At 48.6% G+C, this 144,179-nt stretch overlaps 1 protein-coding gene and 1 pseudogene across 3 annotated transcripts; one reads left to right on the plus strand and one right to left on the minus strand.

Annotated features, from left to right (window-relative positions):
• The first annotated feature begins 39,032 nt into the window (after positions 1-39,032).
• On the plus strand, positions 39,033-119,712 carry LOC140409703 (uncharacterized). Of its 3 annotated transcripts, none has more exons than XM_072497993.1 (3): positions 39,033-39,148; positions 83,986-84,162; positions 115,836-119,712. In XM_072497993.1, exon 3 carries the CDS (start codon positions 117,195-117,197, stop codon positions 118,932-118,934), a length of 1,740 nt encoding a protein of 579 aa, XP_072354094.1. In that variant the 5' UTR covers positions 39,033-39,148; positions 83,986-84,162; positions 115,836-117,194; the 3' UTR covers positions 118,935-119,712. The 3 variants fall into 3 exon arrangements, with proteins under 3 accessions (XP_072354094.1, XP_072354093.1, XP_072354095.1); XM_072497992.1 differs by lacking the exon at positions 39,033-39,148 and adding an exon at positions 43,939-44,143; XM_072497994.1 differs by lacking the exons at positions 39,033-39,148; positions 83,986-84,162 and adding an exon at positions 43,939-44,143.
• Positions 119,713-137,822: 18,110 nt separating this feature from the next.
• Positions 137,823-137,920, minus strand: LOC140430618 (U6 spliceosomal RNA; annotated as a pseudogene).
• Positions 137,921-144,179: the final 6,259 nt, after the last annotated feature.

Here is a 144,179-nt window from a genome sequence, read left to right on the forward strand (position 1 = left end):
ACACCCCGAATTGGGTTGACTTAGGGTTTATGAAGAATACGTTGGCTGCCATACAGAATTTGGATACGCACCAATTAATATTGGGGGGTGGGAATTAAATACAGTGCTGAATCCGAAGGTGGATAGGTCCAAGCCACATGCGCTGATCCCCTTGGGGGGGGGGGGGGGGGGGGGGGCGGAGGTGTTGGCCTTGTTTATGAAGGAGATGGGCGGGTGGACCACTGGAGGTTTTTGCACCTGCGTGACAGGGAGTATTTGTTCTTTTCGCCAGTACGCAATGTGTATTCAAGGATTGACTATTTTATTATGGGGAAGGAGCTGTTATCGGGGTGAGGAAAGCAGAATATTTGTTGAGTGTTATCTAGGACCATGTTCCACATTGGGTGGATGTGGTCCTGGAGAGGGGGGCCAGCACAGAGACCTGCGGGGAGGTTGGTTGTGGGGCAGTTGGCGGACCTAACCTATTGTGCAAAGAGGGAGGGGGGGGGGGGGGGGGGGATTTTCCCAACGGGAATCTAAGAGCCGACGCCAGAGTAAAAACCGGAGTGTTTTACTCCGGCGTCAGCGCCCGTTCCCAGACCCCTATTCTCCCCCCTCCGTGGGGCTAGCAGGGGCGTCGTGCGATTTACGGGGGCGGGGCATCGGCACGGTGTCAGAGACGTGGGGCGTCATTCTCCGACCCCCCAGTGGGTCGGAGCCGTTGGCCGCCGTGAATTCCGCCCCCGCCGCCCGCCGAAGTCTCCGAAGGGAGAAAAGTCGGCGGGGCGTTAATGGCGCCGCAGATGTCAGAGAATGGCACGGGTGGGCGCAAGGCAGCCGATTTTGTGCCTGCCGATATTCTCCCGTCCGGATGGGCCGAAGTCCCGTCGACGTGATGACGGGTCACGTCGACGTAAATCAAACCTCCTTTTAATCGGCGTCAACCTGTGCTCCAGGTTTATGCCGACCAGCGTGGAGGTGGGTGACGGCCTGGGGGGTTGGCCGCTGGGCAGGTGATGGCGTGGCCGCAGTCTGAATGTGTGGGGAGAGGTGTGTATAGGGTTGTGTGTGTGTGTGCGCGGCGGGGGGGGGGGTGGTTAGAGTGGGCTGGGCTCCGGGGGAGTGCCTGGAGGGGGGGGTCAATGCCGGGGAGGAGGATGGGGGGTCCATGCCAGGGAGGAGAATGGGGGGTTCCGTGCCGGGGAGGAGGATGGGGGGTCCGGGCCGGGGAGGGCCAGGGAGGAGGATGGGGGGTCCGTGCCGGGGAGGGGGATGAGGGGTCCGTGCCGGGAAGGGCTGGGGAGGAGGATGGGGGGTCCGTGCCGGGGAGGAGGATGGGGGGGTACGTGCCGGGGAGGGCCGTGGAGGAGGATGGGGGGTCCGTGCCGGGGAGGAGGATGGGGGGTCCGTGCCGGGGAGGGGGATGGGGGGTCCGTGTCGGGGAGGGCCGGGGAGGAGGATGGGGGGTCCGTGCTGGGGAGGGGGATGGGGGGGTACGTGCCGGGGAGGAGGATGGGGGGTCCGTTGCGGGGAGGGCCGGGGAGGGGGATGGGGGGTCCGTGCCGTGGAGGGGGATGGGGGGGTCCGTGCCGGGGAGGGGGATGGGGGGTCCGTGCCGGGGAGGGGGATGGGGGGTCCGTGCCGGGGAGGGGGATGGGGGGGTCCGTGCCGGGGAGGAGGATGGGGGGGTCCGTGCCGGGGAGGGGGATGGGGGGGTCCGTGCCGGGGAGGGGGATGGGGGGGTCCGTGCCGGGGAGGAGGATGGGGGGTCCGTGCCGGGGAGGGGGATGGGGGGGTCCGTGCCGGGGAGGGGGATGGGGGGGTCCGTGCCGGGGAGGGGGATGGGGGGGTCCGTGCCGGGGAGGGGGATGGGGGGTCCGTGCCGGGGAGGGCCGGGGAGCAGGATGGGGGGTCCATGCCGGGGAGGGGGTTGCGAGGCCAAGTGAGTTGGTCCACCTGGCCAGGTGCCAGCCTCCAACAGTTGGACCCATGCGGTCCATGCCACCTGGCTGGGGGGAGGAGGGGGTATGGGCAATGATGACATGTCGTCGTTCCCCCCCGCCACCAGGCCGTCACGTTTTCCGGTCAGCCAGCGATGTTGGCCGCCATGGCGGCAGCCGCTCATGTCTATGTTGCCCTGGATGAGGAGGAGGAGAAGCGTGCCAGAGAGGCGGCACAGGCTGCCGCAGAGGGGCAAGCGGCAGCCGCCCAGGCTGGAGGGACACCTGACCGACAGGACGAGGAGGGGGAGGAGGACGTCGCGGCCCCACGGCAACGGAGGCACCCGAGGGCGCCCCGTGTGTACCGGCCCCGACAGTCATACCAGGACCTCACGGACCGGGAATGCAGGAGGAGACTCCGGATGAGGCGGGAAACCGTGGCACACATCTGCCACCTGCTGGCACACCTGTCACCGCGTGGCACTGGCGGGGGACACCCTCTCCCCATGTCCGTCAAGGTTACGGTGGCCCTGAACTTTTATGCAACGGGGTCATTCCAGGCACTGAGTGGGGACCTGTCCGGCATATCGCAGACATCGGTGCACCGGTGCATCCGGGCAGTGACAGACGCCCTATGTGCCATGGCGCACCGCTACATCCGCTTCCCTGTGGACCGGGCCAGCCAAGATGCCCGGGCCGTGGGCTTCTCTGCCGTTGCCGGGTTCCCCATGGTCCAGGGCGCGATTGATGGGATGCACGTCGCCGTGCGGCCACCTGCAGATAACAGGGCCGTGTTCACCAATAGGAAGGGGACCTATTCGATGAACATACAGGTGGTCTGCGACCACCGCATGATGATCCTGCACATCTGCGCCCGTTACCCGGGCAGTGTACACGACTCATACGTGTTGTCGCGGTCATCCATCACCGGCATGTACAAGGGACGCCATCCCCGGCTGAGGGGCTGGTTGCTGGGCGACAGGGGCTACCCATTGCGATCGTGGCTGATGACGCCTGTACGGAGGCCACGCAATGAGGCGGAGAACCGCTACAGTGATGCTCATGGAGCGACAAGGGGAGTGATAGAGAGGTGCTTTGGCGTGCTGAAGATGCGTTTCAGGTGCCTGGACCTCTCTGGGGGCGCCCTCCAGTATCGGTCAGATAGGGTCGGCCGCATCATTGTGGTGTGCTGCGTCCTGCACAACATAGCCCAGCAGAGGGGCGATGTGCCGCAGGTGACAAATCCCAAATTTCTTTACCCGTCAGTCTGGCCTCAATAAAAGTCGAGATGGATTTGCAGGTACAGCATTAGTTATTTTATTTGGCTTGCAAGCCTGATTCATCTCAGAGGCATAAGACACATCCAGTCTCCTACGCCCCGGAAAGCGAATGAACAAAGAGACAAAGGGATCTCTGCAAATCAATTCAAATGGTATCAAGTTTCACATACACGATTCCCATAGGTCATCCTATACCCCTCCTGACCTAGTCAGACATTCTGATTGGCTCACTTCCAATCCCTTCCTCTGGCCCTTATTACCCAGCATCCTTTTCTCCTCCTTTGGTGGACACAACTCCTCCTTGCTTTGCCATGCGGTCTGAAATCCTTTGTCTGTGAACTCACCAGAATGAGACTGGCCTATCTCTACATTACAGTAACTAATATCTCTAAAGTAACTATTTTATATCACATTCGTCACAGGCAGAGGAGGGCGGAGTGGAGGAGCAGCAGGAAGAGGCGCAGTCCTCCCCAGATGAGGGGGATGGGGGCAATGGTCAGGGCAGACGGGCTAGACATGGGCGGGTGGCTGTCCACCGTTACTAGCTGGGCCAGCGGGCACGGGACAGGCTGATAGCCGCCCGCTTCACTGACTAGATGGGCGTGGGAATCGGGTAGTATAGCCACAGACCGCACACCATGGCAACAGCCGACCCCCCACCGATCCACCCACCCAGCACCCTCACCCCCCTCCCCAACCCCACCCACCCCACCCGCATGCACACCACCCCACCATTGCCGATCCACCTGCGGCACAACGGCCGGGCTCACACAGTTGCCGGTGGACGCGTGTCTATTGCAGGCCATGGAGAATGATGACAACCTGCCCTGCGATGAGCTCCTGGCTCCACATCGTTGGACTATGTCTGACCCATGGCCACAGTACCACCATCCACCCGGACCATCACTGCATGCGGCTGTGACACTGCAGCGCACGGTCCCGTCCTCTGCCCGGGGGGATGTTGATGGCGGCCCAGGGGGAAGGGGGCAGACTCACCTGGGGCTGAGGTAAGACCACCCCTCACACACATACTTGCGCTCAACGTACATGACACCCCCGCACGCTTTGGACAGAGCACAAAGGCAGCTTCTGTAGGTGTAACATTGACTTTAATAACCAAAGGAGTTCATGCACGTGCCCTAGTCCCTAAAACTCATCTGTGCCCTGCACCCGTGCCAACTTACTCAGTGTCTAATTGTTTGGCCTTACGGACCCTGTGACTATGTCTACGTGGTTCCCCAGATGGTACAGCAGAACTGGAGGTGGACTCCTGTGTTTCCTGCCCTCTGACACGGAATCCTTTTGGCGGCCGTTTCCTGGGGCGTCCTGGCCTAGATGGGCCAGGCTGCGGCCCGGGCGACTGGGATGGCGAGCTGCCAGCCTGTCATGCCCGTTGCCCACCCGATGCACCTGGGACGGAAGGGGGGAGTCCGAGGTGTCGAGGTGTTCCGGGACCTCCCCTACAGGGGGACCCGGGACGGACCACAGCACCTCCTCCTCCCTCGGGGTGCCCGATGGCCCCCACGCCTCTACATGGATGGGGGATGCGAACGGACTGGCCATCCGACGCCCCCCCGACATCTGGCGCTGCCAGTCCTGGAGGCAGGGGTCTGCAGGTTTGCAGCCATGGAGCTCAGGGGATTGGCAAACCCTGTCTGTGACTGTGCGACGACGGCTCGCACATGGCCAATGGCGCCGATGCCCTCAGCGATGGCCTGCTGAGACTGGACTATGGCCTGCTGAGACTGGGCCATGGCCTGCTGAGACTGGGCCATGGCCTGCAGAGACTGGGCCATGGCGTTGAGCGCCTCTGCCATCTGGCGCTGGCACTGGCTCATGGCCTCCTGTGAGAGGGCAGCCATTTCCTGGGCCACAGACGCCGCCTGCACGGAAAGCCCCAGGCCTCGCAAACCGTTCCCCATGTCTGACACCGTCGCACCCATTGCCTCCACCGCGGACGCCACCCGTGCGGTGTTGGCCTGGGTGGCACGTATGACCGGCACCACTCCCAGCTCCTGGACGCGGGTGGACTCCTCCACCTGCGACTGCAGCCGCCGCAAGCCGGCCGTCACCCTCTTCGCTCGTCTCCGGGTCGGTGGTTGCATCGGATCTATGGGTGGGTGTGGTAACTCCAGGAACCCGGGATCCATCTGGGCGGCAGATGTTCGCTTGGGCTGGGCTGCCCTCCGACCGCCCGGCCCCTCTGCTGCTCCTACCTCCGCCTGCTGTACCGGGACGGCTGTGTTGTGCGCACCAGTGAGTGTACCAGACGCCTCATCACTAAAGTGCCCAACCGAGGTGAGTGTTTCTGCGATGATGGAGGGTGTTGGTGACAGCAGTGGCGTTGTGTCGTGCTCTTCGTCCCACTCTGAGTCCATGGCACATTGGGGTGGCAGTTCGTCTCCGCCCATCCAATCTGTGTCACTGTCCGGGGCGCAAATCAGTCCGGCGCGGGCCTAGTCCCTCAAGGTTAGGGCTCGGCCGGTCAAGATGCGGAGGATTCCGCACCTTTGGGGCGGCGCGATGCCGGACTGATTTGCGCCGTTTTTGGCGCCGGTCGGCGGACATCGCGCCGATACCGGAGAATTTCGCCCAAGGTGTGGGGCTGGAGCAGGGAGCGGAAGGCTTTGTGGGTGAGGATGGAGGCAAGCTCTTATAAGAGGTTGGAGCTGCGGGCGCTGGCAATGGCACTGATCTCGTTTGTCTGAGGGAAATATTAAGGGTGTCCGGTGGTAGTAGCCACGTTGAAAATATTGAAGCAATTTCGGCAGCACTTTAGGTTAAGGTGTTGCTCGTTTTAGCCTTAGTTTACTTATTCTTATTCTGTCACCTTTGCTCATGAGTCGCCAGGTATCTTTCTGATACCGCCACGTGGTTCAAGTCCAAGTAATGATTAATAATGCAACACACCGCTTAGTATGAGTTAAATCAACACTCATTTATTATATACAGCAATTAATACGTATACAATAATTCTACTTCTAAACTACTACCTACCACTAAAGGCCAATACTTAACTTTGGAAATGGCCCACCAGGTCAGGGAAACGAATGGTCTTTCGAATTGGTTCTGAGCCTGCGGGATTCAAAAGCTGGTACAAGTCGATAGTCAGGAGCGCCTATCTGGTAGCGATCGCTGGAGTAAAACTTACGTTCTCTTGCAGAAGGGTCTCGAAGGTTGCGAGCAGGAAAAGAAGGGTCGAGTTGAACTTGGCCCCTATTCTTATAGTCCCCAGGGGCTTCCTGCCTCTCGAGGCGGACCCTGTACCTGGTTCCAAATGATTGGACTTGGTCCCAATCACTTGGTTCGATATGCTCCAATACTGGAGCGATTCCTTGATCGGGGGGTGGTCGTTTACCTTTCTTTGTGTCAGCTCCTGCTGGCGCCGAAAGGTCTGGAGCGGCTTTCAATTGCTAATTTGTAGCAATTGTTCCCGGGGATTGCTGCTTACTATGCAGATGGCTGGTTGTTGTGATGTTGATGGCTGCAGGTATCGGTCTGGACTGACTTCCCCAGAGGCAAATACACTGTTTTACCTGCAGCTGTCCGTTTGAGTCCTGTTGGCTGATTTTCCCATCAGCCTCCTCCGTTCGCCATTTTAAATCGGGGTTTGACCATTCTAATCGGGAGTCAGCCATTTTACATGGCTACAAGGGGCAGGGTTGAAAATGTTGCCAATCCGAGGGAAACATGAGTTTGAGCCAGCGAGGATAAATGTTAGGTTTCGAGGATGGGAGGAGTGAGGGGTGTTGGAAATGAAGGACCTATTTCTGGAAGGGAGGTTTGCAAGTTTAGAGGAGTTGAGGGAGAAGTTTGGGATCCTGCGGGGTGATGTTTTCAGGTGTATGCAGGTGCGGGACTCGTGAGAAAGGTCTTTCGACTTTTCTGGGGGCATCAGCCTCCTCGTTGTTGGAAGAAGTGCTGTCGGTGATGGAGGGGGAGGGTCATCTCGGTGTTCTATGGGAGGATTTTGGAGGTGGATATGAAGTCTCTGGAGGGGTTAAGGCCAAGTGGGAGGAAGAGCTGGAGATGGTGCTGGAGGAGGGGTTGTGGTGTGCGGTGCTGCAGAGGGTGAATGCCTCAACTTCACTGACTCTCTCAAGCTTCTTAAAATGTCTCTCTAAAGCTCTTGAAATTGTCTCTCTGCATTCCTTGGCCCTACCCAGCAATGTCCTCATCTCCCCAAGCCGAAAAGCAAATGATCTCTGAAAGCTGCAAAGCATATTAGCGCCTGGGGGCTTTCCAGTCAAACCACAGTCCATTAGTCCAGACTGAAAACGCATTCCTTTGTCAGCTTCACCTTCTGGCTGCTAAAAGCACCCAGGCCCTGCAAAACAGAATTATTTTTTTTAAATGACCACTGCAGTCAAACGCACATTAACCCCAGGCTTTTAACCCTTAAATTGCCCAATACCTAGAATCCAATATTCCTAAAGTCTTTGAGTCGTCACATGGGGTTTCAGATGATGTTGCCGAGGGGCAGTATGAAGATGAGAAATAGGATTGGGTCAGGATTATATCCAAGGGGGACATCAGAGATAACGGTGTTGGAGCAGCAAGTGAAGCCAGTGAAGCACTCCCGATCTTTGAATGATATGATTATCTCAGACTGGATATGATTATCGCAGACTTTGTGTGGTCAGGGAAGGTGCCAAGGGCTAAGAGGACCCTGTAACAGAGACAGAGGCAGAAGGGATGATTGGCGTTGCCGAAACTGCTGCATTATTACTGGGCGAATGTGGAGAAGGTGAAGCGATGGTGGGAAGGAGAAGGGGTAGAATGGGTTAGGATGGAGGAAGAATCCTGAAGGGGATCCAGCTTGAGGGCTATAGTGATGGTAGAATTGCCAATGGCACCAAGAAAATACTCAGAGAGCCCTGTGATGCAGTCCACGGTGAAGTCTGGAACCAGCTGACAAGGCACTTTAGGATATTGGGGATGCCCTAGGGCTGGTTTAGCTCAGTGGGCTAGACAGCTGGTTTGTAATGCAGAACAAGGCCAGCAGCGCGGGTTCAGTTCCCGTACCAGCTTACCCGAGCAGGTGCCGGAATGTGGCGACTAGGGGCTTTTCACAGTAACTTCATACTTGTGACAATAAAAGATTATTATTATAATGTTGGTGCTAACGTCTTTGTGTGAAAACCACCTTTTTGAGCCGGGGGGGGGGGGAGGATAAATGGCAAGTATAGGAAGTGGCGAGAAGTAGGCATGGTTAAGGTGAGGGATTTGTACCTGGAAGATGGGTTTGTCAGTATACAGGAACTGAACGAGAGGATAGCGCTCCCAAGAGGAAGTGAGTTTAGGTATCCGCAGGTAAGGGATATGGGAGTTTGTGCGGAAGGTTTGGAAAGAGTTCCCCAGGTTGTTACAGAGGTATACCCTGCTGGAGGGACTGCTTCCGGCTGTGGAACGGGAGGGCAGGATCGGAGACATATACGGGTCGTTGGAGAGCAGGGAGGTGAACAGGTGGTGAAGATTAAGGAGAAGTGGGAGGGGGGAGCTGGGAGGGGAGATAAACTGGGGAGTATGGAGTGAGGCCCTACGAAGTGTAAATGTGACCTCCTCGTGCACAAGGAAGAGCCTGCTACAGTTCAAGTGGTACACAGGGTACATGTGACTCAGGCAAGAATGAGTGGGTTCTTCCAGCAGGTTACAGACGAGTGTGAGAAGTGTGGGCGGGGACCAGCGAATCATGTTCATATGTACTGGGACTGCGAAAAGTTGGGGAGTTTCTGGGCGGGAGTGTTCTCGGCACTAACAAGGATAGTGTGGGAGGAGGTTGAGGCAGATCCTTTGGTGTTGATATTTGGGATATCGGAGAAGCCGGAGCTGATAGAGGGGAGGAAGGCCGATGTTGTGGCCTTCGCCTCTCTGATTGCCCAGTGGAGAATTCTGCTGGAGTGGCGATCAGCAAGTACGAATTAAGGGGTTCATGGGAGAGTTTCGAGGCAAGGTGGGGAATGTTCGTGGCTGTGTTTGAGGAGCTGTTTGGCATGGGGAGTGGGGTGGGGTGGGGTTGGGGGATGAGGAGGGGGGTGAGAAAAGGAAACATTTGTACAAACTGTGTAGTTGTGTTTTGGGGAGTTTGTTCCCCGAATCGTTTATGTTTTGTAACCTTTTGAATAAGTTTGAAACAAAATACATTTTTTCAAAAAAAGTGAGTTTCTGGCAATGATTAAATAGATAGGAATGGAACCGGGTGAAAGCAGTCCCACCCAGCTGGATGACTGGAGAGGCATTGGAGGAGGATGTGTGGTCAACCATGACAAAAACTTCAGATAGGTAGAGAAGGACAAGGAGGGAAAGTTTAACATTGTCACAGTCACATAGGGGATCATTTGTGACTTTGACAAGAACAGTTTTGGGACTGTAGCAGGGACAGAACCTTCATTTGAGAGATTCAAACGTGGAGTTTGAGAAATAATGGGAACAGATTTGGGTGGTGATAAATACATTTAAGGATGTTGGAGAGGAAAGGGAGGTTGGAATTGAGACACACTTGGCCAATTTTCAACTTTATTAAATGGATAAAAAAATAGTTGTACTGGAACACTTTGGCTAGAGGCACCGCTAGTTCTTGAGTACAGGGGCGGGATTCTCCGCCAACCGGCGGGGCAGGCCGTACCGGCACCGAGGAGTGGCGTGAACCACTCCGGCGTCGGGCCCCGCGGAAGGTGCGGAATCCTCTGCACCTTCAGGGACTAGGCCTGCGCCGAAGGGCTTGGCGCCACGCCAACTGGTGCCGAAGGGCCTCCGCCTGCCGGCGCGAGTTGGCGCATGCACGGGAGCGCCAGCATGTGCTGGCGTCATCCCAGCGCCTGTGCAGGGGGTTCTTCTCCGGGCCGGCCATGGCAGACTGCTACACAGTCGGCGGGGAGGGAAAGAGTGCCTCCACGGCACAGGCCCGCCCGCGGATCGGTGGGCCCCGATCGTGGACCAGGCCACCGTGGGCCCCCCTCGGGGCCAGATCTCCCCGCGCCCCCCCCCGAGGACTCCGCAGGCTGCCCGCAGAGCCAGTTCCCGCCGGTAAGGACCTGGTCTAATTTACGCCGGCGGGACCGGCTGAAAACGGGTGGCCACTCGGCCCATCGCAGGGCGGAGAATCGCCGGGGGTGCCGCTGCCAACGGCCCCCGACCGGCTCAGCGCAATTCCCGCCCCCGCCGAAAAACCGGCCCGGGGAATCCGGCAGCCGGCGCGGGGCGGGATTCACCCTGCCCTTCGGCGATTCTTCTGCCCAGCGGGGGGGGCCGGAGAATCCCGCCCCAGGCCTCTTACACTGCAGCAGAGATGTTGTGGGGGGTCTAAAACCTTTGCTGCATCCATTCAGCCATTCTTGATAATTGAAATCTGGATTCTGCAATGGTAATGACCTCAGGAGGAGGCCGAGATGACTTATCCACTTGATACATCTAGCTCAAGATTTTCTGCCTTCTTCCTTATATGCGGGACTCTTCCATCTTTAAGGATCCTTGGAGGCACCTCCTTTTGTCAAAAGGAACTGAATATTGGGCCGTATGTATGAGCAGGTGTCAGATGTGACTCGGCTTGTTTTACATCTACGGCCATTTTCCATTTCAACTCCATTGTTTTTAATGATTTAACCAGCGGGTGACCCATTCAAGCAGCTCTTATGATTTTGCCAGCTTACAACCACAGCAATCAAACTCAACAAAACACTGCCTGACTTGTTGTGATACTTTTGCAAAATATGTAATGTGTAATATTTGCAACTGGCATCCTTCATACCAGGGCTTTGTTCTCAGACAAAGTCCACAATTAAATGTTTAACCTTGCTGAATAATTTACAACTTCATGTTTCTACATCATTCAAGTCCATTACTTGTAGGTGTTTGAATTTTGTGCACAAGGAAAGTAATTTATTTGTTACAACAGAATTATGTTGTATAAATTAAAAGTGGCCTCTTCTCTCTAGGAATACACGGGCAGCACGGTGGCACAAGTGGCTAGAACTGTGGCTTCACAGCACCAGGGTCCCAGGTTTGATTCCCCACTGGGTCACTGTCTGTGCGGAGTCTGCACGTTCTCCCTGTGTGTGCGTGGGTTTCCTCCGGGTGCTCCGGTTTCCTCCCACAGTCCAAAGACGTGCAGGTTAGGTGGATTGGCCGTGATAAATTGACCTTAGTGTCCAAAAGGTTAGGAGGGGTTATTGGGTTACGGGGATAGGGTGAAAGTGAGGGTTTAAGTGGGTCAGTGCAGACTCGATGGGCCGAATGGCCTCCTTCTGCACTGTATGTTCTATATGCCATGTATCGGTATAACAAATATAAAAGTAAATTACTGCAGATGCTGGAATCCGAAACAAAATCAGAAAATACTGGACAATTGCAGCAATTCTGACCAGCATCTGTGGATAGAGAAGGGAGCTAACGTTTCGAGTCTGGATGATTCTTTGTCAAAACGTTGTCCAGTATTTTCTGTTTTTGTATCGCAAATATAAAGATGGGTTTAATTGTAAGGAAGATACTGAAAGGCCCAGCCATATGTCTGACTGTTCATTGGTGATTCTCAATAATTCAAAAGGATCTGAAATAGACAATCAAAACCTATCTTACCTGACTCAGCATCCTGTAAAACCTCGAGTCAGTATTGAGTTCAGGAATAAGTGATTCATCATGACGAACTCTGAAAAAACTAAGATGTTAATGGAGGTTGATTGTGTCTTATCGGGAACTGACTGTCACACTTATTCTGATGATTCATAAAGCACAAGCCAACTCTTGAGTTTGATTCAATGCATTGAACTCACTCCTGTAGCCACCTAAAGTGGCCAACTCCCGATTTAAAATGGTGAACGGCAAAGGCTGATGGGAAAATCAGCCAACAAGACAGAACCCAGCGGCTGCAGGTTTGCTGTGTATTTACCTCTGCAAAAACCAGACAACATCGATACCAGCGGCCATCAGCATAACAATGTAGCAGCCATCTGCATACTGATGAGCAATCCCCGGGAACAATAAGTAACATTTTGGACACAAAAAGCAAAGCCAGACTCCTCGGCGCCAGCAGGAGCCAACACAAAGGAGGTGAACGAGCACCTCAAGACCGCCCATCGATCAGGGAACCGCTCCAGTATTGGAGAAAATCGAACCAAGCGATTGGGACAAAGTCCAATCACTTGGGACCAGGTACAGGGTCCGCCCCAAAAGGCAGGAAGCCCCTGGGGACTATAAGAGTTAAGCTCCAAGTTCAAATCGCTCTCTTCAGCAGCTCCCCTTTCACTCTCTTCTTCCTGCCCGGGTCACCCAGCAACACAAACCAACATTGACCGTGACCGGTGCAGTTTGACTCCAGTGATCACCGAAACCAGTAAGTCTTAATTCAACGCTCGCTACGAGGTAGGCACTCCTAGCTACCAATCCGTACCAACTTCGAATCCAGCAGACTCAGAACCCGAACGAAAGGCCATTTGTTCCCCTGACCTGGTGGGCCAGTCCAAAGTTAAGTATAGGCCTGTTAGTTGTAGAAGTAGCTTAGACGCAGAATTTGTGCATGAGTAGCGATTACTGTGTATAATAAATGTGCTTTGATTTGAATCTTACTAATCGGTGTATTGGGTTATTGATCATTACTCGGACTTGAACCTCGTGGCAGTATCATAAAGATACCTGGTGACTCGAGAACAAAGGTAATAAAACAGAGCAATTGAACCAGGGAGAAAATCAGCAACATTATTTGGCGACATCCTGATGGGACCCGATCTAGAAGTGGAAAACCACTCCGGGAGAACCCAGAATTTGAATTAGAGATCCAATTGGAAACAGAAAACCACAAGTGTTCAAGCAGTTCTGATCAATACTCATAATTCGGAAGTGTGTGTATGCATGCGTAACTAACAGGGCGATAAGGTAAAACTGATTTGTTGCGACAAAACTGTCGGAAGTTTGTATTTCGGAAAGTAGCGAAAGCCGTACCCGTATTTACAGCACCGCCTTAATACCCCTGTCCCAAATTTGAAGAGCAGCATTCGGATTAATACCCCTGTCCCAAATTTGAAGAGCAGCATTCGGATAGGAAAGATGGCAATGCAGGCAATGCAGCACCTAATGAACCCAGAGGAATTTGCGGTCGCAGCGACCAGCAGCAGTAGAGTGGGACAATGTCCCATTTGGGAGGAAGAGATCAGGAAATATCTCAAAGGGAAAGGATGGCCCCTTTGGAATGAATTCTGTGACAACGAGGAATCAGGCCCCGGGAGTATAGGACATACTTGGCGGGAGAACCTGAGCGAGATCCACAAAAAGAGCTTAGGGAAAGCTCGCACGCCGATGGCAATCGTGTCCTGCTTGGCACAATTGCGAGGCACAGAGGAGGTCGTTAGGATGCTCCGGAAAGAGGTTGAGGGCATACATCGAATGAGTAAGGTCGACGGAAGCGAGGTAGAAAAGGAGAATTTGGAATTGAGAAGGAAGTTGGCAGCAAAAGATGGAGAGGTGGAGAATGCCAAAAGGGCACACCAGTCTTGTCTGGTGCACTTAAGCAGCTTCCAGTCTCAATATGAAAAGGCCTATCAGGACACGCAACGTGCAGTCCTGGTACGTGAAGAAACAGAAAAGCAGGTAGAGGCATTACAGACACAGTGTAGTGACCTAAAGGCAGCATTAAGAGCACTCCATGCTGCCACCACAGAGCAAAGACAAAGCTCGTTAGACCACGCAAAGTGCCGGAAGCAGATTGCAGAGCTGCAATCGCTGCTTTCAGTTCAGAAAGGCTTCCAGGAAACCTTTGGAGCAAAGTTAGATAAGGAAGACGGCCCTGATTGGAAAGAATTGAATGAAACAGCGCAGAGATATGTTCAGGGAACATGTGCGCAGGGAAAGCCACAAAAGAGGAAAGCGCCCCAAATCCCCACAGAGCGGATAGTTTGGGCTCCAATGAACCCAGTCACCACCCACTGCACAGCCACATCGGATGATGCGGAATTTCTATACTCCACCCCCTTAACAGTGACCCAATTACGGGACACGTGCGAGAAAATCACACCGTTGCTCCCCACCTCAGACCCCCACCATTTCTTTGCCACAGTAAAACATCAGGCGACCATGTACGGCCTGGATGAGTGAGAGCATGTAAAGCTCACAGTTTTAAGTTTAGATCCTTCAGTAGCAGCAGCCGTTCCCGACCCACAGAATGTAGGAGGAGGCACCCTTGCAGAAATGCATACCGCGATCCTGGATGCGATCGGGTATAACCGGGGTGACCCCGTAGATGGCCTCAACAAATGTAGGCAAAAGAAATCCGAGCACCCCACAGCGTTCGCTGGACGCCTGTGGATCCACTTTGCAGCAGTCTTTGGAGACTTAGACCGTGCCCATTTGTCCCCAGACAACATGGCCAAATGGACCCGCACCCTTATCTCCTTTGCCACAGAAACAGGACAGAAAGCCTGTACGAGTTATGATCCCTCAGAGGAGGCCCATAACGAGAAGTGGGTAGTGAAAAGATTGTCCTGCACTTGGGAGCAATCTATACAAAGCAAACCCGCAGTCAAGAATCCCGAGGAAAAGCAGGCCGCCGCAGATATACAGGCAGTTACCACACGCCAGAACCCCGCATGGGTAAATGAAGGAAAGAACAGCCCCCCACCCAAGTCACAGAAGTGTTACAACTGTGGACAGTTGGGACACTTCGCAAGAGAGTGCAATGCCCCTAGAAAGCCACAGAGAGCCCAGCAGACGGACACTCTGAGTAAGAAGAAGACAGAGCCCATTCATAGTGTTAGCGCCCGTTCAGATCAGACGGACCTGACCGGAACGGACTGACGGTGTTCGGGCTCCCCCCGTTGGGTCTGCGACACCCTTTCGGATAGGTCCGGACGATCGGTAGTTGCAGCAAAGATACGGGGACAGCCCATCGAATTTCTATGGGACACAGGAGGGTCCCGCACCACCATAAATTCCTCCACCCTGCTTCAAAAAGACACGTGGCCCACTACAGCCACCATCACCCTCAGCGGCTTTACAGGCCACTCACAGCAGGGACACATCACAGCCCCTGTGCCCATTCAAATCGGTAACATGACCACCAAACACCCCGTAGTTTTAGTTGACCTGCCCCACACAGCAGAACACATTCTGGGAATCGATTTCATGAATTCCCACAATCTTTCATTTGATCCATTCAACCAGTGTGTCTGGAAGATGGCAAAATCCGCAAGAGCCCCCGCAACGCTCAACATAGGAGAATACGCAAACAAAATTAGCGCTGTAGGCGAATTTTGGTTCAACCCGACCACGCTTAGTACGGACAAGCAGGTTAGGGCAGTTCTGCAAAAGAACAGGGCAGCATTCGCGACCCACAAGCACGGCTGTGGACGGATGACTGGCTCCGTACAAATAAGAGGACCTGACCCTATACCCCAAAAACAGTATGGATTTCCCCAAGATGCAGAGGGAGAAATCTCCAAGGTAATAGAAAGCTTATTAGAGCAGGGCGTACTTAGATCAGTAGCCTCCACTAATAATGCCCCGATTTGGCCAGTGAGAAAGCCCGATGGATCATGGCGACTGACCATCGATTACCGGGAACTCAACAAAATCACCCCCGCAGCAGCCCCCACAGTAGCAACAAGTCCCAAGACCATGCTCAAGCAGGGACTCAATTCCCGATTCTTAACGGTTTTGGATGTCAGTAATGGATTCTGGTCCATTCCATTGGCAAAGGCATGCCAGTACAAATTTGCCTTCACTTTTAAAAATCAGCAGTACACGTGGACATGCCTGCCACAAGGATTCCATAACTCCCCCTCCATTTTCCACCGACAGGTGGCAAATGGTTTAGTCAAATTTTCTCGCCCCGAATGTCTGGTTCAGTACGTAGACGACCTACTACTACAGACAGACACCAGGAAGAGCACATTGAGCGTCTGTCCAAACTCCTGGAACTCTTACACTCAATCGGTTGTAAAGTCAACCCCAAAAAGGCCCGGTTTTTGGAAGAAAAGGTGATATATTTGGGAACAATTATCACACATGGTAAACGTGAGATCGAGCATAAAAGGATTGACTGGATTGCTAAATTGCCCCTTCCCCAGAACGTTTCAGCCCTCCGGTCGTTTTTAGGACTGGTTGGCTACTGCCGAAACCACATTGACTGTTTCGCCAGCAAGGCAGCGCCCCTCTCAGACCTCCTAAAGAAGGGAGCCCCCTAGGAATGGCTTCCGCAGCATACGGATGCTGTGGACTCTTTAAAACAGGCACTCATAGCAGCCCCCGCACTACAAGTTCCAGACCCACTTTCCCCTTACGCCATAGAGGTAGCGACCACAAACTGCACCCTTTCAGCCGTGCTCCTCCAGGAACGACACGACCAGTTAAGGCCCGTAGCTTACGCCTCCAGAATTTTAGATGCTGTGGAGCAGGGATTTTCAGCCTGTGAGAGGCACCTGCTCGCAGTATTTTGGGCAGTTCAGTATTTTTCATATATTACTGGACTGAACCCCATCACCATTCTGACCGAACACACCCCCACCCAACATTTACTGGACGGACGACTCAAGGACGGTACAGTCAGCCAGATCAGAGCAGCGAGATGGACCCTTCTCTTGCAGGGACGGGACATCACTGTTAAAAGGACAAAGACGCACACCTTTTTAGCCGACATCTTACAGTACCCCGGAACCCCCTATGAATGCGAAATTATCTCTCCACACCACAACACAGGCCCCTTTATTGCTAACCCCCCCCCCCCCCCCAGAAAGATAGGTAGTTCAACCCAGAGCCCCCAGCACACAGACACGTGTGAGCCCATAAGGATATATGTGGATGGATCTTCCACAGTCTTGGATGGGAAGCGCATAACAGGTTGCGGTATCTATGTCGAGGACGCGCCCTCGAGGAAATATCGATAAAACTGCCAGGCCACTTAGGCGCGCAGGCAGCAGAGCTCGCGGCCGTCGCATATATAGTGGAACACCCAGATTCCTTCCCCAGCCCAGCAGACATATACTCGTACAGCTTCTATGTCTGCAACAGCCTCACGGAATTTCTGCCCCAGTGGAGAGCAAGAGGATTCGTTTCCGCAGACGGAAAACCCCTCCCCTCAGCCCCATTGCTCCGTCACATTTTAGAGAGAGCACAGAACAGGACTTTTGGGATAGTCAAGGTTCGTAGTCACCATCGTTCCTCCCCCCCTGGAAATGTGAAAGCCGACGCACTGGCTAAAGCAGGTTCCAGGCATGGATATTTTTGGACACCCCCCGAAAGCGCACCAATGAATGCAGTTCAGGTCTCACAGACAAAGATTGAGGATCTAGTGGAGGCCCAGAAGCAGGACAGCAATCTCAGGGAGATTGTAAATGGAAAATATCCAGCACCCTATGAGAGGTTCAAAAATGCACTGACCACACATGACGGTGTGGTGTTAAAAGACACCCATTATGTGGTTCCTGAACAGGACAGGAATCAACTGATTTGTTTGTTCCCTGACGGTCATGGACATAAGGGAACCAATCCCACTACAGCCCATCTCAAGCAGCTTTGTTGGTGGCCGAATTTAAAGGAATATGTAAACCATTACATCGAGAATTGTCTTATCTGTGCCCAGAATAATCCGGACAGATATGCCAAAAAGGCTCAACTGAGCCACACCCGACCCGTTAATGGCCCCTGGACTAACCTCCAAATTGATTTTATGGGACCATTGCCCTCTTGCAGGAATGGCTATAAATATGTACTTGTGGTAATTGACACATTTACGAAATGGGTGGAAGCATTCCCAGCCCGCACAAATACTGCAAAAACCACAGCCAAGGTTTTGACCCACCACATCTTTACAAGATGGGGACTCTCCCGCAGCATTGAATCCGACCACGGTTCCCATTTTACGGGACGTGTCATGCAGAACATCCTCACGATATTTGGCATCACCCAAAAATTCCACATAGCATACCACCCACAGTCAAGTGGTATCGTGGAGCGCATGAATCGGACCCGAAAATCCACCCTCAGAAAAATGGTCCAGCAAAACAACACCACTTGGGACTCAGTCCTCCACTTTGCGCTAATGTTTTTGTGCAACACTATTTCTACATCCACAGGTCACACCCCACACATCCTCATGACCGGACGCCCCATGAAAGGCACAGAGTATTTATTAGGTTTAGACTTGACCAGCCCCGAGGTGACGGCCCTCACACACGAGAAAGCAGTAGAGCAATTAGTTGAAAATGTTAAAACGGCTCAGCTAGCAGCCGCAGTAAAATTGGGCACCAGAAAGAAACAGAGCAAGGCTTGTTTTGACAAGACAGTGCATGCGACTGAGTACAGTATAGGACAGCAAGTCATGCTCTCCGTATATAACCCCAGCACATTCCTGTCACCAAAGTACTCGGGTCCGTACTCCATTGCGGACAAAGTAAGCCCTTCCGTATACAAGATAAAGTATCCCAACGGAAAGACTGCGTGGTTCCATATCAACCAGCTGAAGGCATACGGAACACAGTCTAACCACGCACACCACGTCAACCAAGACGCAGCACACCACGCCCCGCCCACAGCCAATGTAACCCTACCATCCCCCAACACGTCCAGCCCAGCCACGGACTCGACATCGACTCCATCCCCTAAATATACACTCCGCCCCGGAACTCCCACAGACTGCAGCAGCAGAGACAGCGACTGTGACTCGGACGATAGCCACAGCACGCCTCCCTACTATCCCCATGCAACAGGACCCACACCCAGCGATTCCGACTACGATCCAAGTGATCCCTTCATGATCACTTTCCTAAACAAACCCCACCACCGACCACCGAACCACATTGACGACCCCGATTCTGTCCCCACACAACTAGACACCAACTATTGGCACCGAGATAATTCGTTCCGACTCGTCCGCAACGACGAGAGCGACCCCACCTCACACCATGCAGCCCTTTCAACCCTGATACATTCAAGAGTTTGGCACCCGGGAGAAGATGACGACCTTGGGTCTGACTCCCAAACCGAGAACCCCTTTGCGACCCTGTTCGCAACCGAGAACTGAGGTGTCCAGATGATGTTTTAAAAGGAACCGCTTGGGATAAGTGGTGTCCTTTCTGATGGAACCTGCAGCATGTTTTATGTTGTTTGTAAGTTTGTTAAATGTTGTTTGTCAGACCGAAAAAGAATTTCACGGCCCCACGCCTTTTCAGCAGAAACCTCTGAGGACTTGCCCACAGAGACTCACTGTTGCCAGACACTAGTTCCCCGGAACTAGCTTGTCTGCAGAGACTTGTTATGGTACCAGACGCTCGTTCGTAACTGCTCTTCTGGTTCAAGGAAAGAACCACTACGGCAGCCCCACCACAATGACTACATTTCTTGCCCGTTCTTGTCGGTTGCTCAGGCAGTGGAGAAACGGCTCGGTACCCGCCCTGCCTGGGAACCCCCACTCTGGTCAACTACGCTCGGGTAGGGGAGACACGGCATTGGTAGCCGTCCTACCCGGGGACTCCATCCAACTCTTACCCGTCGCGGCCCATACGCTCCTCATTTTGGAAATTTTTGTTCAAAAAGTTTGTTTTGTTTCAGTAACCCTTAGGTTGCCAACCACATGCTATTTACATCCTGAAACATTTGGATGGTAAATTGCACAGTCTGCGAGACGGCTCGCACTGGTTCATTATTTGAAAGTGTGTCTTGTCCTAAAATTCATTTTTTGGAAAACAAAATGATGGAGTCACACATAGTGACCAATTATAAAGGGAGTAATTGGCACTAAAGGACAGACAGACTATCGTACGAGATGTTAAACCAAGATAGTTACAGACACTATGCTTGTTTCCACAGAACTTCAGAAGCTCCAGGACCGGAGAAGAGAAGGAAAGAAAAGAAGAAGCACCATGAAGACATTCTCCGGATTGCTTATCTTAATGGACATTTGGTTGCGAGTGAACGCGAACCCCATGACTTCAAGCCCCCCAGCCGTTAATGTTTCACTGCCCCGCAGTACCCAGAGCCCAGTCACCAGTGACACCACACCATCTTGGTGTGCCAGGTTTATAACCTGGTACTCCCTGTCATATGTAATAGAAACCTTACTAGTATTGGCGATACTCTGCTGCATCGTGCAGACTATGCGTCTAAGGAAATGGAGGAGAGCCTACCGCACTTGAACACCGGTATATAGGATCAGAACCCCGGTTTTCGGATACGACCAGACCCCCGACCCCCGCAATCTATAATAAAGAGCATTCATTTGCGGTTTTATTGTAAATAAAGAAATGAGCAAATTGTACGATCCTGAGCTTGACTGCCAAGCCAGGAAAAATGTGTATAAACTGCTATGATTCTGTTTGTATGGTTGAGGAAGTTAGAATAATGAAATGTTTAAGTGAGAGTAGTGTATTAAGAATAGTTAGAGGTTCCCATTTTTATTGTTTTGTAATGCATGTCCTTGTTTGACATAGCACCCCTTAGAATTGTCAGTTAAAATGTTTTTGCCTAGTTATGGTCAGTGTAGAGGCCATGAAAGAAGTGCCCCCCAGGTCAGGGAATGGAAAGCAACATAGTTGTGTGATCCTTCACGCTTCGCGTTAGGATCGCAAGGGGGGAATGTAGCCACCGAAAGTGGCCAACTCCCGATTTAAAATGGCGAACGGCAAAGGCTGATGGGAAAATCAGCCAACAAGACAGAACCCAGTGACTGCAGGTTTGCTGTGTATTTACCTCTGCAAAAACCAGACAACATCGATACCAGCAACCATCAGCATAACAAAGTGGCAGCTCTCTGCATACTGATGAGCAATCCCCGGGAACAATAAGTAACATTTTGGACACACAAAGCAAAGCCAGACTCCTCGGCGCCAGCTGGAGCCAGAACAAGCACCTCAAGACCGCCCATCGATCAGGGAACCACTCCAGTATTGGAGAAAATCGAACCAAGCGATTGGGACAAAGTCCAATCACTTGGGACCAGGTACAGGGTCCGGCCCGAAAGGCGGGAAGCCCCTGGGGACTATAAGAGTTAAGCCCCAAGTTCAAATCGCTCTCTTCAGCAGCTCCCCTTCACTCTCTTCTTCCTGCCCGGGTCACCCAGCAACACGAACCAACATTGACCGTGACCGGTGCAGTGACTCCAGTGATCACCGAAACCAGTAAGTCTTAATTCAACGCTCGCTACGAGATAGACACTCCTAGCTACCAATCCGTACCAACTTCGAATCCAGCAGACTCAGAACCCGAACGAAAGGCCATTTGTTCCCCTGACCTGTTGGGCCAGTCCGAAGCTAAGTATAGGCCTGTTAGTTGTAGAAGTAGCTTAGACGTAGAATTTGTGCATGAGTAGCGATTACTGTGTATAATAAATGTGCTTTGATTTAAATCTTACTAATCGGTGTATTGAGTTATTGATCATTACTTGGACTTGAACCTCGTGGCGGTATCATAAAGATACCTGGCGACTCGAGAGCAAAGGTAATAAAACAGAGCAATTGAACCAAGGAGAAAATCAGCAACACTCCCAGGTCTTTCTTATTCTTAAATGATCGCTGCATATATAATTATACATTTATAATGATAATGTAGCTTTAGTTTTCTCATTTGGTACAGCTGTTGCATTGAACATTGTAGATACCAATTCATGTACAAGGAGTTAAGGTCAATAAATGCACCAAATAAGTAACCGAGGGAAGTGTTTGTTATCATATGAGTAGCAATTTGAGGTTTTCGTTGCAGATACTAGGAAATGTACAACATCTGATATTCAATATATAATGTTTGGCATCCTATATACTGCAGTATATATGCAGTGTACTAGTTTATACTATGATAATGCATTGCACTCTTTTTTACTGGCTATATAATCAGACCTAGGGCAAGTGTCATTATACATTATGTAGTGATCTGTACATCTGTACATACATCTGCACATACATCAGGGACACAGCCACGGCATCACTAGAGGGCAGCATCAGAGGTGGGTATAAAGGGTCGAGCCCAAGGCAGGATCCGCCTCTTTTAGAAGCACAGAGCCAGTGAGCAGCAGCACACAGAGACAGCTCAGCATAGGCAGTTTACCTTAGTTTCCTGGTGATACCTCTTGACTGTTTTGCATCTAGTTGAGCTCTGGAAGCAGAACAAACCCTTTGAATAAAGTGTTTGTGCTAACTGTAAGTCTACAGTCTTTATTCAGACTTAGAGAATAACATATAGTACCAGGAGTGATTTCAGCAAGCTAGCTAGACACCAGCAAGAGAAGAGAACTGAAACCAGACATTCGACCAAGGAAAGCCTCGCAGCATTCGGACCCTTCAGTTACCAATCGGCACGATGGACCCAATCCAACCCCACGCCTGCTCAAGACCACTGGTAATATGCATTCCAATTGTAAACTTTTCATACAACAGTTCAAAATATATCTAGAAGCTAAGGATCTAACCTCAGCGTCTGATGCCAGGAAGATAGCCTTGCTCTTATCCCTGGCAGGGCCGCAGGCATTAGAAATATAACATTCCTTTTCCTTCCTGGAAGGGGAGGACAAGGGCAAGCTGGAAATAATCATCAAAAAATTTGAAACCCACTGTCAATCTGAAGTGAATGAGATATTTGAAAGTTTCAAGTTCACCAGGCGCTTGCAAAAACCGGGAGAATCTTTCAGCAGTTTTGTAACTGATTTAAAATTACTAGCTCAATCCTGCAACTTTGAAAACCTCCGTGACTCCCTCATCAGAGACCAGGTAGTCAATGGTATATCTGATGAGGGACTTAGAAAATCCTTATTAAAACGAAAAGACCTAATCCTAGAAACAGCCATGCAAAGATGCTCTACTTATGAAAAAAGTAAAGAAGAATATGAGGAGTTTACTTACTGGGACCAAGGCCTTCACCACGAGGTCGAGCCCATCAAAATTGAGGCCCAGGCACCCAGAAGGCACTCCTCGAACGGCAATCCCGTGCGCGCGAACCTGGATGCAGGCCACATGCATGCGCAGTTTTCAAGAAGATTTGACACGGAAGAAAGGCCTACTGTGCATGCGCAAGCGTGGAGGGAAAGCTCATGACGTGTCCACGCTGCGGACACGCCTGGAAAACAATGTTTATAGTGTGGCAAATACAACCTCTTTGCCTCACAGTGCAGAGCTGCACTGCAAATGAAGACAGAAACACATGAACTTCAATGTAAAAAGCATAGACTCAACGGAGCACAAAAAAACCCAATGATGAGTATTCCTTGGATGAGGACAACCTCGCTTGCGGCAATTCACTTGTCGTAGCACGATCGAGACAATTGAGGAACATGACGCAACAATTGCCACGCCTCACCCGGTCAACAGCATTGATTCCAGCAGTGAGTGGACTGCGACTGTGCAAGTCAATGACTTTCCATTAGTCTTCAAGTTTGACACTGGGGCCTCAGCTAACCTCCTCACTAGCAAGGATCGCCATTCGATTCCAGGAGACCATGAAATAATATCCGCTGCATGTCGGCTGAAGGACTACAACGGCAATCAGATCGCCTCAAAGGGATCGTGCCGTCTCCGGGTGGACAACAAGACGATACGCAAGCAGCTACGATTCGAGATTGTAGACGACAATAAATCATCACTGTTAGGCGCTCAGGCCTGCAAAGACTTGCGGCTGGTGCAACGCATTTACATGCACACCCAGGATCCATCAAGCCTGGAAGCTAAAATCCACAGCATGCTACAAGACTACCCCAACGTATTCAAAGGCATGTGCACCCTACCCTGCCAAACCCGTCATTCAGCCGCCCAGGAGGGTTCCAACTCCACCGCGGGAGAAGTTGAAAGCGGAACTCAACAGATTGCAGTCACAAGGCATAATATCGCGAGTCACACAGCCGACTGACTGCGCTAGCTCCATTGTCTGTGTTAGGAAACCTTCTGGAAATCTTCGCATATGCATAGACCCGAAGGACCTGAACCAGAACATTCACCGGGAACACTACCCCATCCCCAAGCGTGAAGAGATCACATCTGAGATGGTGAATGCTCGTATCTTCACCAAACTCGACGCCTCGCAGGGGTTTTGGCAGATACAGCTCGATGACTCGAGCAGATTTCTGTGTACGTTCAACACGCCATTTGGACGTTTCTGCTTCAATCGCATGCCCTTTGGCATTATATCTGCGGCAGAGATCTTCCACAGGATAATGGAGCAAATGACCGAGGGCATCGAGGGTATCAGAGTCTATGTGGATGACATCATCGCATGGTCCACCACTGAAGAATACCTCTGTTGTCTGAAGAAGGTGTTTCAGAGGATTCATAAATATGGTTTGAAACTGAACCAGGCAAAATGCACATTTGCGAAGGAGTCTGTGACCTTTTTGGGTGACGCCATATCATCTCAGGGTGTCAGCCCTGATGAGGCGCAAATCGCTGCAATATGGACCATGAAGACGCCACACGACAAGAAGGCGGTGCTACGATTTCTGGGCTTCGTCAACTTCCTCGGCAGGTTCATCCCAAACCTGTCCGCACGGACGGCAGCTTTACGCAATCTCCTAGGAAAGACCACTGCGTTTCAGTGGACACGTCACCAAAATGAATGGGTAGATCTCAAACAGCAACTAACGAGGGCACCGACCCTTGCTTTCTTTGACTCAACCAGACCCACCAAGATCTCCATTGACGCCAGCCAGGACGGGATTGGCGCCATTCTCCTCCAACAGGCCGACCAGTCTGACTGGGTCCCGGTGACATACGCGTCCAGGGCCATGACCGCAACTGAGTGCAGATATGCACAAATCGAAAAAGAATGTCTCGGACTCCTCATTGGGATTCTGAAGTTCCATGGCCAATTGTACGGCCTGCCCACATTCATAGTGGAAACCGACCACAGACCATTGGTCTATATCATAGACAAGGATCTAAATGACATGACACCTCGTCTGCAGCGCATCATGATGAAACTGCAAAGGTATGATTTCACCCTAGTATACACCCCGGGAAGAGACCTTGCCATTGCCGACACACTGTCCCGATCAATTGGCACTGACAATGCACCATCAGCCCCTGTCAGAGAGATCGAGGCCCAAACACAGTTATGCATGGAGAATTTGCCTGCTTCGGATGAGAAGCTTTGCCTAATCCGACAGGAGACTCAGAAAGACGCAACCTTACGGAGGTTGCTGCACCTACTCCAGCGCGCTTGGCCGAGGGGACAATGTCCACAATTTCAGAATGTCAAGTCAGAACTGATTGAAGTTGACGGCCTGCTGCTACGCAATGCGCAGATTGTGATTCCGGCCACACTCCGCGCTGAGATGCTATATAAGATTCATGAAGGCCACCTAGGAATTGAGAAATGCAAAAGGCGAGCACGGCAGGCTGTGTACTGGCCCGGCATGAATCAAGACATAACGGACATGGTCATGACATGTGACACCTGTCAAAGGCATCAACCCAAAGAAGCACTGCAGCAATACGAACTCATAATGACGCCGTGGACAAAAGTGGGCATTGACCTATTTCATGCCACAGGACGTGATTACGTCTTGATCTTGGACTATTACTCAAACTATCCGGAGGTACTGAAACTCCATGATCTCACGTCTTCATCTGTCATCAAGGCGTGCCAGGAGACATTCGCGCGACATGGAATCCCGCATGTGGTGATGTCAGATAATGGTCCCTGCTTCACGAGCTGGGAATGGAAAGAGTTCTCAGACCGCTACAGCTTTAGGCATGTAACTTCCAGTCCGCGCTACCCATAGTCAAATGGGAAAGTGGAAAAGGGTGTCCACATTGTTAAACGACCTTTTCGCAAGGCAACAGATTCACGCTCGGACATCAACCTAACGCTGTTATCCTACCGAGCAACCCCATTGAGCTCAGGACTGTCGCCAGCGCAGATGCTCTTCGGCAGGGACATCCGGACAACCCTACCAGCGATTCAATTCCGAGATCCCGATAACGCTCTGGTACTCGACAAAATGCGGGTACTATGGTCCAAACAACATGTGATCCCACTCAAGCCATTGAACATGGGCGACATCGTCAGGATCAGTGGATGGTCTGAGCCAGCCACGATGATCAGGCAGGAAGCACTGCGGCCCTACATTGTCAAGTCGTCGGCGGGAATACTCTTTCGCCATAACCGCCGGGATCTGTTAATGCTTCGGCCTACAACGCCGGTGTTTCCCATGCTGGACTTGACCAAGTCCATTAGTCCACTGGACGTTCCTCGCCACACAATGCCAGACAGTACTCTTGATGACATCAAACCGTCATCCCCACCACCACCGTTAAGACGCTCCAGCAGAAGCAGTAAGGCACCTGACTGGCTAGATTTGTAACGACACTTCAACACACACACAAGACGAATATGAACATTTCTCATGATGGACTCATAACACAGTTAATTGTTTCTGTGTTACTTTATCATTTTCGCAGTGTGCAGATTTGCTTAGTCTCACCACTTGTTATGTACAGTTTTCTTGCAGCCAATCTAGAAAATATATCAAATCAATAGGGGGGTGATGTAGTGATCTGTACATCTGTACATACATCTGCACATACACCAGAGACTGCAGCACAGATGTAACAGCCACAGCATCACTAGAGGGCAGCATCAGAGGTGGGTATAAAGCGTCAAGCCAAGGCAGGATCCGCCTTTTTTAGAAGCACAGAGCTAGTGAGCAGCAGCACACAGAGACAGCTCAGCATAGGCAGTTTACCTTAGTTTCACTGGTGATACCTCTTGACTGTTTTACATCTAGTTGAGCTCTGGAAGCAGAACGAACCCTTTGAATAAAGTGTTTGTGTTGGCTTGTAAGTCTACAGTCTTTATTCAGACTTAGAGAATAACATACATTAGTGTTTGACCAATCCCAGGTCTCAAGGGTAGGATGTTGGTCACCATTTTTACATTGGTTTATTGTTATTCCTTGGCAGCTTTGATTGACCATCCCTGTCCCCTCATCAACTTTTCTGACTTATAATTGAAACTTTGCAAGCAGCCATCACACTGAGCAGAGCACAATTCTGCAGTTATCCTCGTCATTCCAGGTCTACTTGTGCTTTCAGTACATTAGGAAGGAATAGAGCTATCTGGGCACTTTGATCCAGAAGGCAGTCACATCCCTTAGGTTAGTTTAAATTTCATCCGAGGTTGTGACCCTGAGTCAGGCAGATATGGGGACCCAGGATGCAGGGATGGAGGAATCTCTGTCTTTCACCTCGTCAAAGAGGTACAAGACACTTGCTACCTGTGGAGATGAGAACAAAGATGACAGGAAGATAGGCAGTTTGACCAGACACCATGGTACAGAAGGCCATTCAAGTGGGGCAACTAAAACAGATGGGGTTGTAATAGAAGATATTACAATCAGGGGAATAGAAACTGTTCTTTTGCACTTCAGTGAGAGTGCCAAAGGTTGTGTTTCCTGTCCAGTGCTGGGGTAAGCATATCTCATTGTGACTGGGAATGAGCAGAGAATAAGGGAAAAGATCCAGTTGTGATATCCATGTAAGAACTAACAGCAAAGGTAGAATGAAAAGTGATGTTCAAGGGAGGGAGTTTGAGGAGCAAGGGTCCAAATTAATAAGCAAAATCTAAAAGGTTCTGAGCCAAGTGTGAATTGCCATACATTCAGAAAGATCAGAAAGTTGAATGCATGGTGCAAAGAATGATGCGCTAGACAGTGGTTTCGACTTGTGGCACTGGCACTGGTACTGGGAAAGGAAGGAGCTGTTTCCATCGGGACAGACTCTATCTAAACTGGGCTGGACCAGTATCCCTAGAGAATTGAGAATATAGGGATCAGGCAGGAAAGTGGATTTCAGATCGAAGATAAGCCATGAGTGCCAAGCTCAAGGGGCTAATGGCTTACCCCTGTTCTTCTGTCCTTATGGTCTTATTCAATGTTCAAGTTGTTTTGGTTAAGCATTCCAATACGTCCTCCAGTGCAACTCCATTCATCTCGGATAGTTTCTTTGAAGATTTTACTGTCACCTTGCCACCCACCCCTCACTACCCACTTTTACAAATCGTAGATGGACTACAACCTCCAACCACTGTTGGCTGACATTGCAGTGTGCTTAAAGCCTTCTCCTTCACCTTCACCTCCTGAGCTGCCTCTGTGGATTAATGTAACCCTTTCAAGAGTGTAATTGCTATGCCTGTCTGATGAACATCATGTATGCTGACAGAGACTCCTTCAAATGACTAACTCGTTTGCCGGAAGCTCCTATAAGTAGCCTAACACTTCATGCCTGATACCTTTGCTGAATTATCACCAATTTGCGATCAAGAAATAAATGTGAAATAATCCACCAGTTTACAATATAAATTAGATTGTTCACACTGCACAATGTGTGAGTACAATATATGCTGAAGACTGTGTAAGACATAGGGCGGGATTCTCCCATTCGGTGGCAAAGTGTCCACGCCGTCGGAAACGCCGTCGCGTTTCACAACGGCGTGAACGGGCCATTAGGAGTACTGATTCTGGCCCCTACAGGGGGCCAGCATGGCGCTGGAGCGGTTCACGCTTCTCCAGCCTCCCATCCCGGCATGAACTGTGCACCCTGGGATCTGCGCATGCGCAGTGGCGCCAGCGCCAGCCCCCGCATGCGCGGTGGCCTCCCTCAATGCGCCAGCCCCGACGCAACATGCCCGGGAGTTCAGGGGCTGGCGCGGAAGAAAATAGGCCCAGGGAGCGAGAGGCCGGCCCGCCGATCAGTGGGCCCCGATCACGGGCCAGGCCCCATCTGAGGCCCCCCCCGGGGTCGGAGCCCCCCTCCCTCCCATACAGGCTGCCCCCCGACCCTGCGCGCAGAGTTCCCACCGGCTACGACCAGGTGTGGACGGCGCCGGCGGGACTCTGCCATTTTAGAGCGGCCGCTAGGCTCATCCCAGGCCGAGAATCGGCGGCCCAGCCGCGTACAGCGGCCCGCGACCGGCGCCGCGCCAAACCCGCCGGCACCAGTGTCGCGATTCTCCGCTCTGTGGAGAATCGCGTGCCGGCGTCGGGGCGGCGTGGCCCGGTTGAGGGGATTTCTCCAGCCCAGCCCCGGGCTCATAGTACACAATGTATGTTTCTATATGTTGCTTCACAGCGCCAGGGACCAAGGTTTGATTCCTGCTTGAGTCACTGCCTGTGCAGAGTCTGCAAGTTCGCCCCGTGTCTGCGTGGGTTTCCTCCGGGTGCTCCAGTTTCCTCCCACAAGTCCATAAAGACGTGTTGTTAGGTGATTTGGACATTCTGAATTCTCTCTCAGTGTACCCGAACAGGAATGTGGCAACTAGGGGCTTTTCGCAGTAACTTCATTGCCTTGTTAATGTAAGCCTACTTGTGACACTAATAAAGATTATTATTGCTCTATGGAATATGCAATGTGACACAACGTTATAGTTGCCAAGCCTAGTTGCCAGTTGGTAGAGCATTTTGTTCTATATAGCTTTCTGATCAATATTGGCTGGAAATTACAATTAGCTGTGTTCTCAAATGAGCATCAAATATGCCGGTGTCATCCCCTTTATCTGCTACTTAATTTCCCGTTAACTCCTCCAATCAAATCGCAAATAAAGGGTTAAACCTTAATTTGGCAACATGTCTCCACTGACCATAATTTCCAGGCTTTTATGATTTCCACAACAAAAAATGCCATACATTAGATTGTATGCACAGTTGTGGGCTTGCCCCAGTTTAATTTCATGGTGGAATTGAATACTCATTGGAACTGTTAAACCTCTCTCTGACCCCTGTAGCCAATCAATCAAACTAAAATTCCAGGCTATCAGTGCAATGTGGTTTGAACTGGGTTAGTTATATTACAATGGTAACATTCCAAGCTGCTGATGGGAGTAAAGGCAGCAGCGAACAAGACATTAGAACGGCGACACCTAGGCTCCAATAATTGGTTAACTTTTTAAAGTGGTTCATGTTAACTGGAAGCTTTATGTGATCTTTTACATGAAAATAATTTTGCTTCACTCCATCTTTAGCCACTTAGTTGGTACAGATGCTTTTGAATGCTATCATGATGTCTTTCATTAGCCATCTGAGCACATAGCTTAATTGTCATTGGCAATATCATAATGGTTACAATATTAGAATCTAAAGATGTCTCCATTTGTGCATCAGTCCAGAGCTGAGAAAAGTAGTGGGGGAGGCGGGATGCAATCCTCTGGGGCAATCAGCCCTAGCCGTGATTCCCACTCGCTCATTGAATCAGGTGTGAGGCCAAAAAACAGATTTTCGCCGGGTGTCAAACCCATTATGAGTCTCCCGGCCCGCTCTCCCTAGCGAGATTATATTCTCGCCAGAACTCATTAGTGAGATTGAAGTGGAATGCTGCAGCCTCCCAATTGTTCCCGCCGTCCCCCCAGCTGGATGTCCCACTGGCGCGAGTCACTGCGGGTCCCTAAAAGCGGGGACCAGGCACCAGGAACACCTGGGGGGGGGGGGGGGGGGGGGGGGCAGGCAAAGGGTGAGTATCCTCTCTACACTTACTTTCAGGATGCCGAGGGGGATTCTTCAAGGGAGGTCGGGGTGGCTTGGGCTGGTCTGGAGGGGCTCAGGTCAGGGGGTCTTTCTTGGGATGGGCGACGTGTAGCACATTTCTGTAGCTTTGACAACCTTTAAGCTCTCTCCCAGCATGAAAATTAAAATGATCTGTCAGATGAAGGTAAAAGTCTGTAGCCTTCAAAACTTTGATGTCTCTCTCAATGGATGCAATCGAACCAAATGAGAAATATGTCTCATAGCGAGAACGTTTAGCCTCTTGTTTCCCAGCGCTCGCAGCGCCGAGAAACAAAACGCTATCTAATGTGACTTCGGTTAGATATGGGGCCTCACGCGGCCAAGGCTGCACTTAGTTCCTTTCCTGCACCGAGGAGTCCAGATTGCTGAAACTCCTCAGTGATGGGAAAGATTGGGATGCCATTTTTAAATGTCCCGATCTCCCGAGCCCCTGCACAACCCGCAAACCACCCCCCACCCCCAAGCCCAACTAACTGTAAGAGGGTGCCCTGGCTCCCCTACAACCCACACCCACATCCGCACAGGCATTCCTGGCCCAACAATTGCAAATGCCAGTTTGGCACCTTAGCAGTTCCAGCCTGGCACCCTGCCAGATGGCAAGACCAAGGTGGCAGTGCCCAGGTGGCACCAGCAGTACCAGGGTACCACCTTACCTGGAGGGAATACACCTGGGGCTTCCAATCTCCTGGGAGACCTCCAAGAGTGCCATGCCATCTGGTGCCAGTTTGTGGAGACCAGTACTGAACAGCATTTGCCCGAGGCCTCCAAGGCAAAGGGCATAGATCTAAACCTTTGGTTACTTCAGGAGACTGCATATTAGAGTGAGACTAGCTATCCAATCGGCTATGGATCTGTTGGAGGGTTGCTGACACCCTCCTCTGAATATCACGGCCGCACCCTATCGACTGCATCAGCTCTGGGTAAACCTGGTCCAGAGGCTGAACATCTGACTGGGATCCAGCTGACCTTAGACCGCTGCCTCGCTTGGGCATTCCTGCCTCCACCTGATGTGAATCAGCAACTATGTGGTGCTCACCAGAATGTGCTCCAGAAGCCTGATCACTACTGTCGCCCACCAAGGCGTCTGTCTCTGTGCTCGTGGAGGGTGGGGATGACAGCTGTTCTGTGAATTTATTGGTCTCCTCGGTGCTTCCTTCTGTGTTGTTGTCTTGGGAGACAGGGGGAGGGACTACCCCGGTTGGACCGGCAATATCCGATGGAGATCGTGCAGAGAATGGACATGTAGTCAGTGGGAGGGATGGATCATTCTGTATGGCATTAACAATTCACGTGTGGGAGGTCATCTGCGTGGGGGCCGGTGGATCCTCACCTCTGTGCTGTACGGTGACCGATCTGTCCTTGGCCAGCCCCGCAACCTCCAGGGCCTGTTCATCTGAGGTGGTGAGGACTCTGATGTCCGGCGCCCCGGCGCCCATCTGGGCCCCCTCCCGCCTGTTGTGGGCCAACTTCTCCTGTGGAGGCACTGAGAGGGCATTGTGAGTCGCACACATCGTTCATTGCAGATGGAGGGTGGGGGGTTGGTGGTGGAGTGGAGGCAGCACTGTTGGACATGGGTGGGCCGGGACACGGTACGGTGCTGGGCGGGGGCAGTGCCAGGCACATGGTCATCAGGGGGGTGGAGGGGGGTGGCAAATCAGCAATGGGGACCATCATTTACAGTGTGAAGCCCGTGGGGTCTCATTTAGTGGACCAGTTAACATTTGATACCGGTGACGGCTTCGCCAGGTCGAGTGTTGCGAAGCTCGCGGCGGTTCCTGCTTGCTACCACACTTCAAAATGTTTCCATTAAATTGGACCCTTAGAAATCTTTTGGGGTAATTGCACCCAGGATTTTCATCAATAAATCCAACCAAGAGACACTGGGCAGGATTCTCCGTCCCACCAGCCCCGTTTTCCTGTGCGGTGTGCCCACACCGGCAGCGGGATTCTCCGGTTTCACATTGTGGCCACCCCACGCCGTCGGGAAATGCGCGGGAATGGGTCAGTGAAGCGGAGGATCCCGCCAACAGAGATTCCCACAGACTACTTTTTCCAGAGAATGATTGGAGTGTAGAACTTAGGACCACATGGATAGTTGGGGCGAATATCTATATGGCTTTAGTGCGAAGCTGGATATGTACTTGAGGAAAAAACGAATAATAGAATACACTTATATGGATGCATGAAATAGGGTGTGAGGAGGCTCTTGTGGAGCAGAAACACTGGCACAGAGCTGCCTGTTTTTGAACTGTAAATTCTGTAGTAATGTGACTAGAAGTACCCTTCACCAAATTGTTGGTGACCAGTTAAAGCAGCAATTTTCAAAGTGGGGGTCGCGACTCGCGGGCAGGCGTCAGGAGGGTCACCGAGCCATCCATCGCGGTGTACATGATCGTGGGAATTCAGGCGTAACGGCCGCAGCAGCCGGCTTTTAAAAATGCCAGCTGCAAGCGGCTTTAAAAATGCCGGCCTACTGTGCATTCGTGTCTGCTCATCAGTGCGCATGCCCGGAGCCCAGAGAGAAACATCGCCTCCTCCTGACGTCAGCAAGCTGACCCAGGAGAAGGATTTTTTAAAAATTCAATTTAGTCTTCCTGCATCTGTCTTGAATATGCTCCATGGCTGGGCCTGCATAATTCTCTTTGATAGTGAATTGTAGAGATTAAAAAGATTCACAATACTTTGAGTTAAATAATTCCTCCTCATCTATGTCTCAAATCATCACATTGTAATTTGCAGCCTATATCCCCAGGCTGTAAACCACCCATCTTAGGAAAACTTACATTCTGCATCTGCTCTGTAGAGTCCTGAGAGAATAATGCCTGTTTCAATGAGGTTATTTTTCATTCTTCGCTACTCTAGACTATAGAATATAAGCCCAGGCTCACCTCTAACATTAAAGTTAAGAGAAAATGGTGGGTCGCTAATGCCGGCTGGCGTGGGTCGCGAAGATTGGCGGGCGTGGGTCGCGAAGGTCCGTCGGCATGGGTTGTGAAGGTCGGTGGGCATGGGTCGCAAAGGTCGGCCAGCGTGGGCCCCCAAGGATGGCCGGTTGGTAAAAATGGGTCCCGGGCAAAAAGGTTTGAAAAACACTGAGTTAGAGACACAGTGATAATAATATAATAATCTTTATTGTCACAAAGTAGGCTTACATTAACACTGTAATGATGTTACTGTGAAAAGCCTCTAGTTGCCACATTCCGGCGCCTGTTCGGGTACACAGAGGGAGAAAACAGAATGTCCAAATTACCTAATAGCACGTCTTTCGGGACTTGTGGGAGGAAACTGGAGCAACCGGACGAAATCCACGCACACACGGGGAGTACGTGCAGACTCCGCACAGACAGTGACCCAGGCGGGAATCGAACCTGAGATACTGGCGCTGTGAAGCAACAGTGCTGACCGCTATGCTACCGTGCTGCCCTGATATCTCTGTGCTCCTACTATTTTGCCTCAGGCGAATCTTCCTTCTATCATTGACTTCTGCTTTGTATTGCCAAGCCCATTCTTAACCCAGCTAGCTAACTTCCCATCAGTTCCATGGGCCACAGTCTTGTTAAAAACTGTGCATGTGGAAATGTGCTGAATGTTGCCTGAATAGCTCAGAAAAATTGCACCCACTGAATGCCCTTTATTCATTCATTTAGTTAGCTGCTCAAAGAATTCCAGTAGAATTATGACGGGCATCCTATTTATAAAATTGTGCTGACTCATGCGAGCTGGAGCCTCTGTACTGTTTATATGAGCATTGTTATCGTTATCATTGTGTATCTGCTGGCATGAGGATGGGGGGTTTTCAGGTCACCTTCCTTCTTAGGTCAGTGCAACGTTATTTACTCAGTTTCCTGTTCCCAAAAGCTATCTCATGGCTTGGGAATATTTGACCCACCTTCCTTGTCATCTGTGGCTCTCTCCAATATCTACTATTGACCGTGTCTTAAAGCGGTGATTCATAGCTGCTTGGCCATAGCATTAGAATAGCACTTAGATTCCACATCATTCCCTCTCCCTGTTTTAAAGTAAGAAGGCACAAGGGAGCATTATTTGGAGTTGATGCTACCTCAGTGGCCCAAGTGATTACAATTACAGAGCTGTATCAATCCTATAATATTCCCCTTTTTTTCTATAGTCTCGATGTGGGAACTCTCCATGCTGGACTGTCTGATATCAGGAGATCACCATGTAGTGAATCATAATCATTGTTTTGTGTTCCATTATTGCAGAGGGGAACGTCCTAAAGAGTGATCCTCAAGACACATAAAAAATGATTCAGTTCTAGAGGTATGGGATTCAAAAGCAGCAAAGTTATGTTAAACTTCTGTAAAGTACTGCTTAACCACACCTGGAGTACTGTGTAGAGTTCTAGGGCACGATTTACCAGCCGGAATCGGGATGGGACGTGGCTGGTAAATCCTGGGAGAGGTCTCTTCCGGACTCCCGATGGTCGTTGCGCCTCGCGAGATCTAACTTACAAAGTCGTCACGATCTGGATCCCATCCACAATGGGCTAAACCCGAACTTGCAGAGTTCGGTGAGCTGAATCGATCATTTAACTCTGCTGACACCAGCTCAAACCGGCTCCCGGGATCTACCGACCTCGCCGAGGAGACCCCAGCCGGCGTCATTCAGCTCTGGTCCCCACAAACGGGGATCAGGCGGAACGGCACTTGGGGGGCAGGGGGTCTCCCAGGTGATCGGAGGCCCCCGGATGTTTGGTATCCAGGCAGGGTGGTACCCTGGTACTACTGATGCCTGGCAGTGTAGGCTAACCCTGGCAGTGCCACCCAGGTGCTATCCTGCATTGCCTGGTGCCAGGTGGCACTTTCAGGTTGGCAGGAGCACTGCCTAGGTGCCAGGCTGGCAGTGCCAAAGTGCCCAGGTGGTAAATCCTGGGAGAGGTCTCGCCGGGGATTGAGCCAGGGAGTGCCCTGCACATATGAGATAGGGTGTGGGGGAGGGGGGAGGCGGGGGGCTGGAAGACCTCCACTAACAGGTGGGTTGGGGCGTTGCGGAACTCCTCAGTTCAGGAACTGTGACTGAGTGTGGCCTCAATGGGGCCTTCCTCGTTAAGGCCGAAAAAAAACCCAAGGGCCGTTAGGTAGCGGGGTTATAGTGCCAGGAATTACCCCTCTAATCCCATCCAGAACAGACTCTGTTTTTGTGGTAGATCGTGCCCCTAATTTCCTTGCTGCAAAAAGGATATATGTGTGGGAGAAATTGTAAAAAAATATTCATAAAGGTGATACCAGAACACTCAGAATACAGCTCTCGGATAATACTGAATAGGCTAGGGCGCTTTTCTCTAGTTAAAAGGTCACCTGGTAGAGGTCTTTAATAACATGAAGGATGTTGTATCTGTAAAATCTCAGATACTTCGACCAGTACTTTAATGAAAGGTTTTACCCAGATGTCTTTATTAGTGAGGATAACAAAGGACAACACAAGTATAAAGTCAAACCAATTTTAGTTAACAATATTAACCCTTAAATTAACCCTTAAATAGACTAAAGATTCCCAAGATTTGGTTCAGCCGTGTGTCATAATATACACCAGTATATCATGGTGCAGACACACACTGATGGACACACAGTGGGACCAATCAACACACACAACACCGCAGCCAATCACCAGTGAGAGCACACGCACTATAAAGACAGGGGTGTTGCTAACTTTCCGGTTGGTTCAATTGCTCTGTTTTATTACCTTTGCTCTCGAGTCGCCAGGTATCTTTATGATACTGCCACGAGGTTGAAGTCCAAGTAATGATCAATAACTCAATACACCGATTAGTAAGATTGAAATCAAAGCACATTTATTATACACAGTAATCGCTACTCATGCACAAATTCTACGTCTAAGCTACTTCTATACTAACAGGCCTATACTTAACTTCGGACTGGCCCAACAGGTCAGGGGAACAAATGGCCTTTTGTTCGTGTTCTGAGTCTGCGGGATTCGAAGTTGGTACGGATTGGTAGCTAGGAGCGCCTATCTCGTAGCGAGCGTTGAATTAAGACTTACAGGCTTTCAGCGGTCACTGCACCGGTCACGGTCAATGTTGGTTCGTGTTGCTGGGTGACCCGGGCAGGAAGAAGAGAGCAAGTTGAACTTGGGGGCTTAACTTTATAGTCCCCAGGGGCTTCCCGCCTTTTGGGGCGGACCCTGTACCTGGTTCTAGGTGATTGGACTTTGTTCCAATCGCTTGGTTCGATTTCTCCAATACTGGAGCGGTTCCCTGATCGATGGGCGGTCTTGAGGTGTTCGTTAACCTCCTTTGTGTTGGCTCCTGCTGGCGCCGGGGAGTCTGGCTTAGTTTTGTGTGTCCCAAATGTTGCTATTGTTCCCGGGGATTGCTCATTAGTATGTAGATGGTTGCTACATTATCATGCTGATGGTCGCTGGTATCGATGCTGTCTGGGCTTTTGCAGAGTTAAATACACAGCAAACCTGCACCTGCTGGTTTCTGCCTGTGTTGGCTGAATTTCCCATCAGCCTTTGCCGTTCGCCATTTTAAATCGGGAGTTGGCCAATTTAGGTGGCGACAGGGGGCATCAGAGTTCCCGCTCATTCGAGTTGCAGCTAGCTAGGAGGACAGAGCTCACAGCCTGTAACACAGACATTCACCATGTGCTGAGTGCATCGACTGGTTAGGACAAGGCAAAGGTCTTTAGTTAAAGCTAGTATCGTATTAACCCACAGTCTGAGTATGTTTAAACAGTTAATGATATGAGTATGTTTAAACAGTTAATGATTCAATAAAATAGTGTTGCACTATTTCAAGTGTTGGTGACCTGTATGTGATCCAGAACACCCAACACATCACCGTGGGTCCAATTCTCTGAGTTTCTCAGGTCCGTCGTTACGAAGGTGGGTCTCGCTGGTAGCTTCCTTCCTTCTCTGATCAGTCTTCCGGATGGTCAACGCCACCTTCCACGTTGAGTCTTTGCTGGGGTGTGTGTTGGGTGTCTATCTTTAACCCCTTCCCTTCACGCCTTTCCAGAAACTTTTCTGGATTTCTGCCAATGAGGCCTTGGGAGGGGGCCCCAACACGCAATGGATTATATGATGACCGCTTGACAGGACACTGGGGGCCCACCCCCAGGTGTCCATCCACAATGGTGTTTGCACGTAACCTGTTGCCATATAAGGTGTGACTCGATCTGGGCAACTGAAAACAAATCGGTGCATATCAATCGAATCGATAACCTCCTGATGCGTGATTGATGGGGCAGGTCCAGACATGATCTGGCAGTCTGTCTGTGGGTTGTGTATTTGACTTTGGTCAAGTCTGAATTCCCATTAACCTGTCTGAGGTTAGAATGTGGAACTCACTGTCACATGGAGTGGTTGAGGCGAAGAGCATAGTAGAACATTCTTAAGAATATACTTACCAACCTTACCCTTAAATATAGAAGTGGGTATGATATGATAAGGAGAAAGGGATAGAAGGATTTGCCAAAGTTAGAGGCTCATTTGGAGCTTTACAATGGCAATGACTATGTAAGAAGGGGATGACTTGGATTAATGGTGCTCAACAAAAGGTTATTGATACTCTTGTTCCATTGTGTATTTGTCTGGGGTGAAGGTGGGATAAGGAAATCTGTGATTGAATATCTTAACCTATGGCAGGCAAGATTGAAGCAAGGGCTTCCTGGACATTGATCCAAAGCAAAATGTTAAATTTCCAGTAACATGAATTCCTTATGAGGCGTTAACGTAGAACCTTTTGGTTCAATAACTCTTGGCATTGCAACTTAACACATTAATTCTTTTGTCAGAGCCAGTGGGACTTGCTTGGCAGGCAGAACTTGGAGAGAAACGTGGGAAAAGGTTTATTTTCCTCTGTTTGGAATTGCCTTTGTAGTCACGAGTGTAAGAAAATGTGTCCTTTCTGTTGAGCAAGATATGCGGTGGTGAGTTAGGTAAATTAGGTTAGTTCTTTGCTGGGAAGTCAGAGAATTTAGTAGAACAAGTTCATTCTTTCTACTGGGAATCACTCTGTCTTGCAGCCACGTCGATGAAAAGGCGGATCCCGTCTTCTGGGAGTAAGGGTTTATGATTGCCAGCTACGGGTAGAGAGCCGGATGAAAGAGTTAATCCCCTCTGCTGGGAAGAGGTTTTCTGGTGACTAACTGCCTGATACTGGGAAGAGGTGAGGGAGTTGCCTTAAACCCTACAGCCTGGAACAGCCTGTGCAGTAGTTGGTTCTAGCTCATTAAAGGGAGGGTTAATATACTGAGTCATGTCTGGCTACTGCTGCTGCCACCAGAATGCATCTCCCTATTGATGAGGTTTTCTAGCTGAAGGATAAAAGCAGGGTGATGTTGTGACTATGTACTGCTGCTGATGTGCAATCCGATAGCGAGGCCTCGAGACAGCTAAAAGAAGCAGTATGTGTGTAATGTAATTACAGTGCTGACGAGGGCTGTGATGCAGGATTAGGTGCTATATACAGTACAGAAACTGCTCGACACTTCAGTAGCACTCCTGAGGCATAGGTGGGTGAAGATGCTGCTTATGTCGGTCAGAAGCATGCTTAACTTATTTTAAAATATCTTTTAGTAACAGGATCGCACTGAGGAGATTGTTATCGGCAGGAGCAGTTTTGATGATTCCTGCCACCTTGAAAGCATGTAGTGACTGGATTCTTATAGAACTGTTCGATTTTAATAAGTCAGCTTCAGAGGATTATTTTTCAGAAGCTTTTTTTTTTACCCCCCTCCAGCCTCCCCTTTGCAGGGCAGTGACATGTATCTCTATCCACATTTCTGACCTCTCTTGGCATCTGAAGGTAAGAGCTGTCTTCACTGAGGTGGGGTTCAGCCTTTAAAGCAGAACCCTTTCCAGAAAGAAGAGGCTTTCCGAGTAGCAGAATAATGAAAACGTGTGATGTGTTCAAGGCGGCATTGTCCATTGAAACATTTGTACTTTATAGAGTCAAAATTGTTCATGTGCATTATTCTGAGGGGAGAGGGTTGGAGCGGACCAAGTGTTAAAAGGATGATATGATTTAAACAGTGAAACTGAGCCTTATAAGGCCAAGGGAGTTGACACTGATGGGTGGGGATTGCCATCTTTAGTTGCAATATTAGTTGTCCCATCATGGATCCTTGTCTGCCTGGCTGGATGCTTTGCGTCTTATAGATGTATGTGTGATGCCTTGCAACAGCACAGATTTGCTCTCAAGTATGCTGCTGTCTGCATTAACTGTCTGCACCACAGGAAAATCGACAAGATTGTTTCTCTCATCGTCAGGACCTGTTTTACAGTGGGGATACTCACCATCATTTAATGAGGGGAACTCAATGGTGAATCCCACCGGGAGGACCCTCTCCTGCCTTTCCAGCCGGCTCACAGCCTGCAAAAGTTGTGATGGTCCCACATGAGGATGTCACAATTGTGTTTGCATCGGCCCGTTTCACTGTGGACGAAAGTTGGCTGAGTCGATGTAGAAAGGACAGAGGGAGAACAAGTGTTGACCCCCAAAATCTAGGCGACAGCAGCAATATTCAGTTGACTTGGGAATAATGACAATGCAGATGAACTGAAAAGTGGTGAGCAGCCATTTTGTATAGAACGGTGGTGTAACAAATGGGGGGTTAATATCACATCCTCCTATTCATGAAGCTGCAGGGGTGAAACATCAGGAAGTCATGTAAGGGAGAGTTTTGGTGCGCAGTATGGTGCGCAAGCTATCTGTGTCAGTTTTCAAGCAAAACTCACAGTCGCCAGGGTTAGCTGGGAATGTGCAGTTACCTCCCTTTATAATGTTCTGCTATACGTGACATTCTGAAAAATATGATTTCCCTGTCAGCAGCGACAATGGGAAGCATCACAGTATATTAATACTTTTATTCCACCAAGTGCATTCTCAGATAAGTTGGTATATGTCTGTGTCTGTGCCGCTTCATAATTTCTTCTGAATCATACATTACTAGAAAAACCAGGTCATTGCCAGAAAGCTTAAACTGTGCAGAATGCAGCTGCCCTTCATCAATGTATCAGCTCTAGTTCTGGAGAGATATGTGCTATATATGGTATTAGTACTGGAGGCAGTGAATAATGATAATCCGCACCCTGTCCTCACGTGGGCGATATTGCAGGGTCAGGAATAGCCTTTGCATTCAATATTTTAGTATAAAAGTCTGTTGGAGCAAAACAAATCCTAAACTAACCACTTAGAAATGTTTCAGAAATCAGCAGAACCACGTGAAATATTTCCCACTGTAGATGATTGCTAAGTGGGAAGAGGAGTGTTGAAGGGGTTAATCCATCTGTTAGAAAAAAATGCTAGCTAATCTTTCTTATAGCTGAGAAGAGGTGGGTTTAAAGGTGTGAATTTTCTACAAAATGTATTTTCTCGGGCTGCTTATTACTAACCCTTAGGTTTAAAGCAGATAAATCCTGCATCGTGGAGGATAGAGAGATGCAGGTGAATATAGAAGTTTTTCCTGCCTTTCCTTTTACAATATTTAGTGTTATATAATAACCCAACTGAATATGGCAGAATCAGACCTGATCCTTGAGTGTTTCCCTGTAAAATACATGCCTGCACTGACACTCCAATGCAGTAACCAGGGAGTGCTGCATCATCCACTGTATTGCTCTTAATTTCAACAGAGCATTAAACCAAAACCCCTTCTGGCAGTTCCTACCATGTTATTAGCACCAGAAAGTTATTAGGGTCCTGGTCTACAATGGTTGCACTGCCTCAAATTAAAAATTCTCATCCTGATGTTCAACCCCCCCCCGCACCCCCCTCCACAGCCTCACCCCCTTTTTATTGTCCTCGCCTCCTTCAGCCCTACAATCCTCAAGATCTCTGCTCCTCTAACTCCGGCCTCATGTGCATCCCTGATTTCCATCGCCCCCTACCATTAGTAGCTATATGCCTTCAGCGCTGAAATTCTCTCTCTAACTCTCCTTAAGGTGCTCCTTAAAAATCTATCTCTTTGACCAAGCTTTTAGTCATCTGTACAAATATTTCTTTATGTGGCATAGTGTCAGATTTTGTTTGATAATACTCCCGTGAGACACCTCGAGATGCTCTCCTACGCTGAAGGCACTTGGAGGGGTGCTGCTGCTATCTCGAGTAAGGCATTTTGTTTATTCAGTGACGCAAGCTGCCCTGCAATGAAGCCATGATGCAGTTCACTTTATTACTTGCAGTTTTCAATCGAAGTTACATTCTGACGAAAACTGCTTTTAAAATGTGGCAGATGAAAAGGAAGGACTTGATATCCGTGGTACCATTCTCGGCCTCAGGAGACCTGAAGCCAACAAATTTCTTTCGAGTGTAGGTGCAGTCGTTTTGCGGGTCAAGACTGCACTAACAAGCGCAGTAGAGATTCTGCAGCTTGTGACGTGTCGCCCAAAATGATGATGCGGAGCGTCTAAGAACACTACATCAGCTTGAAAACTTGGAGTGCCATTCCCTTTGGACACCCATACCTGCCACCTGTTGATGTGCTGCACAGCAAGCTGTCAGCTGTCATACTCCATTTACCATCAAGACCAGTGACGAGGGGCGATTACCATAGCTTGCTGAGAACGCCAGGGCACCAGTGAGCTTCCTTCAGAGCTATGTGGGTGTGGCCGGCTGTGGCCTCCTTTATTCCTGTGTCCCTGTCTTGTGCGGTGATCCAAATTGACCCTAACCAAATGGAAAATGAAGCGTTTGCGTGGATTCGGGTGTCCATTTCCAGTGATGTTCACTTGAAGGTCAGTTAGCACTGCTTGTTTTTGGTTTGAATTGCAGAATAATTGAGGACAAAGTTTTATAAATATTGTTCGGAGAAAATGTCAAAATAATCAAAGTATTTTAATTTTGTGTTTAGATCCCGAAGGTACGTGAAAAATCATGTCACCTGATTGAGAGTGCAATCTGGCTGTGAGCCTAAAGAGGAATGTAATCCAACTGCGGCCCAGAGAGTTTATCACAACCTACAAGCTCTTTTAATAGAGCAGGAACTAGATTATTGAATAACTTTTATGTTCCTATAGCAACGGTCAGCTCCTGTCAGACCAGAACCTTAATGTTAGGCATGGCAAAGAATGTTGAAATTCTATACATTTTTTAAACTTTGAAAATCCTGAAAAGTGGGGGGCTTCTGAGATAATGTGATGACTAATACCGCAAAGGAATTTTAAGGTAATGACCTGCTTTATTCAAATTGAGATCAATAAGATTTTTTTGACACGTGTATTGACTTGATTCTTACCGTGCCTCCTCTAAGCAGATTCCTTGAAAATGGAGATTGGAGGAACAACACAATAATAATGAACGAGGATAGATTTTAAAAAACAACTAAATAAAAAGAACTGCAATGAAAATGGTAAAAGGAAACACACCATTCAGTGAAGATGTTAATCTCACTAATTAACAAGGAAGGATTATGTGAGATATTGAAAGGTCAGAGCAAATCATACATGAATCATCTTAATAGTTTATCTCCTATAGTGCAAGTCATGATGACTCCGACATTAAGGTGTTTTACATTATGGCCCCACTGAGCCTACAATTTATATCCACTCTTCTCCCTGTTATAGGGCATCTCTCTACTAATTCCCCACCCCCCAGCTCTGGTCTTTGGCCATTTTCCACACAGACTCCCTTTAACTCCCCTGTCCAATATGTTCAGTCTCTCCTCCCACAAATCTGGTGTATTTCTGCCTTCTGCTTCTCCTATCACCCAAACGAATGTCACTTTTTTTCTCTTGTGTCCTTCCTCAGCCAGGACCCCAGCAGCATCGCTGCCTCCCTGTGCTCCCATGCGAAGAGGATTTTCACGCCATTCCATCTCAGCCAGTAATGCTCTCTCCATCAGAACGGTTTCTCTGTTGCTACAACCACCATCGCGCCCCCACCTCCTGCGCCCCCCCCCCCCCCACCCCCACCGCAGTGTGCGCGCGCACACACGCACACACACACTGGCCAAGACAGTTTCTGAACATCTCCCTGTTCATTGTTTTGCAGGATTGCTGAAATAAATGAAACTAATTCACTCACTGGAGATGAATCTCCTACCCATGTACACACTGGAGCTATAATGGATTAAATCAGTGGATTTTAAACCTCTTTTAAGTTGTTCCCCATAAAAATATTTTCATAATCCCTCGCAGTCCTCTGACTATGGATACTGTTATTGGTAAGTTTGCAAAAAGCTGCTCGTTCTCTTCTCCTTTGCATATCTCTCCTGTTCTCATTTCTTCCATGTTCTTTACATTCACTTCTGTTTTTCTCTCAGCACCTCCACAGCTTTTTTTTCTTCTTAGGGCTAGATTTTTCTGGATGGTGGGGTTTCTGGTCCCGTCACTTGGAAGAGGTGGCTGGAGGTCAGACTTGTACTGCTCACTTTGGAGGAACTACCGCATCAGAGAACAGCCACTGTCTGGCAGCTGAATCCCATCAGCGCTGCCTGGAGTTGGGAGGAGGCCACTGCTGGGACCACAAGCAGTCCCACCGGTCAAAGTGCCAGGGCCTACAGGACCAGGTAGGTGCTTGGGGAGGATGAGGGTCAAGGGGGGTGGGTGTCATGATGGCAAGGACAAGCAGGGAGAGAGAACCCAGGAGTGGTAGACATGGGGAGGGGCGGTGGATTGCTTGATCCGAAAACGGGGCCATTGATGGAGACTACCCCCTTTCCCACCCAAGGCCCGGACATGCCCAGCTGCCATAATTGGCCACTTAAGAACCACAATTGGCCATCCTAGACTACATGAGTTGGGAGGGTGACAGGAGGGAGGCAAACTCACCTGCTGTGGACTGTAAACGTCTACCCTCAGTTTCTGCAGTGTTATCTTTTACATTCACTTCCATGTTATTCTTTTGCTTTTTACCTCCCCTGTTTGTCTCTGTAATACTTCTTTTAAAACTCTGTCTCGTGTGCCACTCTACTTTGGAGTAAGGATAGGACAGCTGACTCACAAAGTGAGAGGCACAGGATGGGGCCATGGATGTTTCACAGGGAGGGGAGGTGTATCTGAAAATGTCTATGTCAAAACAAGTAAATTATCAGCCACAACATAGGAACATTGTATTCATGTTAATATGGACTATAGATTTCATCAAAATAATGTTACTCCATTACTCTTGAGAGGGTATCCCATAGCTAGAATGAACCCTATATCAACCATATTTTTCCAAAATCTGTTGTTATTCTGATAACAATTTATGCTGGAAAAAGTTAAGAACCATTAAACTTTCATAGAATCATGGATCCCTACAGTACAGAAGGAGGCTATTTGGCCCATCGAGTCTGCACCGACTCTCCGAAAGAGCACCCCACCTAGGCCCACTCCTCCACCCCGTCCTTGCAATCCCACCTAACGTTTTGACACTAGGGGCAATTTAGCATGGCCTATCCACCCTAACCTGCACATCTTTGGACTGTGGGAGGAAACCGGGGCACCCGGAGGAAACACACGCAGCAAAGAAAAGTACAGTGAAAATGCTGGAAAATCTCAGCAGGTCTGGCAGCATCTGGAGGGAGAGAAAAGAACTAACGTTTCAAGGTAATCTGGACTCGAAACTGTGGTGAACGTATTATCGTAACCATTCACCACTGTACTACATTGTACCACGCTGTTGCCCATGAGGGCTCCACCTATGGACCATCGTACTGTACAGCACTGATTGTATCATGTTGGTGCCCTTGTGGGCTTCGCCCCTGGCTCCGCCCCCTTGAGGGGAGGTATAAAGAGCAGCTGCCCTGTAGGCGGCTCTCATTGCAGAGCAGTCGCAGGCAGGTACTGTTCTAATTGATTAAAGCCACTGTTCACTTCAACTCTCTGTCTCGTGTGAATTGATGGTCGCATCAATTTAATCAACTACAACATCGCGATGGAAGCAGCCCTCAAACCTGACCGACTGGAACTCGACCCACAGGCCGCAGAGGCCAAAGGGATTTTTTCACACTGGCTCCGATGTTTTGAGGCCTACCTCGCCGCCTCCTCCTTGCCATCCGTCACTGATGAACAGAAGCTGAGCCTCTTCCACGCCCGGGTGAGCCATTGAATCTCCGTGCAACTCGAGGAAGTGACCACTACGCAGACGCGCTCGCGATGCTGAAGCGCCTATTCGTGATTCTGGTGAACGAAGTGTACGCGCGGCACCTCCTCACCACTCGCCGCCGACGCCCCGGGGAATCGCTGGAGGAGTACCTACGCGCCCTCAAGGTCCTCACGCGAAGCTGCAACTACAAGGCCGTCACAGCCTCCCAACACTTGAAACTCGCCGTCCGGGACACCTACGTGGCTGGAGTCCAACTAGGTCAGACAGCGTCTGCTCGAGAAGGGCGCCCTCGACCTCCAAGAGACGGTAAAACTAGCCACCTCCCTAGAAGTAGCGTTTCAAAGAATCAACGCTTTCCCTTCCGATCACGCGACCCCCTCATGGACTCCCGACCAGAGAGTACCCCAGGCCTGTGCCGCACGCCTGCCCGACCAACCCGGGGGGCTACCCTGCTATTTCTGCGGCCAGCACCAGCACCCCAGGCAGCGTTGCCCGGCTCAAAACGCGAACTATAGCGACTGCGGCAAGAAAGGACACTATTCCAAAGTTTGCCTGGCCAGGTCCAAGTCCTCCAAACCACAGGCCCGACTCTCAGACTCACAGGCCCGCAGACACCGCAGCGTGGCTGCGTGCCTGCCGGCTCCGCCCCGTTCGGACGCGTCATCTGCCTTGTGCTGTCCATGGGGGCAGCCATCTTCGACTACGCACAACACGTGCGACTCACGGGGGCCGCCATCTTGGACGCCATCTTCCTCGCCACCCGACACGTGCGACTGACGGGGGTTGCCATCTTGGATGCCATCTTCCTCGCCACCTGACACGTGCGACCAACGGGGGCCGCCATCTTGGGACCACACCACCACCTCTGACCACACCGGCTACCCGCAACTCGCCGCGGTCACCCTCGACCATTCACGCCCAAAGCACCTCCGGAACTCCATGATGACTGTCCGGGCCAATGGACACGAAACACCTTGCCTGTTTGATTCCGGGAGCACAGAGAGCTTCGTTCACCCAGACACGGAAATCCACCTCCGGCACCGTCCTACTCCGCAAACACGTAAGGAGTCATAAGTCCGACCCCCTGGTCGAGAGGGTCCAGCTCCTTCACACCAACCCCCAGTACGCATACGTAGAGCAACCCGACGGCCGACAGGATACGGTCTCCCTCCGGGACCTGGCACCCGCAGGATCCCCTACCATCACCCCAACCTACCCCCCCCCCCCAACCTACACCGAACAGCGTCCCCGCCCCTGCATGTCTTCCACACTCCCCCGGAAACCCCCCCCCCCATACCCCCTTCCCCCTTCGCTGACCTACAGGAATGAAGCTCCTGAAGACACGCTCCCGGAGTCCACACCTGTGCCCGCATCGATGAGTTCACCACCCATGCTCACACCGACGAGTTCGACACCTGTGCCCGCTGCGAAACCAGAGCCCAGGCGATCGCAGCGCACGATCAGAGTGCCGGACAAACTGAACCTGTGAGCCCTTCACTCCCGCCGGACTTCACTTTTTTAACAGGGCGTGAATGCGGTGAACGTATTATAGTAACCATTCACCACTGTACTACATTGTACCATGCTGTTGCCCATGAGGGCTCCATCTATTGACCATTGTACTGCACTGATTGTATCATGTTGGTGCCCTTGTGGGTTCCGCCCCTAGATTAAAGCCACTGTCCACTTCAACTCTCTGTCTCGTGTGAATTGATGGTCGCATCAGAAACCTTAGCTCTTTTCTCTCACTACAGATGCTGCCAGACCTGTTGGGATTTTCCAGCATTTTCACTTTTGATTTCAGATTCTAGCATCCGCAGTAATTTGCTTTTATTAAAGAACAGTACAGAACAGGAACAGGCCCTTTGGCCCTCCAAGCCTGCGCCGATCATGATGCCTAAACTAAAACCTTCTGCACTTCCAGGGTCTGTATTCCTCTATTCACATCCTTTTCATGTATTTGTAAAGAAACCTCTCAAACGCCGCTATTGTACCTGCTTCCACCACCTCCCCCAGCAGTGAGTTCCAGGCACTCACCACCCTCTGTGTAAAAAGACTTGCCTCGTACATTTCCTCTAAACTTTGTTCCTCGGACCTTAAACTTATGCCACTTAGCAATTTACATTTCCACCCTGACATGGGGAGAATGTGCAAACTCCACACAGACAGTCACCCAAGGCTGAAATCGAACCTGGGTTCCTGGCGCTGTGAGGCAGTAGTGCTAATCATTGTGCCACCATTCTACCCTTTCTTCGCATCTTCCCTGAGCAATTTTGGAACTAACTTGTATGGCTCACATTTTTGTGAAGCAGCAGTCACCCTAATGTCCGGAAGAAATGATGTGGACCTGGAGCCTAGTCCCCTGGGGGCCATATTCGGGTTGTCAGATCTGCCAGAGTTGTAGGCGGAAGCAGGGCAGATGTTTTAGCTTTCGCCTCGCTGATCGCTCACAGTCGGGTTTTGTTGGAGTGGGGGTCAGCTTCTCCATCCTGTGCTCGGTGTGGCTGGGGGATTTTTTTAAAATATAAGTTTAGAGAATCCAATAGTTTTTTTTCCAATTAAGGGGCAATTCAGCGTGGCCAATCCACCTACCCTGCACATCTTTTTGTACTGTGGGGGTGAGACCCACGCAGAGAAGGGGAGAATGTGCAAATTCCACACGGACAGTGACCCGGGCCGGGATTGAACCCGGGGCCTCAACGCCCTGAGGCAGCAGCGCTAACCACTGCGCCACCATGCCGCCCTCGTGGTTGGGGGATCTAATGGAGTTCCTGCATTTAGAGAAGGTGAGGTTTTCCCTAAGAGGGGCATATTAGGGGTTCAACAAGAGATGGAGAATATTTATTCTGTATTTTAGGGAACTAGTTACTGTCAACTGTTAAGGTGGGGGAGGTGGATTGGGGTGGGGGGTGTTGTGTTGGGTTTATTTTTGTGTTGTAATGTTTTTCAAATGTTAAAAATTTGAATAAAAATACATTCAAACTAGAATCATCCAATTTGCATAATTAAGAGTTTGTTCATTTCGTGGTTGGCTATAGGAAGACAGGACGCTGCAATGATTGGTAGACCAATAGCAGGAGTGTGGGGTAGCGACATCATGAGGATGGGCACGTTGATCGACCAGTGACTGAACGTGGGGGGCTGGGCACTGTAAGGATGGTTGACAAATGACAAGAATGTAGGCAGGTCAGGTCATGATGATACCTCCAGGACTATGTCCAACCATAATTGGCACCCTACTGTTTCAATTGTCCACTGAGTTTCTAGTCCTTGGATATGTCTTTTCAGCTTACATGTGGTCAGAGTAATGCTGTAGAGAAAAACTTCACAAACCTTCTCTTGGTGTAGTAATGCCCTAGACTTTTGATAGATCAAATCAGGGCAGGACCTACTCAGTTAATGGTAGGGAGTTGGGGAGAGTTATAGAACAAAGAGATCTTGGAGTACAGATTCATAGCTCCTTGAAAGTGGAGTCACAGGTGGACAGGGTGGTGAAGGCATTCGGCATGCTTGGTTTCATTGTTCAGAACTTTGAATACAGGAGTTGGGACGTCTTGCTGAAGTTGTACAAGACATTAATAAGGCCAAACGTGGAATACTGTGTACAGTTCTGGTCACCCTATTATAGGAAGGATATTATTAAACTAGAAAGAGTGCAGAAAATATTTACTAAGATGCTACTGAGACTTGATGCTCTGAGTTATAAGGAGAGGCTGGATAGGCTGGGACTTTTTTCCCTGAAGCGTAGGAGGCTTAGGGGTGATCTTATAGAGGTCTATAAAATAATGAGGAGCATAGATAAGGAAGATAGTCAATATCTTCTTCCAAACGTAGAGGAGTCTAAAACTAGAGGGCATAGGTTTAAGGTGAGGAGGGAGACATACAAAAGGATCCAGAGGGGCAACATTTTCACACAGAGGGTGGTGAGCATCTGGGACGAGTTGCCAGAGGCAATAGCAGGGTACAATTTTGCCTTTTAAAAAGCATTTAGACAGTTATACGCGAAAGATGGGTCGAGAGGTGTTGAATCCCAAATTTCTTTATCCGTCGGTCTGGCCTCAATAAAAGTCGAGATGGATTTGCAGGTATAACATTAGTTATTTTATTCAGCTTGCAAGCTTGATTCATTTCACAGAAACATAAGAGACATCCAGTCTCCTACATCCCAGAAAGCGAATGAACAAAGAGACAAAGGGATCTCTGCAAATCAATTCAAATGGTATCAAGTTTCACATACCCGACGCCCATAGGTCAGCCTATATCCCTCCTGACCTGTTTGATCTATTCTGATTGGCTCACTTCCAATCCCTTCCTCTGGCCCCTATCAATCCAGCATCACTCTCGTAGACACACCTCTTCCTGCTTTCCCCATGCGGTCTAACATCCTTTGTCTCTGAACTAACCAGAATCAAAGTGGCTTATTTCTACATTACATTAACTAATATCTCTAAAGTAACTATTTTAGCTCACATTCGTCAGAGGGATATGGGCCAAATGCGGGCAATCGGCTCTAGCTTAGTGATAAAAACTTGGGCTGAAGGGCCTGTTTTCATGCTGTAAACCTCTATGACGCTATAGTTGGAAAAGGTAGCCTATGTGGGGTTGTAATTTGTGCTGTAATCTGGGTAAGAGGATTGGCTTGAGAAACCAGTCATCACACTGTAAATTTCTGCTTCATAGTTGGCAACTGGAGAACTGCACCAAGTTCAAGGTCATATGGGCAGCACGGTTGCACAGTGGTTTGCACTGCTGCCTCACAGCGCCAGGGACACGTGTTCAATTCCTGCCTTGGGTGACTGTGTGGCGTTTGTACGTCCGTCCCGTGTCTGCATGGGTTTCCTCCGGGTGCTCCGGTTTCCTCCGACAGTCCAAAGATGTATGGGTTAGGTGGATTGGCCATGATAAATTTGGCCCTTCGTGTCCAGGGCTGTGGGATTAGTTTATAGGGTTAGAGTTGGGTGGATGGGTGAGTGGACATGCGTAGAGTGCTCTTTCGAAAGGTCGGTGCAGACTCGATGGGCTGAATGGCCTCCTTCTGCACTGTAGGGATTCTATGATATGCTATTCATTTTGGACAGCCTTCGACACAGAAGCTATTTCTTGGCGAAGTAACACAGGATGAAATTCTCCCATTCTGAAACTAAGGGTGAGATTCTCTCACCCCGGGGCCGGGCCGGAGAATCGCCGCAACCGGCGTGAATCGTGCCACGCCCCCGACGCGGTCGGCGCAGTGCCGATCGGGGGCCGCTCTATGGGGACCCCCCGGTGATTCTCGGCCCTGGATGGGCCGAGCGGCGGGAACAAAAAACCCGAGTCCTGCCGACGCCGTTCTAACCTGCTCTTCGTCGGCGGGACCTCGGCGTGGTAGGGTCCAGGGGCGGGGGGGGGGGGTCCGACCTGGGGGGGGGGCCTCCATTGTGGCCTAGCCCGCGATCGGGGCCCACCGATCGGCGGGCCGGCCTCTCGGGCTGGGGGTCTCCTTTCTTCCGCGCCGGCCGCTGTAGCCCTATGCATGTTGCGTCGGGGTCGGCACGGAGAAGGGAGCCACTGCGCATGTGCACGTTGGCGCGAGTGCCACTGCGCATGCGGGTGCCCAGTTGACACCGGGATCAGCAGCTGGAGCAGCGAGGGTCACTCCAGTGCCGTGCTGGCCCCCTGTAGGGGCCAGAATTGCTGATCCTGAGGCCATTTTGACGTCGTCGGGAAACGCAACGGCGTTTCCGACGGCATCAACACTTAGCCTCAGGATCAGAGAATCCCGCCCTAAGTGTGGTGGCAGACTGCTCCGGCAGTGACCGAAATGGCGGGATCCCGTGCCACATTCTGCACTTGGAACCTCATTAATTATGTTCAGTCGAGTTCCCCTCTGAGTCACCTGGCGGGTGAGCAGCAGATTTGTATGCCCGCCTTCAGCTGGCACGTTGAAAGATGCCGGCACCATATCTAAATATCAGTCCAGCACATTCATATCATTCTCTCCAGTCCACCTGTCTTCATCAGACCGTGCAGGATATCAGCAACCCAGAGGGAAAAGGCTAGCAACCTTGAATGGAAGTCTGTTCCTCAATTCAACCACCCTCCCACAGATCCATCACCTGCGAGATACCCAAGCCCCACTTGGACTTCTTCCCACTGGAGTCTTCATGCAACCCCGTCCAGTAAACAATGTGGTATTCCTTCTGCCCTCTAGTTTGTGAGCTTTTCATGCAGGCTTGTCGGGGTCCAGCTTTTCTCCCCTTTGTCTTGCCTCTGCCTTCATTGTTCACCTTCTTCATCCAACTCCCTGCCCCTCTGCCTGAGTCCTCACCCTCCTTCCACATTGCCCTCCCCTTTGCTTTGTCAGGCCAATCCCTCCCCCTCCCTTGCCTCACCTCGCACTCCACCAGCAGTTAAACTTCGGACCTTTGTTGTGGTGGCTCCATGAGTCCCACAGCACAGTGCTGTCCAGATAGACACTGACGTACGGCACCAGGGAGAAGGAAACCCCTGTGCTCCCCAAGAGCAGTACTGAACCGGGTTGGTGCCACTGGAGAGCCTGTGGGAGGTCCAGTAACAGGGTGCTGTCCATGAATATTAGCTCGGCATGGAGATGGAAGACAGGAACCAGTCTGCCCCAGCAGAATGGTAAGCAGCACATGTGGAGCAGTGCAGCACTATGGCAGATAGTTGTTGCACTCACCTCTTGAGAACTGAGGACCACCTTGTGCAAATCAATCATTAGCAATCGGGTTTTAGACCGAGGTAATTTCATGTTGGAATAACACGAGGTGAAAAGCCTGACAGGCTGCTGACGGCCAGCTGTTTTAATAAGTACTCATGAGATGCAAATGGTGTTCACACCACCAGCCAGTGGGAAGACTGACCCAACATTAACCCTCCATTTTGAGAATTGCAACGTGATTTTATGCCAGGGCGTTTCGCTCCTGCTAGATTCTCCGCTCCCACCCACCACCAAACCAATCATGGGTGGGATGGGAGAATTGTGCACATAATTTTTCACTCCTATTTTCCCTCTGTCCCTATGTACTACTGTACCCTTAATCATCAATAAGGTGATGGAAGGGGTCATCAAAAGGGCTATCAAGTGGCACTTACTTAGCACTAACTTGCTCACTGATACAAACTTTGTTCAAACATGGACAAAAGAGCTGAACACCAGAGATGAGATGAGAGTGACTGCCCTTGACACCAAGGTTGCATTTGACCAAATGTGGTGTCAAAGGAGGTCTAGCTAAACTAGAGTCAATAGGAATCAGGGGGTAAGCTCTCTGCTGGTTGGAGTCATACCTGCCTTGCAAGGTTGTGGTTGATGGAGGTCAATCACCTCAGTTCCAAGACATCACTGCAGGAGTTCCTCGTCCTAACCGTCTTCAGTTGCTTCATCAATGTCCTTCCTTCCATCATAAGGTCAGAAGTGGGGATGTTCACTGAGGATTGCACATTTACTGAGGGTTGCACAATGTTCAACATTATTCTCCTCAGATACTGAGGCAGTCCATGTCCAAATGCAGCACAACCTGGGTAATTTCCAGGCTTGGACTGACGAGTGGCAAGTTACATTTGCGTCACAGAAGGGCCAGGCCATGACCATCTTCCAAGAAGAGAGAATCTAACAATCGCCCCTTGACATTCAATAGCATTACCATCAGTGAAATCCCTACTACAACATTCTGGGGACTGCCATTGACCAGAAACTTAACTGTAAGTTTAGCTATATAAATAATGTCACTACAGAGCAAGTCAGAGGCTAGTAATCCTGGCAGAACAGACCCAGCAGCGGTGGTGTGGTATACTGTCCTGGGTGTCCTCAACATTAACTCTGGACCCCATGAAGCCTCATGGCTTTAGGTTAAACATCGGCATGGTAACCTCCTTTTGACTACCATGTACTGTCCACCCTCAACTGGTAAATCAGTACTCCTCCATGTTGAACACCAATTGAAGGAAGCACTTAGGGTGGCAAGGGCACTGAATGTACTCTGGGTGGGGGAATTTCAGTGTCCATCACCTAGAGTGGCTTGGTAGTACCACCACTGACCGAGCTGGCTGGGTCCTAAAGGACATAACTGCTTGAATAAATCTGCAACAGGTGGTGAGGGAACCAACAAGAGGGAAAATCATACCAGACCTCATCCTCGCCAACATGCCGCCGCAGATGCATCTGTCCATGACAATATCGGTCACCACCTCACAGGCCTTGTGGAGACAAAGTACCGTCTTCTCATTGAGGATACCCTCCATTGTGTTGTGTGGCGCTACCATTGTGTTAAATGGGACAGATTTAGAATGGATCTAGCCACTCAAGACTGGGCATTCATGAGGTGATGTGCACCATCAGCAGCAACAGAATTGTACTCAGCCACAACCTCATGGTCTGGCAAATCCCCCACTCAACCATTACCACCAAGCCAGGGGACCAACACTGGTTCAATGAAGAGTGTAGGAGGGCATGCCACGAGCAGCACCAGGCATCCCAATAAATGAGGTGCCAACCTGGTGAAGCTACAACACAGGACTACTTGCAAGCCAAAAAGCATAAGCAGCAAGTGATTGATAGAGCTACGCGATTCCACAAGAAACACCTCATATCTAAGCTCTGCAGTCCTGCCACATCCAGTCATGAATGGTGGTAGATAATTGAACAACTCAGTGGAGCAGGAGGCTCCACAAATATCCCCATCCTCAGTGATAGAGGAGCCCAGCACATCTGTGCAAAAGACGAGGCTTGAGGCATTCGCAACAATCTGCAGACAGAAGTGCCAAGTGGATGACCTATCTCGGTCTCCTCCAGAGGTCCCATGGAGGTTTTTGATGAGGTAACAGAGAGGATTGATGAGGGCAATGCAGCTGATGCGCTGAACATGGAATTCCAAAAGGCATATGATCAGTGTCTCACAACAGACATGTGATCAAAGGAATAAAAGGGTCAGTAACAACATGGATATGAAATTGGCTGAGTGATGGGAAACAGAGTAGTGGTTAATGCTTGTTTTTTGGGCTGGACGAAGGTTTGTGGTGAAGTTTCTCAGGGGACAGTGTTGGGACTCTTGCTTTTCCTAATATATATATTAATTATCTAGACCTCGGTGTAGGGGGGCACAATTTCAAAGTCTGCAGATGATATGAAACTGGGAAGCATTGTGATGTGAGGAAGATAGTGCAGAACCTCAAAAGGATATAGACAAGTTGGTGGAATGGGTGGACTGTTGGCAGAAGAAGTTCAATATGGAGAAATGTGAGGTGATTTATTTAGGTAGGCAGAACATGAACAGACAATGTGAAATAAAGGGCACAATTCTAAAGGAGGTGCAGGAGCAGAGAGACCTGGGCATATAAGTCATTGAAGGTGACAGGACAGGTTGAGAGAGCGGTTAATAAAGCTTACAATGTACTATTATTTATTAATAGGGATATAGAGTACAAAAAGCTTCAGGTATGAAGGGATTGGAGAAGTTAGGGGTGTTTTCCTTGGAGCAAAGAAGATTGAGACGAAATTAAACTGATATGAAAAGGATGAATGTTCAGGGTTACGGGGAGAAGTTGGGAGAATGACACTAAGCTCATTTGGACAGCAGATGCAAACATGGGGCGAAATTCTCCCCCAACGGCGCGATGTCCGCCGACTGGCGCCAAACACGGTGCCAATCAGATGGGCATCGCGCCGGCCCAAAGGTGCGGAATGCTCCGCATCTATGGCGGCCTAGCCCCAACATTGAGGGGCAAGGCCGACGCCGGAGGGATTTCCGCCCCGCCAGCTGGCGGAAATGGCGTTTGTTGCCCCGCCAGCTGGCGCGGAAATGCGGCGCATGCGCGGGAGCGTCAGCGGCCGCTGACAGTTTCCCGGCGCATGCGCGGGAGCGTCAGCGGCCGCTGTCAGTTTCCCACGCATGCGCAGTGGGGAGAGTCTCTTCCGCCTCCGCCATGGTGGAGGCCGTGGCGGAGGCGGAAGGGAAAGAGTGCCCCCACGGCACAGGCCCACCCGCGGATCGGTGGGCCCCGATCGCGGGCCAGGCCACCGTGGGGGCACCCCCCGGGGTCAGATCGTCCCGTGCCCCCCCCCCAGGACCCTGGAGCCCGCCCACGCCGCCTGGTCCCGCCGGTAAATACCAGGTTTGATTTACGCCGGCGGGACAGGCAATTTCTGGGCGGGACTTCGGCCCATCCGGGCCGGAGAATCCAGCGGGGGGTCCCGCCAACCGGCGCGGCCCAATTCCCGCCCCCGCCCAATCTCCGGTACCGGAGACTTCGGCGGGGGCGGGGGCGGGATTCACGGCGGCCTACGGCCATTCTCCGACCCGGCGGTGGGTCGGAGAATGACGCCCAAGATCTTTCAGCACTGTACCAATTCTGTGATTCTGTGGGACTGAAATTCAAATTCACAAACTACCATGGTGGAATTCGAACTCTAGGGCGTGATCTTCCCAAAAAGGAACAAAGTTCCAGAGCGAGCACGTTTGGCCACGTGTTTGCCGGCACTCTCAATGCCGAGACACACATGGCTATTCAACGTGACTCGCTTTGAATAAGGGTCCCGAATGGGGAACGCATGGCCATGGCCACACTAGCCCTTTTTTTACATGGGGAGCTCCACTCGTCGGAACTTCCTGTCGTAGCAAGAGATTGGGACGGTATTTTAAATTGGCGTAATGATCTCCAGGGCCACAAATAAAACCCCGACCTCCCTCCCCCTCGCCTGAACGCAATATGGGAGGGTCCCCCAGCCACTCCCCAACATCCACACCGAGCAACCCTGGGCTGATCGTGCACGCGCAAAATATACCAACCGGGCAGTGCCCCTGTCAGCATGTCCTGGGCACCTTGGCAGTGCCCTTACCGATGCCCTTGAAGATCCCCACGAGTTTTTTTTTTCAAAAAATATACTTTATTCATAAAATTTATCATAAGCATTACAGAAACATTTCAAATTGTCTTGACTGTACATTTCCGGCAGAGTTACACATTGCCTTGACTTTCTTCCATTCAATTTTGATATTATATACATATCAGTCTTTACGTTTCAATTCCTTCTTAAATATTTACATTGTCATGTTTGTTTTATACATTGGAGTGTTGGTGGCCCAGACCGAGGGGGGTTTACACTGTTACCCACCCCTCGGTGTACATTTGCTGGAAAGACCTTACACAGTGATCTTTCCCCATTACGCCTTGGCGGCAGCTGCCCCAAGCTTGAGTGCGTCCCTCAGCACGTAGTCCTGGACCTTGGAATGTGCCAGTCTGCAACACTCGGTCGAGGACAATTCTTTGCACTGGAAGATCAGCAAGTTTCGGGCAGACCAAAGAGCGTCTTTCACCGAGTTGATGACCTTCCAGCAGTAGTTGATATTTGTCTCGGTGTGTGTCCCTGGAAACAGTCCGTAGAGCACAGAGTCCTGTGTCACAGATCTGTTCGGGATAAACCTTGACAAATACCACTGCATCTCTCTCCAGACCTTCTTTGCAAAGGCACATTCCACAAGGAGGTGTGTGACCGCCTCATTTCCCCCACAGCCACTCCGAGGGCAGCGTGCATTGGCGCTGAGCCTTCGGGTGTGCATGAAGAATCTGACAGGGAGGGCCCTTGTCACCACCAGCCAAGCTAGGTCTTGGTGCTTGTTTAAAAGTTCTGGTGATGAGGCGTTCTGCCAGATGACTCTGGCAGTCTGCTCAGGGAACCATCCAACGTCCTCCACGGTCTCCTTTTCCCTGAGGGCCTCGAGGACATTACGTGCTGACCACTGCTTCATTGCCTTGTGGTCAAAGGTGTTTTTCTTCAAAAACTTTTCCACGAAGGACAGGTGGTACGGTACGGTTCAACTACTTGGAGCGTTCCGCGGCAATGAGGCCAGGCCCATCCTTCGTAACACCGGGGACAGGTAGAACCTCAGTATGTAGTGACACTTGGTGTTTGCATACTGGGGGTCCACGCACAGCTTGATGCAGCTGGACACAAAGGTGGCCAACAGGATGAGGGAGGTGTTGGGTACGTTCCGCCCTCCCTTCTCCAGAGGTTTGTACATGGTGTCCCTTCGGACACGGTCCATCTTGGATCTCCAGATGAATTTGAAGATGGCTCGGGTGACTGCTGCAGCGTAGGGTCGGGTTATGGGCCAGACCTTCGCCACGTGCAGTAGCACCGAGAGTACCTCACACCTGATGACCAGGGTTTTGTCCGCAATGGAGAGGGAGCGTTGCTCCCACCAGCCCAGTTTCTGCCTTGCCTTTGCTAAGCGCTCCTCCCAGGTTTTGGTGCACGCCCCAGCAGCTCCGAACCATATCCCCAGCATCTTCAGGTAATCTGAGCTGACAGTGAAGGGGACAAAGGACCGTTCGGCCCAATTCCCAAAGAACATGGCCTCGCTCTTGCCACGGTTTACCTTGGCTCCCGAGGCCAGTTCAAACTGGTCGCAGGTGGTCAAGAGCCTGTGCACAGACGCAGGATCCGAGCAGAAGACGGCAACGTCGTCCATGTACAGGGAGGCCTTGACTTGCATGCCTCCACTGCCTGGGATCGTCACTCCCCTTATACCCGGATCCTTCCTGATGGACTCGGCAAAAGGTTCTATGCAGCTCCGAAAGCTAGTGATATCGAAACAAACCTGTTGGACTTTAACCTGGTGTTGTAAGACTTCTTACTGTGCTCACCCCAGTCCAACGCCAGCATCTCTGCATCTAGATTATAAATTCAGGCTTCTGTATTATTGTTGAGTAACATAACCACTCAACTCCCATACTGATTTGATTGACCCTTTTGGTCAACATTGAGACGGCAGTCAATATTACACATATCATACTCTCGCTCCAAAGAGACACCAAAGCACATTGATTCATCTCAATCTTTTATTTTAGTGAGCAAATCCGATTTGCTCCAATTTTCTTTAGCAATACGTCCAACAGTTTAACCTGAATGCAACAATATTAATTCTGTCATAATGTGGGAACTCCACAACAGAGAGGGAATCTTACTCTTAGAATTCTTTTTCAAGAGGGAACTTGACTGCCCAGACCACTGGAACGGGGAAATGTCTTCAGCGTGACTTCTTTTCAGGTTGCGTCTCTGCCTTGCTCTGGCAAATATGCATTTTAAATTGTTTTAAGCTATGGACTTGCTCAAGCAGAGGAGTTGACACTCAGCACCAGAGACACGCTGTGTTTATTGTTTCAATTTTTCACGATTTTTCGATGCTTCACTTTTATTTGGGGAGTGTTTTAAATCATTTAGAGCAAATTTAATTTGTCTGCTGACCTTGCGAGGAGGATCTGTGGGAGTGCTGAGTCACACAGTTGTGAAGCCGACAGATGGCTGGCATTTGCCTAATTGTCAGTGGAAATTGTGTGCTGTTCATTTTGACTGCCAAAGGCAATTGATGGGCGAGGGAAGCAGGTAATGATTTTTCTGGACAGTTAAGAAAGGATTTTCTTCGGTAACAGTGGAGGTTCAAGGATTTTTGTTCTCTGTTCTTTCCTTGTAGATTTATCTGGAGTAAGTTGTGATTTGAAATGGGTTGCTAAGAGATTCTCTTCTGCTTAGTTCATTTCAGAAATTAGGATTGTGATACACTTACCCCACAGTATCTTGTTACTGCCAGAATTTGGCCCATACCAATCTCTCCCTCACACTCTGCCTCAGGACTTACTGTAGCTGGGGAACAAGCTCACCTGATGTTCGTTGGGTTTGCCCTTGCCTCTTTAACTGATGTGACGTTGAATCCCGGAAGAGCCAAATGGCACAACACCCACTATAGCCTATCCAGAACATGTGAGATTAGGGGAAACAACTGTGTTTCTCACTAACACACCCGGTTGTGAATGAACAGAAAGGTGAATTCAGTGTCAAATCTGGCACAAAAAGTGAAGTAAAGAGAGGGAAAGAAAAGACTGATTAAGAGAAAGAGCAAATGGACAAGAAGAAATTAAAGAAAAATGCATTTATTTTTTTTGACATTTTCGGCAACAGTTAAAATCTGAAGAATTTTTCAAATTCATTTACGGGATGTGAGAGTCGGTGGTTAGGCCAGCATTTAGTGCCCATCCATAATTGCCCTTGAGAAGGTGGCGGTGAGATTCCTTCTTCAACACCTGTAGTCCCTGAGGTGTAAGTGCACCCACAATGCGGTAGGGGAGGGAATTTCAGGATTTTGACCCAGCGACAATGAAGGAGCGGTGATATATTTCCAAATCAGGATGGTGAGTGACTTGGAGGGAAAGCTCCAGATGGTGGTGTTCCCAGGTATTCGCTGCCTAGCCCTTCTAGATCAGTGTTTTTCAAACTTTTCTCCCCGAGACCCATTTTTACCAACTGGCCATCCTTCGGGACCCACGCTGGCCGACCTTCGCGACGCATGTCGCCCGACCTTCATGACCCACCATTTTCGCTTACCTTAAATGTGACAGGTGAGCTTGGTCGGTCCTCACGATCTCATTTTCTTTGTCATTCAGTGGTACATTTCTGCTAAGGACTTCAGTTGATTATTTAAGATCTCACTGCATCCGTTGAAAAAAATCAAAGAGGTTTGTTCTCAAACTCGCCAAACTTAGTCTTAAAATGCCTTTGAAGTTTTGAGGGTTTTAATCTTACATTTGCCAGTACTTCCCTGCATATGACACACACAAGCTTTGCATCCTGATTTGCAGTGGCACAATTAATAAACCAAAGGTTTATTAATTGGCAAAGGTAAAAAGACCCTGATCGGAGTCATGTACAGGCCCCCTAGCAGTAGTCAGGATGTAGGGTAGAAAATAAATCAGGAGATAGAGAAAGCATGTAAAAAAGGCAATATCACAATAATCATAGGCGACTTCAATAAGCACGTGGACTGGGAAAATCAGGGTGGTAGTGGATCCCAAGAAAAGGAATTTGTGGAATGTTTAAGAGATAGGGCAGGATCCTCTGATCCTGGGGCTAATTGTTGACGGCGTCGTAAACGCCGGAGCGTTTTATGCCGGCGTCAACAGGCCCGTAGGAGCAGCGATCCTGCGCCGCACAGGGGGCCAGAATGGCACTGGAGAGCCTCACGCTGCTCCAGCTGCCGATATGGGTGTCAGAACGGGCGCCGTGAGTCCACGCATGCATGCTAGGCCGGCGCGAGTTCATGCATGCGCGTGGGTTGCCTTCTCCGCACCGGCCCCGACACAACATGGCGGAGACCTACAGAAGCCCAGCACGGAGGAACACAGGCCCCCACCAGGATAAGCCCGCCCGCCGATTGGTCGCCCCGATCGTGGGCCAGGTCACCGTGGATACCCCCCTCCCCGGGGTCGGATCCCCCCCCCCCCCCACCCAACCAGGTCGCCCCCCGCAACATGAACAGCAAGGTCCCGCCGGGTAGGACTACATGTGAACAGCGCCGGCGGGACTCGGCCTATCTTGGCGGGCACTTGGTGCCCTTCGCGGGCGGAGAATCGCCTGGGCTGGCCGCGTAGAGCGGCCTCTGACCGGCGCTGGGCTGGCACCAATGGCGCCGATTCTCCAGTGACTAAAGAATCGGCGGACCGGCGTCAGAGCAGTGTCACGTGAATCGCGCCCCTCCCGGCAATTCTCCAACCCGGCGCAGGGTCAGAGAATCACGCCCGTGGCTTTTTGGAACAGCTTGTGGTAAAGCCCACTAGGGAACAGGCAATTCTGTAATGAGGCAGACTTGATTAGGAATCTTAAGGTGACGGAACCCTTAGGGAGCAGTTACCACTATATGATAGAACTTACCCTGCAGTTTGGGAGGGAGAAGCTGGAGTCAGATGTGACAGTATTACAATTAAATAAGGGTAACTACAAAGACATGAAGGAGGAGCTGGCCAGAGTTGATTGGAAAAGGAGCCTAGCAGGGAAGACAATGGAACAGCAACGGCAGGGGTTTTGGGGGTTATTCGGGAGGCACAGCAGAAATTCATCCCAAGGAGGAGGAAACATGCTAAGGGCAGGACAAGGGATCCATGGTTGATGAGGGAAGTCAAGTACAGCATAAAAGCAAAAGATAAAGCATACAAAGTGGCAAGGATTAGTGGGAAGCCAGAGGATTGGGAATCATTTAAAAGCGAGCAGAGGACAACTAAAAAAGCAATAAGGGGAAAGAAGATGAAATACGAGTGCAAGTTAACTAGTAATATAAAAGAAGATAGGAAGAGTTTCTTTCAATATATAAAAGGTAAAAGAGAGGCAAAAATAGACATTGGACCACTGGAATATGTGGCTGGAGAAGTAAGAATAGGAAACAAAGAAATGGCAGATGAACTGAATCGTTAGTTTGCATCAGTCTTCACGGTGGAAGACACCATTGGGATGCCAGAGCTCCAGGAGAATCAGGGCGCAGAGGTGAGTGCAGTGGCCATCACTAAGGAGACGGTTCTGGGGGAAGCTGAAAGGTCTGAAGGTGGATAGGTCACCTGGACGGGTCTACACCCCACAGTCCTAAAAGAGGTCGCTGAGGAAATCATGGAGGCATTGGTGGTGATCTTTAAGGAATCACTGGAGGCTGGAAGGGTCCCAGAGGACCGGAAAGTGGCTAATGTAACACCACTGTTTAAGAAGAGAGGGAGGCAGAAGACAGGAAATTATAGGCCGGTTAGCCTGACTTCAGTCATTGGTAAGTTTATAGAGTCTGTTATTAAAGATGAGATCGCGAAGTACTTGGAAGTGCATGGTAAAATAGGACTGAGTCAGCACGGCTGTGTCAAAGGGAGGCCATGTCTGACAAATCTGTTAGAGTTCTTTGAGGAGGTAACAAGGAAGTTAGACAAAGGAGAACTAGAGGACGTGATTTATTTAGATTTCCAGAAGGCCTTTGACAAGGTGCCGCATAGTAGACTGTTAAATAAGTTAAGAGACCATGATGTTAAGGGTAAGATCCTGGCATGGATAGAGGATTGGCTGACTGGCAGAAGGCAAAGAGTGGGGATAGAGAGACCTTTTTCAGGATGGCAGCCGGTGACTAGTGGTGTACCTCAGGGGTCAGTGCTGGGACCACAGCTTTTCACATTATACATTAATGATCTGGAAGAAGGAACTGAAGGCACTGTTGCGAAGTTTGCAGATGATACAAAGATCTGCAGAGGGACAGGTAGTATTGAGGAAGCAAGGGGGCTGCAGAAGATTTTGGACAAGCTAGGAGAGTTGGCAATGAAGTGGCAAATGAAATACAATGTGGAAAAGTGTGAGGTTCTGCACTTTGGAAGGAGGAATTTAGGCATAGACTATTTTCTAAATGGGGAAATGCTTCGGAAAGCAGAAGCATAGAGGGACTTGGGAGTCCTTCTTAAGGTTAATGTGTAGGTTCAGATGGCAGTCAAGAGAGCTAGAATATAAGACCATAAATGTCCTTCTGAGGCTGTATAAGTCTCTGGTCAGACCCCATTTGGAGTATTGTGAGCAGTTTTGGGCCTCGTATCTAAGGAAGGATGTGCTGGCCTTGGAAAAGTTGCAGAGGAGGTTCACAAGAATGATCCCTGGAATGAAGAACTTGTCGTATGAGGAACGGTTGAGGACTCTGGGTCTGTACTCGTTGGAGTTTAGAAGGATGTGGTGGAATCTTATTGAAACAATGGTTATGGGGAGAAGGCAGGAAAATGGGAATTAGAAAATATCAGCCATGATTGAATGGCGGAGCAGACACGAGGGGCCGAGTGGCCTAATTCTGCTCCTATGTCTTCTGGTCTTAAGGTCTATCCCCATAACTCAAGAAATCATCTTTATACTGCTTAGTTCCTGTTTTCAGCTTCTTCTTCGTGGGTTGTTCACCAGAGGCCCTGGAGCTCACACCAGCACTGAGGGCAGCTACAAAATGGAGGATTCTCTTTCGCGGCCAGTGCTGTCTGCTGCCACTCCAGGCAGGAAGACTCCATCGATTTGTTTTAAAAATCTGCTCCTGGGTCAGTGCACTGACTTCAGGAGGACTGGGCTCCGGGCCTGCGCACTGCTGAGGGGGCACACATACCTGGGATGACCGGCATTTTTAAAAGCAAGTCATGTCATTTGGGCACTTCTTCCCAAGATTGGGAACACTGCGACTGAAGGCCCCATGACCATCCTGACACCAGCCCGTGACCCACTCGTGGGCCGGGACCCTGACTTTAAAAATGACTGTTCTAGATTGTAGTGGGTTTGGAAGGTGCTACCTAAGCAACCTTGGTGAGTTACTGAAGTGCATCTTGTAGATGGTACACTAAGTGTGCATAGCATCGCTGATGGAAGGAGTGAATGTTTGTGGAAGGGGGAGCAATCAAGTGGGCTACTTTGTCCTGGATGGTGTTGAGCGTCTTGACTGTTGTTGGAGCTGCACTCATCCAGGCAAGTGGAGAGTATTCCATTACACTCCTGACTTGGGACTGGTAGATGGTGGAAGGGAGAAAGGAATTGAGTTACTTGCTGCAGGATTTCCAGTCTTTGATCTGCTCATGTAGCTTCAGTATTTACATGGCTACTCCAGTTCAGTTTCTGGTCAATGGTAAAGTCCAGGATGCTGAATGAAATTGCACATTTGTAAAAATTAAATTTCAGTGCCAGAGGAGTTGTTTGGCAGTGACTGAGATTCACCACACCATTAGAAAAGAGTACTTAGACTTAAATGGACAAGTCCTGATGGTCTGTGGTGAGTTTATTCCATATCGACGACATCAGTACACAAACTGCCTATGAATACCAGAGCACCAGACAACAAGTTGCCATTTTTGCACAGCTGTTGGAGGAGCTACGCATTACAGACAGCAACATTTGAATTTTTGCCTTTAACTGTGCATGTGCCCTTGCCTGAAGTTGCTGTGTGTGTTGAAAATGGTTATTTTTACAGTATATCTAGCCCATGATTTTGTCACTGATAGAGATCACAGACTTTTGCTGGTTAATTATGTTAGTATTGACAGAAACATAAAAACTAGGAGCAGGAGTAGGCCATCTGGCCCCTCGAGCCTGCTCCACCATTCAATTAGATCATGGATGATCTTTTGTGGACTCAGCTCCACTTTCCGGCTCAAGCACCATAACCCTTAATCCCTTTATTCTTCAAAAAACTATCTATCTTTATCTTAAAAACATTTAATGAAGGAGCCTCAACTGCTTCACTGGGCAGGAAATTCCATAGATTCACAACCCTTTGGGTGAAGAAGTTCTTCCTAAACTCAGTCCTAAATCTACTTCCCCTTATTTTGAGGCTATGCCCTCTAGTTCTGCTTTCACCCACCAGTGGAAACAACCTGCCCGCATCTATCCTATCTATTCCCTTCATAATGTTATATGTTTCTATAAGATCCTCCCGCATCCTTCTAAATTCCAACGAGTATTTCATAGAATTTACAGTGCAGAAGGAGGCCATTCGGCCCATCAAGTCTGCACCGGCTCTTGGAAAGAGCACCCGATCCAAGGTCAACACCTCCACCCTATCCCCATAACCCAGTAACCCCACCCAACACTAAGGGCAATTTTGGACACTAAGGGCAATTTATCATGGCCAATCCACCTAACCTGCACATCTTTGGACTGTGGGAGGAAACCGGAGCACCCGGAGAAAACCCACGCACACACAGGGAGAACGTGCAGACTCCGCACAGACAGTGACCCAAGCCGGAATCGAACCTGGGACCCTGGAGCTGTGAAGCAATTGTGCTATCCACAATGCTACCGTGCTGCCTATAGGAGTATAGTCCTAGTCTACTCAACCTCTCCTCATAATCCAACCCACTCAACTCTGGGATTAACCTAGTGTATTAAACAGCGCAAGTAAAATTCTGTCCCTTTATTAGAAGGGTCCCATTCCAGTTCAGCCTCAGGAACTAGTTATTGGAAAATGTTTTCATATTTTGCAAATGTGCACGTAGTTACGGAATAGCATCCCAAGAATGCAATAGACTGCCTTCAAAGCACGCTCAAAATCTGGATTAAGGACATTGTAAATTAAAATATTTCATATGATCTAACTGTCCGTTTCATTTTCATTGGAATCAGTTACACTGAATTCAGTGGACTTCTTGGGTATGTTAAATTTCTCTCAGTGAGCTGTGAGTACATTAAACTATTTAATTTTTACTTCCTGTTTAGCAGATTAACAGGAACATGCAACTTTGCTTTGTGTTTTCCTGGAGGCCAGACACAACACAACTGGCAAAGCAGCCATGCAAAATGTATTTGTACTGAAGCTGCTGAAGCACTTGTGACCATCATAATTAACATGCTAGGAACACAGTTGGTGTCAATCCAGTTCTGGAGTCCATGAGTGTTTATGAAAGGAATAAAGTGACTATATAATGCCCATTTCATAGGAGAGAATCTTTAGTTCATTGGAGATGACAAAAGGAAATGGTCCCATGGCTGCAAGGGGCAACTGAAGAATGAACAGACACTCCAGAAGTCATTGAATGCCATTGAGTGTTGAGTGAATACAGTGGAGAACACGGGCTTTCGTCGTTGAGTGCTGGTCTCCACAAATGGGGGCCAGCCGGAATGGCACTCATGGGGGTCTTCCGGGGAATCGGATGCCCCCAGGTGCTTGCTCTCTCGGCAGGGTGGCATCCTGACACTGCTGGTGATACCCAGGCACCTTGGCTATGCCAGCTGTGTGTCAGCCTGGCACTGCCTAGGTGTCAGGCTGGCATTTTTCCCACGATGGTGCTCGCGCCAGGGGTGCCCTGCGCAGATGTGGAGGTGGGGGCCTGGGACACCCTTATTAGTGAGTTGTGGCTTTGGGGTTGGGGGTAACCCAGTAACCCCATCAAATCTTTGTTGGACACTAAGGGTCAATTTATCATGGCCAATCCACCGAACCTGCACATCTTTGGACTGTAGGAGGAAACTGCAGAACCCAGAGGAAACCCAATCAGACACGGGGGAAAGTGCAAACTCCACACAGACAGTCACCCGAGGCTGGATTTGAACCCGGGTCCCTGGAGATGTACTAACCACTGTGCCACCGTGCCGCCCAATGATATTTTAATAATAATAATAATTGCTTATTGTCACAAGTAGGCTTCAGTTAAGTTACTGTGAAAAGCCCCTAGTCACCACATTCCGGTGCCTGTTCGGGGTGGCCGTAACGGGAATTGAACCCACCCTGCTGCCTTGTTCTGCATTACAAGCCAGCTGTTTAGCCCACTCTGCTAAACCAGCCCCAGATATATGGAACGGGATTCTCCGACCCCCCGCCGGGTGGGAGAATCGCCGGGGGTCGGCGTGAATCCCGCCCCCGCCGTCCTCCCAACTCTCCCGTCCCCCCAAAAACCGGCCTGGCGTGAGTCGCGCCGCCCGCCTCGGAGAATGGCGGGGTCCGGCGCGACACAATGGGCGCTGGGGCCACCCGAATTCTCCGGCCCACGGTGGGCCGAAGTCCCGCCCACCTGCAGCCGGTCCCGCCGGCGTAAATCAGAGTCCCTTACCGGCGGGACCTGGCGTCGTGGGTGGGCTCCGGGGTTCCTGGGGGGTCGCGGGGGGATCTTGCCCCGGGAGGTGCCCCCACGGTGGCCTGGCCCGCGGTCGGGGCCCACCGATCCGCGGGCGGGCCTGTGCCGTGGGAGCACTCTATTCCTTCCACATCGGCCGTTGTGGTCCTCCGCGATGGCCGATGCGGAAGTGAATCCCTGTGCGCATGCGCGGGGATGACGCCAGCACGCGCTGGCGCTCCCGCGCATGCGCCGGCCGGCAGAGGCCCTTCGCCGCCGGTTGGCATGGCGCCAGGCCCCTATCCCGCCGGCCGGCAGGGCGCCAACCACTCCGGGGCGGGCCTAGCCCCTGAAGGTGCGGAGGATTCCGCACCTTTGGGACGGCCCGACGCCGGAGTGGTTCACGCCACTCCGTCCCGCCGGGACCCCCCGCCCCACTGGGACCCCCCGCCCCGCTGGGTTAGGGAGAATCCCGCCCATAGATTTTATAGATACAAGAGAAAGCTAGACATGAAGCTGCAACTGAGAAAAGATTGATGACTGAAGAACCACTGATTGGCTGGTTGGGAATCTGTTCAAAATTTGAAAAAACTAGAGTAATTAGCTAAGTAGAGGAATAACTAGGAGATGTATATTTTGCATTTAATATTTATCAGACAAGGGCAGTACGGTGGTGCAGTGATTAGCACTGGGACTACGACGCTGAGAACCCGGGTTCAAACCTCGGCCCTTGGTCACTGTCCGTGTGGAGTTTACACATTCCCCCCCTGTCTGCGAGGGTTTCACCCCCACAACCCAAAAATATGTGCAAGTTAGGTGGATTGGCCACACTAAATTGCCCCTTAATTGGAAAAAAATAATAGTTGGGTGCTCTAAATTTATAAAAAAACAAAAATACTTATCAGACAAATTTAGAGCAAAGGACCATATAGTTCATTTTAACTTAAATTTAATACGTTTTTTTTTAACGTAATTGGTTAATGTGTGCTAAATTTAATAAGTATTTTGACATGATTAATTGATCAGTACTAAATTTTATAACTAATTAGTTGACATAATTAATTAATTAGAGCTAGAAATGTCAATTAGCAGGGTGCAATGCTCTAACTGTGATATGTGGGAGGTCAGTGATGCTTCCAGTGTTCCGGATAACTACATCTGCAGGACGTGTACCTAATGGCAGGTCCTCACAGACCACATGGTTCCGTTGGAGCAGCGGTTGGATGCACTAAGAGCATGCAGATGGCAGAAAGCGTCATGGACAGGAGTTATAGAGACGTGGTCACAATCAAGGTGCAGACAGAGAGATGGGTGACCGCTAGAAAGGGCAGGCAGTCAGTGCAGGATTCCCCTGTGTCTGTCCTCCTCTTTAACAAGTATGCCATTTTGGATACTGTTGGGGAGATGCTCTATCGGGGGAAAATAACAGCAGCGGCCACAGTAGTGGCTGGTGCTGTTGTTCAGCAGGGAGAGTCAAAGAGCAGAAGAGCAATAGTCACAGGGGAATCCATAGTCAGGGGCACAGATAGGCACTTCTGTGGTCATGAAAAAGACTCCCAAGATGGTATGTTGCTTTGCTGGTCCGGGATGCCACTGAATGGCTGCAGGACATCCTAAAGGGGGAGGTGATAAGGCAGAGGTCATGGTACATGTCGGTACCAATGACACAGGTAGAAAGAAGGATGAGATTTTGCATCAAGAATTCAGGGAGTTAGGCAATAGACTAAAGAACAGGACCTCTCAGGTTGTAATCTCTGGATTACTCCCAGTGCCACGTACTCGTGGGTACAAGAATAGGAGAATAGCACAGATGAATGCATGATTTAAGAGTTGGTGCAGGAGGAAGGGTTTTAGATTCCTGGACCATTGGGACCATTTTTGGGGCAGGTGGGACCTGTATAAGTGGGACGGTCTACATCTAAACCAAAGTGGGACTAACATACTTGCTGGTGGGTTTGCTACTGCTGTTGGGAAGAGTTTAAACTAGTTTGGAAGGGGGAGGGGACAAAGTCTGATAGCAGAATAGGGACACAGTATAACATAGAAAAGCAATCATGTCAGAGGGAATACAGCAGTAGTAAGTTTCAAGGGAGTAAAACAAGGCTGGATGGCCTCTACTTTAATGCAAGGAGTGTTAAACATAAAACGGATGAGCTAAGGGTGATGATTGACACGTGTAATTATGATATAATAGCTATCACAGAGACATGGTTGAGTGAAGAGCAGGATTGGCAGCTCAACATCTCAGGGTATAGAATCTTCAGGCAAGACAGATGAGGGGATAAAAGAGGAGGAGGCATTGCATTATTAGGACTCGTTTAGCTCAGTGGGCTAGACAGCTGGTTCGTAATGCAGATCAAGGCCAGCAGCGTGGGTTCAATTCCCGTACCGGCTGAGAATTCTGAATTCTCCCTCTGTGTACCCGAACAGGTGCCGTAATGTGGTGACTAGGGGCTTTTCACAGTAACTTCATTGCAGTGTTAATGTAAGTCTACTTGTGACAATAAAGGGATTATTAGTAGTAGTAGTTAAGGAGGCAGTTATTGCAGTAAGAAGAAATGATATCTTGGAGGGGGCATCAAATGAAGTTTTGTGGGTAGATCTTAGGAATAAAAAAGGGACAGCTGCGTTCCGAGGTGTTTATTATAGACCCACAAATATTCAGTGGGAAATTGAGGAGCAAATATGTACACAATTCGTGGAGGGGTGTAAAAATAATACGAGGGTAATTATATTAAGTGACTTCCACTTTCCCCAAATTAATTGGGATAGCAATCATGTTAAGGGCTTAGAAGGAGTGGAGTTCAGGAGAACATTTTAGCTCAATATGTAGAGGATCCAACAAGAGATGGTGCACTGCTGGACCTAATTCTGGGGAATGAAGCCAGACAGGTGGTTGATGTGTTGGTGGGGAGCATTTTGGTGATAGCGACCACAACATGGTTCAATTTCAATTTGTTATGGACAAAGAAATAGAAAGGTTTTGGATTGGGGGAGAGTAGATGTTAACAAAATAAGGTGGGATCGGGCCAAGGTAAACTGGAAAGATTTACTTGTGGGGAAATCTACAGAAGAGCAGTGGGGGGCATTCAAAGGTAAAATGGGGAGGATACGGGCCCAATATGTTCCCTCTAGGACAATAGGAAGGTGTAACAAACCCAGAGAACCATGGATGACCAGAGACATTCAGGATACGATGAGAAGGAAAAGAGGCTTTTAACAAGTGTAAGGGGAGCAAGTCTGCAGAGGCATTAGTGAAGAACAGAAAGTGCAGGATGGAGCTTAAGACATCAATTAGGAGAGAAAAGAAGGGATATGATAAAGCTCTGGCTGGTAAAAGTAGGGGAAATCCCAAGATATTCTATAAGTAATCAATGGGAAGAGGATAACCAGGGAAAGAGCAGGGCCCATTAGGGACCAACAGGAACATCTGTGGGTGGAGCCAAAGGATATTGGCAGGGTGTTGAACCAATATTTCCCAAGAGAATTAAGAGGTAGATATAGAACTCAAGGAGAGAGACTGTGAGGTTCTTGAGCAAATTATCAGAGGGAGTGACAACGTATTGGAGATGTTGGTGGGCTTAAAAGTGGACAAATCTCCAGGCCCAGATGAATTGAATCCCACGCTGCTGTGGGAGGTGAGGGAGGAGATTGCTGGGGCTCTGACCCAAATTTTTAATTCCTCTCTGTCCACGGGGAGGCGCCAGGGGACTGGAGAACAGCTAATGTGGTCCCACTATTTAAGAAAGGTTGTAGAGACAAGCCAGGGAACTACAGACCAGCGAGACTCACATCAGTGGTTGGGAAACTACTGGAGAAGATTCTGAAGGAGAGAATCTATCTCCACTTGGAGAGGCAAGGTTGATCAGGAATAGTCAGCATGGCTTTGTCAGAGGGAGGTCATGCCTAATAAATGTGATTGCATTTTTTCAGCATTTTTCACCAAATGTGTTTATGAGGGTAGTGCTGTTGATGTAGTTTACATGGATTTCAGCAAAGCCTTTGACAAGGTCCCACATGGGAGACTAAATAAGAAGGTAAATGTACATGGGATACAGTGTGGTCGATAAGGTGGATTCATAATTGGCTTAGCGGAAGGAGACAGAGGGTGATGATAGATGGCTGCTTTGGTGTCTGGAAGCCTGTGACCAGTGGCGTACCACAGGAATCCATGAAGTGCCCCCTATTGTTTGTCATTCATATAAACAATATAGATGACTATGTGGGGGGTAGGATCAGTAAGTTTGTGGATGACACAAAGATTGGCCGGGTGGTTAACAGTGAGGTTGAGTGCCTCGGGTTACAGGAAGATATAGACAGGTTGGTCAAATGGATGGATAAGTGGCAGATGGAATTTAACCCTGAAAAGTGTGAGATGATACACTTTGGAGAAGTAATTTGACAAGGAAGTATACTATGAAAGGTCTGACACTGGGAAGTTCCGAAGAACTAAGGGACCTTGGCATGTTTGTCCATGGATCTCTGAAGGCCGAAGGGCAGGTTAATAGGGTGGTGAAAAAGGCATATGGGACACTCGCTTTTATCAATCGGGGCATAGATTACAAAAGCAGGAAGGTCATAATGGAGTTGTATAGAACTTTGATGAGGCTACAGCTGGAGTACTGTGTGCAGTTCTGGTCACCACACTATAGGAAGGATGTGATTGCACTGGAGCGGGTGCAGAGGCGATTCACCAGGATGTTGCCTGGGATGGAACATTTAAGTTATGAAGAGAGGCTGGATAGGCTTGGGTGTTTTCTCTGGAGCAGAGAAGATTGAGGGGTGACCTGATTGAGATGTACAAGATTATGAGGGGCATGGACAGGGTGGATAGGGAGCAGCTGTTCCCCTTAGTTGAAGGTTCAGTTATGAGGGGATCCAAGTTCCAAGGGCAGCATAGTACCACAGTGCTTAGCACTGTTGTTTCACAGTGCCAGGGTCCCAGGTTTGATTCCCGGCTTGGGTCACTGTCTACGCGGAGTCTGCACTTTCTCCCGTGTCTGTGGGGTTTCCTCCGGGTGCTCCGGTTTCCTCCCACAAGTCCCGAAAGACATGCTGTTAGGTGATTTGGACATTCTGAACTCTCCCTCAGTGTACCCGAGCAGGCGCCGGAGTGTGGCGACTAGGAGATTTTCACAATAACTTTATTGCAGTGTTAATGTAAGCCTACTTGTGACACTAATAAAGATTATTATTATTAAGTGAGGGGTACGAGGTTTAGGGGGGATTTGAGGAAATACCTTTTTACCCAGAGAGTGATGATGATCTGGAATGCACAGCCTGGGAGGGTGGTAGAGGCGGCATGCCTCACATCCTTTAAAAAGTACCTGGGTGAGTATTGGGCAAGGCTATGGTCCAAGTGCGGACAAGTGGGATTCGGCGGGCAGGTCAGGGTCTTTCATGCGTCGGTGCAGACTTGATGGGCCGAAGGGCCTTTTCTGCACTGTGGTATTCTGTGTTATGAATATATTTATAGTGAGACTTGCTGGCGAGGCGTTTAACACTTTATTCTTCTACAGGCAGTGGGATATATACTGTGGGATTCGAAGATTGCTTTTCATTTTGGTAAATACCCTTGGAGTTGTTAAATTTATGTGAATTTTCAGATTGGGGGAAAGGTAGAAAAATTCATTACCTCTTGTTTGGCAAGACACAGAAGCAAAACACTGCAGATTATGGAGATCTGAAATAAAAACAGAAAGTGCAGAAAAATCTCAGCAGGTCCGGTAGCGTCTCTGGAGAGGGAAACAGAGTTAAGGGGCGGGATTCTCCGACCCCCCCCCGCCGGGTCGGAGAATCGGCGGGAGCTGGCGTGAATCCCGCTCCCGCCGGTTGCCGAGTTCTCCGGCACCGGATATTCGGCGGGGGCGGGGATCGCGCCGGTCGGCGCCCCCCCGGCAATTCTCTGGCCCGCGATGGGCCGAAGTCCCGCTGCTGTCATGCCTGTCCCGCCGGCGAGAATCAAACCACCTCTCTTACCGGCGGGACTAGGCGGCGCGGGCGGGCTCCGGGGTCCTGGAGGGAGTGCGGGGCGATCAGGCCCCGGGGGGTGCCCCCACGGTGGCCAGGCCTGCGATCAGGGCCCACCGATCCGCAGGCAGGCCTGTGCCATGGGGGCACTCTTTTCTCTCCGCCTCGGCCACAGCCTCCGCGATGGTTGGCGCGTAAGAGACCCCCCCCCCCCCCGTCAGCGGCCACTGACGCTTCCGCGCATGCGCAGACTTCCGCCGCTCGGCGAAGTAATTTTGGCCCCGGCTGGCGTGGCGCCAAAGGCCTTCCACACCAGCCGGTGGAGCGGAAACCACTCCAGCACGGGTCTAGCCCCTCACGGTGAGTGCTTGGCCCCTAAAGGTGCGGCCCGACGCCGGACAGGTTCACGCCACTCCATCCCGCCGGGACCCCCGCCCCACCGGGTAGGGGAGAATCCCGGCCCTCCAAGGTTTCAAATCCAATATGGCTTTTCTTTGGAAGAGTCATTTTTCTTGTTGAAAGTGTTGTATGTTCAGTATGTCTCACAGAAAGATTCTGAGTCTTGTCTGGTTTAACATTAAGTGCTTATCACTAACACTAACTATACATATAAACAAGGCATAGCCCAAGCTATGAGCTAACTCCATGGTTGCTCAACACAGGTCACTGTCCAGTCCACAACTGACTAGTTTCAGGTCATGTATCTCTTTATATCACACTGGGGCGTACTGTTTCCCACTCCCACATTAACCTTTGCGATGTGCCAGATATTCTTATATTACTGTGCAGGGTCAGAGTCCCACTCTGCTCAACTGGAATTGTGGATAAACACACATTAATTGTATCCACTAATAAACAAGTGTTTATTAATAAATAATAAGAATCAGATTCAATAGCTTGGACTTATGGATACTACCCGATGAGGTGGAGCTGATCAGGCTCTTCCTACGAAGCGTCTTCACTGGATCTCGGCCCAGGGTCCATCTTGCATGCTGGTTCCTCCTGCAGGATTCTTTTTTCTCTTCTCTGATGAGATGTCGCCTCCTGTAGCTGATACTGCTTCCCTTTTTGAATATTCCAAGCCCTCTATGTCTCATGACACCCTTTGCCTCTTACCCTCACCCAACCCTTTTGGTCGTGAAGTCTGTACCTGTCTTGTGGATATTCTGATTCTTCCCATTCCTCCTTTGTAATGTAAATCCTTTAATGTGAAACATGCTTCTTTCAATTACTTCCTGATCACAGGAGCTGCCTGCCCATTGTTCCGCCTTCAGCCCTTTGTTTAGGAACGTTTGCAGCAATTCCATGTTAAATAGGTCCTTATACAAGACTGCTCAGCAGGCTGGCTCATTAAACTGTAATCACATTTCCTCCACAGCTCTAAGGCTGAAATAGGGTTGGTTCCTTCTCCCCTTCAAGCTTTAAGATGTTAGCTGTTAGCCATATGGCTATGCTACACCTGCCCCTGAGTCTTTACCCAATGTATTTACATTACAATCGTGCTTCCCTTCTCTCCCCACCCTCCAGTCACTGGCTTCATAAATTCAGATCATATGGATGCTTGACAATTCTTTCAGATCTCGTTTTTTAATCTGCTTTGAGCGAGGCGATCCTCGGCTCGTCTCATTCTTCCGGGGAGAGTGTTCACTCTGTTCATTCGTGGTACGAACCCAGTTTTTCGCTTTCTATGTGGTCCACCGCGAGAGTTGAAGGTGTCTCTCTGTTAATTTGATTTTATCATAGCACTGTGTTCTTCCCTGTGTCACTCTGCCTCACTGAGGTGTTCTGATAAAAAAAACGGGTTAAAAGAATATGGGGACCAGTCAGGGAGGTGGATTTGAGACCAGTAAGAGATCAGTCCCGATCGGATTGATTGGCGAAGCAGGCTCGAAGGTCTGAATTAAATTTATTTTCCCAATTAAGGGACAATTTAGCGTGGCCAAATCATCTTCCCTGCACATCTTTGGGTTGTGGGGGTGAGACCCACACAGACATGGGGGGAACGTGCAAACTCCAGACTGACAGTGGCCCGGGGCCGGGATCGAACACGGGTCCTTGGCGCCGTGATGAATCGCCTACTTCCGCTCCTAATTCCTATCTACCTCTGTGCTCTGTTGAGTTGACGGTTGCTCACCCTTGTTCCAGCATCAACTTGCAGCTTTGCATTTTGGCTGGAGGTTGCAATGCCTGTGCTGTGGTGAATACAGATAATGTGGCAGCAACCATTAGAGCCTGGGGTTGGGGCTCATTCTCCTGTTGCTGGTCAGTTTCCTGTCTGTCTCCCACTTGATAATAATAGTAGTGGTTATCTGAAGGTTTGATGGGTCTCACCAAAGAGGAGCATCTGCCACCTACTAATAATGTAAACAAACTGGCTCTGTGAAGAGTGAAGGCAAATCAGAGCTGAAGTCCCAGTCAAGATTCTCTTTACTGGTGGGCCTCTCGGAAACCTGCAGGTCCGTATATATGACAGCAGAGGTTGTCTTGACATCTTCTGCCATTTTAAGAGGGTTAAGGGCAACACAGGAATCCCTGCTCTTGGGAGACAAGATTGGTTTTGGAATATGTACATAAGTCCATGGAATCCCTACAGTGCAGAAAGGAGGCCATTTGGCCCATCGAGCCTGGAAAACCCCTTTGAAAGAGCACCCTACATGGGCCCACTCCCTCACCCTATCCCCGTCACCCCATAACTTCACCTAACCTGCACACCTTTGGACACTAAGGGGCAATTTAGCATGGCCAATCCACCTAGCCTGCATATCTTTGCTATGCCAGATACCCTTACATTCCGGAAAGGAAGACAGTTTGAGCTGGATGACCCTCTGAATTAGTGCCTGTTGTAGTTCTGGGGTGGGAAACACTACACTGGGATGGAAAAGTTCTCACTCTTAAATCTACTGGTCCAATATTGTCCTTGAATTATCCTTCCAAAAGATCACCAGTCTTGAACCCATCACAAATCATCATCACTATATGAATGGTGATAAGGCATCACAGAGGTGGAGAGTGCATTGAGAAGGCTGTAATTGAAGATTGCTCTTATTTTGTTTGTCTGACAATCTGTTTAGTTTTTCCTGTCCAGACATGCTTTGCTCTTTTCAGTCAGTTCTACAGATACTTTTGGGTTGAGAACATGAAATTCTTCAATACTTTTATTGCTATGAAGAGAAGGAGTTGGAAGAGGCCACATTGGTGGCACTTGAAGTGTGACATCAGGGAAGACATTTGTTCCCTACCTGTAGATACCTGCTCACCACGGTTAATGCCAGTGCCCCAGAAGGCTACAATTCTTCCTGTAGGTTGTACTTCCTCATGTAGGGATGATTAATCAACTATTAGCTGAAGACCTACAGTCGCTCCCACCAGGTGAACAGTCATCACTAACCATAATTTATTTCAGTAAGAAGTCTTACAACACCAGGTTAAAGTCCAACAGGTTTGTTTCGAATCACTAGCTTTCGGAGCACTGCTCCTTCCTCAGGCGAATCCTCAAACCTGAGGAAGGAGCAGTGCTCCGAAAGCTAGTGATTCAAAACAAACCTGTTGGACTTTAACCTGGTGTATTAAGACTTCTTACTGTGCTCACCCCAGTCCAACACCAGCATCTCCACATCATAGAATGTATTTGCCACTTATTCCTTACAGGCAGCATTTGCTGCTACATTTGTTCGGCAGGAGATCATCATTGCATTAAGAAGGTCACTGATGCTCTGTTCAGGAAGGCAGCACAATTCAAATCCTTCCCAATGGAGCCAGACAAGTAAAGTTACCTAGTTCTACAGGCTAGCAGGGTTTTCACTGAGGCAATTGATGGAATGCATATAACATTCAAAGCTCTATATGCCAAATTCCTCCATTTTAGAGATTAAAATGAAACCGCTTGCATTTACCTTTCACAACTTCAGAATGCCCAAAGGACTTCACACCCAATGAAAACACCCGCTACTTGTTTTAGATGAAGGGAAATACAACAGTTTACAGGAAAGCCCACGAACAAAAATACCATAAGATCATAAGACATAGGAGCAGAATTAGGCCACTCAGCCCATCGAATCTGCTCCGCCATTCAATCAGGCTGATATTTTCTCATCCCCATTCTCCTGCCTTCTCCCCATAACCCTTGATCCCCTTATTAATCAAGAACTTATCTATCTCTGCCTTAAAGACACTCCGTGATTTGGCCTCCACAGTCTTCTGCGGCAAAGAGTTCCATAGATTCACCACCCTCTGGCTGAAGAAATTCCTCCTCATCTCAGTTTTAAAGGATCGTCCCTTTAGTCTGAGATGGTGTCCTCTGTTTCTAGTTTTTCCTACAAGTGGAAACATCCTCTCCATGTCCACTCTATCCAGGCCTCGCAGTATCTTGTAAGTTTCAATAAGATCCACCCATATCCTTCTAAACTCCAACGAATACAGACCCAGAGTTCTCAAACGTTCCTCATACGACAAGTTCTTCATTCCAGGGATCATTCTTGTGAACCTCCTCTGGACCCTTTCCAAAGCCAGCACATCCTTCCTTAGATACGGGGCCCAGAACTGCTCACAATACTCCAACTGGGGTCTGACCAGAGCCTTATAAAGCCTCAGAAGGACATCCCTGTTCTTGTATTCTAGCCCTCTTGACACGAATGCTAACATTGCATTTGCCTTCTTAACTGCTGACTGAACCTGCACATTAACCTTAAGAGAATCATGAACAAGTACTCCCAAGTCCCTTTGTGCTTCTGCTTTCCTAAGCATCTCCCCATTTAGAAAATAGTCTATGCCTAAATTCCTCCTTCCAAAGTGCATAACCTCACACTTTTCCACATTGTATTTCATTTGCTACTTCATTGCCCACTCTCCTAGCTTGTCCAAGTCCTTCTGAAGCCCGCCTGCTTCCTCAATACTACCTGTCCCTCTACAGATCTTTGTATCATCTGCAAACTCAGCAACAGTGCCTTCAGTACCTTCTTCCAGATCATTAATGTATATTGTGAAACGTTGTGGTCCCAGCACAGACCCCTGAGACACACCACTAGTTACCGTCTGCTACCCTGAAAAAGACCCCTTTATCCCCACTCTCTGCCTTCTGCCAGTCAGCCAATCCTCTATCCATGCCCGGATCTTACCCTTAACACCATGGGCTTTTAACTTATTTAACAGTCTCCTATGCGTCACCTTGTCAAAGGCCTTCTGGAAATCTAAATAAATCATGTCCACTGGTTCTCCTTTGCCTAATTTCCTTGGTACCTCCTCAAAGAACTCTAACAGATTTGTCAGACACGACCTCCCTTTGACAAAGCCGTGCTGACTCAGTCCTATTTTACCATGCACTCCCAAGTGCTTCGCCATCTCATCTTTAATAACAGACTCTAAAATCTTACCAATGACCGAAGTAAGGCTAACCGGCCTATAATTTCCCGTCTTCTGCCTCCCTCCCTTCTTAGACAGTGGTGTTACATTAGCCACTTTCCAGTCCTCTGGGACCCTTCCTGCCTTCAGTGATTCCTGAAAGATCATCACTAATGCCTCCACAATTTCCTCAGCTATCTCTTTTAGGACAGTGGGGCATTGTCCATTCAGTCCAGGTGACTTATCCACCTTCAGACCTTTCAGTTTCCCCAGAAACTTCTCCTTAGTAATGGTCACTGCACTCACCTCTGCCCCCTGGTTCTCCTGGAGCTCTGGCATCCCACTGGTGTCTTCCAATGTGAAGACTGATGCAAAGTAACTATTCAGTTCGTCTGCCATTTCTTTGTGTCCTATTACTATTTCTCCAGCCACATTTTCCAGTGGTCCAATGTCTATTTTTGCCTTCCTCTTACCTTTTATATATTGAAAAAAACTCTTCCTATCTTCCTTTATATTACCAGCTAACTTGCACTCATACTTCATCTTCTCCCCGCTTATTGTTTTTTTAGTTGTCCTCTGCTCGCTTTTAAAGGCTTCCCAATCCTCTGGTTTCCCACTAATCCTCGCCACTTTGTATGCTTTTTCTTTTTCTTTAGCCTTTATGCTGTCTTCAGCTTTTGTTTAGCCTTTATGCTGTGCTTGACATCCCTCATCAGACATGGATACCATGGATACGATAAATAACCAACAAAGCTGTTTTAATGACGCGGGTTGAAAGGTAAATATTCACCACAGAGAGAGCGCCCCCTGTTCTTCTTTGAAATAGTACTATGGGGTCTTTTACATCCACCTGAGAGGGTAAATGGAGCTTCAGTTTAGCGTGACATCCAAAAGATGGAACCTTCCAGAGTGCAATCCTCCTTCAGTACTGCACAAAAAGGGTAGCTTAGGTTAAATGCTCAAGACCCGGAGTGAAGCTTAACCACAACTCTCTGGCTCGAGCCGTGAGTGTGTTACCACAAACTGCTCTTTTATGAACAGGATGAACTTTCATTTCACCTTACCCCGAACACCTTACTCTTCAATCACATGACAAGGGCTGTCTTGACACTTCCATCATGCAACTCTCTACCATATTAGTGCTCATGGCTTCAATTACACTTCCAGATAGAACATAGAACGATACAGCGCAGTACAGGCCCTTCGGCCCACGATGTTGCACCGACATGGGAAGTCAAAAAGCAAAAGCCATCTAACCTACACTATGCCATTATCATCCATATGCTTATCCAATAAACTTTTAAATGCCCTCAATGTTGGCGAGTTCACTACTGTTGCAGGTAGTGCATTCCACGGCCTCACCACTCTTTGCGTAAAGAACCTACCTCTGACCTCTGTCCTATATCTATTACCCCTCAGTTTAAGGCTATGTCCCCTCGTGCTAGCCATTTCCATCCGCGGGAGAAGGCTCTCACTGTCCACCCTATCTAACCCCCTGATCATTTTGTATGCCTCTATTAAGTCTCCTCTTAACCTTCTTCTCTCTAACGAAAACAACCTCAAGTCCATCAGCCTTTCCTCATAAGATTTTCCCTCCATACCAGGCAACATCCTGGTAAATCTCCTCTGCACCCGCTCCAAAGCTTCCACGTCCTTCCTATAATGAGGTGACCAGAACTGTACGCAATACTCCAAATGCAGCCGTACCAGAGTTTTGTACAGCAGCAACATGACCTCATGACTCCGGAACTCAATCCCTCTACCAATAAAGGCCAACACTCCATAGGCCTTCTTCAAAACCCTATCAACCTGGGTGGCAACTTTCAGGGATCTATGTACATGGACACTGAGATCCCTCTGCTCATCCACACTTCCAAGAACTTTACCATTAGCCAAATATTCCGCATTCCTGTTATTCCTTCCAAAGTGAATCACCTCACACTTCTCTACATTAAACTTCATTTGCCACCTCTCAGCCCAGCTCTGCAGCGTATCTATGTCCCTCTGTAACCTGCAACATCCTTCCGCACTGTCGACAACACCACCGACTTTAGTGTCGTCTGTAAATTTACTCACCCACCCTTCTGCGCCCTCTAGGTCATTTATAAAAATGACAAACAGTAACGGCCCCAGAACAGATCCTTATGGTACGCCACTTGTAACTGAACTCCATTCTGAACATTTCCCATCAACCACCACCCTCTGTCTTCTTTCAGCTAGCCAATTTCTGATCCACATCTCTAAATCACCCTCAATCCCCAGCCTCTGTATTTTCTGCAATAGCCTACCTGGGGAACCTTATCAAACGCTTTACTGAAATCCATATACACCACATCAACTGCTCTACCCTCGTCTACCTGTTCAGTCACCTTCTCAAAGAACTCGATAAGGTTTGTGAGGCATGACCTACCCTTCACAAAGCCATGCTGACTATCCCTAATCATATTATTACTATCTAGATGATTATAAATCTTGTCTCTCATAATCCCGCCAAGACTTTACCCACAACAGACGTGAGGCTCACCGGTCTATAGTTGCCGGGGTTGTCTCTACTCCCTTTCTTGAACAAAGGAACCACATTTGCTATCCTCCAGTCCTCTGGCACTATTCCTGTAGCCAATGATGACATAAAAATCAAAGCCAAAGGCTCAGCAATCTCTTCCCTTGCTTCCCAGAGAATCCTGGGATAAATCCCATCAGGCCCCGGGGACTTATCTATTTTCAGCCTGTCCAAAATTGCCAACACCTCTTCCCTCCATACCTCAATGCCATCTATTCTAATAGCCTGGGTCTCAGCATTCTCCTCCACAACATTCTCTTTTTCCTGAGTGAATACTGACGAAAAATATTCATTTAGTATCTCGCCTATCACTTTAGACTCCACACACAACTTCCCATCCCTTTCCTTGACTGGCCCTACTCTTACCCTAGTCATTCTTTTATTCCTGACATACCTATAGAAAGCTTTTGGGTTTTCCTTGATCCGACCTGCCAAATACTTCTCATGTCCCCTCCTTGCTCGTCTTAGCTCTCTCTTTAGATCCTTCCTCGCTACCTTGTAACTATCAAGCGCCCCAACTGAAACTTCACACCTCATCTTCACATAGGCCTCCTTCTTCCTCTTAACAAGAGATTCCACTTCTTTGGTAAACCACGGTTCCCTCGCTCGACGCCTTCCTCACTGCCTGACCGGTACGTACTTATCAAGAACACGCAGTAGCTGTTCCTTGAACAAGCTCCACATATCCAGTGTGCCCAACACTTGCAGCCTACTTCTCCAACCTATCCCCCCCAAGTCATGTCTAATGGCATCATAATTGCCCTTCCCCCAGCTATAATTCTTGCACTGCGGGGTATACTTATCCCTTTCCATCACTAACGTAAATGTCACCGAATTGTGGTCACTGTCCCCAAAGTGCTCACCTACCTCCAAATCTAACACCTGGCCTGGTTCATTACCCAAAACCAAATCCAATGTGGCCTCTCATCTTGTTGGCCTGTCAACATATTGTGTCAGGAAACCCTCCTGCACACATTGTACAAAAAACGACCCATCAAATGTACTCGAACTACATCTTTTCCAGTCAATATTTGGAAAGTTAAAGTCTCCCATAATAACTACCCTGTTACTTTCGCTCATATCCAGAATCATCTTCACCATCCTTTCCTCTACATCCCTAGAACTATTTGGAGGCCTATAGAAAACTCCCAACAGGGTGACCTCTCCTTTCCTGTTTCTAACCTCAGCCCATACTACCTCGGAAGAAGAGTCCCCATCTAGCATCCTCTCCGCCACCGTAATACTGTTCTTGACTAGCAGCGCCACACCACCCCCTCTTTTGCCTCCTTCTCTGAGCTTACTAAAACACCTAAACCCCGGAACCTGCAACAACCATTCCTGTCCCTGCTCTATCCATGTCTCCGAAATGGCCACAACATCGAAGTCCCAGGTACCAACCCATGCTGCCAGTTCCCCTACCTTATTTCGTATACTCCTGGCATTGAAGTAGACACACTTCAAACCACCTACCTGAACACTGGCCCCCTCCTGCGAAGTCAAATCTGTGCTCCTGACCTCTTATACTCTCAATCTCTCGTACCCTAAAACTACAATCCAGGTTCCCATGCCCCTGCTGCATTAGTTTAAACCCCCCCAAAGAGCACTAACAAATCTCCCCCCCAGGATATTTGTGCCCCTCAGGTTCAGATGTAGACCATCCTGTCTGTAGAGGTCCCACCTTCCCCAGAAAGAGCCCCAGTTATCCAGAAATCTGAATCCCTCCCGCCTGCACCATCCCTGTAGCCACGTGTTTCATTGCTCTCTCTCCCTATTCCTCATCTCATTATCACGTGGCACGGTCAACAACCCAGAGATAACAACTCTGTTTGTTCTCGTTCTGAGCTTCCATCCTAGCTCCCTGAAAGCCTGCCTGACATCCTTGTCCCCTGTCCTACCTATGTCTTTAGTGCCAATGTGGACCACGACTTGGGGCTGCTCCCCCTCCCCCTTAAGGACCGGGAATACACGACCCGAGACATCACGTACCCTTGCACCTGGAAGGCAACATACCAAATGTGAGTCTCTCTTGCTCCCACAAAATCTCCTATCTGTGCCCCTGACTATCAAGTCCCCAATTACTAATGCTCTGCTCCTCTCCCCCCTTCCCTTCTGAGCAACAGGGACAGACTCCGTGCCAGAGGCCCATACCCCATGGCTTACCCCTGGTAAGTTGCCCCCCCCACAAGTATCCAAAGCGGTATACTTGTTACTCAGGGGAACGACCGCAGGGGATCCCTGCACTGACTGCTTCTTCCCAGTACCTCTTACAGTTATCCATCTATCTCCAATCTTTGGTGTAACTAATTCCCTGAAGCTGCTATCTATGACCCCCTCTGCCTCCCGAATGATCCGAAGTTCATCCAACTCCAGCTCCAGTTCCCTAACTCGGACTTGGAGGAGCTGGAGATGGCTGCACTTCCTGCAGGTAAAATCAGCAGGGACACTAATGGCATCCCTCACCTCAAACATCCTGCAGGAGGAACATTGCACACCCTTCCCTGCCATCCCTCTAACTTCCAACCAAGATCTGGTTAATAAATAAATTTTAAAAATTTAAAAATATTATATTAATATAATATGGCACTTACCTCACACCAATGGGTCTTATTATTAGGTTAGAGGAGGAGGGCAGGTGGGAGACACTACACGTGTAGTGTCTTGGGTTTCCTCTCCACCAGAATGTATTGGTTTGTGGGGGGGTGGGGGGGGGGGGGGCCTTCCCAGAAGTCCGCGGGTCGAACTTCCGGTTCCCGCCTTATATTTATAAAAAATAATAAAAAATAAAACAGAAAAGAACAGAAACGGGACCAGGTAAGTGTTTTTAAAGTAAATACTCACCTCCCAGAAGGCCCCAGCACGCAGTTCCCGCTGAAATTCCTAATCATAGTTTCACCTGAGGAAGGAGCAGCGCTCCGAAAGCTAGTGACATCGAAACAAACCTGTTGCACTTTAACCTGGTGTTGTAAGACTTCTTACTGTGCCCGTCCCAGTCCAACGCCGGCATCTCCACATCATAGTTTTTGATGGTAGTAAGACTGTTGCAAACACTGTTGTAGTGGATAAAAAGAGATCCGTGAAGGCTTTTTAAAATCTCATTTCAGGTTTCTGACCAAATCTGGTGAGGTTCTGCCGCACAAATGAATGAGGATCTCCAACAAAGCTGTTGCAGCTATAAATATTTGCAGCTTGCTGTGTATCACCTAACCTGGAGGAGAAGAAAGGTTTGTTGGTTCCGGAAGGTGAAGAAGGTGCAATGAAGATCAGTGGTGGTGGCAAAGGTAGGAAAGCCTCCACCTCCACTCCTTGAGGAGTGTTAACAAGAATGGGAAAACATGGATCCAATATATCCAATTTGCTTTTGAAAGTTAGTATCGAATTTGCTTCCAGCAACTTTTAAGTGTTGCAACTATAAATATAATTAGTGTAACTGTTGCATTGGTTTGTAACATTGTAAATGTATTATCTATTCCTTTCCAATTGCCGCCTCAGATCGTACATACTTGCATTCAGACTAATGAATTAGGAACAGGAGTTGGCCACTCAGCCCTTTGAACCTGCTCCGCCATTCAATAAGATCATGGCTGATGTGAACTCCACATTCTGCACATATTTGTTTTACAATACAGATGATTTTATTCACCTGTATATTTGTCTAATAATTGCAATAGATTTAATTTGTTCCGTTTATTTCCCCTTACATGCCTTTCAAATATGGGCTGGTTCAGCTCAGTTGGTTGGAAAGCTGGTTCGCGATGCAGAACAAGGTCAACAGCGTGGGTTCAATTCCCACATCGGCTGAGATTATTCATGAAGGCCTGCTTTCTCAACCTTTCCGCTAGCCTGAGGTGTGGTGATCCACAGGTTAAATCACCACCAGTCAGCTGTCCCCTCAAAGGGGAAAACAACCTCTTGTCATCTGGGACTATGGTGACTTTACAATTTTTTTCCATTATGGTATGGTATGTGCTATGATCGAAGGTCAAAGTTTATTTTTTGCCGGTAACATTGACCAAAATCCATTTACCCTCCTGTCTCCAACTATTACTTAACACTAAGTGAACCCTTTGTTCAAGCTGTTTTATTTGTTGATACCCCACTCTGTTACTTCTGGAAGGTGCTTCTCAATCACAACATGGGTGGCTTTCTACAGTTAGGAAGCTCCGTTGTAGCTTCGAGGCTGACTCTTACATGGAAGAAGCAGCTGTCCTGGAGGGATCAAGCAGCCTTTCTCCTGTAAATGGACCCATGTCTAAAGATCCCTTATGCAAACTTTGAAGGGGGTCTTAAGAACTTGATGTTACTCTCTGAAGATGCAATGACAACTGTGGCCATTTCTTGCAAAGCATCAGTTTGAAAGTGCTGCTGATCAGCAGTGTTACTGATGGAATAGTCTCAGGCTAATCTGTTCAAAGATTTATTGCACAATTGTAGCTTTCACTTCAGAAACAATCAAGGTTTTTAGTGCCATCCCCTCGTGTCTTGATGCTACAGAAATCTTTGCATGTCTTGGGAAACTGCTTGCAATATTGTGGCAATGTGGTTAGCGAGCTTGTTCCATTTCTCTATCATCTCAGTGATATCCATGTAATTCAATTCCACCTTCTCTATATAACTTTGATGCTTCATAAACATAGCTTGTTTGAGGGCTAAATCTGAGATTTAGCTAGGCTCCTTGGCTGTGGACTGTAGTTTCCCAACTTGGTAGTCAACATCTCTTCAGGGGCTGATTTAGCACAGGGCTAAATCGCTGGCTTTGAAAACAGACCAAGGCAGGCCAGCAGCACGGTTCAATTCCCGTACCAGCCTCCCCAAACAGGCGCCGGAATGTGGTGACTAGGGGCTTTTCACAGTAACTTCATTTGAAGCCTACTTGTGACAATAAGCAATTTTAATTTCATTTTTTTCATTTCTTCCTCTCCCAGGTCCTCATTCTCAATAGTACTAAGTGCTTCAAGTGGTGTAAGTCTTTCTGACTCACTATCTGCTCCCTCCTGACTGAGTGTCTTTGAGATGGTGCTTGCAAGTGGATGATATGAAAGAGTTGGTAAAGTGACAGGAGTTGCAAATGTGGAAGTTGCAGAGGCTGTGTCTCGAGATGTGACTTGTTTCTCCTTTACAGCAACCATGTGAAACACAAGAGCTTGTTTAGTTGTGTACGAGGTGATATTCACTGCTAGGAACATAGCAGATATTTAACTTATGTTGTCAGATATTTGTTTGGCAAGTGTGTTAGAAGGATATAGGACCAAAGTGGATAAATGGAGTTAAGGTACAGATCAGTCAGCGTCTAATTGGCTCAGAGGCTGAATGGCCTACTCCCCTTCCTAAGGGAAAGCACATGAAGCATTGAAGCATTTATCAGGAGCCTTGCCCTGATGATGCTCATATTCTGCTGCAAACTTGTCTTTTCCTGCTTCAGCCTCTCTTGTTTGTCTGTTATCTGTCTATTATTCTTAGAGTCTGTAATTCATGTAGATTTAGGGGTTTTAGTCATGATGTTTCTCCCCCATTTGGAATTCTCTCTCAGCGGTTGCATTCTACCTTTGTGGGAGGGAAGACATTGTTGAAGGAATGTAAGTGACATTCAGGTCCATTTTGGTCCCAACATGTACTTCATAATGAAGGCTGCAGGTACGTTGTTCCTTGAAAAGATGTCCATGAAAACTAGCAGAAGGTCTGGTGCCAGGTTATTTGACTTGAAGAGTTTTAATGTTAAATGAGTGATGCAGAGGTTGATCTTTGCATATGTTTCCCCAATACCCAAATAGAGATTATGAGCAATGAGAAGGTGACTGAAAATTCACAGATAGAGGTATGGGTTGACAAATATTTTCTTGGCAAACCGTGGTTGTACTAAAAGATTATTGCACTTAATGACAACTCAAGGGGTAGTGGAAGTTGCACTGATAGCTCCACAATTTCCCTCCATACCGACTGAATCTTTCTTTTATTGTGCTTCCTGTTTTTCACGCCCATTATTGCCAAGGAAGCATCAGAGAACCTTTTATGCTGCAGTTCCTTCAGGCATCTTTTAATCTCTGCTGTTCAAAAATGGAGATGTAGTCGCTGTAACCTATTAAAGGCTGTACCCGCACTAAGTCTCTCTCCCATCTTCCCAGTGGTGTGGCCCTATAAGGAACAGGGTTACCCGTGCAAACTTGGGCCAAAGAAGAGACCACATCAGGCTCCCCCGAGGCACCCGCCCTCCCTCCTCCAAACACCGGGGCAGCAACTCGAGTGCCCCTGGGCTCTTTACTCACGTCCGTGGACCACCACGGCAGCCCTTCCGCCAGCTTCACATTTTAAAAAAGGTTTACTAATCGGCACCCACGTGACCACTTGCTGGAGAGGCGGTTATATGGGAGGCCGTTAGATAGGGGGTCGCTCCCGTTTATTGTATTGAGATTGGCCTTAAGTGGTGATTATTGATTTCGTGCCACACTACGACGGATTCCTGATTTCGTCAACAGGAGTGGGCCACTTGGATGGCAAACCGCTTGGCGCCTGGCACGGTTCTCGTTTTCGACCTCTTCCACGATCTAATGGCCACGTCGTGCTCTCCCTTAAGCACAACGCGATCATTAAATCTCAAGAAAGCTCCAATCTCTCAGAAAGTGCTCCCCCTCAAGTTTTTTGAATTGTTCCCCAGCCTCACACGTCATCCTTATTAACTCAGGTATCCCCACAGGCAGTCCTGCTGGTCTCTCTCAACAGTCTATTTTCCCTGCTACAGGCCATGCCTGAATGCTGTATTACCTCACACCCTTTTTTATGCTCACCCCCACCAGACCCTAAACCCCTGCCTGCTATCTTTTTCATTTCCCCAGGTAACTTCCCACTCTATCATTCACTCTGTCATCTCCTTTTCTCTGTTTCACTTGTGCAATACTCCAGATCTCTCTCATTTTATCAGGGACCACCATAACAACCTTCCCTCATGTCCTATTCCTAGCAGTTCTTTTAGTCTTTCTAACTCCATCAAGCAGTGTTCCTTGTCTCCCTCATTCTTGCTTGGCCTCTCACATTATGTCGTGCATTTCTACAGTCTCTGATGCCCTATTGTGCAGTCCCACAATTCCTGAATTTCTTTGGCAGTCCCTCCCTATATTTAACTAGATCACTGTCTTCACATATTTATAAATATTGAACACATTTTGGAATCTCATTTTTTTTGAAAGGCTACCGAAGCTTAAAGCACCTGAGCTTTGAAGGTGGAATTGAAGACGACAACTGTCCATTGAAGAATATCTCCAAGTGAATGTTGCAGGAGTGCTGGTTTTGTAGTCAAGCTTGCAGACTGGGCCGTGCCACGCTCGTTCTTCACTGGCTAGCTTTACTGCTGTACTTTGGTAAAGCTGCCAGTTGAAGAGCTGTTGTGGGCGGCCATTTTATCACCAATGACATTTGGAAAGGATGGAATATACTACATCAAGTGGAGAGGAGCAATTTAGCGTGGCCAATCCACCTAACCAGCGCATCTTTGAACTGTGGGAGGAATCCGGAGCACCCCAAGGAAACCCACTCGGACACAGGGAGAACGTGAAAACTCCAAGCAGTCACCCAAGGCTGGAATTGAACCCAGGTCCCTGGTGCAATGAGGCAGCAGTGCTAGCCACCGTGATATCCACAAAGCAATTTGTTACCTGTCAATACAGGTAACATCATGTGATTAACAGAATGTGCTACACTTGCAAAGTGCTCATTTTTATAGTCAAAATTAAGTAGAGGATCAAGGCTTATTCCGTTGGTCGGCAAAAGGATGTGGGGGCTTAAGAAGTTGTCATATTTCTATCCCCCTGATTCAAATTTCAGTATATATGTGTATTTGTTTATTTATCAACATGTTTTGTGGTATTAATGCACTCCCTGAGGCAGGTTTGGAGATGGAGGGAGCACTTCATTTGGTGGGAGGGAGCCAAAGAAAAAAGTGGGCGGCACAGTTGCACAATGGTTAGCACTGTTGCTCCACAGCACCAGGGTCCCAGGTTCAATGCCCGGCTTGGGTCACTGGCTGTGCGAAGTCTGCACGCTTTCCCTGTGTCTGAGTGGGTTTTCTCCGGGTGCTCCGGTTTCCTCCCACAATTCCCGAAAGACGTGCTGTTAGGTGAATTGGACATTCTGAATTCTACCTCTGTGTACCCGAACAGGTGCCGGAATGGGGCGACTAGGGGCTTTTCACAGTAACTTCATTGCAGTGTTAATATAAGTCTACTTGTGACAATAAAGATTATTTTTAAAAAGTGAGGACCCTGCTGCTCTGCCCGATTAATGCTGGGGCAGTCAGGCTTGTGGGTGGCCTTTGCGCCACCAATTAAGGCGGTTAAGTGGGAAATTACTGTGGTGGGCAGGGCATCTGTCACATGGGAGGACTGGAAAATGAACCCTGTGGTTGCTTGTGTGCTTTTGTAGGGATTGGGGGTCCCTCGTTCAAAGACACTCAGTGCCTGATCGAGAGGTGGCCCACTGAGAGTCAGCCCCCTGTCCCTACTGTTGAGCCCATTGCGCCACTTCCGACCCTCTGGTGTCCCCATCCCATTCTTACTCCCCTTTTCCCTGGGCCCCTCGATGACCCTGGGCCTCAGGTGGGTGCAATGCCTGCAGCAGCTACCGCTTCTGCTCCTGCTGCCTGGAATATTCAGTTGACAGCTTTTGGGGATGGGATTTTCACCTGTGCACTCTGGCCACTTAAGTAACTGTTCAGCGTTTAATTTGGCAGGCCTTCCGCAAAGGAGGAGATGCAAAGTCCTGTTGGCTCTCCAGACGGTGGGCGAGACCCCCATTATATATCGGCCATTATTCCTGTTCCTATGTACTGATAATAAAAGGTTCCTTGCTGCGCTATCACCATTGGAATTTTTATGCCCTGTATTGGATCATGTCAGTATTTGCAGAGTGTTTTCCCCATACAAAACTGGCTCAAATTTTCAGGATGGCAGGGGCTCGCCACCCACCATTTCGAGAATCTGTTAGGAATGCATCCTCAACCACCCCAGCAGGCCCAATGCCATTTCAGGCCCGAACAAGCATTGATTGGCAGAAGACATGTCACCAAAAAGAGAGCTGCCAGCCAATCAGATTGGCTGGCAGCCCTCCCGGTCATTCCAGGAAAGTACTGTAGTGACCAGAAAACTGCACATCCGCCTAAAGATTGAGGCCTGGCGAGAAAAGGCCCTTAAGTGACCTCGGAGGCCATTTAAGAGCATCAACTGAGGCAAAGGTGGACTTCCCCTCGGAGGCCCTGCCCGTCCTGGGGTAAATTGTGACTGGCTAGCAGGCCGGAATCCCTTCCTTGCAATTTTACACTCTGCACCCCAAGACCCCTGCCTCAGAACGCTCCAGAAGGGGCTGGAGTGTAAAATCCTGGCCTTTGAAATATACTAATTTAAAAGAGAGAAAGTGAAGTAATTTAGTGTGAATTAGGTAAAGCCAAGCCTGGCTACATATTAAAGTCAGAAGATTGTAGGAGGAAGTAAATACTGAGGAAAGCTTGGAGATCAACAGGTGGAAATCCTGGGAAAGAATGAATTGTGAATTAGTAACAGGAGGTTATTAAAGGCCAGAAACTTGTGGAGTACTGGTAAATTATCAAAGACATTTTACTGAGTACCACAAGTTATTGAAGGCTGTGCTTTTGTGAAGTATCCATGAGTGGTAGAAGGTGTTATGCTTTCTCTCTCGGCAAACCAACAGGGTACAGCAATAAAGTAAGAATGCAGTTGTTTAGGAGAGTTAAAACCGTAGAATAATGCAACATAGGAGGGGGCTATTTGGTCCAGTAAGACAACACCTGCTCTTTTGACGAGCATTCCAGTTAGTCCCATTCCCTTGTTCTTTCCCCATATTCCTGCAATTTTATCTCCTTCAAATATACATTTATCTTTTGAGAGTGGGGGAAATAGAAAGAGAAAGAGAAAGCATTTCAGATAGCAAAACAGTGACAGAAATTCTGTGAGTTTTCATTTTACGATCTGTTGCAAAGTCTATAATTTTTTAATTATAAAACTGGACTTCCATTTGGAGAAAGGTTGCAAATTGTGCCTCTCATACCTCAGACTTCAGGTAGCATGTTTTGGGGATTCTATTTCAGTAAAAACAAAAGGGCGCAATCTACCCGATTGGGGACAGAGTCCGTGGCGCGCAAGATTAGCCAGGTGTTCCCCAGCGCTCAGAGCGCCAAGAAACACCCCATTATCTATGAAATGAAAATGAAAATTACTTATTGTCACAAGTAGGCTTCAAATGAAGTTACTGTGAAAAGCCCCTAGTCGCCACATTCCGGCGCCTGTTCGGGGAGGCTGGTACGAGAATTGAACCGTGCTGCTGGTCTTCCTTGGTCTGCTTTAAACGCCAGCTATTTAGCCCTGTGCTAAACCAGCCCCATAAGGCCCATCTAAGGCCCATCTGGATAAATTGGGGCCTCAGCAGTGAACACTGTAACGAGATGCATCAGCCCCGCTTTCTGCATTGTGGAGCTCCACTCGCTGGAACTCCTCAGTGCAGCGAGAGATCAAGACGCCATTTTTAAATGGCGTCCCGATCTCTCGAGTCCCCATCACGACCCCTGAACTGCCAACTCACTATAAGGGGATCCACAGGGCCCCAACAGGACGCCCCCGGCCCGATCACTGTCGTGCAAAGAATGTCAGCATTGCACCTTGGCAGTGCCAGACTGGCATCCTGGAAGTGCCACTGCCCACTGGCAGTACCACCTAGGCACCTTGGCAGTGCCAGGCTGACACCCAGGTGGTACAGCCAGGGTGTCAGGCTGGCACTGCCAGGAAGCCTAAGTGGCACCAGCAGTGCCAGGGTACCACCCTGCCCAGAGGGCATGCACTGGGGGCCTCCAATCCTCTTGGAGTTCCCCACAATGCAATTCCGTCTAGTCCCCGTTTGTGGAGACCAGCACTGAATTGCGCTCGCTCAAGGTCTCCAAGGCGAAGAAGTTTATCCCAATGCCTTGGTTACCTCAAGGAACACATATTAGCGTGAGACTAGCTGTCTCGCTCAAATATACAGATTTGCCAAAAAGTGATTCCGCCCATGATGGGTGGGATTCACATCGCAACGCCTTACAAGATCATGTTAGATCTCGCGGGACATGGGATGTCCCAGCATCTACTGGTCGCGTTGCTCCGCGCCACGCTGCTTTTCGCATGCAACACGACCAGTAGATCCTGCCCAAAGACTGTGGAAGTTAGAAATATGAAATAAATTCAGCAAGTGTTGGGAATATTTCGCCACTGTGCCTGCGTCTGTGGAGAGACAAACACAAGTTAATGTTTCAGATTGTGAGCTTTTAACTTTTCAATAGCCCCATCAAAAAACGTACCATAACAGTATAGTGTAGATTGGAGGAAACTGTTTCCCCAAGCAGGGGAATCATAGGTAACCAAATGATACATATTTAATAATATTCTCAAAAGAACTAGGGTGTGTAGGGAAGGGGAGGGGGTGGGTATGGGGGTGCCTGGTTGGCGTTTGAGATTAAACACTTTTTTAATGTGTTGTTTACTTGAAAAGGTAAAGTGAGCTGGCATGGTGGTGCAGTGGTTAGCACTGCAGCCTCACGGCGCGAGGACCCGAGTTCGATCCTAGCCCTGGGTCACTGGCCGCGTGGAGTTTGCACATTCTGCCCATGTTTGTGTGGGTCTCACCCCCCACAACTCAAAAGGGTTGCAGAGTAGGTGCATTGGCCATGCTAAACTGCCCCTTAATTGGAAATGTTTTTTTAAAAAGAAAAGATAAAGTCTCCAGGACTTTAGAAAGAGCAGGGAAGTAGGACTAATTGAATAACTGTTTCAATGGGATGAATCACTTCCTCTGCGTTGTAGACTGTGAACAACTCAGAACATCCTGTTTGGATTTATGAATGGAGAACTAATCACATATTAATGTTATTTGCATATTAATGGTGTTTAATGGTACACAGGTGCTGGGCATCAATAGACATTTTATTTGGGCTCACATAGAGATGCTTATTGGAACTGTGGGGTGGTTGAGTTTGATGACGATTGCTTGTGAAGATTTAACCCTGTGAATAAATGTAGGGTGTTAAATTCTGCTTTTGGGCTCGTTTAGCAGGGTGTTTCCCAAAGGCTGTAACGCCGAGAAACACCCTTGATATTCAACGGCACTTTGCCAGTTTGTTTTGGCCTCAGGGAGTTTCTGTCTGCCAAGGCCACAAGCAGATCTGGCCAGCGGAAACAGCTGTTCATAGATTGGGGCGCCATTCGGATTGGCAGCCCCGATCTGCCCCTTCCTCCCTCTTCAGGCCCCCCAAACTTTGCTGAGGCCCCTGGGAGCCCCCATCACCCCCCTCCAATCGGCAAGGCCCTCCACAAGTTGACAGCCGGGCACCCTGGCATGATCTTGAGACCCTGGCAGTGGCAGGTTTGCAGTGCTAAGGTGCCCAAGTGCTGGGGGAGTGCCAGAGTACCACCCTGCCCTGACCACCCAGGGGCTCACAATTGGGCTGGCGCGCAGCCCAGTTTGGGGCTCTCACGTGATTCACCCGTTACTCCCGGAAGCACGCTGGGCACAACATGGTCGCTGAATCACGCCCGAAAGACCCAGTATAATTCCAGTACTGTCCATTACCAATAGGCTTTCCAGAATAGAACAATTAGAACCAATATCATGCAACACCAAACTTTGTTAAAGCATCACAAAACTGACACTCAACCTGCTAGAACAACTATTTGCACAAGGCAAACCAGTTTGCTTACAGATTATTTAAATTAAGTGTTGGGTGATAAACAGCATCCAATTACACTCCATTTATTTAACATTTTAGTGTTTTAATGTATTTATCAGTATTCACAGTAGAATGAATAGTCCGTAGCACTGTAATACTACCGTGTGAATAGTCTACTAGGGAGCTGTGCTTAAGCTTCAATTTGTCACCATGGGCGTGATTTTCCAGCCTTGTTATGCTCTAGCCCAAGTGAATTGCCAATGTTTTCTGTTGCTCCCTATCTATAACACAGATTGACTGTGATGTTAATGACTGTTCTCAATTGCACTGATTTACCCTAGTCTAAATTTGTCAAAGGAAGCTTCATGTGGCCTTTGTTTTAAAAATAAACCTGATCAATTCGGTGGGCGTTTATTTTTCTGTTGTCTTCCTGGAGTCAGCTGAAGCACATCCTTCCATATTAGATTTATTTTAGTATTTGAGATTTTCTTTATCAGCACGGTAGCACAGTGGGTGGCACTGCTGCCTCACAGCTCCAGGGTTCAATTCCGGCCTCGGGTGACTGCCTGTGTGGAGTTTGCACTTCCTCCCCGTGTCTGCGTGGGTTTCCTCCAGGTATTCTGGTTTCCTCCCACAGTCCAAAGATGTGCTGGTTAGGTGGATTGGCCATGCTAAATTGCCCCTTAGTGTCCAAAAGGTTAGGTAGGGTTATGGGGATAGGGTGGAGGCGTGGGCTTAAGTAGGGTTCTCTTTCCAGGGGCCGGTGCAGTCGCGATGGGCCGAATGGCCTCCTTCTGCACTGTAAATTCTATGATCCTGGAGCCAAACTGCGTTTGGTCAAACTGGCCGAGGATTCCGTCAGTGCTGCTCTTATTGACCATGATGATGCGATGGCCGCTGCCACTGACCGACTTTAATAAGGACACAGGGAGTCCACATCAAGTAAACTAAAGAACGTTGATTTATTTACAATACGGTATATACACTGCTCGCTCTCTGGTTCGTGCCTTACTGGCCAACCTTCTATACAATGCTATATGGAGTTCCCCTGCCCCTCAGCGGGGGAGCTCGTACTTCACGACAACCTTAGGGGGAGGGAAATCATTCCCACCCCTTAAATCCCGTGCAGGGTATTCAGAGTATCAGAGTATCAGAGATTTTACAGTGCAGAAGGAGGCCATTCGGCCCATCGAGTCTGCACCGGCTCTTGGAAAGAGCACCCTACCCAAGGTCCACACCTCCACCCTATCCCCATAACCTAGTAACCCCACCCAACACTAAGGGCAATTTTGGACACTATGGGCAATTTACCATGGCCAATCCACCTAACCCGCACATCTTTGGATTACACTGACCATCTCCATTTTGTTGCTCACATTAGGCTACTGCTGCTGCTCCTTGCACGCCCAGCGAGTTTGTACTACCAAAAAAAAAATTTCAGTATGGGTAATGTTAGTAGCAACGGGAAAAGGCCACACAGGTATTTTCCAGATCGAGTGCACAGAACCACTAGACCCACTAAATCTAATCTGTTTTGGTTTTAATTCAATTAAGTATGTGGGTGTCGTGGGCGAGGCAGGCATTCATTGGCCATCACTAGTTGCTATGTCAGAGGGCAGTTAAGAACATATTGGTGTGGGACTGGAGCAATGTCGCAGTATCTCTCGTCCAAGATCTCGAGCTCCTGGCAGAAGAGGTTCAGCATATCGAAATCCCAGGACTACGGGATGGAGCCAAGAGGTACCCACCAGATGTTAATAAAGTGCATGTTCAGCTGGGTAAAGTCTGGCAAAGTTAACTACTAGTAATAAGACAGTAATTCAGTGATGTGGGGCTTCATTGGCTCGGCCAGCATTTATAATCCATCCCTAATTACTCTTGAGAATGTGGTGCTGAGCCACCTTCTTGAATCGCTGCAGTTCATGTGGTGTAGGTGCACCCACAGTGCTGGTAGGGTGAGAGTTCCAGGATATTGACCCAGCGACAGTGAAGTACCAGCGATATAGTCAGTGCTCCCAGCATTAACATTCTTCTATCTTAACTTTTGCCACTATTCCACCCTCCACCCTCCTTTCCAACTATATAATTCATAACATTTCTGTCCGTCTTCAGTTCTGTAGAAGGGTCGTACAGATTCAAAACGTTAACTCTGTTTCTCTTTCCACACATGCTGTCAAACCTGCTGAGTTTATCCAGCATTTTCTGTTTCTATGTTAGCTATTTTGTGCTTAGCAACCCCGCGTTTGAAGTGTCCAATAATTGCTTCAGCCCCAGACATCAATTCACACAGGTTCATCCTAAGCCTCTATTGTTGTTTATTTTAGCGCGTGCAGTAATAACCAAGCCGGGCAATAGCTTGGCTGGTGGTGAGAAGGGCCCTCCCTGTCAGATTCTTCATGCACACCCGAAGGCTCAGCGCCAATGCACGCTGCCCTTGGAGTGGCTGTGGGGGAAATGACACGGTCACACACCTCCTTGTGGAATGTGCCTTTGCAAAGAAGGTCTGGAGAGAGATGCAGTGGTATTTGTCAAGGTTTATCCCGAACAGCTCTGTGACACAGGACTCTGTGCTCTACGGATTGTTTCCAGGGACACACACCGAGACAAATATCAACTGCTGCTGAAAGGTCATCAACTCGGTGAAAGACGCTCTTTGGTCTGCCCGAAACTTGCTGATCTTCCAGTGCAAAGAATTGTCCTCGACCGAGTGTTGCAGACTGGCACATTCCAAGGTCCAGGACTACGTGCTGAGGGACGCACTCAAGCTTGGGGCAGCTGCCGCCAAGGCGTAATGGGGAAAGACCACTGTGTAAGGTCTTTCCAGCAAATGTACACCGAGGGGCGGGTAACAGTGTAAACCCCCCTCGGTCTGGGCCACCAACACTCCAATGTATAAAACAAACATGACAATGTAAATATTTAAGAAGGAATTGAAACGTAAAGAGTGATATGTGTATAATATTATCAAAATTGAATGGAAGAAAGTCAAGGCAATGTGTAACTCTGACGGAAATGTACAGTCAAGACAATTCGAAATGCTCTGAAATGCTTATGATACATTTTATGAATAAAGTATATTTTTTTGAATAAAAAACAAATTAAAAAATAACCAAGCCGGGCAATAGCTTCAGCAGTGGTTAAATGGAGCGCCCTGAGCCCTCTGCTGAACTTATCAGGGGGCAATCTTCAGTGCTGTGAGTCATTGATTTGGATGAACCACAGCTGCAGTCCGGGTTCCCTGCAAGGATCAACTTGTGCCAATTTACTGCAGAAAGGCATTGGCCAGTGTGGAAATGGTTGAGGAGTGCCCAGTGTGGGCGTGGCAGGTTGAAGTCTTTATGGCTCTTTGAGGCTGTTCCACCATTCAATAAAATCAAAATCTTTGCTCCCCCAAGAAGTGGACGTTACGTCTATTGAAATATTCAAGAGCATGATTGACAAGTTTTCATAGAAATCATAGAATCCCTACAGTGCAGAAGGCCGTTTGGCCTATCGAGTCTGCACCAACCCTCTAAAAGAACAGTCTACCTAGGCCATCTCCCCAGCTCACCCCGCCCTATCCCAGTAACCTAATCTTCATGCCCCTGGACACTTAAGGGCAATTTTATCATGGCCAATCTGCCTAACCTGTACATCTTTGGGAGGAAAACGGAGCACCCGGAGGAAGCCCACGCAGACACTGTGAGAACGTGCAAACTCCACACAGATGGTCACCCAAGGGCGGAATTAAACCTGGGTTCCTGGCGCTGTGAGGCAGCAGTGCTAACCATTGTACCAGCGTCATGCCCACATTATTATTAGGTAAAAGGTACATGGAACAAAAAACGATAAATAGAATTGAGACACTTATCAACCAGTATCCCAATTAGTAGTGGATCAGGTTAGAGAGCTGAATGACTGACTCCTGTGCCAATATCACAATCTGAGTGTGAGTTCCGCTGGCAGGAGAAGTAGCAACTGTCATAATATACACCAATATATCATGGTGCAGACACACACTGATGGACACACAGTGGGACAAATCAACATACACAACACCGCAGCCAATCACCAGTGAGAGCACACGCACTATAAAGACAGGGAGCATCAGAGTTCCTGCTCATTCGAGTTGCAGCTAGCTAGGAGGACAGAGCTGACAGCCTGCAACACAGACATTCACCATGTGCTGAGTGCATCAACTGGTTAGGACAAGGCAGAGGTCTTTAGTTAAAGCTAGTATCATATTAACTCACAGTCTAAGTATGTTTAAACAGTTAATGATTCAATAAAATAGTGTTGCACTATTTCAAGTGTTGGTGACCTGTATGTGATCCAGAACACCCAACACATCATGATACCAGGAGTGGTGGGATACTAGCACTTCTTAGACCTACCTTCAAGTGATCTGCCTTCCGCCAGCATTCCGTCATCCTGCAACATGGACAACATCAGCCCGCCGCCGCCGCTCCGCATCGCCGGCAACCTCGGGGCCAACGGGAAGATTTTCAAACAGCGCTTCCAGCTCTTCCTCGAAGCCACGGACAGGGAGGACGCCTCGGACACGAGAAAGATTGCTCTTCTCTCCACGGCCGGGGACCATGCCATCCACATTTTCAACTCTCTCACCTTCGCAGATGATGAAGACAAGACGAAGTTCAAGACAGTCCTCCTCAAGTTTGACACTCACTGCAGCGTAGATGTGAATGAAAGTTTCGAACGCTACGTATTCCAGCAGCGTTTGCAGGGTAAGGATGAACCTTTCCAGTCCTTTCTCATGCACCTCCGCATCCTTGCGCAATCTTGCAGCTACGGGCCCACCTCCGACTCCATGATACGCGACCAGATCGTTGTCGGTGTTCAGTCGGACCCCCTACGTCGGCAGCTCCTCAAAGTAAAGTAACTCACCCTAGCGACCGCCATCGAGACCTGTGTCTTACATGAAAACGCCACGAGTCGGTATTCCCATATACAAATGGCTGAAACGGTGCGGCAAGGTCCCCACGAGGCGGAACGGATCCAAGTGATTGAGCACCTCCAGGGCCTCAGCCTGGATGAGGCGGCCATTTTGCGCGCTTTTCGCGGACTCCCGCACTTGTACGCACCAAACAAGGGGAGGGCGATGTTGAGGAACGTAATGCGCAAGCGCGTACCATGCACGACCGCACCGCGCATGCGCGGTGGCGCAGCGAACGTGCTGATGTCACGACGTGCGGCAACTGTGGCTCCGCCCATTTAAAGCGGCAATGCCCCGCAAAATCTCGATAATGTCTACGATGTGGAAGACTTGGCCACTACACTGCCTTCTGTCGAGCAGCTCAGCCTTCCAATTCATATCGCTTCAGCCAACCTCGCAGGAATGTTCAGGGAATTCAACCCACGGTCACCGAGTCCGTTGCCGACCTCCCACACAGCAGTGACACCGAGGACCCGAAGGCGCCTTTTTGAGTCAGTGTCGTAACGAAAAACAGGCTGTCCCCGAAGCAACGACACCAGCCGCTGTTGGTATACAGCATCGATCCAGACGATGAGTGGTGTGCCACCCTGACGGTCAACCGGTCCCAAATACGATTCCACCTGGACACTGGCGCCTCCGCCAATCTCATGGCGTGGTCTGCTTTCCAAAGCCTTTGTGTCAAACCAGCCATCCTTCCATCGGCCTGCCACCTATTGGACTACAATGGCAACATCATTCCTGCTACCGGCTCGTGCCAGCTTGAAGTGACGCACAAGTCACGGAAAGCCAACATTCCTTTCGAGATTGTGGGCTCCTCGAAGGACTCTCTGCGCACAGGCGTGCAAGCTGTTGAACCTCGTTCAAAGAGTTCACTCTCTCCTGATGACACGTCTGCCTTCCAGGACGCTCACTTCAGGGGCGAAATTCTCCGGAAACGGCGCGATGTCCGCCGACTGGCGCCCAAAACGGCGCAAATCTGTCGGGCATCGCGCCACCCCAAAGGAATGCTCCGCATCTTTGGGGGCCGAGCCTCACCTTAAGGGGCTAGGCCCGCGCCGGAGGGATTTCCGCCCCGCCAGCTGGCGGAAAAGGCCTTTGGTGCCCCGCCAGCTGGTGCGGAAATGACATCTCCGGGCAGCGCATGCGCGGGAGCGTTAGCGGCCGCTGACGGCATTCCCGCGCATGCGCAGTGGAGGGAGTCTCTTCCGCCTCTGCCATGGTGGAGGCCGTGGCGAAGGCGGAAGGAAAAGAGTACCCCCACGGCACAGGCCCGCCCGCGGATCAGTGGGCCCCGATCGCGGGCCAGGCCACCGTGGGGGCACCCCCCGGGGCCAGATCGCCCCGCGCCCCCCCCCCAGGACCCTGGAGCCCACCCGCGCCGCCTTGTCCCGCCGGTAAGGTGGGTGGTTTAATCTACGCCGGCGGGACAGGCATTTTAGCGGCGGGACTTCGGCCCATCTGGGCCGGAGAATCGCGCGGGGGGGCCCGCCAACCGGCGCGGCCCGATTCCCGCCCCCGCCGAATATCCGGTGCCGGCGAATTCGGCAACCGGCGGGGGCGGGATTCACGCCAGCCCCCGGCGATTCTCCAACCCGGCGGGGGGTCGGAGAATCTCGCCCCTGGGCGCAACTCGACGCCATCATCGACCAACACCGCGACGTCTTCAAAGGCATGGGCACACTCCCATATACTTACAAGATCCTACTCAAACAGAACCCCACGCCTGTGGTGCATGCACCTCGCAGAGTCCCAGCACCCCTCAAGGACCGCCTCAAGCAGCAGCTGCAGGACCTCCAAGACCAAGGAGTGATCTCCAGAGTTACGGAACCAACCGACTGGGTCAGTTCCATGGTGTGCGTAAAGAAGCCTTCCGGCGAGCTCAGAATCTGCATTGATCCAAAGGATCTGAATAGTAATATCATGAGGGAGCATTATCCAATTTCCAAGCGCGAAGAGCTCACATGTGAGATGGCTCGCGCCAAGCTCTTCACCAAACTTGACACCTCGAAAGGATTCTGGCAAATCCAGCTCAACAAATCCAGCAGGAAACTGTGTACCTTTAACACCCCCTTTGGCAGATATTGTTACAATAGGATGCCGTTTGGGATCATATCGGCTTCAGAAGTGTTCCACAGGATCATGGAACAAATGATGGAATGCATTGAAGGTGTTCGTGTCGATGTCGATGACATAATCATTTGGTCCACCACCCCGCAGGAGCATGTCAGTCGCCTCCAACGCGTACGGGAGCAGGGCCTACGCCTCAACAGGGCCAAATGCTCGTTTGGTCAGAGGGAACTCAAGTTCCTGGGGGACCACATCTCCCAGTTGGGTGTGCGGCCGGATGCGGACAAGGTGGCTGCTATCAGAGCCATGAAAATGGCAGAGGACAAGAAGGCGGGCCTCCGATTTCTGGGCATGGTCAAATTCCTAGGGAAGTTCATCCCTAATCTCGCCTCTCATATCACGGCTCTCAGGAACCTGGTCAGGAAGACGACAGACGTCCAAGGGCTCCCTGCCCACGAGCGCGAATGGAGAGAACTCAAAACCAAACTCACCACGGCCCCGGTCTTAGCCTTTTTTGATCCAGCGAAAGAGACAAAAATTTTGACCGATGCCAGCCAATCTGGCATTGGGGCAGTGCTCCTGCAACGCAATGAGGCCTCATCATGGGCCCCCGCTGCATATGCGTCACACGCCATGACCTACACGGAACAGCACTATGCGCAGATAGAAAAGGAGTGCCTGGGCCTGTTGACCGGTGTCGTCAAGTTTCATGATTATGTGTACGGCCTTCCCCAATTCACCGTCGAGACCGACCATCGCCCGCTGGTCAATATAATACAGAAAAACTTGAACGACATGACACCTCGCCTCCAGCGCATTCTGCTCAAACTCCGGCGATACGACTTCCAGCTGGTATACACCCCGGACAAAGACCTGATCATAGCCGACGCTCTGTCCAGGGCAGTCAACACTCCGTGTGACCCAGCGGGATTCGTCTGCCAGGTTGACGCCCATGTGGCCTCCAATCTACCGGCCACGGATGAACGCCTCGTCCAAATTCGCCGCGAGACAGCGGCTGACCCTTTGCTACAGCATGTCATGCGCCACCTAACAGACGGGTGGCTCAAGGGCCAATGCCCGCAGTTCTACAACATCAGAGATGATCTGGCGGTAGTTGATGGTGTTTTCCTGAAACTGGACCGCATTGTCATCCCGCACAGCATGCGCCAGCTCATCTTTGAACAGCTACACGAGGGCCATCTTGGCGTGGAGAGGTGCCGCCGATGGGCCCGAGAGGCAGTGTACTGGCCCGGCATCAATGACGACATCGCCAACACAGTGCTCAACTGCCCCACTTGTCAGCGCTTCCAGCCGGCCCAACCACGTGAGACCCTACAGCCCCATGAGGTGGTCACGTCCCCTTGGTCCAAGGTCGGCATTGACCTGTTCCATGCGCTGGGCAGGGACTACGTCCTGATTGTAGACTACTTTTCAAACTACCCGGAGGTGGTACGTTTACACGACATCACATCGTCTGCAGTCATCCGTGTCTGTGAGGACACCTTTGCTCGACAAAGCATCCCACTCACTGTGATGTCAGACAATGGCCCCTGCTTTGCAAGCCAGGAATGGTCCAACTTTGCCAGGAAGTACATCTTTGTGCATGTGACACCCAGTCCCCTGTACCCCCAATCCAATGGCAAAGCGGAGATGGGCGTCCACATAGTCAAACGCCTCCTCTGCAAGGCTGCCGATACTGGGTCTGATTTCTGCCTCGCCCTGCTGGCCTATTGCTCGGCCCCACTGTCCACTGGTCTGTCACCAGCCCAGCTGCTCATGGGTCGCACTCTGAGGACGACGGTGCCGTCCATTCATGTCCCAGACCTCGACCATGTTCCGGTCCTTCAACGAATGCAACTGTCTCGTGCACAGCACAAGGCAGCTCATGACGCCCGTGCAGCTGATCTCCCTGCTCTTGCTCCAGATGACAATGTCCGCATCCATCTTCCGGATGGTGGCTGGTCTGTAACCGCTGTGGTTCTTCGGCAGGTGGCTCCCCGCTCGTTCCTGGTTCGTGTACAGGATGGCTCCATTCTGCGCCGCAATCGGCGTGCCCTTCGTCTCGTTCTGCGTTCGCTCCTGTTGCCACGACGGAGGGTTGCCACGCCCTCCTGTCGACCCTGACCTGGTCTATGCAGAGATTCCGGTCACTCTGCATCCTCCTCACTCTGACGCAGTCCAACCCGCTCCTCAGCCGGAGGCTCCCGACCCACCCTTGAGGCGGTCAACCAGAATTTGTCGCCCACCTCAGAGACTTAATTTGTGAACTTTGTGGACTTATGGACTTTCTGATTTGTTCTGTTCTTCTGTTTAATCGTTCAAGTGGTTTGTATATAGTGTTCATCTCGTTATTCTTGTGACACACTGTTTTTTCTGCACCAGGCACCTTCCCATGTAAATAGCTTAGTTTTCATGTACGTAGTCCTGTAAATATTTCACACACACGTAGTCAGGAACATTCACTATACACTATTTATTGCCACGCAGGTGCATTTTGTATAAAAGGGGAGATGTCATAATATACACCAGTATATCATGGTGCAGACACACACTGATGGACACACAGTGGGGCCAATCAACATACACAACACCGCAGCCAATCACCAGTGAGAGCACACGCACTATAAAGACGGGGATCATCAGAGTTCCCGCTCATTCGAGTTGCAGCTAGCTAGGAGGACAGAGCTCACAGCCTGCAACACAAACAGCCACCATGTGCTGAGTGCATCGACTGGTTAGGACAACACGAAGTCTTACAACACCAGGTTAAAGTCCAACAGGTTTGTTTCGATGTCACTAGATTTCGGAGCGCTGCTCCTTCCTCAGGTGAATGAAGAGGAGCAGCGCTCCAAAAGCTAGTGACATCGAAACAAACCTGCTGGACTTTAACCTGGTGTTGTAAGACTTCGTATTGTGCTCACCCCAGTCCAATGCCGGCGTCTCCACATCATGGTTAGGACAAGGCAGAGGTCTTTAGTTAAAGCTAGTATCGTGTTAACCCACAGTCTAAGTATGTTTAAACAGTTAATGATTCAATAAAATAGTGTTGCACTATTTCAAGTGTTGGTGACCTGTATGTGATCCAGAACACCCAACACATCAGCAACTGAAGAGGAACTTTTGGTATTCAGTATTAATAGTTCGTACTGATGCAAACTGTGGAGGTGCAGTTCCAAATTATATTTTACATAACAAGCGGCTTAAAGGGCGAGAAGGTGACAGAAAAGAATTTGAGAGAAGTAATTTCAGAACTTGGGTCCAAGGCAGCTGAAGGTGCAGCTGCCAATGGTGGAGCAAAGAAAATCAGGATGCACAGAATCAGCGGAGAGCAGATATCCGGCGGTGTTTTAAGGCTGGAGGAGGTTGCAGAGATGGCGAGGGGCAATTTGAACACACTGGCAAGAATTTTAACACTGAGGTATTGCTTAATCAGGAGTCAGTGTAGATCAACAAGCCCAGGGGTGCAGGAAGGTCGCAATTCCCACACCAAGGTGAGTTAGTTAGTCCTGGGCAGAGTGGCAGAAAAGCAGTACAATTACACTCCTTCACCCTTAGGCTTGGGAGAGGGATACTAGGCCAACGTTCACACTCCTGATTACCATCCAGTGACTGTGGCTGGAAATGTACATGTGCGAATGTGGGATTAGGACTGGATCAAGGTGCGATGCCTTCCATGGTAGAGTAGCCTGCCGACGTTCCTTTATTCAGGATTGCCAGCGTAGAATGGCTTATTGTATGAAATAACTGCAGGTGGTCAACAACTGTGAAACTACTATGTGCCTTCAGAAGAGGAGGGAAACGGAATATTTAAAATAAAAGAAATGCGTGTAAGGCTAATACTTAAACTGGTTTAGGGTCCTATTATAATAATCGGGAGTATTCTGATCAGAGGGTAAGAACACCCATTGTGTTTTTAGTTAATGAGATTGTGGTTTACTTATTCTATGAAGCATGCTGAGCACTGACAGAGTGCCGTAGAGGCTGGTTAATTTTACTCGATTTCCCATTGAGCCAGAAGTAAAATATATTGCTCTCCATAAATGAGACCAGGGGCAGCTTCGGCTCCCATTGCTGTCGAATCAGCGCTGCACATCAGGCTGTCTGAGGATTCGGAGAAGCTGGGGTGGGAATTGTTGCGTCTGCTGCACAAAGATAATGGGAAAGGGAAGTGATAGCTGCGTTCTGGAAGACAGAAATATTGGGGAAGGGTTTAGTCTCCAATTTCATGTCACATTATAATGAAGGTGGGAGGGAAGTGTTGGTTGTAAGGATGGCGAGGAACGCTGTGTTCCATTTCAATAAATTTGAACATTACAATGATCATGCTGTCCTGGTTTGAATTTCTTGAACAAACAGCGCGTGAGACTAATGTGACTGCCATTTCCAGATGTTGTTTCACAGTTTGTGCCTGTGACAGTGAAATCTGAATGTCTCACTTTTTAGCTCACAGTACATCTATATATATGCATAATTTTTTTTAGCATAGTTTCCTATCATGCAACCATACATCATCAATTTTCCATGTTCCACCAAGTTTATTCCCATTTCTATTTAACTTAGTTTGCGTGTTGGATGGCGGCACGGGAGGAGTCTTCCTGTGTCTGTGTGGGTTTCTTCCGGGTGCTCCGGTTTCCTCCCACAAGTCCCGAAAGACGTGCTGTTAGGTGAATTGGGCATTCTGAATTCTCCCTCAGTGTACCCAAACAGGCGACGGAATGTGGCGATGAGGGGCTTTTCACAGTAACTTCATTGTAGTGTTAATGTAAGCCTACTTGTGACAGCAAAGATTATTATATTATAAGATTGAAAACAACGTATTCCATTTCAATAAAAGCAAAACACTTTGAGATGTTTAAGAGTAACATAAGTGTGCTTGTTGAAAATAATTGGGGGGTTGTCGCTATCAAAATCTCTTCTTAAAAAGTTCAGTTGCAAAGAATTACAATTAATAACAACTTTTTAAAAGTCCCTGTCAGCTTTTAGTTCTAGCTGAAGAATGCCTGCGTTTTTAAAAATGGAATGTAGTTTCTGCCTATCAGCTGTGCATAAACTGAGGCTGAGGGCAGGATTTTCTGGCCGAAAGGGTCTTCCGGCTCCACCGTGGACGACCCCCCCCCCCCCCCCCCCCCCCCCCCCCCCACCACCACCACCAACAGCAGCGGTTCCCCGGTGGCCAGACGGGTGAGCCATATGCACCACCGGAACTGGAAAATCCCACCAGCTGTCAATGGCAAGACACCCTCGCCACCATAAAACCCGCTGCGGGTGGGGCACGGGACATCCCGGCCTGAGTGTGTGGATGAATGATGTTCTTTCAGCCCTTTGCCAATCCCATTCTTGAGCTAGCCTTGAGTAAATGCTTCAGAATTGTGTGATGACAACACATCATCCAATTTCTTTCCTCATTGTTCTGTGATTGATTGATTTTTGTCAGTGAAAGGTGTGAAGGGCCTTCCTATACAATTCACACCAAATGGAATTGTATAGAAGAGCCATGATCTAATGAAATGGCAAAAAGGCTTGTGGGGGTTGTGGTGTTGGGTGCTCTGAGGTACAGATGAACCAACGCGGTTGCGTTTGGTACAACGCAGTTTTATTCCAACTAGTTATTTACACATATGTCTTTGTACTCAGCACGTGGTTACTGTGTGAGTGTCTTGTTAATGAGGTCCTGGCCTTGTCCTGTCTCCAGATGGACTGGCCAGCAGGTGTCGTGTTTCTAGTCTTATACTGTGTCTGCCCTTGTCTGTGATTGGCTGTCGTGTTATGTGTGCTAATTGGTCTGTTGGTCTGTCTATCGTGATGTGTGTTGTGATGTGTGTTTGAATATCATGACAGGGGTGACTGGCCTACTTCTGTTCCTATGTGTTACCCCAGGTAGCTATGTTAATATCCCAAACAATCCCAAAATGTACTGGGATAATGACCGGAGTTACTGAACTGCATGTTGTTTAGCTAATGTCACTGGAGATGCAGTCATCAACTTAGATAATTCAGCATCAGCTATGTGTACTAATTCAGCTCTCTTTCAAGATTTACAGACTGTTACACACCCTTAGAAAGTTCCAGCGTTCACTATTTAAACAGAAGTATTGAAATATTGATTGGAGTGGATAGGAAAAAATGGATGATCATTAATATTAATCAGAACCTTGGTAACTGATCTTTAAAATAGCCCTGATAATAGAACTTCTTCCCTGAATATGGTATCCTGATGCCAAGATAAAAGATTTCTACATTAAAATGGGACCCTGGTGGTGAGATTGCCATTTAAAACTAGGGGCCCAGATATTGAAGCTCCTTGTTTAACAGCGGGTTCTTGGAATTCGCATTGTAAGGGATCGCTAAGGATGACATTAATTTTGTAAGAGAGGCACCTTATGATACAACTCCTTCTGTAGAAGTGGGTTATGGTATTGATATTGTCTCTGAAAATTGCTACAATATCTTGCCTTGCCGCCGTGTGACCACCAACTCTAATCTGCAGAATGAGACAGAGACACCGGGCAGCCCACATAAATCTGTCAGGTAACTGGCTTCAATTCAGTCTGCTTTTCCACCAATTAATCTTTCTGTGGTGACACCTTGCAGCCTGGATTTAATATCTGCTTCGATCTCTCGGACACTTCTGTTGCACGAGCAATAACTCTTTGGTAACCTAACAATGTCTCCTACCTTCTTATAGTGAAGGCAGCACAAGGTTGGCAGGTTGTTAATCATGTCATCTCAAAAGGCGCTGATGGAAATACTGCAACGTAAGGCGAGTTCAGATTTAAAGCTCCAATGTGCATTTTCAAATCAACTTTATTTTCCCTTGGAATTTTTGCTGGGTAATATACATTTTTAAAGGGAACTTGCAGCTCCCTCTGTACTGTCCCACCAAGTTCTCTAATGTCATAGTTATGGAATTGTGTCCTCGTCCATTCATGAAATTTGAGCATCACTGACCAGGCCAACATTTATTGTCCCACTTGCCATTGAGAAATGATGATGAGCCTTCTCGAACCTCTACTGTGTTTTTAGCAAAGTTGCAGTTTTATACAGTGAAGGAGTGGTAAGTTCCAAGTCAGGATGGTGAGTAACTTGGAGGGAAACAGTCAAGTGTGGTGGTCCAAAGCGGTCACAAAACAGGAGGCCATTCGGCCCATCAAGTTTGCGCCGGCACTTTCAAAGAACAGTTCAGTTAGACCCTTTCTCTTTCCCCACATCTCAGCAGCTTCAAATATTTCTTTGATTTCCTTTTGAAGACTGCTATTGAATCTGCACCCCCCTCAATCAGGCAGTGCATTCCAAATTCTAACAACTTGTTGCATAAAAATGTTTTCCCTCATGTTGCCTTTTGTTCTTTTGCCAATCACCTTGAATCTTCATCACTAAATTATCGACTTTGCACCCATTGGAATCACATTCACGTTATTTACTCTCAGCTAAGCCCTTCATGATTTAAACATCTCTATCAAATTTACTCTTAGCCTTTTCTGTTCAAATGAAAACAACCCCAGCTTCTCTAACCTATCTCCGCAACTGTAATCCCTCATCACTGGATCCATTCCACTCAGCCTCTTCTGTGCCCTTTCCAAAGTCATTTCATTCTTATAAAGTTTGGTACTCAGAACTGGACACAGTACTCCTGCTAGGGATGAAGTGGTGTTTTATATAGTTTTGGCATAACTCCTTGGAATTTGGTCAAAGATAGTTAGATTGAAGCTAAAAGCAAAATGCTGTATAAATAGTTGAACTAAATAAGACTGAGATACATTGAAAGTAGCAAGTGATACTAAAATAGATTAAAACCATCTTATTTTAAATATGTCTGCACTGATTGGTTGTCAATTTATGGCAAATGCAGCTATTCCCCTTGAGGAACCCCACAGACCAGAATGAATGGTCTGACACAAATGAGCTAGGTAAAGAGAGTTTAAATCTAAACTGTGCTACGCTTAGTCTGGGAGCTTGTTTGATGATGCAGCGTAGGATTAACTTTGTTGTTAATGCATGACGTACCTGACCTTGATGTTGATGTTCAACAGCACTCAACACACTTCAATTTCGGAAGCAAGAAGACAAGATCGGTCCTAAAACATGGGCAGGCGACTGACAGAAGTCCCTTAGAAATGGTTGATAAATAGCCCCCATTACAGCTTTCTTTGTTGGGGGGGGGGGGGGGGGGGGGGGGGGGGGGAATCCTGGTGGTTTGCCATTGAAGTTATGACAGGTGATTGGATAACCCCCACAGGGCCTCTGTGCCATCATAACATTTATATATTTTTTAAATGGAGACGTTTGCAATCATTAGGTTCATGTGTAACTTTGCCCAAAGTTCTATTTTTGAGTCTTCACACTCAATCTAATTTCAAATCCTGCCCGGCTCATTTGCGTCAGTGCATTCATTCTAAAGTTCGGGGTTCTTAAAGGGGAATAGCTGCGTTTATCTTAAATTAGCAACTAATCAATATAGATCTATTAAAATGAATGGAACTCTTTCTTCCTGTTTTAGCATGACTTGCTGTTTTCAATACATTTCTTCAGCTACTTATAATGTATTGGTAGCAATAGTATCTATATTGTGAGACAGTCAAACTTTATAACACCCAAATCCATAACAGGAATGTTACCCATTGTTAAAAGGCAGAGGGCGTTCAGTACTGCAGATAAACATACCATTGATTTGAACTAGGACTGCTTGGTAAAATGTTGAAAAATGTTTGCACTCCAAAATTCTAACAAAGATTATGTAGTTTAGCCACAGCAATCGTTGGCTACAGCAAAGTAAATGTATTTATTCTTTCGTGGGGTGCGCGTCGCTAATGCGACCAGCATTAGTTGCCCATTCCGAACTTCCCTTGAGAAGGTGGCATGAGCTGCCTTCTTAAGCTATTGCAATCTATCTGGTGTAGGTATAGTCACAATGCTGTTAGGAAGAGAGTGTTATATTATATTACTACTCCTGGTAGCATGTAATATTACTGGGTTTAAGTAATATATGTCGTTACTAACTGCAGATGATGTTGAAGAACACTTGAGTCTTTGAAGTAAAGTGAAAGAATTTCTTAAGTAACAATAAAACTAATAAATGTGTTCAACACTCCACTGAACTAACTCTAGCAATAAAGTAAGGGTAACTAACCGTACAAACGGCATCTAAGCTACACGTGGTGTCTAGGCTGAGATCACCTCTGTTATACTGCTGCTATCTGGTAACTCCTGCATGGAAAGAGAGCTAGAGCTTCTGGGAACTCAGTTACATAGTGGATCTAGTAATGCCCTCTAGTGGTAGTGTTATAGCTAAGTGTTGTGATTAACCCTTTAATTACATGTCTGTCTACATATCATTACAGTGAGTTCCCAGATTTTGATCCAGCAACCGTGAAGGGATGGCCGTGTAGTTCCAAGTCAGGATTTGAGTGTGGCTTGTAGGGGTTCTTGCAGGTGTTGCCGTTCCCATATATTTTTTGCTCTTGTCCTGTTAGGTGGTAGAGATCAGGGGTTTTAGAAGGTGCGGTCGAAGAAGCCTTGCTGGGTTGCTGCAGTGCACTGTAGGCTGGTGGTGGAGGGAGTGAATGTTTCGGGTGGAGTGGTAACAAAGCAGGTTGCATTGTCCTGGATGATGTTGAGCTGCTTGGGTGTTATTTGAGCTTCATTCATCCAGGGAATCCTGAATTGTGCTGTTTAGATAGTGGACAGGCTTTAGGGAGTTTGGAGGTCGGTAACTTGGCACAAAATTCATAAGGGGAATTTCCACTCTTGTTTTGGGGGGTCAGGAACGAAGGAGGGGTGCAGAATCAAGCAGGAGTCCCAAAACGGCTTTTAAGCCAGTGGGATTTCCATATCCGATTGCTACCCCCACCAATGACGTAATGGGAATCCTGACTTTAAAATTCGAGATCTTCATTTGCATCCATTTAAATATGATTATCAGGTCTTTACGACTGATAGTGCCCCCATGTTAAGTTGTCCATTCACGTCGATGTCATAGCAGGTCCCCATGACGTATACCTGGAGGGCAGAACCCACTGGAGGTACATAGGTGAGAACATTCCCCAAGAGGGAGAGGGTCATGCCCAGGCAGTCCCCTGGCACTGCCTCCTGGCAGTAGGGGGAAATGCCGGGGGGATCCCCTGGGGAGGTGCCAGGGAGTTCTGTGGTGGTGAGGGGGTGTCCATTCTTTTTTACACTGGATGCCCTTTAAAAACAGCGCCCCAATCTTTTAATAGCCAAAGTTGCTGGCGGGGTGGGCTCATTAAGAGCACGCCCCACCAGCGTAACATCATCTAGTGCGAATGGCCAGCAGCGTAGCTGGCGGACCACCCCCTGCTTTTACCACCCGCGTTGACACTTGTCAAAAAAATCAGTAAATTCTGCCCTCAGCCTCTGATCTGCTCTTGTAGCCACAATATTTATATGGCTGATCCAGTTCAGTTTCTGGTCAATTGTAACCATAAGGAACTGATGGTGGAGGATTCAGCATTGGTAATGTCATCAAATGTCAAGGGGAGATGGTTAGCTTTTCTCGTGTTGACAATGGTCGTTAAACATACAAAGCAGCAAAGATCAGTGGGAGACTAGAGGACTGGGAAATCTTTAGGGGGCAACAGAAAGCTACTAAAAAAGCTATAAAGAAGAGTAAGATAGATTATGAGAGTAAACTTGCTCAGAATATAAAAACAGATAGTAAAAGTTTCTACAAATACATAGAACAAAAAAGAGTGGCTAAGGTAAATATTGGTCCTTTAGAGGATGAGAAGGGAGATTTAATAATGGGAGATGAGGAAATGGCTGAGGAACTGAACAGGTTTTTTGGGTCGGTCTTCACAGTGGAAGACACAAATAACATGCCAGTGACTGATGGAAATGAGGCTATGACAGGTGAGGACCTTGAGAGGATTGTTATCACCAAGAAGGTAGTGATGGGCAAGCTAATGGGGCTAAAGGTAGACAAGTCTCCTGGACCTGGTGGAATGCATCCCAGAGTACTAAAAGAGATGGCTGGGGAAATTGCAAATGCACTAATGATAATTTACCAAAATTCACTAGACTCTGGGGTGGTCCCGGCGGATTGGAAATTAGCAAACGTGACACCACTGTTTAAAAAAGGAGGTAGGCAGAAAGCGGGTAATTATAGGCCAGTGAGCTTAACTTCGGTAGTAGGGAAGATGCTGGAATCTATCATCAAGGAAGAAATAGCGAGGCATCTGGATGGAAATTGTCCCATTGGGCAGACGCAGCATGGGTTCATAAAGGGCAGGTGGTGCCTAACTAATTTAGTGGAATTTTTTGAGGACATTAGCAGTGCGGTAGATAACGGGGAGCCAATGTATGTGGTATATCTGGATTTCCAGAGAGCCTTTGACAAGGTGCCACACAAAAGGTTGTTGCATAAGATAAAGATGCATGGCATTAAGGGGAAAGTAGTAGCATGGATAGAGGATTGGTTAATTAATAGAAAGCAAAGAGTGGGGATTAATGGGTGTTTTCTCTGGTTGGCAATCAGTAGCTAGTGGTGTCCCTCAGGGATCAGTGTTGGGCCCACAACTGTTCACAATTTACATAGATGGTTTGGAGTTGGGGACAAAGGGCAATGTGTCCAAGTTTGCAGACGACACTAAGATAAGTGGTAAAGCAAAAAGTGCAGAGGATACTGGAAGTCTGCAGAGGGATTTGGATAGGCTAAGTGAATGGGCTAGGGTCTGGCAGATGGAATACAATGTTGACAAATGTGAGGTTATCCATTTTGGTAGAAATAACAGCAAAAGGGATTATTATTTAAATGATAAAATATTAAAACATGCTGCTATACAGAGAGGCCTGGGTGTGCTAGTGCATGAGTCGCAAAAAGTTGGTTTTCAGGTGCAACAGGTGATTAAGAAGGCAAATGGAATTTTGTCCTTCATTGCGAGAGGGATGGAGTTTAAGACTAGGGAGGTTCTGCTGCAGTTGTGTAAGGTGTTAGTGAGGCCACACCTGGAGTATTGTGTTCAGTTTTGGTCTCCTTACTTGAGAAAGGACGTTCTGGCACTGGAGGGTGTGCAGAGGAGATTCACTAGGTTAATCCCAGAGCTGAAGGGGTTGGATTACGAGGAGAGGTTGAGTAAACTGGGACTGTACTCGTTGGAATTTAGAAGGATGAGGGGGGATCTTATAGAAACATATAAGATTATGAAGGGAATAGATGGGATAGATGCGGGCAGGTTGTTTCCACTGGCGGGTGAAAGCAGAACTAGGGGGCATAGCCTCAAAATAAGGGGAAGTAGATTTAGGACTGAGTTTAGGAGGAACTTCTTCACCCAAAGGGTTGTGAATCTATGGAATTCCTTGCCCAGTGAAGCAGCAGAGGCTCCTTCATTAAATGTTTTTAAGATAAAGATAGATAGTTTTTTGAAGAATAAAGGGATTAAGGGTTATGGTGTTCGGGCCGGCAAGTGGAGCTGAGTCCACAAAAGATCAGCCATGATCACATTGAATGGTGGAGCAGGCTCGAGGGGCCAGATGGCCTACTCCTGCTCCTAGTTCTTATGTTACCTGGCATTTGTGTGAATATTACTTGCCTCTTATCAGCCCAGATCTGAATGCTGTCCAGCTCTTGCTGCATAGGGACATGGACTGCCTCCATCTCTGAACATTTCTCACCTATGTACCTCCGGTGAGTTCTGTCCACCAGGTGCACGTCGTAGGGGCCTGTCATGACATCAATGTGAATGGACAATTTAACATGGGGGGGGGGGGGGGGGGGAAATTGGATGTAAAGACCTGATAATCCTATTTAAATTTTACAACACCAGGTTAAAGTCCAACAGGTTTGTTTTGAATCACTAGCTTTTGGAGTGCAGCTCCTTCATCAGGTGAATGAAGAGGTGGGTTCTAAAAACACATATCGACAAATTCAATGATGCAAGATGATACTTTGAATGCGAGTTTTTGCAGGTAATTAAGTCTTTACAGGTCCAGACGGTGTGACTGGAGAGAGGAATAATCACAGGTTAAAGAGTGTGAATTGTCTCAAGCCAGGACAGTTGGTAAGATTTCGTAAGCCCAGTCTTATGTTGGGGGGGGTGAATCCCAGGTCCCGGTTGAGGCCGCACTCATGTGTGCGGAACTTGGCTATAAGTTTCTGCTCGGCGATTCTGCGTTGTCGCGCGTCCTGAAGGCCGCCTTGGAGAACACTTACCCAAAGATCAGAGGCTGAATGCCCTTGACTGCTGAATTGTTCCCCAACTGGAAGGGAACATCCCTGCCTGGCGATTGTCGCGCGATGTCCATTCATCCGTTGTTGCAGCGTCTGCATGGTCTCGCCAATGTACCACGGCTCGGCACATCCTTTCCTGCAGCATATGAGGTAGACAAGGTTGGTTGAGTCGCACGAGTATGTACCGCGTACCTGGTAGGTGGTGTTCTCGCGTGTAATGGTGGTACCAGTCCAACTCCGGCATCTCCACATCATATGTAAATGGTATTGAACAATTTGCAATTATCAGGGAACTTCGGACCTTCTGATGGAGGGAAGGTCATTAATGAATTAGCGAAAGATAGTTGGTGTCAACACGATCATCTTCTTTTGTGCTAGGTATAAATCGAATGGTGGAGTGCTTTCCCCCTGATTCCTATTGACTTTGCTCGGGCTCTTTGATGCCACACTCGGTCAAATGCTGCATTGATATCGAGAGTAGTTAATCTTACCCCTTCTCTTGTGTTCAGCTCCTTTGCCCATGTTTGGACAAAGGCAATAGAAGTCAGGAACCAAGTGACCCTGATAGAACCCAAACTGAGAATTGGTGAGTAGGCTATTGCTGTGTAAATGCCACTTTATAGCACTGTCAACAACACCTTAATTCTACCTAGAAGGCAGAAAAGAAGGAGCAATGTTGATGTGAGAAAGGCTGAGTTTCTGTCACACACATTATTCAGGTTCAGAAACATTTACATTTGTGAGTAAATTATAGCGCATCTTAAAATTTATATCTCTCACTCCCCCGCCCCATAAACCCAGATATAAGGTGTGGTATCAGATATTTAATGGTGATATGTGAGAGGTTTCTATGCTATTTAACTTTATGTTGTTGATACAAGTGATTTTTGAAAATGTACATTTGGAGGAATTTAAGAATGTTGATTTGTTTTTTTTCATCTTCCCCTCTCTGCATATGGAAGTTATGACTGATCATTTTCAGTAAATGCTTGTGTTTATTCCTCTGCAACATCATTTAAAGCTGTAACCAGTCTTTTTCAAAATAGCTCCTTTCATTCTCTGAGGAGTACCTTCCGTTCTCTCACTGTCCCTATTTCCACTCTGAGTGAGGTTATCCAAGGATTGAGCTGAATCATGGTACATTTAGTGCTGGGGATTTGTAAATGGGCCAAGGTTACCCCCACACTCATTTTACACAGGACCCTTGTAGCTGTCTGAAAAAAGAGACTACTCCCAGCAGCCTGGACTAAATTAGTACCGTGGCTTTTCAGACTCACTTTTCAAAGATTTACTGGCATTCTAAGAGATAATTTTTAACTTCAGTGCTTGTGTTTATGTTAGTGTGTTATGTATTCTGTGCTGAGTACTTTGGTATAATGACTCAGGCCAGAACTTGTGAATTGTTTCATCGCTAACACTTGAGTACACTGTATGTGGGTGTCAGACATAGAAATGCTTTTATTTCAAATTCTAGAGGCACAATATTTTCAAAAGTCAGAAGTAAAAAGCTGCTGATGGACAACCTGGGCAGAAGCTGCTTTACACTTTCTGCTGAATTTAGCAGAATCCCTTTCAGGATCAAAGTGCTTATGATTATACTGTATTGATAATTAACCTGCTTTCCCCCAAATTGGGAAAAGCAGCTCCGGGCAAAAAAAAAGGAGCCATCCGCATCAGGTAAAGTTGTCCTTTGACAGTGGAGACTGTACTTTGTGGGAATGTTTCAGGTTTAATGGACCATTAATACAAGATGGTCACAAATAAATTCAAGAGGAAATGTAGGGAAAAAGCCTTTACTTCGAGAATGATTTGAATGTGGAATTCACCTTCACAAGGAGTTGGCAAGGTAAATAGCATTGATTAATTCAAGGGGAAGCCACATAAATACCCAATGAAGGCAGGAATAGAAGGTCATGCTGATAGGGTGAGGTGAAGAGAGGTTCCATAGATTCATGGAGGAGGTTCTTGTGGAGTAAAAGCAATGACATAGAATTATTGGTGTGAGTGGTCTGTTTACACACTGTACATTCCATGTAATGCCTAGTCTTCATTTGTCTTTTCTGTTCCTCTACAGTCTGGCCATTCATGACCCGAATCAGATTACGCAAGGTGCAACACCATTGAGATAACAATTAACAAGACTGTACAGAATACTCCTGAACCAGCTGGGGAAGGATTGCCACCTGATCACAGAAATTATTACTCACAAACTCACACAGAGGGAGGTAGCATTCTCCCACTTCATGTTTGTAGCCACCTAAAATGGCTGATTCCCGATTAATTTGGCCAAAACCCGATGTAAAATGGCTAACCGAAAAGGCTGATGGGAAAAGCAGCCAACAGGGCACAAACGGACAGCTGCAGACAGAACAGCGTATTCGGCTCTGGGGAAGTCGGCCCAGATCGATACCTGCGACCATTAGCAGCACATCAACACAGACATCTGCAGTTTAATCGGCTATCCCCGGGAACAATTGCAACATATTAGCAATTGAATGCCGATCCAGACCTCTCGGCGCCAGCAGTGGCCAAGACAAAGAAAGGTGAACGACCACCCCCCGAACAAGGAATCGCCCCATTATTGGAGCATATCGAACCCAGTGATTGGGAACAAGTCCAATCACTTGGGACCAGGGTCAAGGACCGCCCCGAGAGGCGGGAGGACCCTGGGACCTATAAAAGAAAGGGGCCAAGTTCAGATCGACCCTTCTCTCCCTTCTTCTCCTGCTCGCAACCTTCGCAAGAACCATCGACCAGCAACCGTACGTTTGACTCCAGCGATCGCTACCCGGTAGAGACTCCTAGCCATCAACCTGTATCAGCCTTTGAATCCCGCAGGCCAGACCCAATTCGATAAGCCATTCGTTTCCCTGACCTGCTGGACCATTCCCAAAAGTTAAGTATTGGCCAGTAGTGATAGGTAGTAGTCTAGAAAGTAGGATTATTGTATAAGTATTCATTGCTGTACATAATAAATGACCATTGATTTTAATCTTACTAAGCGGTGTGCTGTCTTATTAATCATAACTAGAGCTTGAACCACGTGGCGATATCAGAAAGATACCTGGCGACTCGTGAGCAAAGGTGACAGAATTAGAGCTAATAAAACTAAGGCTAATAAGAGCAACAAATTGGCGACTCCGCCGGGACCTGATCTAGAAGTGGAAAACCACTCCGGGAGAACCCAAGAAATTTGAATTCGAATCCAATTGGAAACAAAAACCACAAGTGTTCAAGCGGTTCTGGTTAATAATTCACAATTCGGAAGTGTGTGTATGCATGCGTAACTAACAGGGCTATAGGGAAAACCTATAGATTTTGTCAAAACTATCGGAAGTCGGTATTTTCAGAAATTAGTGCAAGCCGTACCCGCATCTACGACACCACCTTAGCCCCCTGTTCCAAATTCGACCGAAGTAAGCAGATAAGAGAGATGGCCATACAGGCACTGCAACGCCTCATGAACCCCGAGGAATTTTCGGTTGCAGCGATCAGCAGCATTAAAGTGGGACAGTGTCCCATTTGGGAAGTGGAAATCCGGAAATTTCTCCAGGGCAAAGGATGGCCCATGTGGAATGATTTCTGCAATAATGACGATTCTGGTTCCGGAAGTATAGGGCATACTTGGTGGGAGAACCTGAGTGAGATCCATAAAAAGAGCTTAGCAAAACCGCGCAAGCCGATGGCAATTGTGTCCTGTCTGGCACAATTGCGAGGCACAGAGGAGGTCGTCAGGACGTTCCGCAAAGAAATAGAAGGCATACATGGTATGAGTAAAATCGATGTATGCGAGGTTGAGAATGAGAACCTGAAATTAAAAAGGAAATTAGCGGCAAAGGACGAAGAGGTGGCTGACGCCAAACGGGGTCACCAGTCTTGTCTGGCGCATTTGAGTAGTTTCCAGTCCCAGTATGAGAAGGCTTATCAGGACATGCAGCATGCAGTCCTGGTAAAGAAAGAGACAGAGAAGCAGGTGAAGATGCTACAGAAGCAATGTAGTGATCTCAAGGCAGCCTTGAGAGCGCTCCACGCTGCAACCACGGAACAAAGGCAGAGTACCATAGACCATGCAAAGTGCCGAAAGCAAATTGCAGACCTGCAATCACTGCTTTCTGTCCAAAACGGATTCCAAGAAACCTTTGGGGCAAGTTTAGAACAGGAAGACGGCCCTGATTGGGAAGAATTGCAGGAGACAGCGCAGAGATATGTTCAGGGAACATGTGCGCAGGGAAAGCCCCAAAGGAGAAAAGCACCCCCACCCCCCACACAGCAGGTAGTTCAGGCTCCAATGAACCCTGTAACAACCCACCGCACAGCCACATCAGACGAGGCGGAATTCCTATATTCCACCCCCCTCACAGTGACCCAATTACGGGACGCATGTGCGAAAATCACACCGTTCCTCCCCGCTTCAGACCCACACCATTTCTTTGCCACCGTCAAACACCAGGCGAACGGTCTGGATGAGAAAGAGCAGGTAAAGCTCATGGTCCTAAGCTTAGACCCATCGGTAGCAGCAGCCCTTCCCGACCGACAGAACGTAGGAGGAGGCACCCTTGCAGAAATGCATACCGCGATCCTGGATGCGATCGGGTATAACCGGGGTGACCCCATGGATAGCCTAAATAAGTGCAGACCGAAGAAGTCTGAACACCCCACAGCGTTCGCAGGACGCTTGTGGATTCACTTTGAAGCCGTTTTCGGAAACGTAGACCGTGCCCATTTGTCCCCAGACAATATGGCCAAATGGACCCGCACCCTTAGCTCCCATGCCACAGAAGCAGGACAGAATGCCTGTAATAATTATGACCCCTCGGAGGAGGCTCATAATGAGAAGCGGGTGGTAAAAAGATTGTCCCGCGTTTGGGAACAGTCTGCTCACAGTAAACCTGCCGCTAAAACCCCCGAGGAAAAGCAAGCCGCCACAGACGTGCAGGCAGTAAGAACCACTCTTCACAACCCCGCCTGGGTAAATGAGGGAAAGAGCAGCCCCCCAGCAAAACTGCAAGAATGTTACAACTGCGGACAGTTGGGGCATTTTGCCAAAGAGTGCAATGCCCCTAAAAAGCCACAGAGAGCCCAACAGACAGGCACTCTCAGTAAGAAAAAGGCAGAGCCCAAACATAGCGTTAGCGCCCGGTCGGATCAGACAGACTTGACCGGAACGGACTGACGGTGTACAGGCTCCCGCAGGTGGGTCTGCGATACCCTTTGGGATAGGTCAGGACCACCCGTAGTCGCAGCGAAAATTCAGGGACAGCCGATCGAGCTTCTCTGGGACACAGGAGGGTCCCGCACCACCTTAAATTCCTCCACCCTTGGTCAGGACATGTGGCCCACTACAGCCACTATCACCCTCAGCGGCTTCACAGGCCACTCACAGCAGGGACACATCACAGCCCCTGTACCCATCCAAATCGGAACCATGAACACAAAACACCCCGTAGTTTTAGTCGACCTGCCCCAAACAGCAGAGCACGTTTTGGGAATCGACTTTATGAAGTCCCACCACCTATCTTTCGATCCAGTCAACCAGTGTGTCTGGAAGATGGCGAAATCCGCTAGAGCCCCCGCAAAGCTCAACATAGGGGACTATATGAACAAAATTAGCGCAGTAGGCGAGTTTTGGTTCAACCCCACCACACTCAGCACGGACAGACAGGTTAGGGCAGTCCTGCAAAAAGACAGGGCAGCATTCGCGACCCACAAGCACGACTGTGGACGGATGACTGGCTCCGTACAAGTAACAGGACCAGACCCTAGACCCCAAAAGTAGTACGGATTCCCCCTAGAAGCAGAGGGAGAAATCCTAAAGGTGATCGAGAGCTTATTAGAGCAGGGCGTCCTAAGATCGGTAGCCTCAACTAATAATGCCCTGATTTGGCCAGTAAGAAAGCCCAACGGATCATGGCGCTTGACCATTGATTATCGGGAACTCAATAAAGTCACCCCCGCAGCAGCCCCCACCGTAGCAACAAGTCCCGAGACCATGCTCAAACAGGGACTCCATGCCCGATATTTCACGTTTTGGACGTCAGTAATGGATTCTGGTCCATTCCATTGGCAAAGGCGTGCCAGTATAAATTTGCCTTCACTTTCAGAGCGCAGCAGTACACGTGGACATGCCTGCCACAAGGATTCCACAACTTCCCCTCCATTTTCCACCGACAGCTGGCAAATGGACTAGCGAAATTTTCTCGCCCCGAATGTCTGGTACAGTATGTAGATGATCTACTACTGCAGACGGACACAAAAGAAGAGCTCATTAAGCTTCTGTCCGAACTCCTGGAATTATTGCATTCCATTGGATGTAAAGTCAACCCCAAAAAGGCCCAGATATTGGAAGAGAAAGTGGTATATTTGGGTACTATTATCACACACGGCAAACGCGAGATCGAGCACAAAAGAATTGACTCGATCGCTAAATTGCCCCTTCCCCAAAATGTTTCAGCCCTCCGGTCGTTTTTAGGACTGGTTGGCTACTGCCGAAACCACATTGACGGTTTCGCCAGCAAGGCAGCGCCCCTCTCAGGCCTCCTAAAGAAAGGAGCCCCCTGGGAATGGCTTCCGCAGCATACGGATGCTGTGGAATCATTAAAACAGGCGCTCATAGCCGCCCCCGCACTACAAGTTCCAGACCCGTTTTCCCCTTACGCCATAGAGGTAGCGACCATAGACCGCACCCTTCCAGCCGTGCTCCTACAGGAACGGCATGACCAGCTAAGACCCGTGGCTTATGCCTCCCGAATTTTAGATGCTGTGGAGCAGGGATTTTCAGCCTGTGAGAGGCACCTGCTCGCAGTTTTCTGGGCAGTCCAGTACTTTTCATACATTACCGGACTGAACCCCATCACCATTTTGACCGAGCACACCCCCACCCAACTTTTACTAGACGTCGACTTAAAGACGGTACCGTCAGCCAAATCCGCGCTGCTAGGTGGACCCTTCTCTTACAAGGACGGGACATCACAGTCAAACGGACCAAGACTCACACATACTTAGCGGACAATTTACAGTACCCCGGAACCCCTCATGAGTGTGAAATCATCTCTCCACACCATAATACAGGCCCCTTTATAGCTAAAAACACCCCCCAGAAAACTAGCCACTCCATCTCAGAGCCCCCCTCACCCGGACACGTGTGACCCCATTAGGATCTATGTGGATGGATCTTCCACAATCCTGGATTGGCAATGCATAACAGGTTGTGGGATTTATGTGGAGGACGCGCAGGGACGCGCCCTCGAGGAAATCGCATTAAAATTACCCGGACACTTAGGCGCGCAGGCAGCAGAGCTTGCGGCCATCGCGTACATAATAGACCATCCAGATTCCTTCCCCAGCCCAGCAGACATATATTCAGACAGCCTTTACGTCTGCAACAGCCTCACCGAATTTCTGCCCCTCTGGGAAACAAGAGGATTTGTTTCCGCGGATGGGAAACCCCTCCCCTCAGCCCCATTACTCCGTCATATTTTGCAAAAAGCCAAGGACAGGACTTTTGGCATTATAAAAGTCCGCAGCCACCATCGCTCCTCCCCCCCTGGAAATGTAAAAGCCGACGCACTGGCTAAGGCAGGATCCAGACATGGGTACTTTTGGAAACCCCCCGAAAGCACGCCAGTGAGTGCTCCAGTGAGTGCAGTTCAGGTCACGCAGACTAGGACCGAGGATCTAGTAGAGGCCCAGAAGCAGGATAGCGCTCTCACTGAGATCGTGAAAGGAAAGTTTCCAGCCTCATACGAGAGGTACAGAAATACGATGACCACACATGACGGTGTGGTGTTAAAGGACACCCTTTATGTAGTTCCTGCGCAGGATAGGAACCAATTAATCTGTTTATTCCATGATGGTCATGGACACCAGGGAATCGATCCCACCGCAGCCCACCTCAAACAGCTTTGTTGGTGGCCAAGTCTCAAGGAAGATGTATCCCATTACATTGAGAACAACCCAGATAGATATGCCAAAAAGGCACAACTCAGCCACACCCGACCCGTTAACGGCCCTTGGGCTAACCTCCAGATCGATTTTATAGGTCCATTGCCCCCTTGCAGGAATGGCTATAATTATGTTCTGGTGGTCATAGACACTTTTACAAAGTGGGTGGAAGCATACCCAGCCCGCACCAACACCGTGAAAACCACAGCCAAAATCCTAACCCACCACATCTTTACAAGATGGGGACTCCCCCGCAGTATTGAATCGGACCAAGGTTCTCACTTTACGGGACGGGTCATGCAGAACGTCCTCACGATATTTGGCATAACCCAAAAATTTCACATTGCGTACCAGCCACAGTCGAGTGGTATAGTGGAGCGCATGAATCGGACCCTAAAAACTACCCTCAGAAAAATGGTCCACCAGAACAACACCACTTGGGATTCTGTCCTCCCCTTTGCGCTGATGTTTTTGCGTAACACTGTTTCCACCTCCACAGGCTACACCCCACACACCCTCATGACCGGACGCCCCATGAAAGGGACAGAATACTTGTTAGGTTTAGACCTGACCAGCCCTGAAGTTACTGCCCTCACCCACGAGAAAGCCGTTGAACAATTACTTGTAAATGTAAAAACGGCTCAGTTAGCAGCCGCAGTTAAATTGGGCACCAAAAAGAAACAGAGCAAGGCCTGTTTTGATAAGGCAGTACATGCAACGGAGTATAATATAGGACAACAAGTGATGTTGTCTGTGTATAACCCCAGCACATTCCTGTCTCCAAAATACTCAGGTCCGTACTCCATTACGGATAAAGTAAGCCCATCGGTATACAAAATCAAATACCCAAATGGTAAGACTGCGTGGTTTCATAGAAACCAGTTAAAGGCTTATGGAGCCCAGTCAAACCACGCCCACCACGTCATGCTTGACGCAGCAGCCCACACCCCGCCCACAGCCAACGTAACCAGACCAACCCCCACCACGTCCAGCCCAGACACGGACTCGCCCCCGACTCCACCCCCAAAATCTACACTCCGCCCCGGAACGCCCACAGACTGCAGCAACAGAGACAGCGACTATGACTCTGACGATAGCCACAGCACGCCTCCCTACTATCCCCACACAACCGGACCCACACCCAGCGACTCCGATTTCAACTCCAGTGATCCCTTCATGATCACTTTCCTAAACAAACCACACCACCAACCACCGAACCACACGAGCGACCCCGACCTTGTCCCCACACAACTCGACGAAACTCATTGGCACCGCGACAACTCCTACAGACTCGTCCGAAACGACGAAAGCAACCCCAACTCACACCACGCAGCCCTCTCAACATTAATTTACTCCAGAGTTTGGCACTCGGGAGAAGGGGATGACCTCGAGTCGGACCCCCACTCCACCAACCCCTTTGCGACCCTGTTCGCAACAGAGAACTGAGGTGTCCACATGATGATTTAAAGGAGACACTTGGGAGAAGTGTTGTCCTTCCTGATGGAACCTGCAGGATGTTTTATGTTGTTTGTACGTTTGTTTAAGTGTTGTTCGTCCGACAGGAGAATGTTTCTCACTGTCACACACCCATTCACCTGAAACGTCTGAGCTCTTGCCCACAGACACCCACGACGCTTGTTCAGCGGTACCAACTTGTCCACAGATACCTGGTCAGCAGACCACACGCTCGTTCAGGGGAACTAGCTTTTCAGCTGGTACTGGTTCGGGTATCAGACGCCCGTTCTGATTTGAGGGTAGAATCACAGCAGCAACCTCACCATGATGACTACATTTTTGCCCGTTCTTGTCAGTTGCTCAGGCAGTGGAGAAACGGCGTGAGACCCGCCCTGCCTGGGGACCCCCCCGTTGGTCAAATACGCTCGGGTAGGGGAGATACGGCATTGGTAGCCGTCCTACCCGGGGACTCCATCCAAATCTTACCCGTCGCGGCACATACGCACCTCATTTGACATTTTTGTTTCAAAGGTTTTTTGGTTTTTTTGGCGACCTTTAGGTTGCTGCCATATGCTATTTACATCCTAGAACATTGGGATGGTAAATCAGCACTGGTCCGTCATTGGGAAGTGTGCCGTGTCCTAAAATTTGTTTTGAAAAAAAAAAATGAGGGAGTCACACCTAGTGACCAATTATAAGGGTATAATTGGCCCCCCCCAAAAAAAGGACAGACACACTAACATACCGGATATTATACCAAGGTAGTTACAGATACTATGCTTGTTTTACAGAACTCCAGAAGCTCCAGGACCGGAGAAAACAGAGAACACAAAGAAAGAAAAAGAAAGAGGACAGCCATGAGGACTTCTTTCATCGTGCTCAACATCTTCTTTACGAACATTTGATCACTCCAAACCCCCCTGCCGTTAATGTTTCACTGCTCCGCAGTACCCAAAGCCCACTCACCAGCGACACTGCATCTTCCTGGTGTGACAGGATTCATAACCTGGTACTCCATGTCTTACGTAATTGAAGCATTGTTAGCGTTGGCAATACTCTGATGTGCATTGCAGACTATGCGCCTCCGCAAATGGAAAAGGAGAGCGTACCGCGCTCGAACCCCGGTATATCGGATCCGATCCCCTATATTCGGGCATGACCAGACCCCCGACCCCCGCGACCTATAATACAATAATAAAGAACATGCACTTGCGTTTTTCTGTAAATAATAAAATGTACAAAACCTCCATATTCAAAAAAATGTATGATCCTGAGCATGACTGCCAAGCCAGGAAAGAGTATATTGAATGTTATGATTGTTGTTGTATGTTTTAGGAAGATAGGATAATGCAATGTTTGATGAGTATAGTGTATTTAGGTAAAATTAGAGGTTCCAAGTTTTATTTTGTAGATGCATGGCCCTGCCTGACATAGCGCCCTTAGAATTGTTTCGGTAAAAATGTTTGTGCATAGCTAGGGTCAGAGTAGTGGCCATGTAAGAGGTGTCCCCCTCGGTCAGGGAACGGAAAGGACAGAATTTAGGTGATCCTTCACGCTTTGCGTTAGGATCACAAGTAGGGAATGTAGCCACCTAAAATGGCTGATTCCCGATTAATTTGGCCAAAACCCGATGTAAAATGGCTAACCGAAAAGGCTGATGGGAAAAGCAGCCAACAGGGCACAAACAGACAGCTGCAGACAGAACAGCGTATTCGGCTCTGGGGAAGTCGGCCCAGATCGATACCTGCGACCATTAGCAGCACATCAACACAGACATCTGCAGTTTAATCGGCTATCCCCGGGAACAATTGCAACATATTAGCAATTGAATGCCGATCCAGACCTCTCGGCGCCTACAGTAGCCGAGACAAAGAAATGTGAACAACCACCCCCCGATCAAGGAATCACCCCATTATTGAGCATATCGAACCCAGTGATTGGGAACAGGTCCTATCACATGGGACCAGGGTCAAGGTCCGCCCCGAGAGGCGGGAGGCCCCTGGGACCTATAAAAGATAGGGGCCAAGTTCAGATCGACCCTTCTATCCCTTCTTCTCCTGCTCGCAACCTTCACAAGAACCATCGACCAGCAACCGTAAGTTTGACTCCAGCGATCGCTACCCGATAGAGACTCCTAGCTAGCGACCTGTATCAGCCTTTGAATCCCGCAGGCCAGACCCAATTCGATAAGCCATTTGTTTCCCTGACCTGGTGGGCCATTCCCAAAAGTTAAGTCTTGGCCAGTAGTGATAGGTAGTAGTCTAGAAAGTAGGATTATTGTATAAGTATTTATTGCTGTACATAATAAATGACCGTTGATTTTAATCTTACTAAGCGGTGTGCTGTCTTATTAATCATAACTAGAGCTTGAACCACGTGGCGGTATCAGAAAGATACCTGGCGACTGTGAGCAAAGGTGACAGAATTAGAGCTAATAAAACTAAGGCTAATAAGAGCAACATGTTCCACAGCCCACTGCTATCATTTGGCTTCTTCTGTATGTTCAATTCTTTCGATTCTGTCAGCCTTTGTTATCTGCTGAATTTTTTGAAAAGGAACAATGCAAAATTTACAAGGTTATGTTCTGTGTTCTAGGCATTCGATCAATCACTGCAGTAAAGGAAAGTGAATGAAATATAACTACTTGATGCTTATTACGACTGGATTGGGAAGGAGAAAGTGAACAGTGCCATCATTGCAGCATTCAGCTGCCGTGGGGTTTAATTGGATATCTCCCAAAAATAGGCGTGGGAATCATGTGTCATGAATTATATGTAGCTTTTTATTGTTTTTTGTTAAATTATTGCTGCTTGCTATTTTAAGTGATTGCTGCATGCAGGCAGCACCACCCACGCTGTTCATTCGGGTCCCCTATTGATGCGTGCAGTGAATGTCATGAATGGATAATGCTCCATAAAGACAGCATCGCATTTATAAATGGAGTGCGTGGTGGGAGCAATAATTATTCCCTGTAAACCAAAAAAAAACACACACAGATCAGGCACAAGTTGGCTCCTTTTTAAATTCCCATGCAAAAACTTGAAAGGAGCCACGTACTTAAATTGCCTGCGCACTTCCAAGAATGGGCTATGTCCTTTGAAAGTGAATCTATGCTGTAATACTCTGAGAAATGGCTGATTATGTAAGAACATGCAATGAGGTTCTCAGCCACTGCACTGGACAGCTTGGTGGAAGGGTTGGAGAGAAGGAGATATGTCCCATTTCTGCACATAGGCAGTAAGTTTTCCAGGAATATGCTCAGGGAGACAGTGGGAAGAAGTAGTGGTGGAGGTCAATGCCAGGAGTGTAGTTCCAAGAACATGGATGCATTGAAGGAAGCGGGTTTAGCAATCTGACATAAGTTGTCAGGGTAAGTGATTTCAATTTTCAAATGACATATTCTACCAACCACACCACTAACCTCATCCACTCTTCAATCCCCATCACCTAACAATTTTGATAAACCCGTACTCTCCTTTTATGCTGTACCTCACTCACATGATTAGCACTATTGCAAGCCTCGCATTCACAAATTAGAGCTCAGACACACTGGCAGCTATTCGACCATGATGGGCTCTTTGATCAAACATATTGCAGGGCACTCATTATCACACATTCCTCTTTCTTGCAGGCAGAAGTGCATAACCGGGGACATCTGGAAAGAACAGCGAAGGACGAACGTACATGTATGTTCCAGCCCCCAGGAAGAGACGGTGCTGGCCATCATGGGAAGATACATCACTGTGGCTGTGGCTATGGCAGGGCTGGAGGAATTGAAGATGAGTTTATCTCCACACCTGATCCTCTTTTCTTTTCCTTCCCCCTCATCACACAATGCCTTTTGAATTAGAACCTGCAGAGGGTGTAAATGTGCACATTTCATTTTCTCCTGTTGCTCTCGTCACAACCCAACCCTTTTCCCTTTTTCATTTCAGACACCCTATAACTGCAGCAACTATCGGGTGAGGACAGTACAACGATTTGTGAACTACCTAGCAAAGTTCTTACGTATTTGCCATCCGACTTTGAACCTCTAAACAAGCTCACTGCAAAGGATGTTCAACGGTATCAGGAAACAGAAGAAGAAGCAGCTCTCACTTGCATTATCAAAGTGAAGACACCGCCAGTGCTGAGGTACCACAATGTTAATGATGAGGTCACCCTGCAGTGTGATGCTTTGGAAGTCATCAACCCAGCAGAGACATTGAATGTGACAGACAATTGACTTTAACAGATAAACATCTTTTTGTCAGATCAAGCAAGCTACGCAAAAAGGTGAAACTTGCCGAGTGCCGCAGGAAGTATTGCTGAAAGGATTGCCCGAAACCATTATAACATTCCTATTGCTATAAGAGAGCATTGGGGGCAGCACAGTGACGCAGTGGTTAGCAATGCTGCCTCACGGCACCGAGGTCCCAGGTTCAATCCCGGTTCTGGGTCACTGTCCGTGTGGAGTGTGCACACTCTCCCCCGTGTTTGCGTGGGTTTTGCCCTCACAACCCAAAGATGTGCAGGGTAGGTGGATTGGCCACTCTAAATTGCCCCTTAATTAGAAAAAATGAATTGGATACTCTAAATTGATATTAAAAAAAGAGAGCATTGGGCATACAACGATGATGTGATTGCCCAGGATGGCATATTGTACAAAGGAACTAGAGTCAGCTTCCCAAAGGAAGAGGAAAGAGATATGAAGTGCATCGATACCAGCCATTAAATAATCAAGTTTAGTTTGAGGAAGGCAGGAGAAGTGCTTTACAGGCCAAACATGAGCAACGAGATCAAGGATCGTATCAGCCAGTGCAGTGCTTACTGTGAACATCAAACTAAGCATGTTAAAGAACCACATGTGACTCAGGACACCCCAAACCCGAGATGAAGCTTGGAACAGACCCATTCATTCTCTTTGGAACTGATTACCTCATCACCTTTGACTACTACTCAGCCAACTTCGAATTAGACAAGCTGACGTCAATGACCACTAATGAGCTTGTAAAATGCCTGAAAGCACACTTCCATTGTTGTGGCATTCCTGACATCATGCTAGCTGCAGTGTCCCTCAGTTCACAAGTGAAGAATTCACCCACTTTGTAAATGATTGAAAAATTCAGCAATACACATGATGTCCACACCATCCACAGTCAAATGGAAAGGTTGAGGCAGCAGTGAAAATTGTCAAAGGAATCATTGGAAAAACATTTTCTCTTTATTCTTTCATGGGATGTGGGCATTGCTGACAAGGCCAGAATTTGTTACCTATCCTAATTTCCTTTGATCTGAGTAGCTTGCTAAACCATTTCAGAGGACAGCTAAGAGTCAACTACATTGCTGTGGGTCTGGAGTTACATGCAGGCCAGATCAGGTCAGCAGATTTCCTTCCCCAAAGGATATTAGTGAACTGGATGGGTTTTTATGAAAATCGATGACAGTTTCCTGGTAACCATTACTGAGATTAGTTTATATTCCAGATTTATTCATTGGGTTTAAATTCCACCCGCTGCCAGCATGGGATTTGAACCCATGTCCCCATAGCTTTAGCATGGGCCTCTGGATGACTGGTCCAGTGACATTACCACTCTACCACCATCTCCCCATAAAATGGAATCCAGCATAGAAGCAAATCCTAGAGTGGAGAAACACACCTACTGAGGGCATAGAAAGTAGTCCAGTTCAGCGTCTAATATCATATCACACCCAAACTACTTTTCCAATAGCTAAAAAACTGAAAGTGGTAAGAGGAGTGAGTGACAAAATCAAAGTGAAACAGCAGAAAGCCAAATTTCACTTTGATTAAGCTATCAAACCATTGCCTGAGCTGAGAATTGGAGAGCCCATCAGAGTGAAAGCATTCAATGGTCTCATCAAGAGTATTGACTCTGGGACTTCTGGGGGTGGTCATGGAGTTAGTGATCGCACACGGGGTGGCTCCTGCTTGAGGACATTGGTTTTGGCCCCTTTTACCTGAACTTTGGGGAATTGTGGTGGAAAAGTTGTGCCGAGAGTGGAGGGAGATTGATTCTCCCCTGGATGGGCATGTCTGTGGGTACCAAACTCAACAGAATACTGTAAAAGGCCTGGCTAAAGAGTTGGAGGAGACTCGTCGACTGGAATGCTTCCAATGGAGCAGCTGATGAGCTTTATTAAGGACGAATTTCGGAAACAGGGTAAAGGAATCAAGAGCCTTGACTTACTTGACAACTTGGGACCTGAGTCGAGAAGGTGTCACCTAGATATATCATCGGAACCACAGATACATGCACGGAACCGGAGAAGTTGCTCTTTACAGCAGACAGTTCTCGGCAGCAACACCCACCACAGCAGGGAAAATTCCCAGTAAGGCAACATCATCTAGAAAGGAGGAGCAGAGACCGGACAAACCGTCAATTACAGCCCACACACATTCAAAAGACCTGAATTATTTAAAGAGTATGTGCAACGTCTGTAAAGGGACACACAAAATTGGGATAGACTAGAACGGCCAGTTTTCTGTAGATGTGTGATGACTTTCATTGTAGATCGCGAATGTGCGTGATTTACGACTGCAAATGATAGTTTATGCAGATCTTTTTTCTTTAAATGAAAAGGATCATGTTTGCAGAAGTACCTTTGTGGAACATGGCTTGCCATGGCCATGTGAGCTCTAATGTCATCCTTAGTTTATAAAGGCTCGATTACAGAAGCCATTCTGTCCACCACTTGGAACACCCATCCTCCACTGTGGTGGGATAGTCTGCTGCAATTACACAAAAGTAAGGAACCCTATGTAACTGTATCCCAGCAAAGGTGAATGCTGTCAGAAGAGGAAGAGTAAACAGAAGCAAACATGAGAAAACAAGAACGAAAGAAAAGGATGTAAGTACAAGATTGAAAAAAACTCCTTCAGCTAATGCATTTCCAATCTATCATTGAACAACCTTGGATGTTAAAACGTGACGGCTCATAGTGCTAATAAAAAGAGTTGAAAAAGAGTTTGTACTTCATAAGAATGAAGAAGCAATGTGACCAAGCATAGAGCACATTGGCTGGGATCAATTAATTGGAATGCTACCTGAAATAAATTTAGTCAGCTTTAAAAAGATTCCCAAGTAAACCACCTTACTCCCAAACGATGGGTGCACGGTGACAGCATTGATTATGTCATGATTGGCCAATGCCACATATCAGCTGGGTCCATTTGTGGAAGAAAATATGAGTTACAGCTAAGATTCTTTAACACAACAAATCAATGTTTAATAATAAATTAAAATAACCATCTCTCCCCTGTCGCTATTTAGTTTAGAGCCTGTCTAAGCCATTTTGTGCAGCAAAACCCCTTCGCCTGGTGTCTGCCCAGGCGGTCACAGCCAGATTTCCCAAATAAAAGCACAGAGGCAATATTCATATTTCATCCAAATCTAGGCCATTGGCATTCACAGTCTAATCAAGGTTCAAGGTTGTTAGTTTAGGTTCCCAATCTGCTAGCATACTTACTAGAAAAAAGATACATTCCAGTGCCTGATGCTGCCAAATATTCAGTGAGCAGTTGTTCCTGTTAATTGCTTTCAACCTTTGCCGACATGATGTTTGAAGTTTCATTCCACATGGGGACTCCGGTATCTTCTCTCTTATTCACGTGTAGTCGCCAGGAATTGTTGCTCACTTTCTGAAGAATACCATTCCTCTGAAATTGTTGATTGAAGTAATCCATCAATCTGTTACGTCTCTTCCTCAATACCAACAATTCCATTCAAATAAAATGTGCGCCCTGCCCAACATGGAGAATCAGAAATCAGTCCAAAATGTGCAGGTTAGGAGGATCTCGGTGTTGCGCTCTTTCGGAGGGTCGGTGCAGGCTCGATGGGCCAATAGGCCTCCTACTGCATTGTAGGGATTCTATGGATTCTAAGATTGTTGTGTTGGGTGGTGTTCACAAATATAGGCAATAAAGCTTTTTGGTAATTAATTTGGTAATTAATTTCCTCAATGCCAGGCACCAATCTGAGAGCCTATAATCTCTCTGTTGTTGGGCCTCTGACAGGACTGCTGTGGGACCAGCACTAGTTTGTGGTTTTAATGACTAGGAAGCCAGTGGTAGGAATGACAAATTATTTATTTTAACCAAACATAAAGCCTGCCCACGGCAGTAGCTATGTACATATCACAGTCCCCGTTGGGAGGAACAACATGTCGGTACCTGCTTGGGCCAGCTTTTAAGCTCGGTTGTACGAGCCCCAGCACTATGGGGGAAGCTCGTACTCCACGAACCACATGGGGAGATCGATTATGGTTTCCCTGTGGGCCTTGTGAGGGTTATGATACCCTTCCCCCTCTTTCGTCCGAATGTTCCCCATCCGCAACCATCTGAGGAGGACTTCTGCACCGATTTGCCTGAGGCTGAGCTTCTGCATGTGGCGGCAGGTCTGGGTCAGGTCGTGTGGCGGCAGGTCTGGGTCAGGTCGTGTGGCAGCAGGTCTGGGTCAGGTCATGTGTCATATCAAGCCAGTTTCGCAGTCTTCCACCCTAGACATTGGATAGTGGTCCAAGCAGGGTGCCCGGTTCACCGTTAGTTTGTATTCTCCACAGAGTTGAACAGACTTGTCTGACGTCATAACTGGTACTACAGGTGTGGCCCACTCCGCAAAATGACTTGGCCGTATGTTTTCCAGGTATTCCAGGCACTGCAACTCGGCATCAATCTTGGCGAGGAAGGCGTACTGAACAGGCCGTGCCCTAAAATATCTGGACTAATCCTTGGCTCCTTTTATCTTGCCCAGGCCCTCCTGGAATACTTATGGATATTTGCTGAGGACCTCATACAAGTTTCTTTTTTTAAAAATTTGAAGTGCCCAATTCTTTTTTTTCCAATTACGCGGTAATTTAGCGTGGCCAAACCATCTACCCAGCACATCTTTGGGTTGAGTCTTCCGGGGAGGGCTTGAAGCAGAGGGCAGAGATTCCTTTTACCTTGTCACCAGTTTAATGACCAGGAAGCCAGCAGTAGATCATTGAATTTACAGTGCAGAAGGAGGCCATTCGGCCCATCGAGTCTGCACCAGCTCTTGGAAAGAGCACCCTTCCCAAGGTCAACACCTCCACCCTATCCCCATAACCCAGTAACCCCACCCAACATTAACGGCAATTTTGGACACTAAGGGCAATTTATCATGGCCAATCCACCTAACCTGCACAGCTTTGGACTGTGGGAGGAAACCGGAGCACCCGGAGGAAACCAACGCATACACGGGGAGGATGTGCAGACTTCGCACAGACAGTGACCCAAGCCGGAATCGAACCTGGGACCCTGGAACTGTGAAACAATTGTGCTACCCACAATTCTGCCGTGCTTCCAGTAGGAAGGACAAACAATTTATTTTAACTAAACATAAAGCCTGCCCATGGCAGTCTCTATGTTTCTAAGTACACATCACAGTCCCCACTGGGACAACCAACATGCCAATCCCTGCTTGGGCCGGCTTTTATGCTCAGTTTTATGAGTCCCAGCTGGGTGGGTCTCAGCCGACTACTTGGGAAGCTTGTATTTCACGAGCCCCACAGGGAAATCGATTATGGTTTTCCCATGGGCCTCGTGGGGGATATGACAGCAGTCAATATTAATCCCATTAACATTGCAACCCCCTTGTAAAATGAGGCTGGCCTTCTCTTTGTTTCCACCACTACCCTGGCCTCCCAACAGGACTATGATGGTTAGTGAAATAAAGGGTGAAGACCCACATCCTACCATTTGCATGGCACAGCATGGCAGAGTCCCAGCATTGCTGCAACCTCTTTGTTTTTATTGTGAAGCATTCACTAAAGGTGAGCAGGAACATCTTCTCTGATATGTTTAAAGTATCATTAACGTGTACTGATCAGAGGATCTCTCTCCCCCTCCACCGCCACCTCTCCCCCCCCCCCCCCCCCGCCCCGCCCCCAATCCTGCCCCTATGTCACTGAAGTTCATTGTTTGGCTTGTTCCATGATAGTTGTAGGGAGATGAACGGGCTGGCGAGCAGAACCAGGAAGGTTCAGCCACCAGTCTGTGCTCACTTAGCTCATCTCAAGAGAAATGCCAGAGCCTGGCGAATGATTTTCCGGCCTCCCCGCCACATCTTTCACACTTATCCTCTATCTCTGGAAAGAACCCGCTCGTCCGCACCCACGTCAAATGCACCACTTTCAACTGTACCAAACTCAGCGTAGCACAGAACGACATTGCATTTACCCGGTGCAGAATCTCACTCCACACCCCCCCATCCGAACTCCATGCCCAGCTCCTCCTCCCACTTCTGCTTCACATCCTCAATTGGTGCTTTCCCTGTGTCCACCAGCCATCTGTACATATCCACGATCTTACCATCCCCCAGCTCGTCTGATCACAACTGTCCAACTGAGTGTGCTCCGGCAACCGAGGGAACAAGGGCACTTCCTTCCACACAAAATCACGTAACTGTATGTACCTGAACTCCACCACCAACAACCCCCCCCCCCCCCCCCCCCCCCGCCACACCACCCCGGCCCACACATCGGCAACTCATGTTTCTCCTGCAACTCGCCCAAACTCCACCTCTGCCGGGGCGAACCTGTGATTCCCACAAATAGGAACCAGCACCGACATATCCTTCACACCAAAATGCCACCTTAGCTAGTTCGAGAATTCTTTTTAAAATTCAGAGTACCTAATTCATTTTTTCCAATTAAGGGGCAATTTAGTGTGGCCAATCCACCTATCTGCAAAACTTTGGGTTGTGGGGGTGAAACCCACGCAAACACAGGGAGAATGTGCAAACTCCACACAGACAGTGACCCAGAGCCGGGATGGTGAATCCCACCCATTGACTTTTAATTCCAGATTTTTATTGAATTTAAATTTCATCATTTGCCGAGGAGGGATTTGAACCCAGGACCCCAGAGCATTATTCTGCGTTTCTGGATTACTATCCAGTGACAATACCACAACACCATCACTATCCCCAAGATAAGCATGCAGGTATAGCAGGCGGTAAAAAGGCAAGTGGTATGTTGGCCTTCATTGCGAGAGGAATCGAGTACAGGAGCATCCTTGTTGCAATTATACAGGGCCTTTGTGAGGTCACCTGGAATATTGTGTGTTGTTTTAGTCTCCTTATCTGAGGAAGGATGTTCTTGCTATAGAGGGAGTGCAGAGTACGTTTACCAGACTGATTCCTGGGGTGGCAGGACGGACGTATGAGGAGAGATTGAGTTGGTTAGGATTGTATTCGCTGGCGTTCTGAAGAACGAGGGGGGGTGGATCTCATAGAAACCCACAAAATTCTAACAGGACTAGACAGGGTAGATGCAAGAAGCATGTTCCCGATGGTGGGAGTGTCCAGAACGAACGGTCACAGTCTGAGGATGCAAGGTACACAATTTAGGACTGAGATGAGAAATTTCTTCACTTAGAGTGGTCGGCCTCTGGAATTCATTTCCAGAGAAAGAAGTTGAGGCCAAAACATTGTTGGCGGAATTCTCTGTTCCTGAAACTAAGTGTTGACATTGGAGCAGGATTCGTGGATTTCAACGATAGCAGAACTGCCGCCCCACCTGGACCGAGTCAATGACCATTAAGGGACTAGCACCGGCACCACATAGAACACAAACATTTCCAATGGGACATGGTGCCAGATGCACCAGGTTCACGATTGACACTCAGGAGGCTGCCAAGCTGCAGCCGCATATACACACTACACACTTCACTCCCCACACTCACCATCCCAGCCAACAAGATGGCAACGAGGAGAGCGGCCCCTGCTTCACGGACGCCGAGCTCGAGACTCAGCTAGATGCTGTGGAGGAGAAGCAGGCAACCCTGTACCCCAGGCTGGGGAGGAGTCAGCCAGCCGCCGCCATTAGCCGTGCCTGGACACAGGTGGGAGAGGTGGTTAGCGCCGTGCACAACATAATTTGGACCGGCAATAAAACTGCACGCCCTCCTCAGGGTGAGTAGGCAGCAAGGTGCCCCTGGCACCAACCCCCGTCCCACGCACCTGTAACCCATCCCCAGCCCGGAGGGCAGCTGAACCCTCACCCTACACCACATGCTGGCATCCATACCAGCCACCGTGGCCGGGTGCCCTGTCTGCTGAAGCCACCAGCTCCTGGACTGCATGCGTCCGACTGTGTAACAATGTGCATCTTCTGTTCTCTCCCCCTCCCCCCCAATCCTCCCAGGAGAAGGCTGCCTATAACAGCTGTGAGAGGGAGAAGACTGGAGAGGGACCGGCAGAACTGCGGCCCCTCACCACAGCAGAGCAGTGGGCCCTGGACATGGTCGGTGGGCCAGTAGAAAGGGCAGTCGCCGGGGTGGAGGTCAACATCAGGCAAGGAAGTGAGATCCCGCTGAATTGCGGCTCCCCATGACACTTGTTTCAGCTTCCCACCACCCCTACACCACCCTCACATTCACCACCACCCACCCCTACACCCCTTCCCCCCCTCCCAAACACATCCCCCCACCCCCAACACAGCCCCACTGCCCTCCCACCCCCGGCCTGCAGTCTAATCATGTGTCATTTCTTGTGTCTTGCAGGAGCTGCTGGTGGTGGGGCGGCTCATTCTGGTGTCCCCGCCCTGACCTCAGCCACAGCCAGAGCCCCAGTGCCGACCAGCGAAGAGGACGATGCCGATATGGACGGGAGCCATCAACCCGAATCCACGACACCCCAGAGCTCGAATCAAGAGGATGACAGTGATTTCCCTTCACAGCTGTCTCCAAGACCCTCCACCATCCCAGAGACACTCACCTTGGTTGAGCATGTTAGTGAAGCGGCTCCTGGGGCACTCTCTGGTGTACACCACACAGCCGCTCCGGTACAGCAGGTGTAAGTAGGAACTCCCTAGGGGGCAGACGGTTGGAGGGCAGGTCGACCCCAGGGACTAGCTGCCCACCAGATGGGTTTGGGGCATCTGGAACAGACGGCCCGATCAATTGTGGAGATGCAGTCGCAGAGCCAGGGACCACATGCGGGGTTGTTGGTGAGCATCCAGCACCTGCAGGTGCAGTTGGAGGAGTCCAACCGCGTGCAGGAGCAGGAGGTGGTGCCACCCAGGCCAAAACACCACACAGGTGGCATCCACGGTGGAGGCCTTGGGTGCAAGGGTTTCGGCCATGGAACAGCATGTCCAAGGCCTGGGGAAATCTGTGCAGGCAGTGGCCAAGGCCCAGGACAGGGCTGCCCTATCACGGGCAGCCATGTGCCAGAGCCACCTGGACATTGCAGAGGTGCTGCTGAGCGTGGCCCCGGCACTGGCCAACGTGGCACGGTCACAGCGTGATGTGGCGCAGTCCCAGACGATAGTGGTCTACTCACAGCGCTCCATGGCCGTGATCATGCAGGCCCTGGCCGAGACGCAGCGGGCATCCCAAGACTAGCAGCGCCATATGGCGGGAGAACCTCAGGGGTTATTTCCGTTTGCACCCCGTCCCATGGAGTAGCTCCGGAGCCATCGGGCACCCCGAGGGACAAGGAGGTAATAATAATAATATTGTTTATTATTGTCACAAGTAGGCTTACATTAACAGTGCAATGAAGTTATTGTGAGTATCCCCTAGTCGCCACATTCCGGCGCCTGTTCGGGTACACAGAGGGAGAATTCAGAATATCTAATTCACCTAACAGCTCGTCTTTCAGGACTTGTGGGAGGAGCCGGCACACCTGGAGGAAACCCGCGCAGACACGGGGAGAACATGCAGACTCTATACAGACAGTGACCCAAGCCGGGAATCGACCCTGGCGCTGTGAAGCAACAGTGCTAAGCACTGTGCTACCGTGCCTCCCTTAACCAAACTGTTACTGTACCTACACCATACGGACTGCAGCAGTTCAAGGAGGCAGCTCACCACCACCTTCAATTGATCTTTTGACACAGAAATTGACCAGACATGGATGGGCAGTGTATGTAGGACCCAGATCTATAATTTCTGATGGTGCTCTCAGGAAACCTGCCTTCTCATTTGTAAGAGACAGAGATGTCGCACTGGTGGATGGAACCATCAGGTTGAGCACAATACCTAATCTTTGTAAAGCACCTGGACTAAGAAGGTCAATAAATATATGGACGACCAAATTAAAGACGTGACCAAAGAACAAATCATCAAGTTCTTCTGTGTTGTGATTTGAGCACGTGGAAATGGTTTTAACTCCAATGGTTTTTATTGGATAAACATATGGATGATAATGGCATAGTGTAGGTTAGATGGCTTTTGTTTCTGTGAAACATCGTGGGCCGAAGGGCCTGTACTGCGCTGTATCGTTCTATGTTCTATGTTCTAACTCAATGACACAATGTCAGGCTTGCGATGCTGCTGACTCTGGAAATTTTACAGATCTTCATAGAATCATAGAATTTACAGTGCAGAAGGCGGCCATTCAGCCCATCAAGTCTGCGGCCCTCAGAAAGAGCTCCCTACCTAAGCCCTCACCTCTACCCTATCCCCGTAACCCAGTAACCCCACCCAACCTTTTAGGACACTTAGGGCAATTTATCATGGCCAATCCACCTAACCTGCACAACTTTGGACTTTGGGAGGAAACCGGAGCACCCGGAGGAAACCCACGCAGCCACGGGGAGAACGTGTAGACTCCACACAGACAGTGACCCAAGCTGGGAATCGAACCTGGGACCCTGGAGCTGTGAAACAACTGTGCTAACCACTGTGCTACCGTGCCCCCCAAATATGGAACACTTCATGAAATTGGATGTCATCCTTGCGCAGGGGCCATGCTAATCTTCTCTGTGTCATGGACAGATAAAAGTGTTAGCTATCACTTGCCTTTTAGTCTTTTAACTAAGTTTTAGTTTTTTAAATCCTTTTTATTTTACAATTTTACCACATTTTAATTATTATCTTTTTATGTAGTTTTATTGTTCATATTTTACATTTTTCAGTAGTTTAATACTCACTTTTAAAATGTTAATAATAAAATGACTTTGACTGGTTTAAATATTTTAAAAACTTTTTATATAATCAGATGCTGATAGGGTATACGAACATGGAGGACTCAACCTGGCTCCACCCCCACTTAACAATTCCACACTGGTGAAATGCTGTGATTCCAAAATATTTCTACCCACTTTCCTATTTGGCATAACTAAACCCATTTAAGCACTGTGGACGAGCGATGTTAAACTTGAAACATACAATTTCACCGTCTTATAAGTCTTTATTTACAGCCAGAGCGTCCCCGTGTTACACACCTAACTGCTCCACCAAACTAGGATTCTCCTGACTTATAGCAGGTTTAGCCGTTCTCTATAAGCCTATCAGAGATGAAACAAGACATTCCTGTTTAATTTGGTGCGTGATGCTGCACCACCCCCATTGGTGAACCTGTTTATCTCTCCACAGGATGTTGTGATGGCCGTGTGGTATTGGATGCCAGAAGATGCACTTATTCATGCTGCTTGTATGTGCAGGAATCTGTCCTAGCCTGCAATCTAAATTCTCCTTGAGGTATCAGAGTGCATCGTCCACCAACGACATTGCACTACGCAGCCACTTCTCCGCAGATCAGATAGCTTGTGTGTGATCTATTGCAGAGAGTTAGTCTTTTGATCTTTTTATATTTAAGGTTCATAATAATCACATATCAACTGATAAAGGAATAACAACTTGATTTACTGTGGTTCCCAACAATTTTTCATACAGCAGCATTTACCTAATTTACAAACTCCAGCTTGCAGATTAACTTCTCAGTTGAAGCATTAATACTTGCAGGAATATGTACAAAAAGTCATTGATGGATTACTGCAATGGGAAGGCCAGTGTACATTTTGCCAAAATTGCATATCAGCATTCCTGTCCATGTGGATTTACAGGGTGTAGGCTATATATTTCATTTAGTACAAGGCTAGTGAGTAAATGACTGTTCAGGACAGTGGCCAAGGATGAAAGTGATGCTGTTCCTTCCATTCGAGCTGACTCATCCATCTTGGGCTATTTACCTGACTTTGGCATGTGAGACAGATGCATCTCTGACAATTTCTGTTTAGCTCATTTTTCACCAGCAACACAGGAGTAGGCCATTCAATTTGATCAAGAATGATCTGTACCTTAAGGGCAGCACGGTAGCACAAGTGATTAGCACTGTGGCTTCACAGCGCCAGGGTCCCAGGTTCGATTCCCCGCTGGGTCACTGTCTGTGCGGAGTTTGCACGTTCTCCCCGTGTGTGCGTGGGTTTCCTCCGGGTGCTCCGGTTTCCTCCCACAGTCCAAAGACGTGCAGGTTAGGTGGATTGGCCATGCTAAATTACCCGTAGTGTCCATAAGGGTTGGGAGGGGTTTTTGGGTTGCGGGGATAAGGTGGAAGTGAGGGATTAATGTGGGTCGGTGCAGACTCGATGGGCCGAATGGCCTCCTTCTGCACTGTATGTTCTATGTATGTAATGTTAATTCCATTCACCCATTCTGGTTTCCTCCCCCTTAATGCCCTAAATTGTGGCCAGACCATTCTACAAATGGACCTCTTTGTTCCCCGTGAACCTCAGCTCAGCTCAATAAGGAGCCTTGACAATAATCAAAAAGGAAACTTGTCATTCTTTGTGCTCCAGTGGTGCAATTTTTTAAACACAGTGGAATCCAGGATGATGAAATTGATTAGTAAAATACACAGCACAATCCCTATAAACCTTATAAATCTTGCGCAAATGCAAAAACAAGGTTTTGTGGGAGAGGCAGAGAGATGCCACCAAGTATGACAAAAGAACACTGCCTGAATAGAAAGTCTAGTTTAAAAAAAAACGCAAAGAGACTTCAACAGATAGGAAAATGTGTGACGATGATGAACGAATGTAAGATTCCAACCGAGGATCAAAAGAGGAATTGGAACACTGATGTGAGATTGCAGAAGTGATTTGAAACTTGTGAATGAACTGACATACGAGAGTACATGGTGCAGCTGCACTGAAGAATGGGACTTGCTCAGCTACTTGACAGACAGCATGACATGAAATGTTCAATATGGCCCGGAGAGTCAGAAAACATTTTTAAATGATTGAGGCATTGACGCATACTTCAGAGAGAAACTGACCTTATGACAATTTTTAATCTTGCTGACCATTACCACCTTAAGAGTCCAATTAAGGTAAATGTCAATGGAATTTTGGATTAGGAAAAATGAAGGCTAGGCAGAAACAACGCTTAATAAGAATTAACTGCAAGATAGATATGGTGAAAGGAGAGCTGGAGAAAAGGGAAAGTACCATGGAAGTTGGCTATCTTGGGCTAGTCCAAGGGCCAAAAGGGGGGACTGTTAGGGGAAATGAATAGCTTTAGTAAAACCAGACTTCGAATAAAATCACATACTAGTCAAATGCATATACCCCAGTGACCCTTATAGGTCATAATTTCCATATCAGTAGCATAAGTTGTCTGACAAACTCACTCACCCTCAGTGTAGAAAAGTGTGAGGTTATGCACTTTGGTAGGAAGAATAGAGGCATAGACTATTTTGTAAATGGGAAAATGCTTTGGAATTCAGAATCCCAAAGGGACTTGGGAATCCTTATTCAGGATTATCTTAAGGTTAACGTGCAGTTTCAGCTGGCTGTTAGGAAAGCAAATGCAATGTTTGCATTCATGTCGAGAGGGCTAGAATACAAGAGAAGGGATGTACTTCTGAGGCTGTATAAGGCTCTGGTCGGAAGTCAGGGGGTGATGATAACCCACAGAGAGCTGAGCACCAGTTATCCTCAATCTATGCCATAGCTGGCGATTGCGGTGCTGGCAAATTGGCTGGCGAACCTTCATTTGCAACGAAAATCCGTGGGGCCACATTAAGTGGATCAATTAACATTGAATAGCGTTCCCAGCCTCTCTGGGCCAAGTGCCGGGAAGCTTGCGGCAGTTCCTGCTCGCTACAACACTTAGAAATCTTTCTGGAGAATCGGCCCTCCATCTTTTTACCATTTTCACCTACTCTGATCTTATTTGCTGGTGCACTTTTATGTTTGTACACTCTGTCCCTTCCTGTTGCTCACTTCTTCTTTACCTGAATTGCTACCCTGCAGTATTGCTTTGTCCTTTTTCTATAACTTTCTAAATCTCCGTTCGCGTGAACCCTTCTGCCCACCGCCCCATTTAGTTTTTTAAAAACCCTCTACAGCGCTAGTCGTACAATTCGCCAACACACCATCTGTGACCATGCTACTTGACATGCAAAAACAAGGTTTTGTGGGAGAGGCAGAGAGATGCCACCAAGTATGACAAAAGAACACTGCCTGAATAGAAAGTCTAGTTTAAAAAAAAACGCAAAGAGACTTCAACAGATAGGAAAATGTGTGACGATGATGAACGAATGTAAGATTCCAACCGAGGATTAAAAGAGGAATTGGAACACTGATGTGAGATTGCAGAAGTGATTTGAAACTTGTGAATGAACTGACATACGAGAGTACATGGTGCAGCTGCACTGAAGAATGGGACTTGCTTCATTCTTCTGGAATCTCAGTGGAATTCAGTATTCTTTGATGGAAGCTATGCTGGGATTGGTAGGATTTTGTGAGGCAAAACTTTCAAGGGTTACAGCGCCAGGGTGGGTAAATAGAGCCAATACATATCAGCCATGATGTAATTGAATGTAATTGAACAAGTCTGGAGAGGCCAATGCCCTACGCTGCTCTTATGTTCCTATGTCTGGAGTGGTAGATGGTCACTAAACACCATTGTTTGATGATCACCATTTCATCCCCTTATTGGCTCCCCTGATAATAAGCAAACTGCAGATATATTGAGCTGATATATACGGGGAGACTCCTAGTTTATTTTTTGAATATTTTAAGTGTTTAATTTTTTCTAAATATGTCACATTATGCAACGTTTTGTGTATTTGTGACTTTCACACAGGAGTGTGACTTGGAGACCTAATTCGACTGGAATTAAATTAACACCATTTTTCTTTACCATAATTGAACATTGTGCTCAGATCCCCCTCTCAGGAAGTTATCGGTCGTTATTTTCATCATCTGGATCCATTTGTGATAGGGAGTTGGGCAGCAATGGTCTTTGGATTAGGTATCATGCCCATGATGTCTCCTGACTGCTCGTCTCAGTCATCAGTGTGTCACTTCTCCTGAAATGTTATTCTCTCTGAGGTTGGCATGGTAACACAGTGCATCAAAGCTACAATACGATGCATGCCACTGAAGAACAGGAGTGGGTTTCATGGGGTGATGCCCATGTAGCAACTGGGTTGACATTCAGGAGCGATGTCAGAGGCAGGCACAGGGTGTAGGTCAAGCATTCCCCTGACCTCTGGGAAAGTTTTGTCAGAAGGTAAATCCGAGCAGCATTAAAAGAGGAATTGGAGGGGAGATCAGGGGTAATGTAAGGTAAAGTCACCGTGGTCCCAGTAGCTTGCTTTCCCCTTTGAGGGGGAAAGCTGACTGGTGGTGATTTAACCTGAGGATCACCACATTTCAAGCGAGGGGCAAGGTTGAGAAGGTGGGACCTTCATGAATAACCTCAGAGGGAGAATGTACCTCAGTCTATAGCCGAGTGTGGGGTGTGCAGGGCAGGCATGCTCAAAGTGGTGATTAAAAATAAATATAAAGTTAAAGGAAGGTGATATCTTTTGATGCCCTTTGATACAGCATTTCAATTAGTCCCAATCTACTGATCCTTCCCCACAACAGCTTCTTCCCCGCCGCTACCAGGCTCCTAAAAGACTGTCTTATGGACTGACCTCATTAACACTACAACCCTGTATGCTTCACCCGATGCCGGTGTTAATGTAGTTACATTGTGTACCTTGTGTTGCCCTGTTATGTATTTTCTTTTCTTTTCTTTTCTTGTACTTAATGATCTGTTGAGCTGCTTGCAGAAAAATACTTTTCACTGTCGGTACACGTGACAATAAACAAAATCCAAATTCTATAATAACGCAGAAGAAGCTGATGGTAAATGTAAGATAGATTTATTTACAAGTATGTACAATGGTCTGCTTCACACAGCATGTTAGACGTTTAGCTGCTGTTGTATAAAGAGTCAAAGGTTCTGCTCTTTTTCACGAACACCTTTATTTTACTTCAACAGACTTTGCACAAAACTCTATCATCACTTCACCTGACACAAAGGCCACCTGAAGCCTCTTTACATATCAGTGTCAATTATTGGATCCTTAACATAAATGAGACAACTAATTGGAATGTCTCTTAATCCATTACTTAACACTCACTCCCAGTGCAATCCTAGCTGGGAGGACGTAGCTCACCAGGCCCTGATCTGTGTCTGCATTTTAAAATTTTATTTATTTAAAAACATTCCAATTCAGGGGCAATTTAGCATAGCCAATTCACCTTCCCTGCACATCTTTTGGGCTGTGGGGGCGAAACCCATGCAGACATGGGGGAAATGAGCACACTCCACATGGACACTGACCCGGGGCCGGGATCGAACCGGAGTCCTCGGCACCGTGAGGCAGCCGTGCTATCCATTGCATCACCATGCCGCCTGCACCTGCTTTTAACTGTTGCTCATGACAAGCTCGAGGTAGTTGGCCTCCACCCCATCTACCTGGGAAGCTCGTACTCCACGGGTCCGACGGGGAGATCAATGAAGGTTTCCCCGTGGGAGTTATGACACAACGCTTGTCAAATATTCCACGGCGGCACGTGGTTAGCACTGGGACTACAGCGCTGAGGACCCGGGTTCGCATCCAGGACCTGGGTCACTGTCCGTGTGGAGTTTGCACATTCTTCCCGTGTCAGCGTGGGTTTCACCTCCACAGCCCAAAGATGTGCAGGTTAGATGGATTGGCCACGCTAAATTGCCCCTTAATTGGAAAAAGAAAATTGGATACTCTAAATTTATAAAAAAATACTTCTCCAATTCCCATTTGAAAGCTATTATTAAATCTGCTTCCAACACTCTTACAAGCCGTGACTTCCAGATCATAACTCGCTGCATTAAAAAATACATTCTCCTCCTCCCTCCCTTTGGTTCTTTTGATAATTATCATCATGATGCGCCACATAGACAAGAAAAGTCCCAGTTCAGTATCAAATCTGCATTAGCCCATCTCAGCTGGGT

This window comes from Scyliorhinus torazame, chromosome 1 (assembly GCF_047496885.1).
Source record: "Scyliorhinus torazame isolate Kashiwa2021f chromosome 1, sScyTor2.1, whole genome shotgun sequence".
NCBI classification, from domain to species: domain Eukaryota; kingdom Metazoa; phylum Chordata; class Chondrichthyes; order Carcharhiniformes; family Scyliorhinidae; genus Scyliorhinus; species Scyliorhinus torazame.

Bases quoted from the DNA above. Each gene is read 5' to 3' on its own strand.
- LOC140409703 (XM_072497993.1), top strand. From the start codon at position 117,195: ATGGCCATACAGGCACTGCAACGCCTCATGAACCCCGAGGAATTTTCG.